Here is a 144179-nt window from a genome sequence, read left to right as displayed (position 1 = left end):
GTTGCACTTGCAGACCTGCTCATTAATATAAATATCTAATCAGCCAAACGTGTGGCAGCAAGTACATGCATAAAAGCATGCAGACATGGTCAAGAGGTTCAGTTGTTGTTCAGATCAAACATCAGAATGAGGAAGAAATGTAATCCAGGGAGATGTAGTTCTGTGAGCGAAATGCTTTGCTATTCAAATAGACAGGACGGCAGACTGCTTCAAGCAGACAGGAGGGCATCAGTTTCTCACACATCCATGTTACACCAGTGGTGCAAAGGAGGACACCTTTGAATAACACATTTGGTTACACAGTGGATTCCACCCATCAGCTAAGAGGAAACTGAGTCTACAGTGTGCACAGGCTCACCACAACTGCACACTAGATGATTAGAAAAAACCTGCCTAATGTGAGGAATCTTAATTTCTGCTGTCAAAAGCAGATGGCAGTGTCAGGATTCTGTGTAAACAACATGAATCCATGGATCCATCCTTCTTTGTGTCAACACTTCAGGCTGGTGATGGTGGAGTAATGGTGTGGGGAATTTTCTCTTGGCACACATTAGGCCTCTTCTTTTCCTACTGTGCACTGTTTAAATGAAACCTTCCAAAGTATTTGCAATATGTATGTAAAGTCACAAAGTCAGCAGTAACTGTGTGACAAATTGTGACAACATGGAGCAGAATGTTCCCAGCACCTCCTTTAATATACGACATGAAGAACCGAGTCTGTTGTGGGGTCAAAGGCAGGTCCTAAAGGCAGGTACACTTATTCTATCTGATATAAGCTTACTTACTCACTGTACTATGAAATTGTCTAATATTTCTATATTTCAGCAAGTAGAAGCTGTGTAACTGCTGTTCGTCTTGTAATTACTCACTAGATTGAAAGAGAGAGATTGAAAAAAATAACTGATGACTGAAGTCCCCTTCACAGTAAAGCACAGTGGTTGTTGTAAGACATTTTGTCAGGATGGTACTGAAGTGTTAAACTGTTAAATATACATATTGTATCAAAGTCAAAACTGACAACACATATAAAAGTGTGAACCTCAGTGAGACCACAGTGATAGTACACTTCTCTCTGCTGTTCTAACAGATTTTATGCATACAGTACTATACAGAAAAACAGCAAACGCTGGAGTTTGGAATTTGGCAGCGGGGGTCAGAGAGCTTGCTGTGTGCTTCAGTCGTTGATCAGAGCCAGGATCATGCTGGGCAAATGGGGTGGGAAAGATACGTGTTAGTATAGAACCGACAGAGCAAAAAGCTACCACTATTACAGTGTGAGTGTAAGCTGATGTAAAGGACCTTGGACGTGTCACTAAATGTCAGTGTGTCTGTAAAAGCTGTTGTTCTCACCTGTACAAATAAATGAAGAAGCAGAGCAGGTGGTATCCCAGTTTAATCATTGCCTCCTTCATGTGCGACTTTAGTTGACCTCGGTTGTGGATCTCAGTGGGGTCAAACACACCCATGTTTCCCATCGGCACCTTCACGTACCTGTATAGACAAGAGGGACAAGACAGATTAAAGCCCACAGCTTCACTGCACCATGGACAATAAGACATGAAATCTGCTAAATCATATAACATTGAGTGTGTGCTCAACCCAAGAGCAATTCAATAAACGAAACAGCAGTGCATGATTGAGGTCAAATTCAGTTGTCCAAAAAGGGTTCTGCACAGCTTCTTAGCTGTTCCTAGGCCACCCACCCAGAGCCTGATTCTGCCTGAGGTTTTTGCCTGTTAAAATAAATTTTTTCCTTGCCACTGTTGCGAAGTGCTTTCTCGTGAGGGAATTGTTGGGTCTCTGTAGATAAAGACTATGGTCTGTACCAGCTCTATACAGAAAGTGTTCTGAGACAACTTCTGTTGTGATTCGGTGCTATATCAGTAAAATCAATTGAACTGAATTGTTCTTGCCAACAGACTACATGTGTGTGATATGGATTAAATCTTCACAGTGTGTGTAATTTTAAACTGCAGTATCAATATATAACATGATGTTGTATATTTAACCAGATTGTAATGTCTGTCTTTTGGCTAATTAAGTGAATGAAATGCCTGGAAAATCTAATATCACAATAAGGAAGTCCTGCTCATTGATTTGCAACATTGCTTTTAATGGTCTAATTGACCCAAAGACAGCACAGAAATAGCTTTCGCTTTCTAAACCATACAGCATAGCATATACTGTCATATAGCCCAACCCTACAGAAAAGCAGCCAGTACAGGAAACAGCAGCAGCAGTAGTATGAGCATACGAGGACTGTGAAAACTGGCCAAAAATGACATAAGATTATTCCTTCTAAAAAGCAACACATAGGTTTGAACCATTTAAATATCTGTTTTTGTGCATCCTGTCCATACGAGGAAAAAATAATACGAGAGACATATTACTTGTATGTAATTTCAGCATGAACATGCCTTTTAAAAGATCTGCACACCTATAAATTTACAAAATAAACAAATAAAATAATGTCCTATACCGTGTTGTGTTTTGTGTGAGTGACGAATGAAACCAACAATTTTTTAAGTTTGAGTAAAGCCAGTATTGAGCAAGAGTGCTGCAGCTGGTAGCCATGAACGGGCTGCAATGTAAGTGTAATTTGTCACTGTCAATTTGCATCCACTAAAGGTGTTTGGTTTTGCCACTGACTCACTCAGATTGTTATTCCAAGTGTCTGACATTTGGGAAAGAATCCCTCCAGCGCCAAACATTTTTGTTAAAGAGTAATAATCCTTTTTGACCAGAAACAGCAGTTTAATTTTCACAATCCAATATGTTTTCTTTAGGAATATTTTTAGAATATTCGTTGACAGCCCAAGAGCATACCTATAAATGTTCCAGGCTGCTACAGGCAGGTTGAGGAGGAAGATGAACCAGCGCATGGAGACCAACATCAGCATAGTAGAGAGACACTGGCCCACCATCTCTGGAATTACCCACTGGAAATACAAAATATCAAACATCAAAACTCAGAAATCATAGAAATCATTTTAGTAATACACCTACATCTATAGCATTTACAAAAACAACACAAATAAAAGCAAAATCTCGGGTATATTTATGCAACTGTCCTCTGACAGTGAGAACGCAGACTAACATGACTTACTTTGTTCAGCTTGGAGCAGCAGGCTCTAGCATTGATGTAGTCACATTCTAGATCTGACAGGGTGATGATCTGAGCTTTTAGTTAAGGTGCCACAAACTGGTGAGCATCTTGCACATGTTAGTTACAGAAAATTTAATTTTTTTTAAGCAGTTACATCAGCATCTTCATTCCTGTCTTCTATCTACTCTATTCAACTGGACTTTGCTTAGAAGAAAAACTCAACCTAACTTGCACCCTCTTGGACTTCACACATGGATTCCAAACAGATTTCTGGCAACCTTTTAGAACTAGCTGTACCCAACTAACAGTGACACCCAAGAGAAAATTCCACAAAAGGATGTATATCGGACAAATGTTGACCACGGTTTGTTGACAGGGGTCACCCTTGGGCAACATCACGCATTTTGGTGTACAAGGATGTGTCTCTGTTGCTGGGGTGGGAAGATGGAAGAATCCTCTGTCCCTCTACAAAAACTGTTGGAAGCTGCTACTGCTGTTTTACACAAGACAACTGAATCTAATTCATTACACCTGTGTGATTACTAGTTTTGGACATTTATTTTACCCCATCTGATGGTTTACTGCACACTAAAAGTTTTCTTCATCATGCCATAAACACGAAGGAAACTCCATTTAATAATTTACCACAACAGCTGCATATTATTTACAAGGTTTTTAACTAAATTTAATCTGAGATAGTGGCATATTGGTTTGGAATTGGTTGGAATAACCTGTGACGTATCGTTGTGTGAACAACTTAAAAAAAATCATCAGTAATGTAGATACATTTGCTGACCCTCAGGGCAACATTGAATAGTCACACATTTAGCGTAGAAGTGGCAGTACCGGTAACAAGAGAAGTGGCAAGCTAAAGATAACGGTTTTTTTTGTTTGTTTTTTTTTATCTTCGTCTATGGTTATGCTGATTTAAAACTATCCATGTAACCTTCAATTTTGTTTTTATGTTCCTGCGATATCATACCGTTACTATGCGGTTAAGACAAGGTTCCACTTAACTTACGTTAGCATTTGTTCACGTTAGCATGTGACCGACACTAGTAAGGTGGCTAACTGGTTAGCTACTTAGCGTTAATGTAATATACTGCCATAAACAACGGAGTTCGAAAGACCTTTCGGTCAGCTAGCCGGTCGGATGACTAAGATCGATGCCCGCCAGAAAACACTGCTGAAAAGGATACAAAGTAGACCGAGAGGAAAATCAGTGCACAACAGTCCACAAGTGACAGAATGAACACAGCCGCTTCCATCTTTCTACTTCCGTTAGTGACTTGTTTTCATTTCCGGACCGTTCTCGAGCCTATGCGGCCTGAGACACTGACAGTTATTTTATTGCAGTACTGCCTCCTAGTGAACTGGAGTGGAGCTTATGAGAGCACAGCCAGAGCAGCTGGGCAGAATAAGTAACACAGCTCACAAAATGACTTGGAGAGGACAAAATATGAAAACTTTAAAAGGAGCCATATGTAAGACTTTTAAATTGTTATAATTCAGATGGGCAAATGTGAGGAGATTATAATTTGCAGGTTTCAAGAAAACATCTTGATTCAATTCATTATTTTCACTAATATCAGTCATTTGTTTTATTGTACCAAACAGTACTCTCTACTACTGTGTGATTATAATTATCTGGTAAATATGATGTAGCGTCTGTCCTCATTAAGATATTATGTAATATCAAAAAGTTCAAATTGCATAGCTGGTACCAACAGTTTAGTATAAGCAGTACTCCATAACTTCCTAATTGATAGAAGTACTATAAAATAAAGTGTTATTCAGTACACAAAGAATCTGTTCATGCAATTTGTTTCCACCTGGTGAAAGGTGAGGTGTCCCACAATCATATTTTCAAACAAGTCGAAAAATGCTTACGCACAATATAAGCTGTTTTTGCAGAGCAGTGACTCACACTGCTGTCACTCATAAAAAGTGGGCAGGGCTGCAGGGGAGAATATGAGAACAGTAAAGTGTGAAAGAGGAAGGAAAAGGGAATTTTCTTTTAGTCAAGTGAAGATGCTTAAAAGGGGTAGTATCGCTCTGCTGGAGGTGAGAACAGCAGAGGCCAGTGAGAGAAGAAAGAAAGGGAAAGGGAGCTTACAAATCAAAGACAGAGGGACAACACAGAAGACATTATTATGGCCTGGGTTTCTCTTCTAATCTATCTGCTCACCTTACTTTTCTTTATTATTCTGGAAATTGGACATGCCACTGAAAAGACCACCAGAGTTCTGGACGCTACAGCCCCAGGAGACATAATCATTGGAGGAATCTTTCCCATTCATGAAGACGTAGACAGAGAGAAGAACTCCTTTGCACCCCACCTAAAGCCATGTATCAGGTGAGTTCAACCAAATTTAATGGTTGTTTTTTGTTTGTTTTGTTCACTTTCAGTCTGTATTTATCTACTCTGACTCTTAAGATGCAATTAACCAAACCTCCAAAATTTCTCCATTAAATGTTAAGAACTTTAAGATGTCCCATGAGTAACTAGGAGACAAAATAACACGGTATTCAATATTCTTTAGAGGTGGAAGAGGTCATCAGAGTCCAATTTAAAAATACTTCATAACAAGAAAAGTCCCACATTCCAAAATCTACAAAAGTAAAAGTACACTATAAAACTAATACAATTGTATGCTGTGACTGTTATATTATTGTACAACCCTGTTTCCAAAACAAAAACAATGAAATTTCTCAGGTTCAACATTTGATATGATGTCTTTGTGCTATTTTCAATCACATATGGGATTTCAGCATTTTGCAAACCATCACATTATGTTTGTCCCACCGTTTTTGGAAACAGGGTTGTACATATTAATGTTGATATCCACAGCATGAATAGCATGAAGTTAACAAAGTGCTACATACAGTACACACATTAATAAATGATACAATGTACATACCACTGGGGACACAAATACAGAAATAAAGCATTCAATCAATTTAATCAATTATCCTTATAATGTATAGGTTATTTTTCATAGTGAAGATATGTTTGTTAAATTATGATCTGCATAGAAACTAGCAACTATTAATATCAGTTAAATTTAGCAGAGTGAAAAGTACAGTATTTCCCTCAATAATGTATTGAGCAAAAATAATGTAATAAATAAGAACAGGATAATACAGCCTAAATTAGAAATATTCAGCTAACATTACACTTAAGTGCAACACTTCAGGTAATCTAATTACCTAGTTACAATTAGTTACAATTAAATAGTTACACTCCTCAACTGATGTTGTTCTGTTCAAGATGTCATTTTGTTTTAAAAATAGTGGGGACACAAAATTTCCTCCTTGGATCAAAGTATATAGGTTTTACAAATTATGATGAAAACTCACAAAGGGACTGGATGGGGACAAAATTTTAGATGAGTTCAGCTTTGATCTGGTATTTAGAGGTTTGAAGTAAAAGAAAGAGCTTGACTTGAAATGATTTTTATTAGTAACTGATTTTCATTAGAAAGTCATATCAGACTTGAAATTAAAATAGTAGTTCACTATCTATCTATGTCTATGTCTATGTCATCTATGTCTATCACATATGTCATGTGTTTATTATTTGTTGATGACACTGTACTGCTCACACAGGTTTCAAGACAGAGGTCTGGTGAGGGCATTGTCTATGATCAATGCCATAGAGATCGTGAATAAATCCCCTCCGCTGGCTGATGCCAACATTACTCTGGGCTACTGGATCGTGGACTCCTGCTCTGATGTCAGCACAGCTCTGAGAGTTACAGCACAATTGACCCAGCAGGCCAACTGCCACAGAAGAAACAACACCTCTATCTGTGGCCAGCCAGTCATGGCTTTTATAGGGGCCTCTTACTCTGAAATATCTATCGCCATTGCCAGGCAACTGACTCTCAAGATGATTCCTCAAGTAAGTTATGAGAAATAGGAAAATGCTGTTGACTCAGGGAGCAGGTAGGAGTCCTGTGGCAGGAATGATGGGCGTAGTGTTGACCGTTACAGGGAACTGAAGCAGCAGAACAGGTTTGCATTGGCAGTTGATAAACAGCACCTGGACCTTTTATCATCAAAAATTGTCTGCTGATGCATGACTAACTGTGTAATTGAATTACACAGACTAGGACAATTTTAAGGTGAGGTACCACAACATAAACATAAACAGCTGCATCCTCTCTGACTGGAATTTTAGTGACTGCAGAAGGAAATACCTCTTGTATTTTGACTTTAATGTCTTGTTGGCACTGTGTATGTGTGTAAAATTTTTCATACGAGATACTATCTCGAGCGCACGAGATATGTTTCTGGAGCGCACGTGATACGTCGTCATGGTGACAAGAAACGTTTTTTTCTGCTTGTTTTCCTTTTTTTTTGTCGTTCTTTCTATTTTTCCCCCCATGTCCCTGTAGGGGCTCTGTAAATTATCCATATAAGCAATTCTAAAACAATTATCACTAAGAGACACAGACAGGAAAACTTCTCTCTGGTTCGTGATAAAATTATCAGGGCAACTGCCATGATACATTGTGGTATAAGAAAAACAGTCAGAGTAAGCACAAACAATCCACAATTTGTTACAGGAAAGGAGAGGTCAAATATGTCATAAGCAGGAACACACATGTAACTAATAACCTTAATGAAGACTGCATTCCACTTAAGTGTCCCATTTTCAGTGCTATGGTATTGTGACTGTTTGCATGGTGATATGTTTTTTTGGGGGGGGACATTTCAGTGGAAAGGAATCCTTATGCTGGGATCAGACTAAGCAAATCTAGCCCGACTTTGACGCAATTTTGAGGTGAGGTGAGGTGCCCGCACAGAGCTAGGATACAATAAGAAGACAATACCCACCCCAGCAACAACCTGTTCACCATGCTACCATCTGGCAAGTGATACAAAAGTATGTGCTACTGTACCACCAGATTACAGGGCAGCTTCTTTCCTCAGGCTGTGTGACTCCTCAATTCATCCTACGCATTCCACCATAAATAAATGACATTGTACATATGTATGTACTGTACATGCTCTCTGGATATATGCATCTATAGGTATATGTCTATATAAGAAGGCTATATGTATACATGTTACTGTATATATCTGAATTAATAATTATTTTATTCAATTCAAGTTTAAATATTTGTATCTCATGTATGTGTGTAGCAAGAAGGAGCTACACATCACATTTAATTGTGCAACCCTGTGTTGTAAAATGCTATATAAATGAACACTGATCTTTGAAACCTTGACCTTGATTGTTGGCATCTTCACCCCCAGGCCAGCAGGTCCCCATAGTTTCATGATTTTTATGCAGTTGGACATATAACGGGAAATTATTCTTCTCCAAAATGAAGTATTACAACTAAGTTCAGGAACAAGACCATGCCTCAAACACACCCTAATTATGCACCAGGGTATTTAAGCGCTCCTGATTCATTCATCTCCCTTTCCACTCGTTTTTCTGCACCGTCTCGTTTCCGCAATCCAACGCCGCCAGCAAATCTGGCTGCACTCAGAAATCCACTTCGCTCACACGATCTCAGCTCACAACCCCTACAATTCCGCTTGCTATTGAAGCATCTCTTGTCGTTCATTGACTTCTCATCTATAAACACAAACGCTACATTCATGTTGACACTTGCACCATACTACTCCATATTCTAGGGTACTGTGCTACAGTACAAAACACTGTACTTCTATACCTTTCAGATTCCGTTGGCAACATTATTTTATACTCCCCTTTCGTACATGCACGTAGCTGATATTTTATTTCATATCTCGCATATTGTTGCGATATCACCACCTCCAATCTAAACTACCAACCATCCCGGCACGCACCCATCTTGGATATTTCCATCCAACCTCTCTCATCTTCCACCTCAAATGCAGTAAGACCAGTCAGTCTGGTCCATCTCAACCCATCCACTCCTTCCGATTAAATTCATTTCGAAGTCCATACGAACCCATCCGCAATTAGGTAAGCTTAAGACTGGGCAATCGAGCTTTGCCCCAAGATCTTTCATTGATCCCAGACACGGGCTACGCAGCCACACGCTTCTGGATTCACTATCACTTCTGCCAAATCTTATCAGGAATCCTGAATTCAATCTGCTCTACACAGGTCACTCATTGCGCATCCAAGCAGCTTATCGTTTCCCAGCAGGGTTTTCCAAACATATCATAAACATTCTCGGCCTTTGGTCTTCACCGTCATATCTTGTGTATATCTGAAACAATCTGAGAGACATCAGAAACATCCATGCGCAGCTGTCATCTGGAGGTTCTTTTGAGGCTTAACTGAAACCCAAGAACATCTGAAGAGACAGCTGCCCCACCCTGGGTGTCTGCCTTCCCCGATTTCCTCTCGTCACCAGTCCCGTGACCCATGAAATCAGCCAACATCAAACATCGCACCCTGTTCATCCAAGAGTCTACCATCCATTCCTTCATTACCTCGTTCTTTCCCCATTTCCCTTATGTCTTCTTTAACCTCACCCCTTCATCCCTCATCCCTTCATCCCTCAACCCTCATCTCTTCATCCCTCCACCCTCATTCTTTCATCCTTCCTTTCATCATACCCGCTCTCCTTCATCCCAAGACATATTAAATGATTGTAAATTTGTATCTCTGTGGCGTGGTCTTTGTTAGTGAAAATAACATTATTGCTTTCCTTTTCTCCAGATCAGTTATTCATCAACTGCTGTCATTCTGAGTGATAAGAGCCGCTTCCCTGCCTTCATGAGGACCATTCCTAATGACAAGCATCAGACAGCAGCCATGGTCAGTCTTCTCATCACCTATGGCTGGAACTGGGTGGGAATAGTTACCACAGACGGAAATTATGGCCAATCTGCTCTCGACCACTTTGTGTCCCAGGCTTCTGAAAATGGGATCTGTGTGGCCTTCAAATCAGTCCTACCTCAGTCTGTAACCAGTCAAGATGTCTTCTCTGCTATCGCAGAGACTGCCGAAACCATCTACAAGAATCCCAAGGTACAGGTGATTGTGTCATTTGCCAAGCCGACACACATGATGTTCCTTTACCAGGAGCTTAAGAATCAGATGCTGAAAGCAGGACAGAACATAAAGTCAATGAGAAGAGTATGGGTGGCCAGTGACAGCTGGTCCTCCTCCAGCTCTGTGAAAGGTAACTTAACTCTGGAGGACATAGGACACATTGTGGGCTTTACTTTCAAAAGTGGAGACCTGTCATCATTCAATGAGTACCTGAGCAGGCTGGAAGCAGCTGGACATGACTACACAGGGAATAACTCCTTCATGCTGGAGTTCTACACTCAGCTAAATGCTAATAAAAGTTCTGGAGACACAGAGCTGGTGTCTAAAGCTGTGAACACCCTCAGAGAACACATCCATGCCGATACTGTCTTCAGTGTTGAGATGGCTGTGAATGCCATCGCTCAGGCTGTGGCTTCTATCTGCAGGAGCAGAGACTGCAAAACCCCAGGCACAGTGGAACCCTGGGAGGTAATGACATACATACAAGTGTGTGTTTGCGTGTGTGTATGTGCTTGTGTTACATTTGAAAGGTCCTCAATGTTAGGGTACAAATAAAGATTTAGGGTTACAGGCAGCTAGGATTAGGGGTAAGGTTACATTCAGATAACAGCTAAGGTAAGGTTTCGCTGTTTAGTTTAATCACATTAAATATGATACCTTGGGATACTTACCATGACTTACTTACCATAGGCTGAGACAATTGGCAGCCTCTTTTTCATATGTGTGGAACTGTTGGAACAAATGTTTTTCTATATTAAGACAACATTTTCCAAAAACCCGTTGCTACTATGCTCTCTCCAAATATTGTATAAATGTCCTTCCCAGATGTGAAAAGTTGTGGATTTGGACAGCCACTTTCTGTGGACTTATGATACAGCACAACTGCACCACATTTATTTTTCAAGACACTTGTTTTGTTATTTTTAATGTGAAAGTTTATTGGTATAATGAGATTTGTTTTAACACAGACAGAATATGCATGACAAAATTGATTACTTTGTTTTACATACATATAAAAATAGAAATTGAAAGAAATAAATATTTGAAGCATTTTAGAGCCATTAGCAGAATGGCTTTTCAACCCAATCAACACATACTTCTGAAAAACCTACTCAAAGTGCATAAAGTTGATTTTCAAAGAAAGAGACCCAGTCCCAAAGGTTGCAGTCTGAAAGGATAAGTACCCCAGACCCTGAAACTGAACAGGCACACAGTAAAGACAAAAGAGTATGTCCCTGCACATAGAGTGATGTAATATACTTATCTAAGGTACTGACTTGATAAATGAAATGTATCATGTCCTGTAGGTGCTGAGAGCTTTGTGGATGCAGGAGTTTAAACTTAGAGAAAAGAGGTATAAATTTGACAGCAGAGGAGACATAAACATGGGCTATGATGTGACAATGTGGAGGTCTGATGGAGGGAACATCCATGTCCATGATGTTGTAGCTGAGTATCACCCACACAACAACAACTTCACCCATACCAACTACAACACCACCCAACATCTGCAGGACCTGAAGGTGAGCCTAAAGCTAAAAATACAGTACAGAATATAGTAAAAATACAATACATTTAATTTTAAAAATACAAGAAAATGAATGGTCTATAATCATGATGTCTTCTTGTTTTCTTCAGCACATCATCTCGAAATGCTCCAATAGCTGCATCCCTGGAGAGTTCAAGAAAACAGCTGAGGGTCAACACACTTGTTGTTATGAGTGCATCAAGTGTACTGAGAACTACTACACTAATAACACAGGCAAGACCCCTCCATACCCACACTGGATGTTACTGGATACATTTATATGCACAATGGCTAATAGTCATGTGAGTCTGGCTCAGCTAATTTGCTGACATGACACCATTTTCACATTACATTAAGTTATGTTTCAGGTGATCATATAAACCCTATTTGTGCTTCCATGCACAGAAACCCAGGTGGGACCCCGCTCAAGGTGCATTGATGAAGCACTGTGTTTCCGTCACAATCTGAAATAAATGGTTGGTCCTCTGCACGTGAAAAGGCAACAATACAGTCACAGTGCTGTTCTATGTAGTCTAGTCTAAATTGCTTGACATCCGAATGAATGTTGCAAAGGAGACAAGAAAAGCGGACAGTCTGAGGCGTGTTTCTTGGTTGATTAATCCTGTCTTAGCACGTAGCTACATTGAACCAAATAATCATAAAGTTAAGTTTTTCTTCTCTTGTTCACTCATTGGCTCTATTGATTGCCCCTCTCTAGCTTGCTCACTCTCCCATTTGCACACACTTCATCTCTTCATCTCACCCTGTCTCAGCTTTCCTCATCCACACAGCTGCCAGGATCTGTAGGACTGAACATATCGCTGAATGTATCTGGGTATGCAGACAACCGATGTAGTATAATCAGAACCTTTGGCGTGCACACTGTCCACATTCAAATCCTGAGAATATCAGTGCTGTAGCCGTCTCGAGGCTGTGTTGTGTTGTGAAGCAGCATTATACTGTACATCAGGTTAGTTCCTTGGCTGTTAGAGAATGGTACCCCCAGAGCAAGGACTCTGAGGCCTCTTGATGAGAAAAAAAACGTCCTCAAGACTAATAACACTCCATGTAATATCATCAACAAGCTTGCTCGCTCAATTCCAAATACAATGACCCGCTCTATACACATATGGGCCATATCAGACAGTACACAGATGTACTAAGGAGATGGCAGGGTAAAGTCCGACTGATGTCCAGCGTGTGTTAAAGGGACTTGTTAGGCTTTACACCTAGTAAATTTGTTAGGACCTAAAGATGCAGACCAGAGACAGAGATGTAAGAACAATTTATTGTAAACACAAGGGGTGTAACAAAAAGGCACTCATAAGGAGTGGGAGAAAAAACTAAAGGAGCTCCAACGAAGCAGGAGGGCAAGACCAGCACAGCTGCTACAAAAAGAGAAGAGCGTGCACTCAGACACAGAAACATGGACCAGACCTCCTGCAGCAGCACCGCACCTGCACCGCTGGCGCTCGTGTCCACCTCCATCTTGAAGGGGCGCTTAAAGTTAGGAGCAGCCAGAACAGGTGTGCTACAGAGGATGGCTTTGGCTGCCTGGAAGGCTTTTATGCAGCCAGGGGACCATTTGAATGGGTAGGAGGTACTGGTTATACTAGTAAGTGGAGCCACAACATCAGAGAAATTCCTATAGAACCCGTGATAATAGCCAGCCATCCCTAAAAAATGGCAAAGCTCACACCGTGTCTGAGGCATAGGGAAGTCGAGGATGGCCTGGACTTTATCAGCGAGGGCCTGCACCTGACCCTGACCTACCTGCCTAAATAGGTCACAGTGGCACGACCAAACTTACATTTGGCCAGGTTTAAGGTGAGGGAAGCCTCCTTCAACCTACCAAAAATTGTACTCAGTGTTTTGATGTGCTCAGACCATGTGTCAGAATATGCTTCAATGTCATCTAGGTAAACCTCACAGCTCTTAACACCACCTAGGACTTTGTGCATCAGGCGCTGGAAAGTGGCCGGTGCATTCCTGAGACCAGAAGACATCACAGTGTATTGTAGGAAACTATCTGGAGTCACGAAGGCAGAGATCTCTGAAGCAAAGGGACTTGTCAATAACCCTTTAACAGGTCAAGCTTTGTAACGAATTTAGCAGCACCAACTTTGTCCACACAATCCTCCATTCGGAGCAGAGGATAAGAGACAGCCTTTGTCACATTATTGACTTTTCTAAAATCAGTACAGAAACAAGGAGTTTTGTCTACTTTTGGGACCAGAAGGCAAGGAGAAGGTAATGCGATACGAGCAAGAACACCACCAGGGATTCAGGACAATTCGGCAACAGGGAGGATAGAGATCTCTCCTTTTATTCTGTGCCTACTCAGGATCATGAACACCTAAGGAGGTGGGGTTGACTGGGTGCAGGTGAACACCCAGCTAAACAGACAGAGGGAGATCAGACAGGCAACAGTAACAAAAAAGGAAACACAATGGAAAACAAAACACAGGTCTGTAGGATCATAACAGGACTGAGTCATAATTGAACAACCAGATTGCGCTTGAGTCAAATCTTTGCGAGCCTGCATGTGATGTGTGCATGTATTTTATTCTGTACCTGTGCTTGTGCTCCTTCATTTCTGCAGATATGGACCAATGTCTGAGCTGTGACACAAACACAGAGTGGTCTCCTGAGGGCAGCTCCACCTGCAACCCCAAAGCCCTGCTATTCTTCTCCTGGAGGGATGGTTTTGCTGTAGTGCTCCTGTCGTTTTCTGCCCTGGGTATCCTCCTGGCTCTCCTAGTGTCAGCTCTGTTTCTACATCAGCGTGACACTCCTGTAGTGAAGGCTGCTGGAGGGCCACTGAGCCAGACCATCCTGTTCTCTCTGACCATCAGTTACATCAGTGCCATGCTGTTTGTTGGCCAGCCCAACAGTTTCCAGTGTAAGGCTCGACAGGTGCTCTTTGGCATAAGCTTCACTCTGTGTGTCTCTTGTATCCTGGTAAAGACCCTGCAGATCCTACTAGCCTTTCAGTTTGACCCTGAGCTGCAGGGGGTTCTCCGGAGACTCTACCAGCCTTATGCCATCATCAGCATCTGTGTGGCCTTACAGATAACTACCTGCATCTGCTGGCTGGTCCTCAAAAGCCCATTTAATCACATCATTAGGTATCCAACCTCTCTGCTAGTGGACTGTCATGAGGGCTCATATTTGGCCTTTGGGGTGATGCTAGGATACATTGCTGTCCTAGCTTTTGGGTGTTTCATCTGCGCGTTCAAAGGGCGCAAACTGCCACAGCAGTACAATGAGGCAAAATTCATCACCTTCAGTATGCTACTCTACCTCATTTCCTGGCTACTCTTTGTTCCTGTTTATGTCACCACTTCAGGAGTGTACCTGCCGGCTGTGGAGATGGTGGTCATTCTCATCTCCAATTATGGCATCCTTAGCTGTCATTTCTTCCCAAAGTGCTATATAATCCTTTTTAAGAAGGACCAAAACACCAAGAGTGCTTTCAGGAAGAATCTATATGATTATTCCAGCAAAACCACTGATTCTGTCTCTGTGTCTGGGAGTACAGTGTCAGAGAGAGAGTTCAGTGCTCAAAACTTCATCATCAGTCCCTCATCGCTCTCTGTGCCTGCAGCCAATCCTCTCAAACCTGCTGTGGTGACAAACTGCAGAGATAAAACCAGCTGCACAGGTTTGCACAGAGGCTCAATCACACGACACTGCCTCAGAAGGAGCACCAGCATTTAAACTTTTTTTTTTTTTTTTTTTTTAACTTTTTTCACAAACATTATTACTATTAGAATAAGAAATCATTTATAACTGTATATTTTGCAACTTTATTATACATTATAGATTTCACAAGATCTCTGTCTCCATTTCTATGTTTTCAGAAGTAAGAAGTCAGCATTTTCTGCTAATTTTCCATTTGCCTTTATGACAATATATCCTGGATATCTTAAAGAAAACAAGCCCAAGTGTACTTACTCCAGGAAGTCATGCCAACTTTATACAGAAACCAAAGTAGCAGAATTGTGATTGTGTAAATGGTGTATTTCAGCAAGTCAGATGTAAGGTCACTTCCAGTGGCTTTGACTCAGATGTCTGAGAGACTCCCATCATTATGAAAATAACTGCTAAAAATGATGCCATGAAGCTTATGACAAATTCTTCTTCATTATCATCATCATCAGGACATGATTCAAGTTAAAATGTAAAAGTCTCTGGCAATACCATATTCATATTAGAAACTTGGACATTTGTGTTGAGCATACAAAAACATAAAAGAGGCGGAACATGTAACATATAGGATAAATATGGGTGAACATCATCAGAGTATAAAACACAGCTCACTAGTGGAAAAAAAACCCATTTTTTATTTTTTTGATTTAAATGCTATTTGTACTTGGAATAATAGAACACACATCCCATAGGTTAAGGTCTCATAGTGAGGGAATAAAGGATGGTGGTTTCATCTCATGTTCTGACAGTATACACTCGTACACATAAAACACCAGCTAGTTAAACTTAAGACATTTTGTTTGGTGTTTCTTAAGGTGGCTTATGCTAGCTAATTTTACAAAACTTTAGATACATATTGCTGTATAGACAGTACTTAGTCAGCTCATTGATTTTATGTCTCCTCTCTACTTGTGGTACTCATACACTAATTTTAGCATGAAACATAATCCTGTAATTGTCATTTATGGCCACAGTGGCCGTTATACAGTAAAAGTTATAGATTTGCTTTAAAATGCTGACTTTTCTTTAGGGTGTTAGAGAATGTTTACATCCATATTGGGTAAACCCCAAAACCTGAGCTCTATCTACCTGATCATGTGTTTCACCAACCTGAAGGCAAAAACTTTGCAAAACAAGCCAGAAGTGAAGGTGACAACAGTAATGGTCTGTCTGCAGTCACACCCTTCCTCCTGGTCATGAATATAAGAAGGCTGAATGTTTGAGAATTGATGAGGAGATAAACACTTTGTGAGGCTTCTAAGTCATGCAAGCAAGCTTGAATGTAGTGCTTTGGACATTTTACATATTGTTTTGTAGTGTCAAGAAGCGTTACAATTAGGACCAATGTTAACAATTACTTTCGCTACTGATTAGTCTAAACAAAAAATCTAATCTGATAATTTTCTCACTTTGGTGGTTAATTTTGGATTTGCACGTCTCATCTTTTACCACCACTAATAATAATGATAGTAATAATAAAATACATATATACTGTATATCATATAATATGTTATTACTTAAATGTCTATTATTAGGGCTGTCATTGTTACTGTCATTGCTATGCACCCCCCTCTCTTTCTCTCTCTCTCTCTCTCTCTCTCTCTCTCTCTCTCTCTCTCTCTCTGTCTCTCCTCTCTGTTCAATATAAATAAAACTGAATTCAATTCAATTCAATTCAAGTCAGTTCTTGAGTCCAAGTGGATGTTTGGGGCAGATGATAATGAAATTCTCTGCAGGCATTCCTGTAATCATATTCACGAGAATGGGATGGACATGAGGTCATAGTGACCTTGACCTTTGACAAAAAATCAAATTGGTTGAGCCTTGACTCCAAGTGAACGTTTGTGTCAAATTTGAAGAATTCCCTCAACTGGGGAGAATGGGAAAAGTTTCAAATAGAGTACACAGAACACATAAGTAAAATACATTTTAAAGGAGGGCTCTTGAAGGCAAATAGTGACCAAGGGATTGAAGAAATGTAGCTTGGTCCCAGCCCAGTATGGGTCTTGTATACAAGGAGGAGGACCTTAAAATCAATTTTAAATGTTATGGGAAGCCAGTGCAGAGCAGTTAAAATTGGACTAATGTTCTCTTGTCTTCGTTCTGGAAAATAGTTTTCAGTCTCTCAGTGCGTTTTGGGTTTTTTTGTCCTTTTCTGGGAGACCAGTAAATGATTAATTACAGGAATTGAGTCTGCTTGAAATAATAAAGGCATCAATCAGTTTTTCTGCGTCTTTTTGCTTTATAAATGGCCGTACTTTAGCTACCTTTTTTTTTGTTTTGTTTTTTTCAAGTGGTAAATGTGGGACTTAGACCTGATAACACCAAGGTTTATAATGTCATATTTAATCCAGGATGTTAATTTCCCAAGATCATTGAACCTCATCCCTCATTTTGTTTTAGGGTCAACTAGTAGGATTTCAGTTTTGTCTTTTTTTAGTTTCAATAATTTATTGCATATTTGTTTATTTATAATCTTCAGGACATGACAAATACCCACTTTAAAAATAACGGTACAGGGACAGTACATGAGATGGAGGAGTTACACTTAATGATAGTCTTGCAAAGCTCAATTGATGTAGTACAGGCGAATTTTGCATTGGTTAGATCTTTTTACAGGGTTTGCTGAGGTCATATGCCCTCATATCAGCAGCAATGCTGGCTTTAACTGAAATTACTTTGTTATTGAAAAAGGATGCAAGTTCTTCCAAATTTAATGCAGAGAACTGGGTGCAGGTGGGGAACAGTGTTGAGTAGCTCGTGAGTGGAGAATAATATCTTAAAGTTTTCAGCAGCCTCTGTAATAACATTGTGTTATGGGTCCCAGAATTTTTTCCAAAGCAACAAAGAGGAATTCTCTAAAACAGAAAGAGTTCAGCAATAATAATAAAAAAAAAAGAGTGCTCAGTTCATCATCCAGATTGCATCTATTTCAAAATTCACAGTAAAATATACATAATATTTCTGTCTCTGTTTCAGTATATAACTAGTACACAAAACATCCTTTATTTTTATACACCTTTTGTGTAAGATGTACACATATATAGTTGATTCTATTTTGTATTCATTTTTTATTGTCTATTTATCGGTTTTCTATGGCTCCTTCTTTATTCTCGCCATTATTTCTGTCTGTAACAACATAATTTCTCCAGTGTGGGATCAATAAAGTTATATCTTATCACACAGAATATATTCACAGCTGTAGCTGTCTCATATTTCTCATATACTTCTATTAGTTCATTTACAAGGGAATTATGGTGACTATAATGACATCATGCAAGGTACAGGAATACTCTGCTTAAAACTGTCAATGTCTAGTCTTCAATGATCCCAGAAATACACAAATAATTTGAACAACTATCACTAATAGAGAAATACAAAACATTTTCAATCTTTCAATCTAGGCTGTAACTCAGGATTACATGACTGTTTTACCTTTAAACTGCATATGATACAATGTTAACATTCTCCACAAGTGAAATTCTAGCATTTAACTTATAATGTAAGGAGCTTCACAATATACAGATTTTCTTTCAGCTATTATATATATGTATGGAAGAGCCCAAATAAAAGTAAATAACCCTAAAAACTAGCAACCTGCTTGCAAGACTTGGTTAGGTAAAAGAAACCCAATCATCCAAAACCCTGTAGTCTGCAGAAATCAAACCACCAACCACAGCTGTCCCATAGCTTCACCATGTGGAGATTCTGTCATTTGACATCTTCTTAACCTTGAGTGGAGCAACAATATTTAAAGCAGTTTACATGGTATTTGAAAAATTTAACATGTAATTTAAGTGAAGTTGTAGCAGTGTAATTCATACTGATAATCTCATAATCTTGCAGAGCTTTGCTTTGACCTTGCCATTTAGGAATTCCTTTTGAACCAAAATTTCCCTTTCAGTCTTTGTTAAGATTAAGCTGGGATCAAAAAACAGTAAGGTCTCCTAACAGAGGCAGAGAACAGGAGGTAATGACCTCATATTTCATGGGTGCATTTGTGATTGAATCTAGAGGATTTTGACTTTGAAGTTCAGTTCCAAAGAACATGAATTTCTGACCCATTCTCGTGTCATTTCTGAGTTTGATGTTATTGTTTTGACACAACTGATAGAGTGAGTTTGTTTTCTCTGCTAAATTTGTTTGATCTATTTCACTAATTTGTGAATATTATTTAATCTGCTACCATAATTATTGCATACAGATCATTTTGTTTCATGTCATGCTGGCAGAGACAAAACAAAGTCAGTATTTAATAAGGTGCCTCATACACTACAGAAACTTTTAATTAAACATTAATTAAACAAACTTTTAATAACATTTGAAACAATGAACTATTACATGAAAATAACTGTGGTCAGCCTGTGACAGGGTAAACAGCCTCAGGTGCTGCTTGTTATCGAGTTTCATACACACTGAAAATTCCCAGCTCTAAACCTGTCAATCTAGTTGAGCAACAAAAAAATCAAAGTTAGACAGGGAGAGGAGAACTATGACAACTTTAAATATTAGATGGCACACCAGTTTCCCTTGAATCAGTTTTGTCAATATCCTTGTTCTTTGAGAGCACATGTGTTTATGAAAAATGGAGAATAGGATTGTAGGAACTGGACAACTAAAATGACTTTCGGTCTCCATTTCTTACATAGAAAAGGCCCATCAAGGCCATTATTCAATGACTGCAGGCAGAATATGAACTGGAGAGCTCAATAGAAACTTGAAATTCTCTCACAGCAGTGAGGAATGTAAACTCCAGCTTGCTCCAGTGAAGGAATACCACGCTGTAATGAGATATAGCTGAGCTTGGTTTCTATTTTCACTGTAGGATATAATCATGTTTAACAATACATATATTGTTGTTTCATCTGACATGTAGAGATTACAGGAGTTGGACCCAACATCCTGAACTATTTAAAGAGTACTTTAGTGTTTGTACTATTTTGTATTAGTTCATATGCTCAAATTTATATTCATACACAAAACATTTTGTTGTCCTCTTTATTTTAAAAACAAAATCACTTGTTAATAAAAAGGTATTTTACATAATTATTCTTATATTGTGAATGATTCCTATTAGTTTTCAGCTGTTTTGGTATCGCTTGAATAAGACATGCTTTATAAGTTGTTACTAATGAGTTTTTCATGGCTATGAAATTATTTATTATTGATAAAGCATTAATAAAGCACTTACTAACTTACTAATGCCAAACATAAGAGCAGCTTGTTTGACAGTAATCAGCTTGACAGTGTTCTAGTGTGGTTATAGGGTACTATGAGCTCTTTAAGATAAGATGGTGCCTGACCATTTATGGTGGTATGGTCATTTATGGAGAAGGATTTTAAATTGTATTCAGAATTTTACTGGGAGCCAGTGTCGAGTGGCTAATATCGGATAAATATGATCTCTCTTCCTCATTTTTGTCAGAACACGTGCTGCGGTGTTCTGGATCAGCTGGAGACTATTCAGTAAGGTATTAAGGCAGCCTGATAGTACGGAATTGCAATAATCCAACCTGGAAGTTGCAAATGCATGGACTAGTTTTTCTGGATCGTTTTGAGACAGGATGTGCCTGATTTTTGCAATGTTATGTAGGTGAAAAAAGGCAGTCCTTGAAATTTGTTTTACATGGGAGTTAAAAGGCATATCCTGATCAAAGATAACTCTCAGATGCTTTACAGTGTGCTGGAGGACAGCACAATGCAATCCATAACTGCAAAGTCATCAGAAAGTGAGTTTCTAAGGTGTTCAGGGCCTAGGACTATAACTTTAGTTTTGTCCAAGTTTAGCAACAGAAAAGGTCATCCAGGTCTTTATGTCCTGAAGACACGCTTGTAGTCTAGTTAACTAATTGTTTTTTTTCTGGCTTCATTGATAACTATAGCTGGGTATCATCTGTATAGCAATAAAAAATTACAGAGACAAGTCCTTTGTCTGATGCGATTCGAAGGTCATTTGTCATTTTAACCAGTGCTGTCTCTGTGTTATGATGCACTCTAAATCCTGACCAGAAATCCTCAAATAAACTATTGTTGTGTAGAAAGTCAAACAGCTGATTAGCAACTGCTTTCTCAAGATTTTTTGAGAGAAAGGGAAGGTTGGATATACATGGGTGTATAGCTGACTAAAACCCCTGGATCAAGAGTAGGCTTTTTAAGTAGAGGTTTTATTACAGCTACTTTAAAGGACTGTGGTACGTAGCCTGTTGATAAAGACAGACTGATCATGTCTAATAAGGTAGAGCCAATTAAGGGCAACATTTCTTTAAGCAGCTTAGTTGGGATGGTGTCTAAAATACAAGTTGATGATTTTGATGACAAAATCATTGAAATTATTTGGTGAAGGTCGACAGGTGAAAAACTGTCAGACAGGTTTAATAACAATTTCTATAATATCTGTGTTGTGTGAAAATAGATCAGTACCTATTGATGGCAGGAGGTGATGAATTCTCTCTCTAATAGTAAGAATTTTATCATTAAAGAAGCTCATGAAGTCAATAGTGTTCAGAGCTAAAGGAATGCATGGTACAACAGCATTATGGCTCTCTGTCAGCCTGACTTCAGTGCTGATGAGAAACCTGGGATTGTTCTTATTTTCTCTATTAGTGCAGAGTAATAGGCTACTCTAACACTGCGGAGGGCTTTCCTGTATGTTTTAAGACTGTCTTGCCAGGCGAAACGAATTTCTTCCATATTGATAGAACGCCATTTCCTTTCTATTTTTTGTGAAGTTTGCTTTAATTTGCGGGTTTGGGGGGTATACCATGGAGCTAACCTCCTCTGTTTTTTTTTCTTTGTGTTTCTCTGTGCATCCTCAGTAGGAAGGACTAAAAGGCAAGGAAAGGCGCAAGGAAAACATGGAAACCATGCAAGGAGAGAAGAAACAAGGAAATGTCTTTTTAGAGAACTGAGACGTCCTTTCCTCTGAAGCATCATGTGAGTTGACATATGGTTTTGTTTACATCAACAGTTGATCCATCTGTCATCAGTCAATTTTAACAGCAGAGGAGACTTTTGATGAATTTGTATGTGCTGTCACATCAGCTAGTTCATCTGCTGCTACTCTCTCCTTCATCTGCACACCTGCTCAGCCAGCACACACCTGTGACTAATCACTAATCACTAACCACTGCCATACTTGAGTGGCTCCTTCACACTCACTCTTCGCCAGATTGTTGTTAGCCCTTATGCAAGACTCTCCAGCGTTCACTTTCGGACAGATTCCCCGGTTTCGACCCAGCCTGCCTTTGACCTTGTCTGCTCTCCTGTTCCCTGGCAAAGACCCCTGTTCTGTGATCCTGACCACGATTTTCGCCTTGCCCTCTCTGGACGATAATATCTGTGAGACTCACATGCTTCTCCGTTCAGTCAGCGCTGCATTTGGATCCTGGTATCTCCGTTACATATGCATACATGTGCTTCTGTGCCAATACTAATAAAGGCATAAACACCTGCATGTGCATAACAACCTGCATTCAATATATATACTGTGTACTGTCCTCTGCTGAGAAGCACAGGAGCCATCTGTAATGTGTTAATATTATTTATTCATTATTTCCATCTGTAGTTTTTTGATAAATTTGATAATCTGATGGTGAATTCATTTTCAATAACCCAGAATATGATGACTGTTTCATAGAAAATCTCAATTATGCACCTCATATGTGCAGATAAGCTGGCTTACGTTCTAACGAACATTTGCAACACCTCACTGGATCAAGCCAAAGTCCCATCACGCTTCAAGTCTGCCACCATCATCACAGTGCCAAAAAAACCTCAAATCACATCACTCAATCACTCACTCACTTTTGGCTGCACTCACTCCCATTATGATGAAGGGCTTTGAGAGGCTGGTAAAGGAGAACATCATCTCCAGACTCCCTCCCACATTCAACCCCTTCCAGTTTGCCTGCTGGCCTAACCGCTCCACTGAGGACACCATCTCCTCCGCTCTCTACCTGAGCCTTGCACACCTGGAGCAGAAGAACACTCATGTGCGGATGCTGTGTCTGGACTTCAGTTCAGCATTCAATACCATCATTCCACAGCATCTGGTAGACAAACTGGGACCCTTGGGCTTCAGCACCCACCTTTGGAACGGGCTGCTTGACTTCCTCACTGAAAGACCACAGTCAGTGCGGGTCAGACAGAACACCTCCCGTGTCATCACCCTCAGCACCGGCTCCCCTCAGGGCTGTGTCCTGAGCCCTCTGCTGTTTACCCTCATGACACATGACTGCGTCCCCAGGGCTGCCACCAACCACTTTGTGAAGTTTGCAGACAACACAACAGTGGAAGGCCTCATCAGGGATGACAATGACCTGGCCTACAGAGAGGAGGTGGAGCAGCTGGTGGCCTGGTGCAAAGTCAACAACCTGATCCTGAATATGGATAAAACAAAAGAGCTCATTGTCAACTTCAGGAAGAACCAGGCCAGCCACGCTCCACTTCTCCTCAACAACACGGCTGTGGAAGTGGTCAGCACACCAAGGTGCTGGGGGTGCACATCACAGATGACCTCACCTGGTCTGTGAACACTGCGTCACTGGTGAAAAGGGCACAGCAATGCCTGCATTTTCTGCACAGGATGCGGAGAGCCCACCTGCCCCCGCCCATCCTCACTACATTCTACAGAAGCACCATGGAGAGCATCTTGACCAAAAGAAATTGCTTTACACTGTTGCAAATTCTTATTCTTATTCTTATTCTATATGATTTTTTAGGTTGTTATAATAGGGGTATTTTATTACCTGTTATGTTCACATAATTGCTGTTGTTCCAAATGCGCTGTATTTGTTTTACTAGTTTGAAAACATTACCTAAGCAAATAAAACATTCATTGTCAACAGCAATCTTTCAGTTATCTTACTGAACCCGGATTTAAAATGTAAGGATTTTTGTTTTGTAACAAAACAAGCACATATCACATAATAGTCGAATCTTGTTACAATTTTTGTATTCTTTTTTCACATTTCACATTGGCAAGCACTATTTTACTTACTCTATTCAGGTGCTGTTATTGTTATTCACCAAAAGACAGCATGGCACTGTCAACTATTCCATAACCCTGTAGATGGATTACTATTAAAGGCTCCATTCTATAGCAAATTAGATTAAATTGTAGCTAAATTAAAACATATGCAGTTTTGTATGCTGTGATTGTTTGAATATTTGAACAAATAATGATACGTTTGGATTTTACATTTCATTTACAAATGTAAGGATGTAAGGACGTAAATATTGGGCACATCTGTGTGTTTAAAATGGCGTCATTTATATTTGCATTTACATTTTCATCACAGGTTAAACATAATTTTGACAACTGCAATCAGTATGCAAGTTTCAGATTGTCCTGAAATGAAACAGGAGACAAACAAACAAACAACAAAAACAACAACAAAACATTTCTGAAATACATCATGTGACACAGGCCCAGGACAGTTAATGATCTAGATCTAGTTCATTGTTTATGTCTGTCTGAGTTCGATATACAGGTTAACTGTTTCAAGCACATAATTTGTTAATTTCAGATTATACTCCGACATTAGGTCCACAGAAATATGGAACATATCTTCATCACATGGGAAGTCCTTGAACACACATTCTTCAAGACAGACTTGAACCTTTTCCAGGTCCACATAGTACAAATAATCTCTGCCTCCATACAGATGAGGGACCACATACAATATGGAGGGACGTCCATGAGGTGATCGTGAGTTGTAGATTTGACGGACTCTGTGGTTGTTCCAAGTCAATACAACCTCATTTAGCTCTTCCTACCAGGAAAATAAGATTCAGTCAAATAGTGTATACAAATATTGGACATTAGTGATTACTGCCTTAGTCACGGAGTCTTGACAAATAGTTTGTTTCCTTTGTGAGACTTGTCATAATAAGGTGAGTTGGCAGAATAAGAATAATAAAATAATATAAAATATATATTAAAATTTGCTGCAGTGCAACTAATGTTGCAATCATATTTCCACAGCTTTTATAATGTGGTGAAAGAACCCAAAAATAAAAAGTGCACATGTATTATCACCTTTATGGTAAATGCATTCAAACGGTCAGAGGAAGCTGACAGGGAGTTAACGGCTTTATTCTGACAATTTCACACTTTCAAAAGCCAAGCGTGTAGTAGTATGAAAGTCTTACCTGAAGAGAGGCTATGAAATCTTAATTGTACCCGAGCACACCACATACATTACAATTTCGCAAATTTAGTCGAACTTGGTGAAGTTCATGCAGGGATACAGTAATGATAATTGGATTAGTCTAGAACATATTGGCCTGACTCTTTTATAAATTTAAAAAGTCTTTCTAAAATAAGGGAGCAATTACTCAATTCTTTGATTTTGGGTTGCAGAAACTCAAAATCCACATTCCAAGGGAAATTTGTACCTTTATATCAGAATCAGGATTAGCTTTATTGGCCAAGTATGTGTGCACATACAAGGAATACAAGTCTGGTTTAAACATTGCACTCAATGTCCTTACATTGGAAAAAAGGACATACAGCTCAACAAGAACAAAAACACAATAAAAACCCCAAACGACTGAACAATAGGTTAAGTAGTGTAAAATCTAAAATAAATATAAATATAAATTAACAAAATGTACAAAGAATGATGAGGCAGTAAACAATATTTACAATGAAATTTAAAATGTGCAGGTATTTATGTTGACAGTGACAGTGAGAGATGACATGTTAAAAACTGTGTATAACTGGATGTCAGTGGATGTTTTGGTGTCAGAGGGTTAGTGACACTGTATGACTAGCTAACTGTTCATCTGATATGCAGTGATGCTTCCTGTCTGTTTCCGCAGTCTGGATGTGTGTAAGTCCTGAATGGAGGGCCAATGATTTTCTCAGCAGCCCTTATACTCCATTGCAGTCTGTTCTTGTCCTGTTTGGTGGCAGACTGAAACCACATGATGATGGATGTGCATTGAACAAACCAGATTATTCTACGTGTAGAACTGGATCAGCCACTGTTGAGGTAGGATGAACTTCCTGAGGTGATGCAGGAAGCGCAATCCTCTGTTGATCCTTCTTGATGATTGAGGCTATGTTTGAAGTCCATGGTTGCCACAGTGGAAACAATGTTCTTGAGGATGGTGATATGGGGCAGTGTTGAGAGGCTTACCCTCAAGTCCACTATCCTCTCCACAGTTTTGAGCGTATTCAGCTCCAGGTCGCCCTGATTGCCGCAGAGGACCAGCTGTTTGACCCCCCATCTGTTTGCAGACTTGTCACAGTCTTAGACGAGGCTGATGACCATGTTGTCTGCGAACATCAGGGGCCCGTTTCACAAAGGAGGTTCAACAAACTCCGAGTCTAATCCTGAACCCTGAGTTGATCTAGCCTGAGATAGGAAACTCCGAGTTTCCGGTTTCAGAACAGGTGATTTGAGTTAGTTCAGTCAACTCAGAGTAGGTAAACTCAGAGTTAAGCGCGTGCACCACGACTATAAAAAGCCAACATCAATGGAGCCCCGATTCGACGAGTCACCATGGCGACGGGGAAGAGGAGGGCTGCGTTTTTTTTACCACACTGGAACTCGAACTCTTAATGCGCTCATACGGCGAATTTGAGCATGTTTTTAGAAAAAAGTGTAACACCGCTGCAGCTGCAAAAGAGAGGGAGGTGGCGTGGGGGAACATTGCTGCTCGGGTCAATGCGTAAGTTTAAATGTAGTCCTTTGCAATCACAATAATATTACAGGGGAAAACTGCTTGAATGGGAGCTCATTAATTTATTTCATGTAGGTGCAATCCCGTGGGGGAGAAGTGCACTTGGTAGCAGCTCAAGATGAAACATAAAAACATTGTTCAAACAGGTAAGACACGGCATAATTTAATGAGGGTACCTCATTTTGATCATGTGTTATATTATAAAGTAAATATTAAGTGGCTGTTTGACTGTGCAGTTGTTTTATCACCAACATAATGCTGCGCAAAGAAACGCAGCGCAACACACAATATCTGCTGGGATGTGAGAGCATGACTCCGGCTGGCAATGTTGCAAATGTAAAGACGGATTAGGTTGTGTATGTAGATGATGGACTGTGATGTGAAACGGTACCGTTCAAAAACATAATTGTCTGGAAATGCCAGAACATCTATGCGCGGTCTGATAAACATCTCCCGACGAATATTTAATTCCCTGCGCAGTAATGCTGCACCTTCATCCACGGGATCGTTGTCAAAAAGACATGTTAGAGAAAAAAGTGCCTACTGACTGATTTTTTTAAATAACAGACGGCAGAACTATGTTATCCCAAAACTCGCCTGCTGACGAATGAATGAGGAAATCAAATACCGTGTGTGGCTGACAGAGGGCGGAGACAGAGAGAAACTCGAGGTTCATTGAGAAAAACCTGGTCCCGACCAGGTTAGGTTCATAGAGTCTGTTACTATGGTAACTGACCGAGAGCTTAAGTTACCCCTCTCTGTGAAACAGGCTAGAGTTACCCCTCTTTCTCTGGTTTGAGTTACCTCCCTTTGTGAAACGGAAAACTCAGAGTTTCCTTCATTTCAGGCTTAACAAACTCGGAGTTTTCTCTAAACCTGCTTTGTGAAACGGGCCCCAGGACTTTAACACAGAGGTGTCCTGAGGTGCAGTCGTTGGTGTAGAGGGAGACAAGCCGAGGTCAGAGCACACATCTATGGGGGGCTCCAGCGGTGGCTCCAGGTGTAGGATGTGATTTTCCGCAGACTTCCCTGCTGGTTCCTGTCTGTCAGCAGGGGCCCGTTTCACAAAGCAGGTTTAGTGAAAACTCCGAGTTTGTTAAGCCTGAAATGAAGGAAACTCTGAGTTTTCCGTTTCACAAAGGGAGGTAACTCAAACCAGAGAAAGAGGGGTAACTCTAGCCTGTTTCACAGAGAGCGGTAACTTAAGCTCTCGGTCAGTTACCATAGTAACAGACTCTATGAACCTAACCTGGTCGGGACCAGGTTTTTCTCAATGAACCTCGAGTTTCTCTCTGTCTCCGCCCTCTGTCAGCCACACACGGTATTTGATTTCCTCATTCATTCGTCAGCAGGCGAGTTTTGGGATAACATAGTTTTGCCGTCTGTTATTTAAAAAAAAAAATCAGTCAGTAGGCACTTTTTTCACTAACATGGCATGTCCTTTTGACAACGATCCCGTGGATGAAGGTGCAGCATTACTGCGCAGGGAATTAAATATTCGTCGGGAGATGGTTATCAGACCGCGCATAGATGTTCTGGCATTTCCAGACAATTATGTTTTTGAACGGTACCGTTTCACGTCACAGTCCATCATCTACATACACAACCTAATCCGTCCTTACATTTGCAACATTACCAGCCGGAGTCATGCTCTCACATCCCAGCAGATATTGTGTGTTGCGCTGCGTCTCTTTGCGCAGCATTATGTTGGTGATAAAACAACTGCACAGTCAAACAGCCACTTAATATTTACTTTACAATGTAACACATGATCAAAATGAGGTACCCCCATTAAATTATGCCGTGTCTTAAAAACAATGTTTTTATGTTTCATCTTGAGCTGCTGCCAAGTGCGCTTCTTCTCCGCGGGATTGCACCTACATGAAATAAATTAATGAGCTACCATTCAAGCAGTTTTCCCCTGTAATATTACTGTGATTGCAAAGGACTGCGTTTAAACTTACGCACTGACCCGAACAGCAATGTTCTCCCACGCCGCCTCCCTCTCTTTTGCAGCTGCAGCGGTGTTACACTTTTTTCTAAAACATGCTCAAATTCGTCATATGAGCGCATTAAGATTTCGAGTTCCAGTGGGGTAAAATACGCAGCCCTCCTCTTCCCCGTCGCCATGGTGACTCGTCGAATCGGGGCTCCATTGATGCTGGCTTTTTATAGTCGTGGTGCACGCGCTTAACTCTGAGTTAACCTACTCTGAGTTGATTGAACTAACTCAAATCACCTGTTCTGAAACCGAAAACTCGGAGTTTCCTATCTCAGGCTAGATCAACTCAGGGTTCAGGATTAGACTCGGAGTTTGTTGAACCTCCTTTGTGAAACGGGCCCCAGGTGACCTAGCTCAGGATTTTCCCTGTTTTTTTAGGAGTCTGTTCGCACTGATAGAACTGTTAAAAATAACGTTAGTTTTGTAAGGCTTTAAAAACTTTTTAAAAGTCCAGCCTGAACAGAAAATTCTAAGTTCGAAATAAATATGAACGAACTGTCTGAGCCTTGTCTGCCTTGATTTCATGCTGACTTAATCACAAGAGATGTGATGTAAATTAATTGATTTAATATTATTTTGTATGGCAAATGCGGAGCTTTGAGTAATATGTTCAAGAACCCCGGGTATTGACCATCAGAAAAAGATATTTATATTCAGGACTGCTGGAATAACATTTGGGTGTGGGGGAGAGGGGTCGTGGGGATGTCCAGGGGCCATTATGTGGTCCCCCCCCCCGAAATATTAGATTCATATACTTCATATTTTAAGTCTCCAGTCATCATGTAACTTTTGGAAAAACAATTAGAAATTTAACATGAAAGGAGCCTAGTGTGTTTATTTTCACTTAGTATAAGTGAGTTTCCTTCCTGCTGCATGCCAGGCTTTTTGACCAAAGCACACCCATTTTAAAGCCATATTGCTTTATCTTAAGAATGGCTGTTAATACTTGTTTATATACTTTGTTATATTGTATTTAATTATATTATTATAATATATATACTATGTATTATATGCTATAATACATACCATATAAATATTTATTTAGTTATACTTAGTTATATTTTTAACAATTGCTATTTTTCTATGTCTATATACTGTGTTATATTCTAAGAGTTGCTGTTATTCCATGTTTATACAATTAGTTATATTTTTTGAGAACACTCTTTTTCTCTTGTTTTATTCTCATCCTTATTCTTCTTTATTGTATAGATTTTATGTTTATGTGTACGTTTAACCTGTTGCTGCAACAGAAGCATTTCCCAAATTGGGATCAAGTAAAAGTCTAAGTTTAAGTCATAATACAAAGGTCTGTAAACCACATTAAAGAATCAATTAAGGAATTATTTACACTACTGGCAATATACACATGTTGAAGTGCCCTCACATGTTGTAAAGTGCTCTTCCGAAATCGCTAATCAAGCCTTATTTTCCTGACACGTTCATGACAGGTGGGGGCGTCGTTGCGCTATAACGCGTTGGTTGCAAACTGTCACCAAGCAGCAAAGAAGAATCTGTTGCGAGCGGACTAGGCAGATTTTTGCTAGCCATCTACTGTGTGAAGCACTAAATATTAAGTCTTCACGCGTAATATTAATGTTTCCTGTGCCAGTCAACGGAATCTAATCTTATCTAGTCTTAGCTACGAAGATCCGATTTCTAACTGTCCTTGATACGACTCCAGAAATGGCAGAAAATGCAGGTGAGTGTCAGCTAACGCTAGCTTGGTAGCTATTATGGTCAATTTGAGCTAGCTTGAAGATGCACTTTTTAATCCGTATAGTCGAATAACCGCTAATGTACTTTGAAATGAATCACTCTCGTAGCGCTGAGTTGATCATTAGCTTACGCTGTGCTCTGTATCTTAAACACCCGAGTGAACTTGTCCAAAAGTAGCCGATCCATGACGCATGTTGCCCGAAGGCACGGTCTGGCAAAACGTCATTCAGAAAAGTCACATTTAAGTGAATTTGGTACTGGCAAAATGTAATTGCCCTTAACATGTCTAACGTCTTCTAACGTTGTGAGCTCTTGGTAAATTCAGCGTATCAAGCAGTAAGAACATGTAAGCCCACGCGCTTCTGCCAACTACAAATGAACTAACGACTAACATTTAGCTAGCGTTAGCACGGTGATATCAGAATAAGCGTAGCATGGTCGAGGCCATAAAATGTCACATTTGTGAATGAGGTTCTCATTATGCATGCACGGTTCGCAACAGAATGGGGAAGAAATCTCTGTTGCTTTGTAATTGTTGGTGCCAATGGATAAAGCATCTCTCTAACTGTTGGATTTGTATGCACAACAATTTCAAGTGTAAAAAAAAAAAAAAAAATAAATAAAAACAAAATAAAATAAAAAACTAGCGAGGGACTTCTGTGGGCGAAAATGACTTTGTATTTAGATAAATAAGATGTCAGACTGCTACAAGGAAGGTACCAGTTACTCATAATTGTCACACATCACAATGTGTGAAACCGTAAAGAGGACTACAGAGGTTCCACCCGAACAGCTGAGAGCAACAAACTGAGGCCACAGTGGGCAAAGACATTGCCTGATGTCATGAATCTCTGCCACATGCAAATGGTAGTTTCAGAATTAATCCTGTCATCCTTGCTTGTCAACAGTTCAGGCAGATAATGGTGGTGTAATGGTGTGGGGAAAATTTTCTTACCACACATTAAGGGGATGTCTTACCCACAGTAGATGGCAGTTTGCATGCCCCCAGTGTGGAGAAGCAGAGAGTAGTACTAGCATGAAAACAAAGCAATGTATTGCTGTAGACAGGTTCAGTAGGAAAATGTATTCCATCCACTTGGAAAATGGCCCTTCTAAAACAAAACTATGTAGTATCAGTGTAAGCACACAGCATATTTTGAATATTGGCAGCGCTTTAACTTTCTGTCAGACAGTTCTTGCCCTTATCATTACATTTTCTTAACTTCTATAACCACATCTTTATCTTGCAATGCATTATGCCGCAGGGTCAAACTTTCAGCAGTTTATGGTGGAGACAACAAATGCGAGAAAATAAACATGTGCTTATGACAGTAGCAACATCAAAATGCTGTTCACTGGAGACAGGAGGAGACCTTTATCAACCAGAGTACACAGGAGAAGAACATTCTGCTTTATTTGTGGGTATTTAGCGCTATATTACCGAATGGTTGAGAACAGCAGTGCTCTTCATCAGGTGCCTGTCTAGCTTATTTAGTGGTGGCCTGGACCACTGAGTGGAGTGTTGCTTAAAGTTTAGAAAATATAGTGTCAAAGGAAAGGCCTGCCTGATGGTGGGGTAAAGTGGTGAAAATATTAAAAATATAGTGTACACTTAAACTGAGTATTTTAGGCGGGTCTGTTTTTTGGGTGGATAAAACAGGTTTTGACTGTTTTGCCTGGCCCTGTCAACAGCAGTAGATACTACTGGTACTCCTGTTTGCTTCTCCAAACTGTTGACTGCCTAGTACACAGAATCTGGGACCATTGACACACTTATGTCTTCTCACAGTGTGTAGATCATCATATCACCCAACTCTAAAAGTGGAATATGATTCCGTGGTTCAGGTCTAGCCTAGCCTAGCCCACTAGCTGACCTGAAGGTTGCTTATGCAAGTTCAGAGGTCAGAGGTAATAAATAGCTTAATGAATTTAAATGTGGACCAAAAACGTTTTAATTTGGATTATAGTTTTGATTATGCAATTGGGTGTGATATTGGGATTTTATACATTTAATGTGTACAGATATAATTTTGGTAACCTCACAACCTCAGTGCAGACAAAATTGTGTGCACGCCCTGCGATCTCAGGCGTGGACCCCAGGTTGGCAACCACTGCATTAGAGCACCTCTGTGAGGTGATGGAACAGGAGAGACGCAGCATGAATGTGCAGCTGACACATCTACAGCAATTGCATGATGCCATCATGTCAAAATGGAGCAGAATCTCTTAGGAATGTTTCCAACAGTTTGTTGAATCCATGCCTTTAAGAATTCATGCTGTTCTTGGGGCAAAGGTGGGTCCTACCTGGTATTGAAAAGGTGTACCTAATAAGGTCAAGACAGGCTGTTAACACTGCTCATTCCCGTAGCACTTTTAGCCTTGCTTGGAGACTAATGTTGTCCAATTTTGATTTTTTTTTCTCTCTTTTTCATTTTGATCAGAACAAAATGAGGCAAAGCACGACAGCTCATCATCCCCTGGGATGACAGACCAAGAGAAAGAAGTGGCAGCCAGTGCATATGAAGCGTTTTTGGTAAATCACCTCCTTTCTTTCCTAACATCAGGGTTCCCCATGCATCTTGGAAAACTGTTTACCAATTTTCCAGTCAAGGAAAACATGTAAAATGAGAGAAAAAATAAAATGTCTTCAAAAATCTAAACTGCTGAGAATGAACTACGAGGCTATCCATCAGAGCTTCCAAAAACGGATAAGATTGCTATCTAGGCAAAGTTATATCCAGGATCATATTAATGTTCAAATGGTTGTTTATGGATGGGGGTATTTTGAGTAGGTTGCTCTCCATTGTGTTTTGGAAACGTGTGAACACACCACAAGTCATGTCAGCACATGCAGTCTGGATGGCATTATGACTTAATTCAATTTTCAATTTCAGTTCAATTCAATTTTATTTGTATAGTGCCAAATCACGACAAAAGTTGTCTCAGGACACTTTCCATATTGAGCTGGTACAGACCAAACTCTTTTATCTACAGAGACCCAACAATTCCCTCACGGGCAAGCACTTGGCAACAGCGGTGAGGAAAAACTTCCTTTAACCTCAGGCAGAACCAGGGTCTAGGTGGATGGCCATCTGCCTCGAGCGACTGAGAGAGAGAGAGAGAGAGAGAGAGAGAGAGAGAGAGAGAGAGAGAGAGAGAGAGAGAGATGCAGTCACACTAACAGTGACAGTGGATGTAATAATAGTAGTAGCAGTTGCAGTGGATGTCAGGCAGGGCCATGGCAGGAGATGTAGCTATAATCCACAATCCAGATTCAGCCACTATCCATGGGAACCAGCAAGATGACAAAGCACAGAGACTCCGGGGAAGAAGCTAAGTTAGTAACATGCCGTGGTTAGGACATGAAAGAGAGAAAGTGGAGAGGGAGAGAAGAACAGAGGAGCTCAATGCATCTTTGGAGGTCCCCCGACAGTCTAATCCTATAGCAGCATAACTAGGGGATGGTCCAGCGCAAGCCTGAGCCAGCCCTAACTGTAAGATTTATCAAAAAGGAAAGTTTTAAGCCTACTCTTCAATGTATAGACAGTGTCTGCCTCCCGGACAAAGACTGGAACATGGTTCCAAAGGAGAGGAGCTTGATAGGCTCCCATTCTGCTTTTGGAGACTTTAGGAACCATAAGTAGGCCTGCATTCTGGGAAACAGTATTCTAGTGGGGTAATCGGGTACTATGAGCTCTTTAAGATAAGATGGTGCCTGACCATTTATGGCTTTGTACGTAAGGAGAAGGATTTTCAATTCTATTCAGAATTTTACTGGGAGCCAGTGCTGAGTGGCTAATATCGGACAAATATGATCTCTCTTCCTCGTTTTTGTCAGACCACATGCTGCAAGAATAATATACTTTTCATTGTCCTTCAAATGTAGTCACTTCTCTATGGTTATTGTGGTAGTTTTTATCAGGTTTGGACAGTAGTGTTGCTTTCTTTCCAAATTGTTTTAAACAGTTGAATAATGTTAAATTAGTTAGCATGTTTGGTCCACTTGGTAAAGTTGACATTGTTCCTACCTTGTTTTGCCTGCCAAGGCTCTACATATGAGACTTTAAATATTAATATAGTGGCAAACAACTTTTTGCTATGTTGGGGAGTAATGGCATCCTAAACAGAAACTTGAAACCCTCAATTGAAACCATCAGACTCAGCTGATCCTCCATTTGTTTTGGTCTGAGATGCTGGTCCTAGTGCAACATCTAGTGGCTGAAAATCTCATATAGTACCTTTAAGGCTTCTGACCCAACTTCAATGAGAGAGAGAGAGTTGTATAACAAAAATTGGAAGCCGGGGTCCAAACAGTCAAAGGGTAGCCCAGCTGTGTGTGAGTGAAACAGCAGCTAAATACTGACTAAAAATACAGTTTTATTTAGCTCTCGCTGTCTCTTCAAAGGCAGTGCTGAATTGTTAAGGTAAAATGGACCATAGCATGACATGAAATTTGTAACTTTTGTAATGGTCACTCATAGTGACTATGATTACCTTTGTTACAGACTCTGTGTAATGTAGGAAAGGAGCTGAAGTCTGGTGTGATAAACTGAGAGTCAAGAGTCATTGGCAGCAAGTAGTCTTAGCAAATTCAACTAACTTTTCCACTGGGTCTGCGTGTCTTAATGTCTGCGTCGTGTTTTTTTCCATCCTCCACATGGCTTCAAATCTTACCAGGAGCATTTCAGAAGCGGAACGTTTCAGAAGCAGAGCGTTTTGCCTTGCATTTTCCCTTAAGTTTTTCTTGTCTGTTTTGATTGTTTATTGTTGATGTATGAACAGTAGTCTGCAATTTTATTTTGAAAATTTACCAGAAATTCACCACCTTTCCTGTGTCTGACTAACTGCCTTGCTCAGTCTGCTCTGTGCAGAGTGGAAACATTTGACCATGATGTCACACACAATCAGTGTTTGCAGATTTCTGTCAAAATAATCATAATAATCCTTGGTAGTTTTCTGTGTTAACACTTATGTAACATGAGTGTATCCATGCTGTATTCACTGACCTGGGAACCGTTTCATAAAAGCAGTTTGCAAGCTTTGCATTGTCAATAAACTTGCAAGTACTACAGGGCTCTTGCATGCTCATTGATGGGTTGTTAGTATGGACTTTGTTTTGATTAGATTTGATTAGATTGAAACATTTTAAAATTAATGCTAGAAGGTTTTTTAGCTTGCTGCAAATTGCAGATTGCTTGTTGCAAATCTGGTGAATCAGGGCCCTTGTGTTCCTTACAGGCTGGGAAGTACAATGAGTCTCTCAAACACCTTGAAGCCCTGCAGGAGCTCAACAAAGAGGACTACAAGATTGCCATGAATAAAGCTGTTGTAGAGTTTTACAAAAGCGGTCAGACTACCACAGGCACTCTGAAGCAGACTCTAATGGCAATGAAGAACCAGGTAACTGCCGAAAAGTATTACTCTTATGTTTTGAGTTCATGTTGAATCATTTACAGTGTAAGTTCTAGACAAACACAGCAACTTGCTTCTTCATGTTATACTGGAATTCATCACACATCCTTTCCTTATCCTTCAGGTTCACACATCAGCGGAGGACATTGATGGATTGGATGATGTTGAAAATAGCTTGCTGTACTATAATCAAGCCATCATCCACTATCATATGCGTCAGTTCTCTGAAGCAATCTCCATAGGAGAGAGGCTCTATCAGTTTCTGGAACCATTTGGTATGTTATGGTTTACATGTGCTTTAGTAAAGTTTGGTATTGTATATGACATAAAACATTGAGAGCAGTTAATTTACAACTAGAGTTTGAAGGCAAAAAGCTGAGGAGAACTTGACTTGTTGAGCCATGCTGGAAAATGCTGTGTGTAGTTTTGCCTTCTAAAGAAGTGATATTCATAATGGATATCATAACATGGATGTGTCAGCTTAAGTTTCTGTAACCAAATAAACACAGGTCTTTGAGACTTGACTTGGACCTGGCCCAAAATATTTAAAAACCGCTAAAAATACCATGCAGGCATGCCAGCCATGCAGTGGCTTATGGTTGCTTGTGTAAAGTAATAGCATTTCTGGGAAATGTGGTTGTGATTTTGAGAAAGGATAGCATTAACAAGATCGCTTGGAAGATATCAGATGTTTTGACCTCAGTCCTGTTTCTCTACTGGAGTTAGATCACTTTAACAGTGATATATTGATATTTTAAGGGTTTGTGTATCACCTTTGAGTTTGGCATAGAGTCATTGTGTTATTTGTCCTAGAAGAAAAGTTTGCTCAGGCTGTGTGCTTCCTGCTGGTGGACCTGTACCTGCTCACCTTCCAGCCAGAGAAGGCCCTCCATCTACTGGCTGTGCTGGACAAACTGTCTGTACAAGGAAGCAACAAGAACTGCAAAGGAGAGGTACCTCACTACACTACATTGTCATTAAAAGAAAATTCCAGTTTCACACAACCTGCTCTTATTTTTATATGGTTTATGGCAACATTTTACTAAAGCTTATTGCAGAAATCTGTAGTTGTGTTAAATCACTAATGAAGTCCAGTACCAAGAGAAACAGATCAATGGATCACACTGGATGTGTAAACACGTTTTCAGTTTAATGCATTTATCGAGGCTACATGTTAGAGATATGTGCCTCAGATTTTCTGCCTCTACCCCAAACTCAACAGCAGTGTGTCTTTTTTTGAGAAACAGTGGCCCTGGTGCACTGGATAATCCACACACCTCATTGTCCGCAGTCTTCATTTGAAACTGAAGATATTTTCAATCAATTCTAGCCAAATCAAGCATATATAAAAGTATACAGTTTATTGTTTGTTGAATGTTGTGCTTCATTCCAGAACAACAGTTCTAGCAAAGATGGAGCAAACCAAAAGGCAGAGTTCACCGCCATGATTGAGGCAGCCAAGTCAAAGATGCATCAGGCAAGAACTCATAGATTTTAGCATCCACTGTTTCTGTGTTTCAGTCTCCATCCTGTTCACTGTAATTGACTGTTTAATTTACAGTACAAAGTGAGAGCCTACATCCAGATGAAATCCTCCAAGGCCTGTAAAAGGGAGATCAAATCAGTGATGAACACAGCAGGGAATGTGAGTCTCAGTCTCTGTTTATGCTATTTCATCACCTGGTTCAAACTGGGAAGGTGATAACATATGGGATACGCATGTGTTTGGAACTCATCATTTCCTTTAAAAGGCTGCATGAATGATGAGGAGCTTTTGAATTATTGACTGCACAGATTAAAAACAATTAAGGAACAACTTTTATAGCCTAAAAAGGATTAAACACAAATAAAAGTGATGTGATGCAGCTGTGTCAGTCATAGTGATGTGCATGCTGAAATTCTGCCAGGCTGTACTGCCAAACCAACCAGTGTAAACTAGCACTGTTAAAATTAGCCAACAGTGAAATTCGAATATTCCTTCAAAAAAAAAAAAAAGCCTCATGCCAAGTGTCTATTTTTGCACATTATGTCTATGAGAAAGAAAACCAGTACAAGAGACATATTACATGTCTACATGTAGAAGACTACATGTCTTCCACATAAACATCTTTTAAAAGATCTACTTATCTACACAATACAAAATGAATAAAATTGTGTGCTAGTTTCAGGTTGACCTACATTATGTTTTTCAGTCGGTGAAAGTGATGTGTGCACAGTTGTACAGGTCCGGCATCCTGGAAGACTTCAGTGTCCCAGACAAAGGGGAGGAATTCTGGACACATATTATCTGATTATTTTTTGTCCAGGTGACTAAGGGAGACAATAATTTTTGAGTTTTTTGAGTATTGAACAAGACCGCTGCAGCTGGCAGCCATGAAACAGACTGCAATGTAATCCCTCTGGGTGTTTGCACACTGTCAGTGTACGACATGGAATCTTTTCAGATCTAACTCAGGAATTATTTTCACTGGATATTATGACCGGTGAGACTTAAATATGTCAGATTTCAAGAGATTTTCCCAGTCAAAGAAACTCCTGTCAGTCTTCACTGCAGCCAGTACTGTTTATTTTTTTTAACCAAAATTGAAAATTGTCACAATCAAATAGATGATATTTTTTTTACAATTCAAATGTAAATTTGAGTTTAGAATATTCGTTGACTGCCCTAGTGTAAACTGAACATTGTCGCTGCACACATCACTGGTCCAATGGAATTCAGGTATTAATGAGTGGCTGATGATGCTTATTTTACAATTGAGAAGAATAAATGAAAATTGGAAATTCCCATAGTTTTGTAATGACTAATGAGCTCTAACCCACAAACCATTTGCTTATGAAGCTCTCTGGCTACATTTCCACATCCATTGGCCTTTCACTGCCTAATAGAATTGTTGTTCCATTAGTTTTGGACAGGTCCTTCTCAGCTCCTGTCTCACCTCTATCTATTCACAGCAGTCAGCTGTTGCTTTGTTCATGTTTGTTGTGTTCTCTCTCTGACTTGTTTCCTGTCCCCTCTTTCAGTCTGCACCCTCCCTTTTCCTCAAGAGTAATTTTGAGTACCTGAGAGGAAACTACCGGAAAGCAGTGAAGCTTTTGAACAGCTCCAACATCGCAGAGCATCCTGGACCCATCAAGACAGGTGACAACTGCTGTACCCCCTCTTGATGGCTTCCTATGATAAGCCTGGTGTCAAAAAGCCATACACCTAGTTTTTGTTTGACACCGTGCTTCAGATTGTTCATTGACTAAATGGTGCTTCCAAACATTGTCTTCATTAGAGATGTAACTGGCTTTAGTGGTCATGTTCGATGATTTTTATATGTGCTAGTTCATGAATTGTGCACATGTCCTGACTTGTCTCATTCAGGTGAATGCGTTAGATGTATGTTCTGGAACAATCTGGGCTGCATTCACTTTGCAATGGGGAAACATAACCTCGGAATTTTCTACTTCAAGAAGGCACTGCAAGAGAATGACCACACCTGCGCACAGTTGGGAGATGGCAGCAATGGGCAATGTAGGTCACAGCAAGTACTATCTCCTGACTGAATCTGCTAAGATTTCAAATGAATATCCTTCTAATCTGTCTGATCAAGCAGTCATCTCCTGTAGGCTTGAAAGGTGAATGTAAAAAGTTGGTAGCTTGTTCACTCACAGAGGACAGCAGCTCTCTTCATCTTGGATTAACAGTAATTACATTGGTTTTCATCTTGACCCAGCATCACATGAAAACATCAAAGAAGCAATTCAGAAACACATTTTGGAATCGATTAAAATCCAAAATCACTACAGTGTCTCATCACAAAGGAACAAGCTACTTTGTGCAGCACAGTTTATTTTCACACTTCCTCTCTGGAGGAATTTCTCCATGCTGATCATTTTGGTTTCATTTGTCAAGGTTTTTATATCTGTCTCAGAAGAATTAAGTTTTGACATTTACAAAATATTCAACAGCACTGTATGAAACAGTCTGCATTTTCACTAACTACTTTTTAGCAAAGAATTTGGCCTTGTAGAAACTGTTGACACTGAGGTATGTGGATTATTCAGAGTAACAAGGAAAGATGTTAGTTTTTTTTTCTTTGCTATCATCTAATGCCATGAGCAGTATATGGTAAATTCAGTTCACCTCCATTGTATTGGGTGGTGGGCAGAAATCTCAGCCCATCAGCATGGAGTGATCCCACTAAAAGGACATCAGAAAATGTTGTTTTGCATTTGTGTGAAGTGAGTTTAACTTCACCTCAACTGGTGTCATGTGGCTGGTTTTTGAATGGAGTGTTACTTTGACACAAGGGACATAAATGCACAAAGAATTATTGAACTGTATTATAATCATCTTTTCAAGTATGTATAACTTCAAAAGAATTCTAATAATTGTGTCAAGTGTACACTTCAGTTTTGATGGATTGTTGACATGTGTGTCCTTGTTAGTAACAAGTACCTTTGTTGTTCTTTTTAATGTCCAGCAAAGAAGTTCACCGGTATCCCCATGTGTGCTCTACTATCCAACAAGCGCTATGAGCTGCTGTATAACTGTGGTATTCAGCTACTACACATTGGCAGGCCTCTGGCAGCGTTTGAGTGTCTGATGGAGGCGGTCCAGGTTTACCACTCCAACCCTCGACTGTGGCTGCGGCTCGCCGAGTGCTGCATCTCTGCTAACAAGGGGGTATGACTTACCTGATGTTGATCTGATTTGAGTTTAGCTTTGTTTCATAGTTCAGTATTTTTATTATTCTTTTTTAGTATTCTGCTTCATTGGATTTTCCTTTTGGCTTATTTTAAGGATTAGTTTTTGTTTTGCATATTTTTTTTTTTTTTAATTTAGTTCGTCAGTGTTGATATCTTTTGTTAAGGAAGACAACCTTACACTCCTTGAATACATTTGTTGTATACATGTGGAATATTATCTAATAATGATCATAGTTTTGCTCCAGTAATTCTACACAAAATACCATTAGCAAGATTTTTCTTCAGTGATATTAATATAATTTGCAGCAGCTCCAGTGTTACTTTGAAGAAGGGATGCACCAATACACTACTGATATCAGATATTGGTCTGATATTGACTCAATAGCTGGATCAGGTATCAGTGACCTTGAGCTCGATCCGATCAAATTAAATTAATTAATCAAATTCAATTCTATGTTTATGTCTATGTGCCTGTTTCTTAAAATATTTACAAAGCATGTTGATTCCTGTTTAATTTGAATGTTTTGTTTTTACCAAGTTACTTTATACTACTTGTGAATTGTGATTTAATTTATTAAGTTTGTTTGTACTAGTACTAGTTTGTGATTTCATATTTATCTTTTGTTCTCATTTGATCCAGTTGTACTGTTTTGTACTGGAATTTTAATTCCTGACCATTTTGTTGCTGCAGTTATATGATTTACACTTGAATTGTAATTCTTGTTAATTTTGAAGATTTTTTCCAAAATTCTAGTGCATGATTATTTTTATTTTTATTTTAATAATATAGAATTCAGTAAATGCATATCTATTTATTTGTTACATTTTGTTTTACAAAGTTAGGAGAGCGATGTTTAAGTTAAGCTCAAGGTTGTTTTACTCAAAGAAGAATCCCAGTCTCTTCCACACAGTGAGGCATACGGCTTATTAATTAAACTCTTAATTAAACACTGGTATCGGATCGGTACATAGTATCAGTAGATAGCAAAATACAGGTATCAGGACCTGGAAAAAAAGTGGATCAGTGCAACCGTAGTTTGAACATTTACATTGTGTGGCCTTGAATTGACGGCTTTTTCCTATAAAGTAACACAAAGATGAACAGAAAACCACATAAAGTCATTTCATGGTCTCTGTGTTTATGTTTCCAGGGGTCGGAGCAGGAGAGCAAAGGTTTACCTTGTAAAAAAGGTATAGTTCAATCTATCGTCGGCCAGGGTTACCATCGCAAGATCGTTCTGGCATCCCAGTCTACCCAGAATACTATTTACAGGTCAGTGTCAACTCCTTCAAGTCCAGCCTCCAACTGTGAAGGGCACAGGAGAAACTGTTGATTTAGACTTAAACGGTCCAGCAGAAAGCAACAGTGCAGTGCATGCTAGTTGTTGACATGGTAACCACTATTAAGGGTTATTCTAGGTTTTCTTAATTAAAAGAAAAAAAAAAATTAAAATTAAAGGCTTACTAGTTAAATACTAGCTTTCTTACCAAGAGGAAAAAGATCTGTTTCAGTCTTATGTTAGTGCATTAACCATGATGTTAGAGCTTGGAGTCAGAGAGCCTGGTGTAGCATAAAGACCAAAAGCAGGAGAAAACAGCCTCTGTCCAAAGATCCAAATACACATACTGTACCAACACGTTGAAACGTAACTGATTTATAATGCGATTTTACAGCAGGTTGTTCTCCGTAACTATATAATGTTTGTTTTTATGATGAACTCAAGCAGATTTCAAGAGTGAGCTAATTGAAATTAGTCCAAAACAATGGAAGTCTGAAAGGGTAAAAATGCATCATGTTGACAAACATATAAAATATACATGATTTGTAGTAGCTGAGATCAGCAAAAAACGCTACTATGCTATGTTGTCATTTTCTTTAAAATTAGAAAACTGTTGTATGAGAATATCTCTTATATGATATCTATGGATGTCACTGTATATCCACTGTAGCTATATCATATTTCCACTGAGTGAAATATTCAAATCCAAGACTTTGTCAACAGAAATATTCTACATGTCTTGTACATCATTTTATACTCTTTTTATCTGTAAAACTGCTGTATATCTACTGGACCACCGACTGACTGATATCTAATTAGTAGTTAATGGTTTGTCTGATATCACCAACTTGGTGTTGTTTCTACAACATCATAATTAATGTTGCTCCTGGACCATCATTGTAAGTGACTTAAAAATGACCAAGTCGCATAGGGAGCAGGACATGGTAGATGAATGGGTCAAGCAAAGAACTTTCACCTTAGAGATTGGGGTTCCTGTCTTGTGTTGAACTTATTGTTATATTGCTGACTTGTTATCTTTAGAATAGTTTACTTATTCTTTTCAGTTTCATTTTTATTATCTTCAGTTTTCTGTCACTTTTTGAATAGGTCTAGTAGTTGATCCTTTTGTTGAACTGATGCTTTTCTTGACTTGAATCAGCCTGAGCTGTGTTTGTTTGTTTGTGTTTGGACAGCGAGGGCCAGTCAGCAGCTATCCCAGTAGCCAGTATGGAGTTTGCAGCCATCTGCCTGAGGAACGCTATGCTGTTGCTGCCTGAACATCAGCAGCAGGACGCCAAGACAGAGAATGGCTCCAAGACCTCCAGTCAATCAGGAAGCACAGAAAGCGGCAGCGAGAACAGTGATGCATGCAGGTCTCACAACACACAACAAACACACACACACACACACACACACACACACAGAACAGACAGACTCACACACACAAAACAAACACACTTGTGTCTACACTCAGCTGTTGTTTTAAAGCAGGAATGGAGAATCAGGTTTCATAGTGACCAGCAGTGACTAATAACTAGCTGGCCCAGTAGATACTGTAAGACCTGAAAATGTATACTATATCCTGTGTATTGCAGAAGCAATAGAGGAAAGACTAACATCAGAAATCCCACTGTAATATGGTTGATTTCTACAAAGAGCCAGTAAAATATTACTGATCCTACGTTAAAGTAAATCAACCCTTGGGATTACTCAAGCTCAGTGAGCACACACCAGACACTGCGTTACATCTACCTGGTTTTCACTTTTCTGAGCAGACGACCTAACAGAGCTCTTGCGGAAAACCAGGGGAGGTGGAATTTACTTCTACATTAACTACATTAACAAAGATTGGTGTACAGATGTCACAGTGTTGAAGAAATCGTGCCGCCCTCACCTAGATACCATATTTACAAAATGTAAACCCTTTAATTCACCACAGCAGTTCTCATTTATTCTGGTTGGTGTTTACATCCCACCTCAGGCCTGTGCTAGTGAGGCTTTACGACACCTGGCTGACCAGATGGCTAATGGAGAGCAGAAACATCCCGACTCTCTGCTCATTGTTCTTGGGGACTTCAAAAGAGCAAACCTCAGCCACAAACTGCCAAAATACAGACAGAGCACAAGTGTCCCACAAGGGACAGTAATACACTGCACTGTCACACAGCATTAAAGGACACATATCGCTCTGTCCCCTGTGCAGCCTCAGGCCTCTCTGATCACTGTGTGGTCCATCTCCTTCCAACCTACAGGCAGAAATTGAAATCTGCTAAGCTTGTATTTAAGACTGTGAAAAGATGGACCAAAGCTGGAACCACAGGCCTGCTTTGACTGCAGTGGCGTGTTTTTGAGGCTGCTGCAACATCTGGATGAACTTACTGACGATGTGACATCTTACACAAGTTTTTGTGAGGACTTGTGTGTACCAACTAAAACTGTCTGCACATACAACAGTACACAGACACAGACTCCTATAGAACCAAGCCAGAAACACTCTAAGGAGATTGAAGTAGCAAAGAGTCATCAACTAGCTGATGACCTGAATGCACTTTGTTGTAGGTTTGATAGGCACATCAATACCATCAATATCACCAACCCTGCTTTGGACATTAAATAACCATTTACACCCCCTGCACCAGTCTCACCTCTCCCCTGTGTCACCCCACTACTACTCAGGATCTGTGAAAAGGATGTGTTTCACCTCTTCAAGAGACAGAAGATCAGGAAGGTGTCCGGCCTAGACTGCGTGCATGTGTTTTGCACAACTTATTGCTCCGTTTTGTTGTTTGTGTTTTTTGCCCTTGTTGAGCTGTATGTCCTTTTTTCCAGTGCAAGTACACTGGTAGCAATGCTTAAACCGGAGTCAAATTTTGTGTGTTTTGCAGTGGGAAAGGTCAGGAGGCTGATAAGTCCTTGTCTGCAGCTCCATCATCTCCTCTCCGTAAACAGGAGGTAGAAAACCTAAGGTAACGAGACCTCTCATCTCTTCTCATTTTCTCTTCTCTCGTTAGTTCAACTGACACATCCATCATTGTTTAGGAACATAAAATAACCTGTGGAACCCAGAGTTTGGTACAGTTATCAGTAGGGTGTACTTTGTAGAGCCAACTTTTGCAGCAATTACAACTGCAAGTCGCTTTGGGTAAGTTTCTATGAACTTGCCACATTTGCCACTGGGATTTTTGCCCAGTCCTCAAGGCAAAACTGCTCCAGCTCCTGTTGCATGACGTTATTCATTTTTTAAGGAAGACAGAGTTGATTTCTGCTTGCTACATTTGTTTTACTTTTCTGTTGAATCACACAAAAACATTAATGAACAAACATTTGTAAAATAACCACGCCCCCCAGCAGGTAATCAATTCATTGTAAACTGCTGCAGGATGCTGGAGAGGTGCGTTGGATTTGTGCACCTGAATAGCTGCAACACACTCCCGGCCGATGAGAGTTACTCCTGTCAACTCATCTGTAATAAAGTTCAAGAGGGTAAAGCAGTTGTACAGGTCTTCTCAGAGTAGGCAAGAGCGAACTTTTCCATCCCCTCCCCATGTAAACTTCTATGATGCGGCCAATTTTCCAAAGATACTTAGGCAGCTTATCCTTGCTGATTAACACAACATCTCCAGTCTTCAAGTCAGAAGGTCTCTTTACAGTAGATGAGAGATGTGTAGATCTCAGTTCCATAAGATATTCTTTTCGATACCAGAACATTTTCACAATCTGTTGTCTGTATCTCCACTGTTTTACCAACTGGGTTTTGTTCACATCAGGTTCACTGATGTTATGTTGACAGCTGGAGGGAGCGCTGTCCGACGCTGACCAATCAAAAAGTGGGAAGGTGATAGTAGGACAGGTTCTTCACTGCTTGTGTGGGTGAAAGTAATTGGACGAGAATTAACCACAGCTTCAACTTCTGTCAGAATGGTTTCAATTTCTTCATAATGCATAGATGCCTTACCAATCACTTCACGCAAGCAGGTTTTCACTGAGTATACCAGTCTCTCCCACATTCCACCCCTCCAAGCGGCTTTTTCCACAATGAATTTCCAGGATATTCGCTTTCCTGCAAAGAATTCCTGGATTTCTTTAGATGACAGAGAATTCCACAACACACTCAGTTCCACATTACCTCGTTTGAAAGTCTTTGCATTGTCTAAATATATAATTTTACAAAGTCCTCTTCGTGACACAAATCGTCGAAAAGCCAATAGGAATTTCTCTGTGGTCATATCAGACACTAATTCCAAATGGATAGCACGGGTTTCTGCACAGGTGAAAAGGTCAATATAAACTTTGTCTTGTGACTAGGGCTGGGCAATATGGTCTAAAATCTATATTGCGGTATAATTTTAAGCATATGCAGTAATGATATATATCCATCCATCCATCCATCCATCCATTTCCACCCGCTTATCCGGGGCCGGGTCGCTGGGGCAGCAGTCTAAGCAGGGACGCCCAAACTTCCCTCTCCCCGGACACTTCCTCCAGCTCATCCGGGGGGACCCCGAGGCATTCCCAGGCCAGCCGAGCGACATAGTCACTCCAGCGTGTCCTGGGTCTTCCCTGGGACCTCCTCCCGGTGGGGCATGCCTGGAACACCTCCCTAGGGAGGCGTCCAGGGGGCATCCGGTAGAGATGCCCGAGCCACCTCAGCTGACTCCTCTCGATGTGGAGGAGCAGCGACTCTACTCTGAGCTCCTCCCGGGTGACAGAGCTCCTCACCCTATCTCTAAGGGAGTGCCCCACCACCCTACGGAGGAAACTCATTTCAGCCGCTTGTATCCGGGACCTCGTTCTTTCGGTCATGACCCAAAGTTCATGACCATAGGTGAGGGTAGGAACGTAGATTGACCGGTAAATCGAGAGCTTCGCCTTTCGGCTCAGCTCCTTCTTCACCACGACGGACCGATACAGCGACCGCATTACTGCTGCCGCTGCACCGATCCGCCTGTCAATCTCACGCTCCCTTCTTCCCTCACTCGTGAACAAGATCCCATGATACTTAAACTCCTCCACTTGAGGCAGGATCTCTCCCCCAACCCGGAGGGAGCAAGCCACCTTTTTCCGATATATTCTTTTCTTCTGTCTATATATGTCAAAATAACTGTTTCTGAACATACTCACATACCAGATACATTGCAGCAGAATAAACACACTTCCAATAAGTATAGAATGCGAACATTTACTGTGCAAAACTTAATTAAAAAAAAATACAAAACCTTTCAGGTAATATTTAAGGTGTGTAACGGGTCTTTCTCCAAACAATGTAACACAAAATGCTCAAATAACATAAATAAAGATGAAGATATTTTAAATTAAAAAAAAAAAATACAAGTAAAATGTTAGTAAAACACAAAATTCTAAATTGTTTAAGATAAAGTGCAAAATGTAAAAAAACAAACATTACATTTCTTCCTGATAACTTATTTATATTGCACAAAAATAAAGCTGCAGATATTTGAACTAGTTGCATAGTGTTTTATGCTCCGGAGTTCCTTCTCCACTTGCTCGCGGACTGTCACAGTTAGAGCATTTCAGTTTGGCTAAAGTGCTTGCGGCTAGGTAACTCGTAACTTGGATCGAGCGTCTTAATCATATTCTGAAAGCCGCTTTTCTCCACTGTAAGAAACGACACCATGTCCTTACACAGGTACGCGGTAATGGCATTTATTCTATCAATCCACTGCCAATTCTGTTTGTCATACGGGGTGCCTTTAGAAAATGCTTGGAACATGTCAGTCTGCTGGTGTGAAGGGCCACCGTTTTTCTTTCCACTTGACTGACTGGGCGTTTGTGTAGGGCGCAGTTTTTAGTTTTCTTCGTAATCCAAAACGTGCTTCGCTTTGCGGTGATAAAACAAATTACTTGTATTCCCTCTCTGCGCTATTACTGTCGCCCGGCATATTTTGCAGATTATGTTTTTCTGCTCAACACCTGACTCATTAAACCCAAACCAGGTCCATATGTCCGACGTTGCACCGGTCTTCTTTATGAGCACCTCCTCCAGTGAAAGCTCCGTGCTTGCAGCGGCTGCCATACTTTCAACCAAAGCAGGCGCAGCTTGATGACATCATCAACATGCGCTGTCGCGGTAGGCCATTCGTCCAAATTCGAAGGCTCCTCCAAATGCAGCCGACAAATGCGTCCTCCTTTTCCCTGTATTCGGAGGATGCATCGCTACTACCCTTCGCGGCCTCCCATATCCCAAGATACTTTGCGCACCGATTTTTTTTTTTTTTTTTTTTTTTTTTTAAACAATGGTGACCTGTTGGTATGAGGAGCTCAGTTAACGTTAGCCTTATTAAAACCCTTCACTTACAAATGTTACAAGCTCGGATGTCAACTAATATCTCATTGTAACTGTGAAGATATTCACATCAGGTGAATTTGTTGTGAATTTGAATTTGTTCTCGTAAGTTGTATAATAGGCTACATTTCGCTCCTCTTACAAGCGATAGGAGCTGTACGGGCGCGTCTCTGCACCCCGTACGTGTGTTTTTCCCGGGTTGGGAGGGAAAAAGTTATGACGTCGTGACGCAATCAGGAAATGCTCCGAAGGCTAGACCGTCCCATTTACCGATAGTTGATGCGGTCGACGGAGGAGCCTCCGAAGCCGTGGCCTCCGGAGACCGCGTAGGCTATGTCCTCTGAAGGGACATAGCTCCCATCTCTGCTGTTGGCCAAATTTATATCGTTTCTACCGTATACCGTTTATACCGCCCACCCCTACTTGTGCCTAGTGATTGGAATTCCAGCGCTTTCTAGAGAGCCGGTTCTCACGGCTCGGCTCTCTTGAAAGAGCCGGCTCTTTCGACTCCCAAGTGGCTCCTCAGATTTTTTGTTGCTTAAATTAATTTATTACCAAAATAATGTAAAATTATGTGTAAAATTAATTACTTATGTACAAAACATGCTTCATACGTTTGTAAATTTTACTGCATTTCCTGCGCTCAGTTTTTTTCTCACTTTTCCAGCGTTTTGTCTCTGTCGCGGCTCTGTGTGTGTGTAACACCCACCCCTCCCCCTCCTGCTCAGTGCATACACACAGAAGCCACTACGCATCATGTAGTTGACCAATCACGTGCAGCTTGAACAGAAAAAAAGTCGAGAAAAAAACAAAACAAAAAAACCCCAAAGTGGCTCCCGCTCTGGCTCCCAGGCAGGAGCCAGTTCCGATCATTCACTTCAAAGAGCCGGCTCTAACAGCCGTTTCTTTCATGACCGACACATCACTACTTGTGACTTTCAGTATTAGGGTCCAGCAAAAACCACACCTGTGTTTTCAAAGGGAGGAGATTCTTCAACTCGAGACTCAGATAAAGGAGCTGAAATCTGCTGAGGTTTTGCCTTATGTTTAAGGCAGAGTAAACAAGCTTTTACAGTTCTTTTTGTCAGTTGCCTTCCTTTTAGTATCCAGAATCTCTCTCTCACTTGGTTAAGAGTGTCTTGCAGACCCGAATGCATTACTTGTTGGTGGCATTTTCTCACTATCAGAATTTATCAGCAGAGGGAAGAATGCAGGGATGCTTTTGTTTGAATTTCAAATTAGCCATCTGTAATCTGCCTCCAACTCTTAAAATCCCTTGATCATCCAAAAAAGGGTTGAGAGGGTGGATTTTAGACTGGATGGAAATTTCTTGGCTTGTGTTTATCCAAGAGATTTCATGAAAGAAACTTTTCCTCTGGGTTACCTGAATCCAATACAGCTCTGCATCAGAGATTTCCTCAGCTGTCAATGCTCGTGTACGTTTTGTTTTCTCTTTAAGATTGTAAATGAGTCTTTTAATCCAGGCAGTCACATGTAACACTCTGTTGAGGTCACTATAATTGATCTGCTCCAATAACTCCCTTTCTCTCTAATGGAAATCTGCAAAAATGCTTTGGTAATTTCAGCCATAAATGCCACTCTGTGTAGTCTGAATTTTAACAGTATACTGAGTAACTCAGGATTCAGGTTAGGGGCAGTCATTAAGCAGTCATTTAAAGATAGACAGTCCGAAACATGGGAGGATGCGTCAAAGACTAAACGAAGTTTAGTGGTTAAACATTCCTCATTAATGAATGAGTGGAAGATAATAGACAGGATTGTCAGAAACAGTGTTTTCCACACGTTCTACTATGCCTTGGCTGACATAATCTTGAATTACCTCTCGATATTTATCAAAAAGTGGCACACGATTTTGTAACTTCTCTATAAGCTGATCAAAGCGTCTTTTAGCTACATCATAATTGGAAGACACACACAAGGAACATGTATTTCTACACCTTGGCCATTTCTTATGTTACTCAATGTTAGCTTGACTTTATTGCAAGTTACCTGCTTTGGTTTACTCAAGCCAAACGTGTGTAGTCTCAGAGTCTTTTCACCTATTTTAGAGAGGTTAAGTGCACGAGAGATATTTTGACGCACAAAGCTGCGCTGACTCCCTCCATCTAATAGACAGCGGGTGAGTTGTCTTTTCTCTGGAGTCTCAGTCCACACCGTTGCAGTTTGGAGTAAGACTGTCTCTTGCTTTGATTCACTGGGTGAAACAGAAATCTCTGTATCTGATGTCTCAATTTTGTTTGTCAATCCATTTCCATCATAGGAACAAAGAGCTTTGTGGTGAAGTCTGTTAAAGTTTTCACAAGAAATGCCTTTTGTTCGACAGTCCTTGGCGACATGTTGAGTTCCAAAACACAGAAAGCATCTTCCGTGTTTTTTTTCAACTTTTCTCTTTTTTCAGACATTTCATCGCACCGCTTGGACATATGATCATATTTCTCACAAAAGACACACTTGTCTGTCTTAATCTGAAGAGCAGAAGCTGTCATCATATTTGGTCGTTTTGTGCGCATTTCCCATGCACCGAGTCTTTTTGTCTCGTTCCATACCGGTGCGCTCTTTTGCGCTCTGGGTCAAGTTAGACGTGCACTCTTGGCTGTCTACTTCTTTCTGAATGAAATTCATCAGTTCCTCAACTTTCCAGACATCATCTTCATCCTTTTGTTGGCTAAACTCCAAAGTCATCTCCTCCTGTATAAGTTTCATCAAAATGGGGCACAGTAAACTGCCACATATGTCAGAAACAATTCCCATAGAGGCCAAGCTACGGATCTGTATTTCACAGTTATCATATAAATATTGGAGGACTGGAATTTTTAACAGGATTAAGATTAAGAAGCTTGGTCATATGGGCATTAATAACAAGATCCGTTCGGACAAACCTGTTATGTAACAGTTGGATGGCATTTCTGCGACCACATTTGCAGCCGCCCCATGAGATATGACCTCAAGTAACTGAACTTGTCCATTTTTGTTAGGTTGGGATTTTGATGCACAGCTGTCTCAAACTGTCCCCAAGAATACTGCCAGTCGCTGATATCTCCTGTATATTTATCAATGACAAGTTTAGGCAATCTCACATTATGGCGCACAGCGTTTGATTCACAAGATGTCACAGAGGCTGTATCCCCCTGCACTCTCCTGAGCGCTGTTCTTATTTTAGTTTTTCTTTTTATTATGTGTTTCTTATATTCCATGACTCTAGTCACTTCATCATCCAAGTCATCCGTCTTTGTTTGTTCCTCGATTTCTATCAATTTTAGCCAAACATTCTTCTTTTAACATCAGCTGTTCCATAAGCTACTCAAGCAAATCATTATCCGCTGCTTCTTTACTAAGTTCATCATCCACTTTCCTTAGTATCTTGGTTGTAGAAGCATGGATTGAAGCTCTTTTCTTTCTTAGACAGTCAGCCATTCTTACCGGTCTTCGTTCTTGTCATACATCTGATAAGACCTTTCATCTCTTCATTTCCTCTTTCCCGGGTTTCGGCACTAAATGATGCATGATGTTATTCATTTTTTAGGAAGACAGAGTTGAGTTCTGGTTGCTACATTTGTTTTACTTTTCTGTTGAATCACACACATACACAAAAAAAACCCATCAGTGAACAAACAATTGTAAGATAACCATGCCCCCCAGCAGGTAATCAAGTCATTGTAAACTGCTGTGGGATGCTGGAGAGGTGTGTTGGATTTGTGCACCTGAATAGCTGCAACAGCTCCTTCATGTTGGATGGTTTTTGCTTGTGAACAGCAATCTTCAAGTCTGACTACAGATTCTCAATTGGATTGAGGTCTGGACTTTGTCTAGGCCATTCCAACACATTCAAATGTTTCCCCTTAAACCACTCAAGTGTTGCTTTAGCAGTACGCTTTGGGTCATTGTCCTGCTGGAATGTGAACCTCTGTCCTAGTTTCAAATCACAGGCAGACTGAAACAGGTTTTGCTCAAGAATATACCTGTATTTATCCCTGTGTTTCTGACCACTGAAATGGGAACTTGGGACTTGCTAAGGTAGTAAGCGAAGCAACAACATCAGAAAAGTTTTTACAGAATTCCCGGTAGTACCCGGCCATCCGCAATAAACGGCGAAGCTCGTGATGCATCTGGGGAGCCGGAAAATCAACAATGGCCCTTACCTTGGCCATAACTGGGCAAACTTGGCCTTGACCTTCTTTCTTACCCAAGTAGGTGACGACAGCCTTACCAAACAAGGTTGAGTGTCAGAGAGGTAGCATGCAAATGTTCAAAAATCTCATGGAGTGTTTTCATATCTTCAGTCCATGTTGATGAACAGGCTACTATGTCATCGAGGTAGACTTCACAACTTCTGACCTCACACAGAACAGTATTCAGCAACCACTGGAAAGTGGCTGGTGCGATTTGCAACCCAAATGGCATGACTGTCTACTACAACAAATGATCGGGAGTGACAAAGGTGCTGATTTCGGTTGCACGTTAAGTCATTGGGACCTGCCAATAGCCCTGAAGGAGCCCACATGATCGACACAGTCATCCATTAGGGGTAGCGGGAATGAGTCTGGCTTGGTAACGGCATTAACCTTGCGGTAATCATTACAGAAACGCGGGGTCTGATCAGATTTTGGCACGAGAAGCGAAGGGGAGCTCCAAGAGCTACAGCTCAGGACGGCGATACCGTGGTCAAGGAAATACTTAACCTCCTGCTTCATCACGGTGCGTTTCGCCGAAAGAACACAATACGCATGCTGTTTAATGGGTTTGTGATTTCCCACGTCAATGTCATTTTCCAGTACATTAGTTTGAGAGGGAATATCACCGAACAGAATCGAATGTTCTCCAATGAGAACACGAATGTCAGACCGGGCGGAATCAGAAAGATGCTCTAGATACACATCCAAATTTGAATAAATCACGTTTTCACAATGGCACGGGATTTCAAAGTGCGCAAGGAACAGCCTCAGGGTAACGTGTAGTGACACACATTACTGAGAGGATGTACTGATTACCAGACTTTGTTTTAGGAAGAGGACCAATACAGTCCATAATAACATGCTCGAATGGTTCACCGACAACAGGGATTGGCTTCAGCGGAGCAGAGGGAATCACCTGATTCGGTTTACCGGAGACTTGACAAGTGTCACACAAACGACAGAATTTCACAACATCAAATTTAAGTCCAGGCAAGAAGAATAAACGGAGGACACAATTATATGTTTTCTTAGTTCCTAAGTGGCCGGACATGCAATGGTCATGAGCTAAACTCAGCACTTGAGAACGGAACGGTTGTGGGACTATAATTTGGCACACAGACTCGTGTGTAAAACCAGAGCCAGGAGACCAGTGGCACATTAGGACCCCTTCATCAAGGCGGTAGGACACAGACTCTTCACCCTTGGGTTTTTCTATCAGAGAAAAACAATGAGACAAGCTAATGACGGATCTCTTAGCTGCAATCAGTTGTTCTTTGTTTACTGAGTAAGTAAGTAAGGTTCTCTCAAAAGCTCAAAAGAGACAGATGTGTTTTCTTTTCATTCTGACTAGGTGCTTGTTGGATCAGGGGAACCCATGAAAGAGTCACTAAGGTCTACCAAGTCACCAAGTTTCCGTGCCTGAGCATGAGTGATGGCACACACAAGGAATAGGGGCAATGCATCTGGCCCAGCCAGGTCAGAAACACACACATCCGCGCACAGTTTTTCAATTACCTCGGGCAGAGGGTAAACTTTTCCACCAGCCAAATCATTCCCGAGGATCAAATCAACCCCAGTTATCGGTAGCTGTGGCCTTACGACAGTTTTGAATTTGCCTGACACCAGATTTGAAGTCAAATGTACAAAATGCAAAGGTGCACGCACAACACACATTTTTACACCCCACGCCAAAATCTGCGTCAATTTGTTTTTTTCGGTTCTGCCAGTGTGCTTTGCGTGGAGGATGTTTTGGTTTGGATTAAACCGATTGGTGATGGAGTTTTGGCACTTTTGGTTTGCTCTTTTCGTTTCAAAACTGGACAAGAGCCGATCAGATGTCCCTGCTCGTGGCAGTAAAAACACTCGTGGGTGTCCGTAGCTGCCAAGACAGCAACAGTGTTGCGGCAATTGCTTTTGGGGGATCTAATTTTTCGGTCAGCGCGACCGGATCACGACGAACAATTGGAGAGAAAACATTTTTGTGTGTCAGAGCGAATTCATCTGCTAACACAGCGGCGTCAGCAAGACATGTAGTTTTCTGTTCATTCAAGTAAATCACAATTTTCTCAGGAAGCACATTCTTAAATTCCTCCGTCAACATGAGCTCGCGCAAGTTATCAAAAGTTTGAACTTTACTGGCCTGACACCATTTGTCAAACAAAACCTTTTTCTCCCTCGCGTATGCTACATAAGTTTGGGTGGCAGTTTTGTCACATTTTCTAAACATTTGCCTACACGCTTCTGGCACTAACTCATAAGCACGAAGGACTGTGGCGTTAACAATGTCATAATTTAGACCGTCTTCAATTGGTGGCAGGTGCTCACTTCCTGAGCTTTACCCACCAGTTTACATTGTAGCAAAAGAGGCCAAACAATTTTAAGCCAGTTTAAAGTAGCAGCAATGCATTCAAAGACATTGAAATAAGAATCCACTTCAGACTCTCTCAAAGGTGGGACTAGTGCGATATGCCGACTAACATCAAAGAGTTAAGAGTTAATCAGCTCTTCTGCCGTCATGGCAATTTGAACTGGGAGGGTATGGATTGGGGTAGGAATATACCAGATACTGCACTGAGCTCAGCTCCCTCTGCAGGGGCTGGCTCAACAAACAAACCCCTTTCACTCAGCTTTTTATGCAGAAACTCTTTCAGCTCCTGCTTCTTAATGTTTAGTGGCACAACCACATCAAAAGCACTGGCTATCAGAATCAAATCACTTTTATTACACTTATCAAATTTAGCAATGGTAGGATTGCTAACAGATTCCTCCAATTTAAACTCCATATTTGCCACACCCAAAAAGAAAAAACTGCCAACCAACAAGCAGAGACCAAGAGGAAGAAAACAGTCAAACTTACAAACGAAGAGAAAATCCCGGACGAGCCCCCAAATCATGTTATCCCCTGGTCTAGGGGAACCCGTGACATAACAGATAAAGTGAGTGTAGGCCGCTGGTGTTCAAATAGGCCGGGGATCCGCCCCCTGATCAACTGCGCTGCAGCAGTCATCATCATGCGCCACCTGTTCTCAATTCACACTGAAGAGAGAGAGAAACACACATACACCAGGAGAGGAAACACTGCAGCAAAGAATAACACATACACAATTCATAAATGACCCACAGGGTCATAACAAGCACCATCCATCCTTCCCTCAACTCGGACCAGTTTCCCAATCCCTGCTGCTGAAAAGCATCCCCACAGCATGATGCTGCCACCACCATGTTTCACTGTGGTGTTCTTGGGGTGATGGGATGTGTTGGGTTTGCAACAGACCTAGCGTTTTCCTGGTGGCCGAAAAGTTAAATTTTAGTCTCATCTGACCAGAGCACCTTCCTCCATACATTTGGGTAGTCGCCCACATGCCTTTTGGCAAACTCAACACGTGCCTCCTTATTTTTAACACTCAATAATTGCTTTTTTCTGGTCACTCTTCCATGAAGCCCAGCTCTATGGAGTGTACAGCTTATTGTGGTCATATGGACAGATACTCCACTCTCTGCTGTGGAACTCTGCAACTCCTTCAGGGTTACCTTTGGTCTCTGTGCTGCCTCTCTGATTAATGTCCTCCTTGCCCGGTCTGTGAGTTTTAGTGGGTGGCCCTCTCTTGGCAGGTTTGTTGTGGTACCATGTTCTTTCCATTTGAAGATGATTAGATTAGATTAAACTTAATTGTCATCGTTAAAGTGCAACACAGAGACAGCGAAATGCAGTTTAGCATCTAACCAGAAGTGCAAATAGTAAAAAATCCAAAAAATATATATAGTGCAAGTGGCATGAAGTATAAACACTATGAGGTAGGTGCAGGTAGTGCAAGTGATTTCTATTAAACCATAAAAACATGTGCAACATGATATGTAAACAAGTGTCATGTGCAACATGGTATGTTAACAGGTGACATGTGCAACAGGTAGTGAGTGGCAGTGCAGTAAAAGTAAAATGTATAAGTGAACAGATGAGGTATATATAAAATATAAAGTGATATGTGCAGTATGGCATGGGCTGAGTTCAAATGTTCATCTTGTTGTAGTCTGTTGGGGTGGAAGAGGGGGGGTGACAGTGTCTATGGGAGGGTGGTAGGGGGATTGGAGTGGGAGCCATGAGGTGGTAAGAGAGTGTGTCAGTGTCAATTAATGGGAGGGTGGTGGGGGTTGTAGGGGGGGTATGAGGTGGTAGAGGGAGTGTCAGTGTCAATAGGAGGGTGGTAGACAGAGTTCAGCAGGGTGACAGCTCTGGGGAAGAAGCTATTCCTGTGCCTGCTGGTGCGGGAATGGAGGCTCCTGAACCACCTACCAGATGGGAGGGGGGCAAACAGTCCATGGTTGGCATGGGAGCTGTCATTGCTGATGCTGCGTGCCCTTCTTAGGCACTGCTTACGCTGGAGGTCCTCGATCGCAGTTAGCTGGGCACCGGTGATGTACTGGGTGGTTTTCACCACCCATTGCAGGGCCTTCTGCTCAGAGACTGTGCAGCTGCCGTACCACACTGAGCTGCAGTTGGTCAGGATGCACTCAATGGTGCAGCAGTAGAAGTTGACCAGGATCTGACGAGCCAGGTGTGCTTGTCTAACCTGACACACTGGGGTCTGTTGGTCAGGAAGTCTAGGGTCCTGTTGCAGAGGAAGGTGCTGCCGAGGTCACAAAAGTTTGTCACAAAGTTTGTTGACTGTGTTGAATGCTGAGCTAAAGTCGATGGACAGCATCCTTGTGTAGGTGTTACTGTTGTCCAGGTGCGTCACGGTGGAGTGCAGTGCTGTGGAGATAGCATACTTCATCGACGTGTTTGGACGGTAGGTAAACCGGTGGGGGTCCAGTGTGGGGGGAAGACAGCATTTGAAGTGGACCAAGACCAGTCTCTCAAAGCACTTGGTGATGATGGGGGTGAGTGCAATGGGACGGAAGTCATTTAGACACACTGCAGCTTACTGCTTCGGTAATGGCACGATGGTGGTGGTCTTGAGGCACATGGGGACTGCTGTCTCGGCCAGTAACAGAAGATGTCAGTAAAGATGCCAGCCAGCTGTTCTGCACAGGCCTTGAGCACGTGGCTGGGTATGCCATCAGGGCCAGCAGCCGGACGGACGTTCACCCTGCTGAGTGCAGAATGCATGCCATAGGTGGAAAGCGTGAGGGACTGTTCATCTGGGTGGGGAGCACTTTTGATGGCTGGTTGTTTGTTGTCCCTGTCGAAGCGCGCATAGAAGTTGTTGAGCTCGTCAGGGAGGGAGGTATTGCTGGTTGGTGGGGCTGTCATTTTTGGCTGATAGTCTGTGATGGCCTGGATGCCTTGCCACATGCAGCTGGGGTTGGAGTTGTTGTGGAAGTGCTCCTTAATCCATAGCTTGTAAGCATGTTTAGCTTCCCTGATGCCCCTCTCCAGGTTAGCTCTGAATGAGCTGTAGGCCGCTGTGTCACCAGATCTGAAGACAGCGTCGCGTTCTTTTAGTAGGAGGCGGACCTTACTATTCATTCATCCAAGGGTTCTGGTTGGGGAAAGTTCTTATCTGTTTGTGGGTGGTGACGTTGTCAACACGTGTTAATGTAATCCAGAACGGAGGAGGCATATGAGCCCAAGTCAATGGATCCTGAGTCCAGTGTGGCCCGGGTGGCGAACAAACTCCAGTCTGTGTGTTGGACCTGGTGCTGGAGTGTGGCGTCTGCTCCCTCTGGCCATACTTTAGCAGTCCTCACTGACGGCTTCACACGTTTGATGAGTGGTGTGTACTTGGGGAGTAAGAACAATGAGATGTGATCAGATTGTCCCATGTGGGGGAGTGGGGTGGCTATGTAAACCTCAGGAATGTTTGTATAGACGTGGTCCAGGGTTTTGTCTCCTCTGGTGGAGCAGGAGACATTCTGGTGAAATTTGGGGAGAACAGTCCTCAGATTGGAGTGGTTGAAGTCTCCAGCAACAATAAAGGCTCCATCAGGGTGTGCAGTTTGTTGTTTTCCACGTGAGGATGTAGTAAACAGTCCTGCTTCTCAAATCACATTACTGTGCAAGGAAACTGCATTTCTACACTGCCCGCCCCAAATGTAATAGCAGAAACACCAAAGCCTTTTTCTCATATGGACTCAGAGTTGGCCTTTCACCCTTGTAGCACTTTTGTCTGTGTCTGGCGCATTCTCACTTACTTGAAATACTCCATTTGGTTTATACGAGTGATGGTGCCTGGATAGAGTATGCAGGAGGAGGACTCATCCCTATTCATGATTATATTTGCATTTATTTCAAAGCTACATATTGGAACTTATTGGCAATGTCAGTGAAAGAGTGAAAAGCAGTATACAGGCAAGTATAAAAGAGTACCAGGCAGTTACACTGAATTTGAATATGTAAGTGACAGATGTTAGGGCATAAAACCAATGATCTTTTAATCTTTACAAATCAAAACTCGATTGTCCAACAATGACATAGCCATCGGTACTGTAAAATATGTCTAAATCAAATTGTGATCTTAAAATTGAAAATCAAATTGAAGCATGGATTTGGAGAATCATGACACCCCTAGTAATCAGTGTTGTCGAATGTTTGGTGTATAGGTGCTCCATCCTGGCTTGTAGTGCCTATGTGGCGCTAGCACTGGGAGACAACCTGATGGCTCTGAACCATGCTGAAAAACTGCTCCATCAAACCAAGGTGTCTGGATCCCTCAAGTAAGTGCTGGGTCTGTTTCTCCAACCCTGCTGTAGGGCTGAATGATACGCTGAATCATATTGCCATTCATGTGACAAATAATGCGATTGCAATATGAATCATGATTCATATTTTGTAATTTCCATCCTATGTAATGTCATTCATAATGATATGTTGTGACACATTTTACCTTCATCAAAAAATTGCAGCACCCACGTTTTGGATCTTGCACTTGGCCACATTGTGATTTCAATTATATTTCGATTATTAGTTCACCGCTACCCAGCAGTTGGTTACCCAGTCTGTTTTTCTTCTGCAGCCACAAAAAAACACACTGATCAGGGCTGATCAGCAGTGCCCTCTTCTACTTTGGATCACTCAGCTGTCTGATATGTTTTCCTTCTCCTCTGCTGTGTGCTCAGGTTCCTGGGTCACCTCTACGCTGCTGAAGCCCTCATCTCATTGGACAAGATCTCTGATGCTATTGCTCATCTCAACCCAGACAATGTCAATGATGTGTCAATGGGAGTACTGACAAGTGATCAAGACCAAGGTCTGTGAGTTTTACACATTACTCTACTACAGATACTATTTAATCATATTTACTAAGTGCTTGGTTTGTTTTTCTCAGCAGGGTCTGACAAAGGAGATGAACCTGTCGAGTCTTGTGAGTCTACCTCGTTTAAACCATAGTGCATGATTTTTCTTGAAACAGTTCAAAACCTCACCTATAAGATACTTACACAGTAATAGTGGACATGAAAATTGCATAATGCACTTGAGACAAAATAGGACAAAAAGTGCAGTATTAAGAATGAAATGATGTACAATACAGTTTCATAAATAATATGAGAGCAGCATACAAATACGAAAGAGTAAGTAAGTATTGAGGCTATTACTATAACAGTTCCCTTTGTGTGTATGTTTGCAGCAGGGAAGCAGACTCCCATGTGTTACCCCAGCAGTGTGACGTCAGCTCGGGCCATGATGCTCTTCAACCTGGGCAGCGCCTACTGTTTGAGGAGCGAGTACGACAAGGCCCGCAAGTGCCTGCATCAGGTAACCGTGATAATAGCTATGTGACCTAAACAGGTCTTGAAAATGTCATGTTGTGTTCAGACCAGACATAGAAACGAGTCAGAAATGCAGCCCATCTATGCTGCAGGGGCCAGTGCACACTGTGTTGTTTAAGCAGTGTAGGGATTTCTGGCACAACCTCAAATACTTCCAAGGTGCATGGACAAGGGAAAAGTCTGAAGCGGTCAGAATTCCAGTGACATTTGTAATAGCCCCCTTACTGGAGAGGACGTACACATCGCCTGGAAGTTGAATTCTCAGAGTTAAAGAGCACACATCCAGCTCAGCAGTTGACTTGTTACTTAACACTGGTTACTAATACAGAAGAGACACTAACAAGGCAGGGTGATGAATACAAGACACATTTACTGTGTTTAAAAGCTTCAGCTGAGGTCAAGATGTTTATTTGGTATGGTAGATGTTCACACTGGTATCCAGTAAGGGGCAACTTCTGTGAAGGATGCTCTTTTGTATCCCCACTCATGGCGCCTCAGAAATCCCTCCTTGCTCCTCGATGATCAGAGCAGAAATAAAAACTTCAAGGTGGCCTTCAAGATGTTGAACCAGAATGCCTTCCAGTTCAAGCAATTCTCAAGGAGAGAGGTGATATCAAATAAGAGACTTGAGACGTATCCATGGTCAGCAGTTGTAGCTGCAGCAGTGGCTGTGACACACAACTCATAGACACAACTTATGGTACTTAAGCTGCTTCTTCTCAAGGTAATATCTCAGTCCAATTTGAGCTCATAGACAGGATTCATATATTTTTAGGTTGAGTATGACTGGCATTTTCCAAGGATATCCACTGTGTATGCTATTTGCTCATTCTGCAAATTACCTCACAATCTTCAAGATGGAGAGGAAAATGATATTTGATGATGTTGAAGTCCCTGAACCTGAACTGTTGTTACATTTGCTCCTACAAAGGTCTTTAAAAGTATTCAAGTGTCTGATTTGTGAAGGCACCAAGTTGTACTCAAATCCATGAAAAACAAAACTTCTCTTCAGTAGATAGTTGTAGTAATTTTAGAGTTCTTCCAGTTATGAATTTTATTGTCTTCATCAGGCTGCATCTATGGTGAACACCAAAGAGATTCCACCTGAAGCCATCCTGCTGGGAGTCTACTTGGAGCTACAGAATGGTCAGCTTTCCATCAGATACTCACTGACACACAGTCTACATAGCCCCTTTTAGCCAATTTTAAGTCGCTCAGGAGCTCTTTCTCATGTAAATTCCACTTTGTGGTGTGGGGCAAAAGATATATATTAAAAAAAGAACTTGTACAACCACAACAATCACCAGACCAACAGTCTCCCTGTTGTACCACCAACATGAAAGAATGTTGCTGCCTTTAGAGCATTGCGGTCTACAGACATGGTGTCTAAATGCATACATTTTAGAGATTAGACTCTTCCATGATGACAACATTGGAGGACAACACATAATCCTTGAATGTCTTGGCTATATAATGCCACAAATAATGGCTGTCAGTGTAAAAATTGTAAAAAAAAAAAAAAAAAAAAAAAACACAAATTGTATCTGCATATGCTTCGATGTGACTGAGTCTGAACTATAAAGTTCTTGAACAGCATTTTGCATGAGGTCAACAAAGTGATACATCTGAGATTTTAGCTTGTTTTGTTTAATGAAGAAACCCTGTTTTGTAGATCAGCAAAGAGAAGTATAATTTTGATATCAGTACTGAAACTTGGGTACCATAATGACATTGCTACTACAGATTTCAAACTGCTCTGGGTTATTGGCTCTCCAAACACTGAAAGCAGTCTCATCTTTGCCTGGTCTTACTTGAATTGGTGTCTCAATAAGTGAAGCTGATATGAATAATGTGGTTTGTTACCTGATGTTCCTTTGTGTAGCATGGAAGTGAGGGGTTAAAATCAGGAGATAATCCCCTGGATCTGTGTCAAATGTCCTCAGGAAACACCCAGTTGGCCCTGCAGATCATCAAACGAAACCAACTACTGCCCATGACAGTCCAGAGGATCTCCCCAGACTCCCGCAAGAAACCCGTCCAGCCTTTCCAGTCTATCCAGTCCATCCAGCTGCCCTCATCCTTCACACAAGTTCAGCGAAAATGAACTTCCACTGCCCCACCCCACACGCACACACAGAAGGCAGACTCCACGCTCACCACACACCCCTGAGGAACCTTGCTATTTATAAGCTGCTTCCCCTCAGCATCAGGGACTGCTGACTGATGAGGAGAGAAGAGCTTCAGCTACAGCGGTGACTTTTTATTTCTATTTGACTGAGGAATCTGTGTATTGTCTCAACAGTGAAAATAAATTTTATTTACTGTACTATATGTGTTACTCTTGAATATCTACAGTATTTTTTTATGTCACAATGACAGCGATTGTCATTGCCCAGTCTGTGTAGTATGTGCGTGAGTGGTTTGGGATTGGGTAGGATCATCCATCGGTCAGGCTTTAGAATCTGTGCTACTCAGATCAGGCGGGTACTCACGGGGTAATTTTTATAATAGTCATCAGAAAATATACTTTATCTGAATGTATGGGAAGAAAGTACTGAGTCTCTTTTGTAAAAACTATTTATATAGCACCTTTCAAAGCAAAGTTAGAGTGCTTTACAATAAAAATGTAAAATGAAAGTAGCTAAAATGTAAAACAACCGCTAAAACAAATACCACCAGTTACAAAAAAGACAAAACTGAGTTTCAAGGCATTTAAAAGAGGATACAGAGATTGCCTGCCTGAGCTCTCGACACGGAGTTACACAGTTTAAGGGACCCGGACAGCACGGGGCCTGTTGCCCTTGGTGATGTCAAGATTTCAGAACCATTAGGGAGGCACTGCCAGAGGATCTTAAGAATTGATCAGGCTTAAAAGGAGTTATTAGATCACAGTAGAAGGAAATGCCTGACCATTCAGTACTTCAAAAACAAGCAGTAAAATCTTAAAACTTGTGCTAAAACACACAGATAACTAGCGAAGGGCAGCAAGGATTGGTGTGATGTGGGCATTTCTCTTAGAATGTGTGAAAAGCCAAGCAGCAGAATTTTGTATAAGTTCTCATCTTTGGATGTTTGACCTGCTGATACCAGAATATAGTGTGTCAGGTCAGGGGGAAATAAAAACATGGGTGACCTCTAGATCTGCAAATGAAAGGAACGACCTGATCGTGGTTAAATATCTCAAACAGACAAAGCAACACTGCAAACAACTGTGAAAGGTTTATTGAAAAGTCAGGAAAGATACATAATATAATTTTTCAAACACGTTGTCACAGAGGAATCATTCAGCTGTTTAAAATCATTTTTTAAAACCTTACTCAGTCAAGGCAGGTTGGAGATTGGTCTGTCGTTAGAGACGACTTTTTTAAGCAGTGGTTTAATTAGAACTGTTTTAAAAGCTGTAGGAAAGGTGCCTGTGAACAGTGAGTGATTAATTATTATTAAATATTCCTGTGAAACAGTTAAAAAAGCATTTTTTAAGTAGTAGGAATGGGATCAAGAGCACAGGTAGAGGATTTTAATTCATGGACAACTTGATAATTTTCAAGTGCACTGCTGTAAAGCATTGCAAGGTGCATTTGGATTTTGGAGTAATACTGCGTGGTACATTGCCCATCCGTTTCTGAGAGACGTTACGTCTGATGGCTGCGATCTTTAAAATAGGCAGAAAATTGAATGCATTTTGTAGCACTCAGGTGATCTGAGTAGTGGTTAGGGGCAGGACTCATGTGCTCCTGTGCAGTAGGTTTTTCTGTTTAACAAATCTTGAGTATCAGCATCCACAATCAATGCAGAATTGTAAAATAAACTGGGGACAATATAAAAAATAAATGAAAATCAATGATGATGGCAAAATGAAAACATCAAATGTGCTTCACAGTGTCTGTCAGAAGAGAGGCAGTTTTGTGCCATATAGAAATTGTTTATGGATGCATGAAAATGTTGCACATCAGCTAAGGACAAGTCTCAAGTTGGAAGCTGGTTTTTTACATTTATGGATTTGATATTTCCCAGACAAAGAAGTTTTTAAAGTCATCAACTGTTCTGTTGTTAGTTTGAGTAGATAAAATCATGTGCAGTCATCACCTGGAGCCATACCCCCAACATGTTCACACTATACTGTACCTGCAAACAAACAACTGAAGACAGCTGCAGTCAAGGCCTGGCAAAGCATCACACAGGAGGAAACCCAGCATTTGGTGATGTCCATGGGTTCCAGACAGTCATCACCTGCAAAGGATTCTCAACAAAGTATTAAGAATGAACATTTTATTTATGATTATATTCATATGTCCAATTACTTTAGGTCCCTTGAAATGAGGGGACTATGTATAAAAATGTTTGCAATTCTCAAACCTTTCCTCCAATTTTGATGTAAATACCCTCAAATTAAAGCTGAAAGTCTGCACTTCAGTTTCATCTTATTTCATTTCATATCCATTATGCAAATATTTCTGGACCTAACTATTTTTTAGACCAGCATTTTTTCTTAGTTATTGAATTGATTGTCTTCTTTACTTGAGCTACTCTGTATTTTTCTCAGACATAGTGTACCAATAATTCCTGGGGAACTCCCCACTGGTTTTGATCACATCTGAAATTCATATGTTATTCAGAAGTTGATTTAGTCTGTCACCTTCACCAGCATCACCATCTGGTCTTACAGACACTCTGATAGCCAAGATTCTCTTTCTGGTACTAAGAGAAATAATTATAGAATAAAGTCTTTGTCTCAAATCAACACTGTGTCTGTCACATGTGCAATATCATATTGGAACTGCTGATGCGGAAGACATGCTGTATATTGAACTAAGCTTTACAGTAAAACTTATTCAAATACTTTTCTTTTTGATAGATTAATTGCTTCGATCTCATTATAATCTTTCCTTCAAGCTGTGACCTGGAGCAATTTGTCGTTCATTTTGGACATGTACATTTATTCATAAACTTTGTAAAGACATACCTTTAAGTTAAACGTGTTCTGAAGTTTTCGTATAGTTAAGTTCCTTCCTTTGTCTCTTGGTGGCACTGTTCCTTATGTTATATGTTGAGTTGTCGATAAAGTTGGTGGGGGAAAAAAACATCTACGCTACCTCTATGCGACTGCATTCACAGACCAAAAAAATGGATGTCAGAAAAGTGACGCTATCACTGTCTCTGTAAAGTTGTTAAGGAACTACTGAATAAAGCAGAAGTACCTACAGTTACAGTGCCCAAATGCATAGTGGGCACATGTTCAAACAATAGTATCTCCACAAATTCAAACTGACATGGCTAGATCTCTAAATTGGTATCAGTTCAAAAAGTCAGAATCACGATATCGTCGATCACCATTTGGCAATCCGAACACGCAGCTCATCGTGTGATAACTTCAAAATTGTGGTAATGATTTTTCTAACGTCCAGGTAACTTAGAGCCACACGAAAATGACCGACTACGCCGAAGAGCAAAGGAATGAACTTGAAGCCATAGAGTCCATCTACCCAGACTCTTTCACAGGTTTGAATTTCATCAGTGTACCAAAAACGATAGACAGCAAGCCCACAGGCTAGCAAAAACAGTTAGCCAGCTGATATGTACCAAGGGACAAATCAAACAAACGGAGCCAAATATTGCCTTTGGTACCCAGTGGTATAGATTTATTGTTGTTACGTTACTCGAACTAAATGTCAGACATGCAGCAGTGTTTGACAAGCTCTTACGTTGGGCCCTTGACTGTATCTTAACCGACCAGGAAAGTACGTCAAAGATTTGGCATAAATTCGTCCCATATTGAAGAGCACTATATGAAATCGATCAATGAATATATTGAATGTGCATTTTTAGGTATTCCGGGCTGTTCTTAAAGTCGATATAAATCAAATATATATCATGTGATGGACTAACTTGAGTGTTCATTACACTGTAACGTTAGCTGCTCAGGTCGGTGAGTGAATTTACGAGATAATAACACATAAAAAGGTGCTATTGTCCTCAAAGTAACACCATCTATCTTACGACAATCTTAACAGCATAAACAACATTTTTTTATGATACCTGATGTGACCTGGGCAGCTTGCCCCGGGCTATCGGATTTATTTATTGGTATACAGTGACTCGAGGTAAACCTGTTTGTCAGACAGCAAGATGTGGAACTGATGATACTAATGCATGTGTGTTTGTAGTGATTTCAGATGACCCCACCAGCTTCACCATCACTGTAATGTCAGATGCAGGAGAAAATGGCGAAAGTGAGTACACTGATGTGTGTGGTTGCAAAATGGTATGCATTGCACACATGGCAATTAAGCATTGTTATGAAATCTCACCTTGTTTATTATGAAATCTGTGATGTTAAAGGAGACTTTGGTCATGATGATAAAGGAAGTGATTCAAAAAATGTTGTGAGAGAAAAAGTAAGCATGATTGAAACAGTATGACAGAGTTGGTATGAGTTGTGTAAGCTTTTAGTAAACACTTTACAAAAATTAAACTTGAAAGTTAACATATAGTGGTCTGTCATAATATACGCTGTCTGTTTTCCTCTTGCAGCTGTGGAAGCAACAATTAAGTTCACATATGTAGAAAATTACCCAGATGAGCCTCCGCTGTGGGAGATCCACTCCCAGGAGAACCTGGAGGACAGTGATGTGGAGGACATCCTCACCTTACTGCAGCAACAGGTCTATCCATATGAACTGAATAGGATTTCCTTAATATTTATTGGTCCCTATCCACATCCCCTGTCCATTGCCTGTCTGTGAGTAATGTTTTGGTCACTGCAAAAACAGCAAACATTAAATCAAAATTTACTGAAAACAGCACAACTTATAAAGCATTGCTCCTGTCAGGAGTCTGTGAAGATTCCAATTCATCCAGGTCATGCTTTTTCTAAGTGCTTTACAAAGGCAGCTGGGCTGCTTGAGTTTCCTGAAGACATTTTGTCCCTCATCCAAAAGGCTTCTTCAGTTCTAGCTGACTGGTGGGGACTCCCAAGCATTTGTCCTCTTGCAGGGTCATTCACCCTCTCATTAGAGCCAGAGGACCATGTCCTCTGTTCAGTGATGGTTGTTAAAGTTTGACATAGATGGCTATGACACCACTTATCAGCCACTTCCAATGCAGTCCTGAGATCCCTCCTCAGGCGGCATTCACACTATGACTCATGTAATCCTAATGCCTGGGACTCTTCAGTTGCCCTTGTAAAGCACTTTGAAAGACCATATAAGGTAAGTCACTTGAGAACAACCAGTCAAGAGTTGACACTGAGATCATACCAGACCATTCCTCTCCATTAAAATCAGATTTGACAGAGGTTTAATAATACCTGTGGCAAATCAAAAAATAAAAATGTGATAATGTATAGTGTTTTTGTTGAATCCAATCAAAATATCTCTTTAGAACTAATTGGGTTGTTGAATTGTTCCTATAGATGACCACTGTGTGTAATCAGTATCAACAATGTGTTTACCCGGATACCCTGCAGGCAGAAGAAAACATGGGCATGGTGATGATTTTCACCCTGGTGACAGCCGTTCAGGAGAAACTCAATGAAATTGTGGATGTGATGAAAAACAGACAAGAAGAGGAGAAACGGCGTAAAGAGAAAGAGGCAGAGGAAGCAGAGAAGGTAAGAATGGGAAAAATATACGGTTTACATACATTTCCCATAATTCCATATAGTGCTAAATTAATATATCATTAATTTAAATCATTTTTCTTAGCTCTGGTTTAAGTACATAATGCTACTATGTGTTACAGACAGACATTTACTAAACCAGGTTTTACTTAACAAATCTGGTTAACTTGCACATCTTTCTATAAAGTTCTTGTAGTTTACAGACAGTATCTGGAAGTTTTGTATAGGTTAAGGAATAAATGTGGTCATTGATATGGCAAAATAATGATATGTATTATTCGACAGGTAGCATTCCAGGGCACAGTGGTAACCATTGAAAACTTCCTTGCATGGAAAGCCAAGTTTGAGGTGGAGATGGCCGAGCTGAGGAGAAAAAAACAAAAGGAGGAGGAGCAGGCAGGAAAACCAAAACTCACTGGTAAATTCTGATGCTGTTACTTAAAGACACTTAAGCACAGCTGAAAATGATCAGTGGATTAAACAATGAATCACTTGACAGAAAATTAATTGATAACTGTAATATCATTTAAGTCATTTTTCATTGCAAAACATTTCAAGGTTGGAGGTTCCCAGATGTGATTATTTGCTGCTTTTCATTGTAGTTTCTAAATACTTTTACTAAACAAACACTGTGATGGTGTCACTTCTGACTTTGAGCAACTGTGACATCAATTGTCACTTTTTTCAAAATCTTTACGAACCAAACACGATTAATGGAGAAAGTAATCAGCAGATTAATCCATAATGAAAATAATCATTAGTTGCAGTCCTATACAAAATAGTTCAAAATGCTCTCCACCTCAACCAACTACAATGCCAAAATCCTGACATTAATGCCTCATAATAACTCATAATGACTCATAATAATCTAATGATATATATTTAGTATGATATTGTAGCAGTCACAGTTGACATTTTTCTGTATTGAGTACTTTTACTTTCAACTACATTTCCTGATTATACTACTTACATACAACATTTTCAATGCAGGTCTTTTACTAACATAGTATTTTTACAGCATGGTAGTCCTATTTTAACCAAAGAAAAGGATATCAATACTTCCTCCACTACTGCATGAATATATGAAGTACAAAAATATCATCTTTACCTCACCAGGTAAACAGCTGTTTGAGAGAGACCACAACTTGGACACATCTGATATTCAGTTCCTAGAAGATGGTAAGGAGTGTATCTGAGTATGAATGTTTGAAAATGATGCTGTTAATGTTATTAAGGTTTCATTCTGGTACAAAGAGTGAAAACATTCAAAAATGTTTTTGTAGCAATGAAAAGAATTACAGCGTCTATTTAGGATGAAAAACCTTTTCATTTTGATGGACAACAGCATTAACACTTTCAATTCCAGTACAGGTCACAGCATGTGGTGGGGTTGGTTTTTCATCCATCCCAGATGATGTCCATGGTCATAAGGCACTATTTTTAAAGAAATTGTAGAAACGTTTTTAAACTGGATCGGATTAAAAGATTTTTCGTACAAGCATGTTTGAGACAGCAAATTTTGAGATTTGAGCTATGGAGCTATTGAACATTGTAAGAACATCATGAATAAAGGACTGTTTTTGGCCACAACAGAAAAGCTAAACTCTTTAGTTCCATAGTGGATCTACTCAAAAATGACTTTATTCTGACACACGCGTCTGCTTTCTTCATCTGCAGCTGGTAACAACGTTGAGGTGGATGAGTCACTGTTCCAGGAGATTGAAGACTTGGACTTGGATGAGGAAGACCTAGAATTTGACCCTTTAGAGATGGACAATGATGAGGACTAAATCAGGAGTAGGACAGTACTGCTGAGGACAGGGCTATACCTGCTCCTCTCTGGAATGTGATCATATGACCAGACACATCAAGAAGATCAAACAGCTGCATTTATTTTTTAAAGAATCACAGCAGTTGGAGAGGAAATCTTCATTAACAGTATATACATATAGACCCATGAGCGTTCATTTCTATGCCCAAATAATTAAATTTACTGGATAAATGGCAGACTTGGTGCTGTTTGACAGTTTGAGAGTTTCAGATTGTAGTTTCATTACTGATGTAAAAAGCATTTTTATGTTGTTGCTGGTTCAGAGGGAGGTAATTTAAACACATTTATATACCACTGAGTTGTTGAAGAGTGCATCTACATGAGTCAATTTTCTAATCATTTGTGCATCACATTCTATAACATCATATGATCATCATATGATATGATAACTGATCATGTGATTTGTGTGTAAAATCTTCATCTGCCAAGTAAGTAGTAACTACAGCTTTCAGATAAATGAACTTGAGTAAAATACTGTAGTGACCTCTGAAGTGTTGGACAATAGAAATAGAAAACATTGAAATACTCAAGGTACAAGCAACTCAAAACAGTAGTCAAAGCTGCCTTCACTGATTGATTTATTTTTTTGGTTGGAGGATAGCAGCGGAAAAATATGCACTTATAGTGGATCGCTATTTTCATGCTTTCTGAAGGCAAGATGGTGCAGGGAGCAGACACGCCGTAAACAGCTGAGTAGCAAAACCTTGAAACTGAATAGCCTGGTCTTAAAACTTACAAGAACTTCTCTCCATTTGATGCTTAATCTATCAAATATGTTCAGGATCTAGTAAGTGAGCTCAGTCACTCTCGAACAACAATATTCTAAACTACAGCATGGCCAGAACTAACTGCTACTACTAACTAACTAAAGCTAAGCTGCTCCTAACAACTGCTGCCGACCACAGGACATGGAGACAAACATCAGAGGATCTAAAAACGCTTTGCCTTCCAAATTGACAGAATAAACAAAAATGTTGCAATTCTGAATGTGACTGAAACTCTTCAAAATATGATGGAGAAATGCAATTTAAATGAAACAAGCTAACCATATCTAATATGGCAAAAGCAGAATTATGAGAAGAAGTGAAACAACTTGGAGTGAAGAACACAGAGCTGGAAACAAGGGGCTACCGAGCAGGAAAAGAGCTGCTGAACTGGACTGCTACAAAAGAAGATGGAATTTAAGATTAAGTGATCAGATCATAGAGATTATTCCATACTGGAGGTAGAAGATAGATCTCATCCTTGATTCTGTGCGCTGTCTAGGACTGAACTGCACCAATCATCCTCGACAGATGCAGTTCACTGGGATTGCTTTTTGGAGTTGAACTTAGGCGACCCATCAAGCATCACCCCATCTGCAAAAATATCAATGTCCCGTTTGCAGAAGACATCATTAAGGAAGACAGGGAAGCACAAAAGGCTCTGTGGACATAAACTGGGCAAGCAAGGAAGGCAGGACTTGAGACTATATGCTGTCATGGGTATTGAATCCTACAAGTGAGTTTTGAATAGAAGAAATAATTTGTTCAGGGTTCTGCTACTAAAAATATTCATTGTGTATTAGAAAACACATTTATTCTTGCTTTACAACACTTTAGATAATTCAGTTTCTCTTTTTGTGTTCTGTGTTCTATGTTTCAACTGAAGAACGATGTTTGTTTTATTTCTGTTAAAGCAAGAGCTTTAAGGGTCAGGCCAAAAATAAAAAGTTTTTTTTATTCTGGGAAGGGAAGAGAAGAAGGCCACTATTATTTTTATACAAGAAAATCATTCTAAGGTTGAAGATATTTTATTTTGGTCGAAGCAATGGAGAGACGAAGCTTATTTCACTCATGCCATTTTTAGATCAGCAGGGGTCCCATCTTTCTGAAAAATTTCGCAGTTAGATTGTATCCCATTTTTGCCAGAGATGGCAGGTCATTGACAAGTTCTTATCTTGTCCATTGACTAATCAACATATATGGTTATGGCAACGACAGCAAATGAAAAATGATTCAACCAAATTGCCTTTCATTCAGATGATCTCAAATTATCACACTCAACTGATAGTGTTACAACTGGAGGTAATCTTAACTTAGTCCAGGATGAATTTTATGATAAATATCCCTCCAAATACTCTGCAAGTTGCCCTAATACCACATTCAGTTAAAAAATAAAAATGTAAAATATCTTAAAGAAAAAGAACAAGTCATCAAAGAATTATATTTATGCTGCAATAAACATAACCCTACTGAAGATGACACACAGAAAATAATAAAGCAGTTGAAATTTTGTTTCAGTGGTAACTGACATTTTAGTAACTGACCTTAAAGCTGTAGTGACATTAAAAAACTAATTGTGTTACGTTGGCATATGAGAACAATATTTTTGAAAGACATCAAGTTCCCATAACTTAAAAAACATAGAAATGTAATTCTCTAATGCTTCGGGGTTTACACTTAAATAAAAAGAAAAGTGAACTATTTCCTGTACATGACAAACCATGAAGAGATATTTGTAATATTCCTATGAAGTCAGAAATCAAATACCTGGGAATTCCCATTCCAAATAAATCTATTAACAAATTCATCATTTGGAGAAACAAAAGCACATTATATGAAAAAATAAAATGGTTAAAGAAATAAAAGATGGTGGCCTAAAAATCATTGATTTTGATTGCCTTCATGGAACTTTGAAAATAAATTGATTAAACTCCTGGATGAAACATAGCAACTCCTTTTGGTACTCTACTCCAAATCACTTGAATTGAATATAACTGGAGGCTTGAAATTTCTTCTTGTCGCAGACAAGACAGACTGATATTAATAAACTTCCTGTTTCATTTTCAGAGTGTCATAAACAATTATTGTTATATTGGAAAATGTTCTACGTACATAACTTTTCACCTCATACTACTGTACTGTGGAATAACATTTATATATACCCGAGTGGAATAAATCTTTATTCTATGAAGATTGGTTTGAGAGAAAGATATCGTCTATAGCTGACTTAAAGGATGCTATGAGATTATGATAAATTCTGCACCAAACACAGTTTCAACCCTGAAAAACCGGACTACCTCAATAATTTGTATTTGGGACAAAAAAATATAATGGCATACCCACCTATACAGCTGAAACTGGCTTCACTATGAATTCAGTGGAGTTTGATCTTGGACGAGACAGATTCTAATTATTTCATATGAATCTGTTTCACTGAAAAATGATTCCCTTGAAGACAATCAATCAATCGATGAAAAAGGCATCCTGCATAACTTCCATAAAAATTAAATTTATAGTCAAAGAACTATGTATCTATGTATGTTTTATTGGATTTGATTAATTTAACGTTACTGTATTCCCATACTGTATTTTTTTGCTGAGTAATGGGAAATGTAAATTTTGAAGGATTATTAGTTCACAGTTTGTGTCTGTTTTCCTTGTGGTTGGTTTGTAACACAGACATCCAGTGAGGTGCTGACTGAGTGATTTGTGAGCTGTAGCTTTGCCAGTAAACACAAATCATAATCATTCAATACATCAATTTGTGACAAAAAAAAAAAAATGACAGTATAACCCTGCAATGGATTATAACGGACATTTTGGGTGTATTCGTCCCTGTTTTTGCTTAAGTTTATGATATTTGTTCAACCTGTCTATCATTTCATGCTGAAGTCATGCCGCTGGACCAGCTATGCCTAAGTTCTCTCTCAAGTTAGGGTGCAAAGTCCACACTAAATAGTAAGGTAAAACTAGTAAGTTTAATGCTGTGTTGATGTTTGTACCACAGAAATGTAAGGTTCATCTGAACTACTCTGGCCTAAAGTCCAACCTAACCGAAACATTGTTGCAGAGAATGACAAAGACAAAGCATTATGATAAGGTGATAACTTTACAACCTGAATCTACAGCTAACGTCACTGTAAAATAAAAATGCCAACACAAAACAGCCAGTGTAATTCAGCAGCTCTACATTTGTTATACTTTCTTATATTTCAATATTTCTGTGCAAGTATTTCCACCACAGAGGGTATGAATTGCACACTTAGCAAATTAAAAGGTAAGTGGTAAATGGACTGTATTTATGTAGCGCTTTTCTTGTCTGATGACCACTCAAAGCGCTTTTACAACACAAGTCTGCATTCACCCTTTCACACACCCATTCACATGAAGGCTAGGCCACCAGCTCATTTGGGGTTCAGTATCTTGTCCAAGGATACTTCCAGGGATACTTCCAGGGATCAAGCCACCAACCTTCTGATAAGTGGACAACTGCTCCACCTCCTGAGCACAGAATTTAAAAGGAACAAAAGTACACACTTTACTAATTGCTTTCTGTGCATGATTTATTGTCACAACAGGTCAGCAAATCTGTTTTAGGATGGTTGCTGAACATGCACGTTTTGTTTTTCATTCTTTTTATGTCATTATTTCACCACAGTTATGATTTCGTCCTTTATTTTAGCTAAATAAATAGGAACAAAATACTACCGTTGTACTATACTAATAATATTGTTTTAAACATATGAAAAAACACGTAGACTACTTAATTAATATAAAATAAAAATATAAGAAAAAATAAATCCAGCAGCATGGTTCCACATTTTTATTTACAAACCTGTTTGTTATCTAGGCAGCATCAGATTGGCAACAGACAGAGTTTCAAATATTCAATAAAAACAACAATTGTGAAAATATATTTGTTTTGTTCACAGGGTGAAACTAGCTGCCACAGGAGTGTCACTATCAGGTTGCAGTATTAGGCCATATAAATTACAGAAAGATGAAATACAGAATAGGTATAGATTCTAAAAATGTACACATCAGTTAATACATTAAGAAATTAAAATGATCGCTAAAAGAATAATAAACAATCATGGGATAAAATCTCAGTTTAAATGTTGAATAATGTGGCAGTTATACATATATTAAATTTAAAAAAAAAAAAAAAAAAAAAAAAAGATTAACAGGAGAAAAACAACACAGCCTTTGTGCTCCCAAGTTCCAATAGAAAAAAAACACCCACAAAAGATGCTTCCAATTGAAATATATTATTAATACATGATTACAACTTTATTTTAGCCTATCAATATTACAGTATTATTATTATTATTATTATTATTATTATTATTATTATTATTATTGATACATCACATCTAACAACTTTAAACAGCAGTTTTTCATTGAAAAAAACATTAACAATTATCAGTTGACAGAATCTAACTAACAAAATAAAGTTCTTTTCAACAAAAACTGAACATTGTAAAAAAGTGTTTTCTTGAGATAATGTCAAATTAAATTTCATCCAACTAAAACTTAAATGATGTTGGTCCCACAAGCACTCATCAACATCTTTATGTGCACATATAACTGTTCCATCATTGTTTTCATCAGTGTAATGTGTGTATTGGGTAAATTAACTAAGGAACAACCCTCCTTTACACAAGCAAACCATGTCAACTACTAGAGCTAGCTACCATTCATTTTAAACGTGTGCGAGTACAGACACAACTCAGTGTTTATAACTTTAACATCAAATGTAATAAGTGAATGTAAACTTTGTCTACCAATTAGCGACAATAACAGCAATAATTTGAGGTAAATGTGGGCTAACTGATATCTGGTTTTGGTAGCAGTGAAGTGTTGCTCATGTTAACCCTGCAATTACAATGCATCTAGCTATTATCTTACGATAAATATTAACTAGCGCTGATACCACTATTTACTAGATTTGTGACAACTCAGGTCATGCGTTAGAATGTCAAAAAACGCAGACATTGCATCAGTTTTCAATCGACCGTGCTTGGGACAGTGTTGCCATATCCTCAGTTATTATTAATATTGTTGTTGTTGTTGTTGTTGTTGTTGTTGCTTAACCAATGTCCCACTTAGAACTTTTATGAACATTTGTATTTATATTACACAATACACACACACACACTTAGAGAAAGAGGAAGTCATTTTATCAAGTCATAAGTCATTTTTAATTGCTTTTATTTGGCAAGTTTGCAAAAATAATCACGTCAGTTGGCGTCATTTAATACAGAACGGAAAATGGCAGAGGATGATCAGGATTAGCAGACCGGTCTGTAATGCTCGTTTGCAGTTCTTGGTAGCTATTCTTTTGTCCGAGCTCAACTACAGCCAGCAGTGTTCGAGCAACTTGAATCCAGACCGACCGCTGTCTCGCAAGAGTCACTGAGCAGAGCTACCACTGCAGCAGGGGGAGAGACAGTAGGAGGGGTGAGGAACTGCAATCACACAAAGCACAGTCATTACTCTCTCCTTAAAAAGGGACGGTTCACGCCATCACGTCAGAGTCTCCAAAAGTCTCCAAGAACGCAAGTATCTAGATTTTAAAAAAAAATAAAAAAAAGTTGCTCGGGGGTCTGAAATCTCACTAAATATGGCGACAAAGTCGCTAAGTAGGCAACACTGGCTTGGGAAACTCTAGCGCTCAGAGCTGAACTCGCTCAGAGCTGAACTCCTCATCAGTGTTTTTGAACTATCCGTTGCACCGCCATACGGAGCCCGGGACCTGACACGGGAAAAAAATAAATAAATTGTGGCCACGATATAGCTATAACGTGCGCACGAAATATTAATTAGTTCCCACGAAACACTAATTTGTTCCCACGAAATACCAATTTGTGGCCACGAAATACTAATTTGTGGCCACGAAATAAACATAACGTGCGCACGAAATACTTATTTGTGGCCACGAAATAGGTATAACGTGCGCACGAAATATTAAATGATAATAATATTATTCTTGGACAGCAGGGTAAGCAAATCGAGCGCACCTAAACTTCAGTAGCCTACGGGATATCTTCAAGGTAAGTTTCTTATTATGTTTTTGTTAATATCTTGTCGATATGTCCCACATTTAGACAGTTATTTTATCTACTACAACGGGTAGCTGCCGTCTCACCCGACTTTGTATCATCCTGTTACTATGCTCATCCCCAGCCTAAAGTAAAACTCAATCGCTGTATCCCTGTCCATTGTTGTTTAGCGCCTCTGTCAGAGAAGGTGCGCTCGATTTGCTTACCCAGCTGTCCAGGAATAATATTTTTATCATTTAATATTTCGTGCGCACGTTATACCTATTTCGTGGCCACAAATAAGTATTTCGTGCGCACGTCATGTTTATTTCGTGGCCACAAATTAGTACTTCGTGGGAACAAATTAGTGTTTCGTGGGAACGAATTAATATTTCGTGCGCACGTTATAGCTATATCGTGGCCACAATTTATTTATTTTTTCCCCGTGTCAGGTCCCGGGCTCCGTAATAACCACACGCGTTACTTCCGCATTCCAAAATTCCAACACAAGTCTCTGGAGGTGTCGCCACTCTTTTTCAAAGGCGCTGGTCATTGGGAGTGGGCCTTATTTCACACGCAGAAATCGGCCGACAGCTGACGGAAGTGGCGTGAGGTGTTGTTGACACGAGGGGTTTCCTGGGAAAGTATCAGCAGGACGCCATTTTGCTTGAATGAGAGGGAGAGCTCCAAAGGTTGCAGCTATTAAACAGCCCTACGTATTTTCAGGTATGAAACACTAGATCCTAAGTGTGTAACAATCAGTGTTACGGGAATATGTCATGGTAACTGATGTTGTCACTGCAACTAAATACTTCTGAGATAACTGTATATCGTGGTATTAGCTGAGGAGATAGCCATGGAGCTAGTTTAGTAACTGACAAGGAGTAGCCCAAATATATTTTGTTCTGCTGTACGGATAGATTTTACGAAAACTCTGAAAAACGAAGTTGTGTTGGGTAGATTAACGTTCGCTGTGTGCATATAGCCTTTATTTGAAGAGCTAGACGCACTTGTATGAGGACACATATTTGGCCAAACTGATTCTGATGTGAGCTTTGACTGTCAGCAGTGCAGCGTTGGCTTGTACTGCGAGCTAACGTTAGTTTTGGGAAAGGCGTTTGGCGTGACCTCCTTCTGCACGGGAAAACGGCTGCTTAACACAACGTACCATGAAGAAATTACCCAAATATATTTGTTTAAGACCAGATATGTTGTTGTCTGTAATTAATAACTCCAGAAATGACAAGAGAAGGCGTATGACGTAAGAAAGTAACGTTATCGTCCTGGTTTAGCTGGTTTAGATAGTATAAAGCAATGTCCATGTAAGATTTATCAAAATGTAGTTACTCATTCTTTATTTCTTTACTATTGTCAGTCTGCTTTAATTGGATCCAGAGCTTTATCAGACAGAAATGGGTGTGAGGGTGGTGGGCCTATTAACACCTTCCAGTTATTAAAGCAGTGCCACAGGAATCTATTTTGGGCCCAGTCCTGTTGTTCATTGATTTATTATTTAATAGTAACAGTAAAATAATTTCTGAAGCCACCTACAAGTCCCAACACTTGCATCCCTATTGAGACCGTTTTCATACCTGAATACAAAATAGTCAGTTTTGTGTGTATTGTTCTGTTCTGTGTGTCTTTGTTCTTTGTTGCATAATTTATTGTTTGGTGAAGTGGTAAACAGAGGTTTGCTGGAGAAAAGAATACTCAGCCAACTTACCCGGTTCAAGTACTGGCTAAATTAATTGAAACTATTTTTACAGTCATTGTGTAATATATGAAAGTTTTGCCCTCTCAAACTAAATATTGTCACATAGTAATAGATCCTCAATGTTTAATGATGTTTGCATTTGATGAGCAAATGCACCTTGATCTTAACTGCCTGTCCTTCACCCTGACTTTTTAGACACAATGGCAAGCCCAGGTAAAGACAACTACAGGATGAAGAGCTATAAGAACAAAGCATTGAATCCTCAAGAGATGCGTCGAAGAAGAGAAGAGGAAGGAATCCAGCTACGCAAACAAAAGAGAGAAGAGCAGGTAAACACTGTCTCATCCTGAACTTCTTGATTAAAATTTTTTTTATGTTAAATTTGTTGTATGAAACACGCTTAGCATTCAAGACAGACTTCCTTCTTTTCTTATTGCACCCTTAAATGTCCACATTCCCTCACTCCTTATTTTCTATATTGCACATCAATACCGAAGACATCAAAACAATTAAGGAACACCTATGGAATTTTTTAGTAGCCAAAAAAGGTGTAAACAAAGAAAAATATGTTTCATATTTTAGATTCTTCAGAGTAGCCACCTTTTGTTTGGATGACAGCTTTGTGAGGTAGTCACCAGGAATGTCTTGAAGGAGTTTCCATATATGCTGAGCAGTTGGGTTCAGGTCAGGTGATTGTGGAGGTAACGTCATCTGATGCAGCACTCCACCACTCTCCTTCTTGGTGAGATAGCCTTTACATGGGTGTGTTTTGGGTCATTGTCCTATTGAAAAACAAATTATGGTCTCAGATGGTGATCTGGGGTGCAGTTAACTGGCGATTACTGAGGCTTGTAACTGTAATGAATTTCACAGCAGAGGTAACTTGTGGTCCTCTTTTCCTAGCACTGTCCTCACGAGAACCAGTTTCATCACAGGGTTTGATGGTTTTTGCGGCTGCACTTAAAGATACATCCAAAATTCTTGAAATGTTGTGGATTAACTGACCTCGCTAATGGATTGTCATTTCTTTTTATTTAGTTGAGCGGTTCTTGCCATCATACAAATTGTTACAGAACTTCGGACTTTTTACTTTATACCAACACTACCTAGGCACAACACAACTGATTGTCTCAAATGCTGTCAGATGGCATTACAGTCCACTAATTAACTGTTGACAAGGCACAGCTCTTAATTGAAAACCATTCCAAGTAAATTTGTCATGAAGGTGGTTGAGAGAATGTCAATAGTGTGCAAAACTTTCATCAAGGCAAACAGTGGCTATTTGATGAATCTAAATATTCTAAACATCTAAAACATACTTTGCCTTGTTTAACAATTTTGTGTTTCCTGCATAATTCCAATGTTTTCTCTCATAGTTTTGATGTATTAATTTACAATGTAGAAAACAATAAAAATGCAGAAAACCATTGGAAAGTGTGTCCAAACATTTTGACTGGTACTGTATGTCTCAAAACATCAACAGTGGGAAATTTCAGATTCGGGGCATTTGGGTCCAATCAAGAGTAGGGAATATATTTCAAGTATTTGTCTGATTAATAAGTACAACAGTAGTATAGTTATTACGGCTGGTATGTTTATTGAAATGAAACTACTTGTATTTACCAATGTTGCCAGTCTATGAAAAGTCTTAAAACAATTGACATTGTGTTTCCGTTATTCAGGGTCTTAAATATTGTTAATTACAATTAAACCTATGTGCATTTTTTTCATATGTGCTGGTATGTTTAGTGTCCCAGTCATGTGACCTTGACTCTGTGCCAACAGCTGTTCAAGAGGAGAAATGTATGTGTATCTACAAATGATGAATCAATGCTGGAATGTCCAATCCAGGATCCAGACATCAGCTCCACAGTCCCCGTTTCAGGTGTAAGTGTTGGTTTACTGTAGTGTTCTTTCTTTAAATGTAGTTATCTGGCCTGTACTTGTAATTAAAGCCCCAATTTCAGACTTATCTTTCTAAGCTCACATTTTTTCTGTTAAATGTGATTGACTACATCCTGGACATGATAGCAATTTCTGAGATTTGTCTAATGTTGACATTTGTGCAGGAAGGGGTCATAACTCCAGACATGATTCAGATGATCTTCTCTGAAGACCCAGACCAGCAGCTAATTGCTACCCAGAAATTTAGGAAATTACTCTCCAAAGGTTTGTGTTCCATCCTGGACAACAAATATGTACATAATTTATTTGTTTGGAAGTTTAAGTAACAATCTCTTACTACTTTGCACCACCCTTTCACTGATTAAGATACAAGATATTTAACCAAAAGAAAAGAGTGCCAACTTTCCAAACTTGTGCTATGTCACAACTTGAACATTCTGAGATCTCTGCAAAAACACCACAGTATTGACCACTTAAGATGAAACTGTTAATTAAAGTCATTAAAAACAAATATAGAACATGAATTTTCTGTTTGAAGAATATATAAAGTTTGTGAACACTCAGATAAATTGACTTTTGCTCATCAATTGATCTGAACCACTGCCTTCTTTTAAATCTCTTTCATTCTTTGAACCGGGTTACATTACAGAGATGGTTTCTGTTCTGTTCCTCTGTACAGAGCCAAACCCACCCATAGATGAGGTCATTTCCACTGCTGGTGTTGTGAATCGTTTTGTGGAGTTCCTGCAGAGGAGTGAAAACTGCACATTACAGGTGAGAGCACAGTTGCCTATATAAATGAAGCTATGATTAGCATTGTTGTGCTAGCTACTGAAATATAGTAATTAGCTACAGTTCCTAGTTACCTCGTTAAAAAACAACTAAATCACTTTATTGTCTGCTTCTACCCAAACATTATGCATTGCTATGATAACTTTGTAATTTAGATGTAAACTTTGAAATGCTGCCATTGTTAATAGTGTTGTGTGATATGACCAAAATCGAATATCCTGGTTTCAGTTATCTCTGCTGCAGTGCACTCATTTTAAATAAAAAATGTATTTACTAAATAAATGTCCACGTGTAATCAAAAAACAAAACCGCAGCATCTCTTAGTGTTTGGTCCCAAAATTTACGCTTATGTATTGTTCACTTTAATTCTGAATACATTTTTTTTGTTTATTGGGACTTGTGAGTGTAGGCATCAGCTAATATCTAAAAATGTCAATATCCACCCAAGTAATTGGCCGGAGGTTGAGAGAGGTTGAGCTATCAGTAGAGCAACTGTTTTTTGGTGTCACTACTTTTTGCTAGCAGCTGAGTCAGCATTTCCATTTGACAAATCCAGAAAAGAATGCAGAGAAGTCAACGTTTTAATACACTTAAATTTGTAGAAATACCTATTTTAAATGGCTTTGTATACAATTATCCAATAGCACCTTTGAACCACAGTGTGTTTGTTAGGCTAATAGCAAATTGAAATGAACATGCTGAAACTTAAGTGTATGTATGTATATGTGTGTGTGTGTGTGTGTGTGTGTGTGTGTGTATGTATGTATATGTATATACGTATATATATGTATATATACACACACACACACACACACACATATGTTACAACTGAACAATTTTTTGTAAACCTTCCGGCTTATATAACAGTTCCTCTTCTTTACCAGCTGTACCTACCCACTGGTGAGTCCACATCAGCAGTTAGAGAGGAAGACTTATTGCTGTCTTCTTCGTTCTTTTAAACTTCACCCAGTGTTGATGGCAGGAATATTATTTATTTTAACTTGACAGATTTGTGTCCAGGCCGGTATTATTGTTACTTTTTAAGTCTACTGACTTCTGAAAGTGCTGTACAACACACGCCACATTCACCCATTCTCACACACTCACACACCAATGGCACAATGTTATGAGCAATTTGGGATTCATCTTGCTCAAGGACACATCAACATGCAGACTAAAGGAGCAAAGGAGAGGTTGGGTACCACCAACCTTCTGGTCAGTGGACAACCAGCCCCAGACACTTGTGAGGACAGTTTCAGGAGACAGAATCTCCCAGTTAAGAATTAATTGCTAAAGTATGGCCAGAGGGAGCGGACGGCACACTCCAGCACCAGTTCCAACAGACAGACTGGAGTATGTTTGCCACCTGGGCCACGCTGGACTCAGGATCCATTGACATTGACTCATATGCCTCCTCCATTCTGAATTACATTAACACATATGCTGACAACGTCACGACCCACAAACAGATAAGAACTTTTCCCAACCAGAAGCCTTAGATGAACTGTAAGGTCTGCCTCCTACCAAAGGAAGATGATGTTGCCTTCAGATCTGGCAACGCAGTGGCCTACAGCTCATCCAGAGCTAACCTGAAGTGGGGCATCAGGGAAGCTAAACACACTCACACTTCTGCCACCCTGACCCTGAACACCGGCGTCTCACAGGGCTGTGTGCTGAGCCCTCTCTTCCACTCCCTCTTCACCCACGACTGTGTGCCTGTGCATGGCTCCAACTCCATCATCAAGTTTGCAGATGACACCATGGTGATAGGCCTGATCAACAACAATGACGAGTCAGACTACAGGGATGAGATTCAGCAGCTGGTGATGTGGTGCAGCGACAACAGCCTGACCCTCAACACCAAGAAGACCAAGGAGCTCATCGTGGACTCAGGAAAACCAAAGGCTTCAGTCATACCCCCATTTACATCGACGGGGTTGAGGTTGAATGTGTCTCCAGCTTCAAGTTCGTGGGTGTCCACATCTCTGAGGACCTCTCCTAGACCTTCAACTCCTCCACTTTGATAAAGAAGGCTCAACAGCGCCTCTACTTCCTGAGGAGACTGAAGAAAGTTATCCTGGTTCGTCAAATCCTAGTTAACTTCTACTGCTGCACCATTGAGTGCATCCTGACCAACTGCATCTCAGTATGGTACGGCAGCTGCACAGCCTCCGAGCAGAAGGCTGCAACGGGTGGTGAAAACCGCCCAGCACATCACTGGTGCCCAGCTAACTGCCATCGAGGACCTCCAGCGCAAGCGGTGCCTGAGAAGGGCGCGCAGTATCAGCAGAGACCGCTCCCACGCCAACCATGGACTGTTTGCCCCCCTACCATCTGGTCTGAAGTTCAGGAGCCTCTGTTCCAGCAGGCACAGGAACAGCTTCTTCCCCAGAGCTGTTACCCTGCTGAACTCTGTCCCCCAGCAGATGACTATTTAATCAACAATTGATGTCATATATTCTCAACCTGCAGATTTTACCTGCACCTTTGAGTTTTTGTTATTTGTAACTTTGGCAACTTTCAAAAGTTGCACTCCAAACATAAATAGGTTCAGTAAGGATTCAGATTAAATAAGCAAATTTGATACTGGATTCAGATAGGATAAAATGCTTTCCTTAATCAGATTTTATTGTCACATACAATCATACACACAGTAGAATGTAGAGAAATTTAATCAGTGCATTTAATCCATCCCTGAGGAGTGGTCGGCTGCCAAAATGCGGTGCCCTGGGACCAACTCCAGCTCAAAGTCAGTGCCTTGGTCAAAGGCACTGTCAGGAGAATTAAGTATATCAAGGTTGTTTTTGATGGTGGGAGAATCAGGAGCCCCCTGGAGGAAACCCACAATTCCACAGTCAAAATATGCAAACTCCACAAAGAAAGGCCCTGCCCCTGCTGGTAATCTAACCTTTTAGTAGTGGGGCGACATTGTTAACCACTGAGTCACCGTGCTCCCAACCTGTAATTTCACTTCAGATGTATAGAACATATGTTCTATATTGCTTGATCCATTTATAATTGATCACCAAGTAAATGATTGCATGGGAAAGATGGTCAAGTTCCTGCTTCTTCTTGGTAATGGCAGCTGGATTGTATGAAATGCCATTTTTAAGTGTATTATTTGTTTGCTTCCAACAGTTTGAGGCAGCCTGGGCACTAACCAACATCGCTTCAGGTACCTTCCTGCACACCAAGGTGGTGATTGAAACAGGAGCTGTTCCCATTTTCATTGAGCTGCTGAACTCTGAGTATGAGGATGTCCAGGAACAGGTGAGAGCCTACAAGATAAGATATGGGCACAAGTGTCGTTATAGACCATAAAACAGTACTTGCAACTGTGACTCCAAAAAAGCTGGGATGGAACAGAATTAAAACAGAATGAAATAATTTGCAAATGAACTATGTTTACTGATAGTGGTTTCACAAAGTGTTCCCAAGCCTATGTTTTAAGACCCTTTTATACAATCATTTGTTTCACAAAGTGGTGTCTCTCTCCATCCTTGCTTGTGAATGACTGAGCCTTTTGAGGATGCCCCTTTCATAACCTAACATGATGCTATCACCTGTTACTAATGAACCTGTTTACCTGTGGAATGTTCCATACAGTTGTTTTTGGAGCATTCCATAACTTTCCAGTCTTTTGTTGCCCTTGTCCCAACTTGTATGAAACGCGTTACTGCTTGTCCGTCTCACTGCTCAGTTGATTTTTTTTAATCATCCTTAATTTCTTCAGTTGTCCTTCAGAATACTTCTTAACTGTTTTGTTACCCATGGTTTATTTTTAAGGAAAATTTTCCTTCTCTTTATCCACACAGAAGATAAAATATGATGATATAACATCTACTTGCTGAGTAATATCTAAACCTGGCTCATCAAGGGCATCACATGTGCTACATTTAAAACAACCTCTAAGTGCCTTAATATTATTGTCAGAGCAGACCTTAAATGTTTGACAGGTTGGTATGCAGGAGCAAGCAAAACAGAGTTATAATCAGTGGTAAACAGGCCCCAACAGAAGGAAAGATCTGTAAGCTCTGGGAACAGATATAACATTTGTCCAATACCGTATTGAGTAAGGTAGAATCAGAATCAGAAAAAGCTTTTTTGCCAAGTATGATTTTACACATACAAGGAATTTGTTGTGGTGAAGTTGGTGTATGACACATCTACTAAAAATAAGAGTACAAAATCTAACAATATAAATATATATACACAAGTCTGTTTTTTTGTTTGTTTTTTCCAGAAACAAAGTCTGTTTTTTCAGAAAGAAGTCCAAGCTGAGCGTTAATGTAATGCATAGAGTTGTGTCTATGTCAATGTGACAAGATGAGGCAGAGGTGGAGTGTGAAGAGTGTTGGGGAGTTCCGGGCCTTGTTGATAAGGCTGACAACAGACGGGAAAAAACTGTTCTTGTGGCGTGAGGTTTTGGTCCTGATGGACTGCAACCTCCTGCCAGAGGGGAGTGTCTCAAAGAGTTTGTGTCCGGGGTGAGAGGGATCAGCCACAATCTTTTCTGCACGTCTCAGGGTCCTGGAGGCGTACAGGTCCTGGAGAGATGGGAGATTGCTGCCAATCACCGTCTCTGCAGACCGAATGACACGCTGCAGTCTGCCCTTGTCCTTGACGGTAGCAGCAGTGTACCAGATGGTGATGGAGAAGGTGAGGATGGACTCAGTGATGGCTGTGTAGAAGTGCACCACCATTGTCTTTGGCAGGCTGAATTTCTTCAGCTGGCGTAGGAAGTACATCCTCTGCTGTGCTTTCTTGATGAGGGAGCTGATGTTCGGCTCCTGCTTGAGGTCCTGGGAGATGATTGTTCCCAGGAAGCAGAAAGACTCCACAGTGTCAATAGTGGAGTCACAGAGGGTGATGGAGGCAGGTGAGGCTGAGTTCTTCCTGTTGTCCAGAACCATCTCAACTGTCTTTAGAGCGTTGAGCTCCAGGTTGTTCTGGTTGCACCAGGTCACCAGATGGTCAACCTCCCACCTGTAGGCGGACTCGTCGCCATCAGAGATGAGTCCAATGAGGGTGGTGCAAACTTCAGGAGAACTTCAGGAGCTTGACAGACGGAGGTGCCTGGAGGTGCAGCTGATTGTGTACAGGGAGAAGAGCAGAGGAGAAAGAACACAGCCCTGGGGGGATCCAGTGCTGATGGTCTTTGCGTCGGAGACGTGTTTCCCCAGCTTCATGCACTGTTTAAGGTGGGCATTGGTGGAGGTGACTGGAGCTGGAGCTGTTCGGAGGTGTTGTGGGGGATGTTTGCTGGACTGTCCCTTTGTCTTTCAAAGCAGCAGTAGAACTGGTTCAGGTCGTTGGCTAGGCGTCGATCGTTGATGGAGTGGGGGGCTTTAGGCTTGTAGTTGGTGATCTGTCTGAGCCCTTTCCAGACAGATGCAGAGTCGTTAGCTGAGAACTGGTGTTGGAGCTTCTCAGAGTACAGTTGTTTAGCCCCTTTCCCCCTTTGCTAAACTTGTACTTCGACTGTTTGAATCTGTCTTTGTCCCCACTCCTGAAGGCCTCTTTCTTTGCCAACCTTAGCTGTCTGAGTTGGGCTGTGAACCAGGGTTTGTCGTTGTTGTAACTCACCCTGGTGCATGATGGAACACAGCAGTCCTCACAGAAGCTGATGTAAGACGTCACAGCCTCCGTGTACTCAACCTGACTGTTGGTAGCAGTCCTGAACACATCCCAGTCAGTAGAGTCCAAACACGCCTGGAGATCCTCCACAGCCTCGCTGGTCCACTTCCTTGATGTCCTCACTACAGGTTTGCAGAGCTTTACTTTCTGCCTGTACGCAGGACTCAGGTGTACCATGACGTGGTCGGAGTGGCCCAGTGCAGCACGGGGGACGGCGTGATAAGCATCCCTGACTGTGTTGTAACAGTGATCCAGAATATTCTGCTCTCTGGTCGGGCATTTGATAAACTGTCTGTATTTAGGGAGTTCGTGGGTGAGGTTACCTTTGTTAAAGTCACCAAGGACAATAACTAAAGAGTCCAGGTTGGTCCGCTCCACACACAGTATCTGGTCAGCGAGCATACGCTGTGCGTCCTCCACGTTGGCCTGCGGTTGGATGTAAACAGTGACCAGAATGAATAAAGCGAACTCACGGGGTGATTAAACCAGTCAATGTACTGATGATATGCACATAAAACATCGTACAGTGGAAAATGGTTGAAGTTGCCTAGTAGGAACTTAAGTAGACATATTGTCCATCTTGTTAACCATGACACCTTTAGCACTGCAGTCTTACACCACGTTTAGTTTATGTGTAAGCAGACACCACCACCTTTCTGCTTACCAGGGATGCTCTTGTCTCTGTCAAATTCCAAATCACAGTTTGTCTCAAGGGGCTGTAGAGTCTGCACAGCATAAGACCCCTCTGTCATTAGACCCTTGATGCGGCTAAGGAAAGCCCCATACACAAAAACCCTTTACCACTCTCCTGGAATGGACAGACATACAATAGATGTCTAGTGAAAAATAGATCGGGAAAAATTCACAATATATATTGATGTATGTACAATATATATTGATGACCAAAATACAGATATACAGCCCTGGAAAAAAGAGAGACCACTACAAAATTATCAGTTTCTCTGATTTTAGTATTTATAGGCAGGTGAGTAAAATGAACATTTTTGTTTTATTCTATAAACTGACACTTCTCCCAAATTCCAAATTAAAAATATTGTCATATAGAGCATTTATTGGCAGAAAATGACAAATGGTCAAAATAACAAAAAGGATGCAGTCTTTTCAGACCTCAAAAACCAAATTCATATTCATTTTTAAACAACACAATACTAATGTTTTAACTTAGGAAGAGTTCAGAAATCAGTATTTGGTGGAATAACCCTGATTTTCAATCACAGCTTTCATGCGTCTTGGCATGCTCTCCACCAGTCTTTCACATTGCTGTTGGGTGACTTTATGCAGTTCCTGGCACAAAAATTCAAGCAGCTCAGCTATGTTTGATGGCTTGTGACTATCCATCTTCCATTTGATCACATTCCAGAGGTTTTCAGTGGGGTTCAGGTCTGGAGATTGGTCTGGCCCTGACAGGGTCTTGATCTGGTGGTCCTTCATCCACACCTTGATTGATTTGTGTGGCATGGAGCATTGTCCTGCTGGATTCATGCGTCCTGCACAAAGGTGAATCTGCCCGATTCCAGCCTTGCTGAATCACCCCCAGATCAACACCGATCCTCCATCAAATTTCACAGTGGGTGCGAGACACTGTGGTTTGTAAGCCTCCCCAGGTCTCCCTCTAACCATTAGATGACCAGGTGTTGGGCAAAGCTGAAAGTTGGACTCATCAGAGAAGATGACCTTACTTCAGTCCTCTATGGTCCAATCCTTATGGTCTTTTGCAAACCTCAGCCTGGCTCCTCTTTGCCTCTCATTAATGAAGGGCTTTTTTCTAGCTTCACACGACTTGAGCCCTGCCCCTAGGAGCCTGTTTTGAACCGTTCTCACTGTGCACTTCACCCCAGCTGCCATTTGCCATTCTTTTTGTAGGTCACCTAATGTCATCCTACGGTTGCTGAATGACATTCGAATGAGTTGACGGTCATCTCGGTCAGTGGAGAGTTGTTTTCGCCCTCTGCTGGTCTGTAGCTTTGTTGTCCCCAATGTCTGCTGCTTGACATTGTTCTTCTGAACTGCTGTCTTACAAATTTTAAGGATGGAAGCAACCTGAGGCTCACCGTATCCCTCTGTCAGTAAAGCCAGAATTGAACGCTTCTTTTCCCCACTCAAAACTTTTCTTTTCAACTCTTTGGCATGGTCAATAGTTATTTTTTGATTCCAATTACTTTTGAGGTACTACTAGCACTGTTTTTGCCATCCAGCTTGTCCTATGGCAAGAGGATAGTGATGACACAGCAGTGGATTTTATACTTTTCGTTATTAAATTAGATTTGGTTCAGGTGATCACCGAATGAGTACCCCATTAAACAGAATGAGGTGTGCTTGTATTGGAATTCAACAGACTGGAATGGAATGCTGTCATATATGTAGAGATGCTGATTTCAGAAAAATCTGCAGTGGTCTCTTAATTTTTTCCAGAGCTGTATGTAGATAAGAAAATATAAGTGAAGAGCATGGCTGAGTCACATCGGTGCAACAAATCCTTCAACATACATATCTGAAGAGCGACCCTTCCTACTTTTGAAGACAAAATGATAAAAAGATAAGATAATAATTAGTATTGAATCAATTAGATAAATACAGATAACAAAATAATTGTATAATTGAAGGAAAAAAGAACAGACAAAAGAACAGGTGATAAACAAAATCAACTTGTCAGCCTAACTTTAAGCACCCCAAAAGGTCCAAGATATATGTGCCTGTACATTGTTACATCAGTACACATTTACTTATTCATACATACAGCTGTATGTACAGCTAATGTACAGTTTCGACTTACACACAACTGTATGCATATGCATGCATACACCCACCCTTCAACAATCCACACTTATCTACATCCAGTCATACTTCCAGCACTCTGGGGCCAGTGGAAAAGATTGTTGCGTGTTTCAAAGTGAGACATGAGAGGGTGCCATTGTTTGTAATTTTTTTCAGTTGAGCCACAGACCGCAAATTTTATCTTTTCCATTTTCAGAAATAGGTGGAGAATTTGCCAATGAACTATTAAAGAGGCAAACAAGATTACATTTGTTTATTTAGCGATCATTCTGACACCCTCCTCAGGGATACCAAAGATGGCAATCTGAGGCAATAGGTTCAAATCAGTTCTAGTATCTCTGATATAAGATCAGAAAAGACCTCCAAGCTTGGGCATGACTAGAATATAGGATTCAAATCTGCTGGTGTCTGCTCTGTAACAAATATCAGAGAGGGCCTCAGAGATCTTCAATAATCTAGCTTTGCAAAGTTGGATCCTATGGGATTAGGAGTTTTGAAAGGCAGAAAGTCACATCATAATCCTAACAGCCCTCAGAGTTCACTGATAGCAGGACATTTTCACTTGGACACTGAGGTGTGTTGACTGTGAGTTGTGTTTCAGGCAGTGTGGGCGCTGGGGAACATCGCAGGAGACAACGCTGAGTGCAGAGACTACGTGCTCAACTGTGGCATTCTGTCGTCTCTACAACAGTAAGTGTCTTTAGTGTCTAGTGTCACTTTAGTGTTTAGTGTCACTCTGTCTGAGTGTGGAAAATATTATAACCACTGAAACCTGTGCTGTCATATCCAGGCTACTCGCCAAGTCCAACCGTCTCACAACAACCCGCAATGCAGTGTGGGCTCTGTCCAACCTCTGCAGAGGAAAGAACCCACCACCGGATTTTGCCAAGGTGAATCAACGTGTCATAACTAAATTGGAATGCTGGAGCCCATTTCCCTTATTTCTGCTTGCACCATTAATTCTTGAGTTGTTCATTCAGCTCTGGTATTAAACTGCCTGTGTCTTTGTTATCTTTGTCTCCGGTGTGTGTCAGGTGTCTCCTTGTCTAAGTGTGTTGTCCAGGCTTCTGTTCAGCAGTGATCCAGATGTGCTGGCTGATGCTTGCTGGGCTCTGTCCTATTTGTCTGACGGTCCTAATGAAAAGATCCAGACAGTCATTGACTCTGGGGTGTGCCGCAGACTAGTGGAGCTGCTCATGTAAGGAACTGGCAGGTCCACGCTATCACGTAGGCTCAAATGTGTGTGACAGGGCATGACCAGGTGTCCTGTTATGGTAAAATTATAGGCAAGGTAGATGTGACTCAATTATTTTCTCTTTGGACACCTCAGTTTGCATTAGCATGTTTATACTGAAAAAGCATAAACATCCTCCTCCTATAAGTCATCCTCTTTTAATTGTCTGTTGTCAGTATAACATTTGGGTTCATTTCAGTGGTAAGTTACCTCGTATGTATGAGTGTGAAGCAGAGTATCATTGCTGTGATTGCCTGCAGTTTAATGTACCTTTCACACTGCTATAGAGTAGTGATTTAACTGTGAGCTGGAACTATATTTAAAGGAACATCCTGGTGTATTTCCCATAAATGTGACTGTATGGGTCATGACAACTTTGCACTTGCTCTCGCCACCTCTATTGTAGAGACTGGGGTAAACACAAAACTCGCACAAAACAACATGTATTGGGTAAAACTGTGAGAAACTCCTACAACTTTCCAAATAAACCTGACTTGTAGGTGACTCATTTTAAATTTTTGTCTGTGAGTCTGGTTCAAAGTGGACACAGAAGGTAACACCCTGGAATGGACATGTTGGCTAACTGTATAGGGAAACACATCTGTGGCAGCTTGCTGACTGTTTCTCTTAATTAACATAATGATTGTAATGGTGAATCATTGTAGGTCAAGAGCCAAGTGTTTAAAGATTTATTAATGTGAAAATCTGCTTTATTTGGGAAGTTGTGAGATGTTTACACACCATGACCTAATATAAGCTGTTTGGTGCAAGTGTTCATTTCGCTGAATATCTACAAGAGAGCTGGTGAGAGCAAAATTAACATGACCTATCCAGTCACAATAGCAAATAGTAATGGGAAATACTAAATAGGTAGTATATATAGTTTGAATTATACTGAAATTTCCCTTTAAAGTGTTCATCTAATAAACAAGTATGTTTGTGGCCACAGTGCAATTGTCTTGAATTGAAATAGTTAGTGTTTCTGCTGGTTTTTTTTTTGTTTTTGTTTTTTTTTCAGTGGAAAGCCCTTAATCTGAATTCATTTTTGCCCGGTTACGAGCAGAGCACAAATGAAGATGTTCATTATTGGACACACTAAACAACACACAATTTCAGTTTCTCAATGTTTTGGCATGAAAACTGTCAAAATCTAAGAAATTGAATATTTGCACAAAATTTTCACGAGTAGTAGCTTTTGCTGTAATCTCAACTCTGTACACTGTGTGAATGTTTGTTTTTTTATAGGCACAGTGACTATAAGGTTGTTTCTCCTGCTTTACGTGCAGTGGGCAACATTGTAACAGGAGATGACATCCAGACTCAGGTAGTGGCTCAGTTACTCACAGTAGACACTAATTCCCTCACTTTTTGTCCTCACTGATCTATTTGCAAGGGATCATACACAGTACTAGTTGTAAATGATGCCATATGATGTCTGTTTGTATGTTTGTCATCTCAGGTAATCTTGAACTGTTCAGCACTACCATGTTTACTCCACCTCCTTAGCAGTCCAAAGGAGTCCATCAAGAAGGAGGCATGCTGGACAGTCTCCAACATCACAGCAGGAAACAGGGCTCAGATTCAGGTAAAGGTAGCTTCACCTGAGTGTAGTGTGTTGTCTGGAGAAGGGCTGCTGTTGTGTGTCTGTGTAGCTGACAATATTTCTTCTCTTGTCAGAATGTGATTGATGCCAACATCTTCCCAGTACTTATTGAGATCCTTCAGAAGGCTGAGTTCCGTACGAGGAAGGAGGCAGCATGGGCAATTACTAACGCCACCTCTGGTGGCACTCCTTCACAAATAAGGTACATTTACCAGTCCTAAACAACACTGGTTGTCTCTGATGTACTGAACACTGAGAATTCTTCCCTCATGGATAACAGGGAACATGATTGTAGGAATGTAGCAATGATGTTCCTGAGCTCAGCCACAGTTGGAACCAGACCAAGATTAACACAGACAGTCAAGAGACATGCTTTGATCTGCCTGTTAGTAATATTTTGACATTAAACAGGCTTGTATTTATAGATTGAAATTTGAAATGGTTGAAACCAATTTATAGAAATAAATTGAATATAAATTGAAATACATTATTCAGCACTTCTCTTTGTGAGAACAGGTATCTGGTGTCTCTGAATGCCATCAAGCCCATGTGTGACCTGCTGACAGTGATGGACTCAAAGATAGTGCAGGTATCTCTGAATGGTCTGGAGAACATCTTAAGGCTGGGAGAACAGGAGGCCAAACAAAACGGAACAGGCATCAACCCATACTGTGCTCTTATTGAGGAGGCTTACGGTACAGCTCTGCAACATCACACTAACATCATAACTAACATGCCAACACTGTATTAAATGTGTCACTTACACCAATACCTTCAATCAGTTTTAACACGACAACAGTTTACGCATTTTGATGCTGGTTCCGAGGCAGAAATGCATCACAATTTTGTTCTGGTTTTATAATCTGATAAGCCTGAGTTGCTAGTTTTCTTCTTATATTACACTTGTTATAGTCTCTGGTTGAGACCAACACCAATTAATCAATCCAGTAACTGAGATATAACTGGTACATAACACATGCATCTTTTGATTGAAATTATTGAACGACAACATAATTGAACAGTTGAATATCCAATAATTGTAAAATATGTACTTATAATACAATATGTAATCTGTGTTTAAATTTTACATTTTTTTTTCATCCTACCCTACCTTTTAAAAGGATATGGCTGGTCATTTCTTATAATATAAACCATCCATTTCACCAATAAAAAGTGTAAAAACAACATACATACAAGAATGTCTGAAGCTTGATACATTAAAATGAGTTCCACTCCCACTTTATATTGTTACTGCAGCATAAATTACAAGATAAAGTAAACAAAGAAGCACATACTAAGTTTTGAGTGTTGAATTGTTCTCATGTAGTCTAAAATTTATTTGTAATTGCTTTCACCCCTTCAGCATCAGCATCATTTAAAGTCATCCTGACCATCCAAAGTGTGACAAATAGCTGTGGAAACTACAGACAACTCTGAGGTGTCAGCGCCACTACCCACATGTAAAATGAAACATCTGTATCATTCAGCCTGGCTTTTTCCAGGCACTTAACATCCACACCTTAACTCACAATTAGAAATATTTAGTTAGTCCTGTCTTGTAGTGGACAGTTATGTTTCACAACATTGTTTTGTTCAAACTTAGCCTAGTGATAATGTAAGCATTTATAAAACTGAAATTTAGTAGTCCTTATGTATGTGCATTAGTTGTTGCTAAATATTTACACCTAGTTATTAACAGCTACCTACAAAACAATTTTCCGACTACAAGAATAAAAATGCAACATATGGCTGCTTGGAGTGATTGAGCAAAATGAAAATGGACATCATATTCATCATCAACAGGTCTTACATGACAGGCTACACCCACCATCTTTACGATAATGTGGATCTTCTGCTGAAATGTGATGGTGCAGTTGACTTCCTCGTTTATATCATCAGATTCTCTCTGGATGCTGCCACAGATGTTAGTAACCATTTAACACATAACTAAAGGCTTTAGTAGCAAAGACATCATTTACGTTTGACTGATGCCACCCAATTTAGCAACTCACTAGTTATGAAGAATTCAAAATCTACTCGACACACAAACTAAGTGACAGATTCAGTCCAGTCCAGGTCATATAACAAACAAATTGTTTGATTTGTTGTAAAATCACTAACAGTGCATGTTTTGCTCCTTAATGCTGCTTTAAACAAGTTCTTAAATCAAACAACTAGGATAGAACTTGTGTATGTTTGGTCGCACCCCTTCAGGCCTGGACAAGATTGAGTTCCTGCAGAGCCACGAGAACCAGGAGATTTACCAGAAGGCCTTTGACCTGATCGAACACTACTTCGGTGTCGAGGAAGAGGATGCCAACTTGGCTCCACAGGTGGACCAGAGTCAAGGCCAGTTTGTCTTTCAGCAACAGGAAGGCCCCATGGAGGGTTTCCAACTTTAACCCTGTCCCACCTCCACAGCTCAATCTTCTTCCTGGTCTCTAAATCTCTGGCAGAGACAGCAGCCTACGGGCCAGCAAACTCTCCTTGGACCTCACTTCCTCTCTGCTGGGCCAGCTCCACCAGCTCCTCCCCAGACCATCACTTCTGCTATGTCCTCACAATAACACCTACTCTGGAGAGATTTGTGCATGTGGGAATGAGAAGTGAGAGCACATTGATGCTGTTTGAGACTGGGGGGGGCCTGAATGGAATGCTCAGCTTTGCTGGCTTCCATCCTCCTGATGCGATGTGTATGCCATGGAAAGCCAATTCTCCTGTTTCTTTAGTGCTACAGATTGATGCTCCTTTGACTTCCTGTGATATTTTTATCATTCTAAATGAGGTTAATGATATTTGTTACAATTAGAAACTGATGTCTCCAAATCAGCATCCATATCCCTTCTTAATGTGAAACTACCTCTTCAGTCTTTAGAAAGAAACCGCAAGGAAGGAAGGAAAAGCTATAAATGAACAGATAAAACATCAGACTAATGTTTTTTTTTCCCTTTCCCTATGGCAAGAATCCAATCTTGACTAAAATGTTGGTGTTCAGATTCAGATTGTAGTGGTTGACCTCGCTGTAGGCAGGTAGTGGATGTAAATACCGTACTACTGTACATCCCAGTGTTGCCATTCTTTAAGTCTGAAGCAGCTGCACATGCTCTCTGGACTCTTTCTTCTCTCCTCTTATTTTAAAAGGACGTGATGAGCACCTGGAGACTCTGGTTCTTCTATTTATTTGTCTTTTGAGAGCTGTGGTGGAGCTCTTCTTTCTTTTCTCCACCCTCAGCCTTTGACTGGAGGCAACTGCTTCTTGGATTATGTGACTGTCCAACTGGCCCAAGTTAGTTTGAAATCTGTGAATGTTGGCTATTCACTTGTGTTTTGCTGCTTATTTTAAATGTTCTTTATTTCAGAAAGCAGTATCGGGGCAAAAAGGGTGCTGTCTATGTTACATGATGCAGTGTGTGCAACAGTATTGCTCGGTAAATGATATTTTTGTTTCCGTTTTGTAGTTTGTCATTCTGAACTAGCAACATAATGTCTTAAATTATTTTTTCTGTCTGCAAACATTTCTTTGATGTGATGGGATTAATTGACTGACTTGGGGTTTTGTATATTATATATACATGTCAGAAAGTGTAAAGTATTTAAGTGGCTGTGGGAAGATGTGATATGCAATTATGTTTTCGGATTGATATGCAGTTTGTAGTAATTCCAGTCCATCACTGCTTCTCCTTTATACAACCTTGAAAGTTTTTTATTTTGAGTAGGTTTGCCTCATCTGAGATTTTGTCTCATTTGCTTTGATTTTTATTTTTTCATGTTCTGATTTTGTGGTTGAAGTCTTACAATGGAAGCACAGTGTTTTGTTTTCCTACCTGTGGCTCTACCCCTGAACCAGACAGTTTTTCCAATATGTGCACATTTGATAACAGTAATTGGTGGAGAACCAAACATGAAATCAATCTATATTCATCTCAAATGGAAAATATTTGTATGCAGAAATTACATCAAGCATATTCAGTCATGTATAGTTTTCTAATATTTCTGGTTTGTATGATTGTACATAATTTTTTAGGTTTTGGTAGTGTTTTTGTTGTCTCCTGTTTAGGAATTAATTTGCTGTGTGCTTGTGGCTCTCAGTAGAAATTGCGTGTTAGATAGAACTCCAGCAGCCTGTGTACAGGAGTGAATTACTGTATGCAGCCACAATCTGTGGTTCCTAACATTGACTGGATCACAGGTTTGACAGTGAAGCCAGGAGTCAGGCTGTTTGTAGTCATGCCTGGTTCTTCCTTGTGGGGAGTGCCCACATACACTGTGCAACAAGAATTAATAAATTGATCCGTTGGATACAAACCATACACACTTGCATTACTGCTTTTTTGGCTTTCAGAAAGTTCTCCTACTGACACATTTACTGTTGTACTGACTGAACATGCTTTGCTGTTGCCAGAGTAATGTAATTAAGTACATTTACTCAGAAATCATACCCAAAACAAGCTGAGAAAGTAGTTGAAGCTAACTCCATTTCAACCACTCACAGTGATAAAATGACAAGTGCTTTTTCTTTAAGTAGATTTTGGTGATTATCATTCTATACTTCAGTAATATTCTGAGTGAAAAACTTCTGCTTCTAATGGAATATTTTAAAGTTAAGGCATTGCAACTTTTATTTAAGTAAATGATGTATTTGAATACGTCTTCCTTGACTGTATCTAAAAGTGGCTTCCTCTCTGAACCTTGTTTTTAATATACTGACCCACATAGTCTGCATAGGGCCAACAACATCTTTAAACAAAAATAAACAAAACATAATGATGTTTTTCTGTTTCAGCTTTTTTATTGCAATAAATCTGTCAAAGGAAGAATAAATGAATCATTACTATCCTTAGACAAAGTAGCATCCTTTTTTTTCTTTTCTTTTTAGCAAGAAATATTGCTGTACAGCAGACTGATGTCCCCACACATAGTTAGAGCAAGAACCTACAGCAACATGATATGATTGCAGTTATGGCTGGGTTGGACCACTTCTACAAAACATCACTCCAACACTGTCCATGTAACAGGAGGGGAAAGTCCCAATCTGTTATGAAATTCAGTCATAAACCATAAATCAGCCCACTTGTAAATGAGCCTGTCAAACTGGATCTGACACTTTAAACCATCCTTTCTGCATGGCTGCTGTCTGCGAGGAGTTCAAACACTTTAAGGCTCCATAGTTGAAAAGAATGTATAGTTTTGTTACTGGTTACTGGTCTAGATATAACTGCACACAGTCCAGACAGCCAGTGTGTCCTGGAGGGATATTGCTCACACTTAAAACAACAAATTGCTAAGCAATTCTGTGCAGGTTTCTGACACATTTTTTCCTACAAAATTACTGCTGTGAGAATGCTAATTAGAGAAAAGACTGATTTTATTTAAAGATGTACTCTTGCTGAAAATGCTAACGTATTACTATTGGCATACTTGCCTGTTCTTCATGTCTGCCTTGTGTTGTCTTCTTGGCTTGCCACTACAACAAGGTAAAATATAGCTGCAAGCTGTAAAATTTGGGTCCAAGCAGATTGCAAAAAAATGCAAAATTTTACATTTTTAGATTTGAAGACCAGATGCAGAAGTCTTGAAAGACTAAAATGATGAAACAATTGGCCTCTAGGCCAAGTCATTTGAGATCATCGTGAAAATGTAAACTTGATTATTACAGCGTCACCTTGAGTAAGTGTCATTATACTGTAGTGAGTGGAATTCACAACCCACCTGCCAATTTTTGGTGTTTCTAGGTCTTTGCTTTCAGGTTTTTGCTGCAAAAACACTTTAAGCAGAGAAAAATGGTATGTCAACTTTTAAACCACAAGAGTTCACAACAGATGGGCAAAAACATGGAAATGCTCACACCTTGGTGCCAGGCTGGGTTTGAATGGGTGGCCCTTTTGTTACAGCAGAAATGTTCAGGCCACAAGACCATCAAAATAACATGGCTATTATTGACAGCAGTTCATATTAAATATTAACATAGTTCTGCCCACAAATGATCAAGTACTACGTTGAAGTCACTGAGAGTGAGAGTCAGTGACAGTGAACTAGGCGCAAGTAGTTTCCTGACTTCCTTTCCAACCCTACCCACTGGCTCGTTAGTGAAGAAGCTGAACTTGAAAAAAATCACTTTAACCTGCTTTTCTTGAGTGTATTAATATTTTGGTGAAATGTTGTGCATACAGTACAAATGACAGCAAGATTTTGAATATCACTCCATATTCACCATGTGACTGATCTGATCTCTGTTTGAATCTCTTGATATCTACCATCTGGAGAATGTCTGTAAATTTTGGTAGCATTTGAATGGATACTTGTGGAGATATAGAGGTTAATTTGTTTGCATAGGGAACCCACCCACTTTCACATGCACTGACAACAAAAACACTACAGCAGCCAGGCTGTGTTCCAGACAACTGGCATGCAAACCCCCACTCCATCATTGACTCTTGTCACTTTGGCTGGTTGTTTACCATCATTCCTCTCTACGTGCAGCCCAAGCCAGACAGATATACACAACCCTGCAGAAACCACTGCCATGCTGGCCAGCCACTTCCAAGACTGAGAGAGGTGAGAGGCTAGACCCGACAAGGCTGCGGAAAGTGTAAACCCACACAACTGGTTAAATTCAATTCAATTTTACTTATATAGCATCAAATCACAACAGAAGCTGTCTCAGGACACTTTCCATATCTCTTTTATCTACAGAGACCCAACAATTCCCTCATGAACAAGCACTTGGCAACAGTGATGAGGAAAAACTTCCTTTTAACAGGTGGTCTGGTGTTTGCAGACTGGTGCAAGGCCAGAGACCTCAGTCTATGTTCATGCCCTCTGCCGGGCATCCTGTATTTCCTGCAAGGACTTTTCAAAAGCCCTCATGCTGCATCCTCTCTGGGGTTTTTTGTCAGCTGCTATTACAATGGGCCACGATGGTGTGGAGAGCTTCATCGTGAGGAGCCACCCACTGGTGAAGTGCTTCCTGAATCCATCGGTGGGGTTTATTTTGACCAAATCAGAGCTGGTGATGAAAACAGTAGAAAGAGATGATTTTGGTGAAATTTTACACTGCTCACAGAAAGTTAGGGATATTCGACCTAAAATGCACTATAACCTTTACTGGTGATTTTAATTTGACCTTCTCTAAACTTTTGAGTGCACATGTCCAACTGTTCAATGTTGTAGCAGAACTGGTCTGTAGCTGACCCTCTTCTCCCCTCTTTGCATTGCTCAGGAGAGGTGTAGTGATAAAACAATCAGACTTTTAAGAGTTATTGACCATCTGGAAAGTTCACAGGAAGGTGTGAACTCAGGCAGAGACAGGATGTCTGGTTTAGAGACCTCTTCTCACACTCAGGGCAACAAGAGTCACTGATAACAATTTTACTTCTAATTTACATCTGGTCAAGACGTTCTCATTGAGGTGCTAACTCTTTCTTGATAGCCCATGGGAGTTAAGGACAATAAAACTGCCTGGATGGACGAATGCCATGTCTCAAAGGAATCTTCAAACCAGATAATGCTGATGGATTGTAAATTAAACATTCCTGAAGCAAACTGTTCTGTATGTCTGTGTGCCTTTTTGCTTAACCTACCAAATTAACCAAATCTCAATGTTTGATTTAACTGTAGATGTTATTACATTGCTAAGCTCGTGATCTGTACAATAACAATGCTTTCCTGGTTTTTCTAACTTACAGAATGACGAAACTGTGAATTAAACTATTTCAAAGGTTTTCTCTGAGTTTCTACCATGTAACCATACCGCCATCTAGAGGTTCATAGCAGTTAGGTTGAATGTGCTTAGCAGGATACATTTATTAATAAGTAACCATAATAGCAATAATCATTTCATTTTGAAATCACGTTGCGCGTCTGCGAACCATCCTACATGCATGACGTCCTATTGATTAGACACGCCCTGGAGCGATGAAAAAGTTAGTCGCGCATAGCGGACTTCAGTTCAAGTCTTGTTCAGCTTTTCCTTCAGTCTACTTCTTGTTTTTCCTTTCTTTCAGTTAGTCTAATTTTGTGTTAAGTTCTTTGTCTTTAGTTTTCAAGTATTTTTCCGCTCGGTCGTTTTCTCAGTCTTTTTGTTGCTGCTCACAGCTACACAGAGTGGCCTGATTTAATTCTGCAGAAAACGCACTTTTCTAATCTTCATGAAACTTTCATTTTTGCTCGCCACGCCAAGCCGCATAATTCCTATTTTTGTTGTTAAAGTAATAATAATTTTGAAGACATTTTCGACCGGCCATCGAAGAGTTTCTCAATCTTATTATTAGTAATCAAAAGCCTTGCCAAACGGCCAACAACTAACTGACCGCACCGAAGACCGGTAGCCTGCTGCTGACCCGCTGGTCTGGGTTAAATAACCATCGGAAGCCGTTCCTCGTCTGTAACCGACACCGAAGACCCTCAGCTCCCTAGACATCCCTGTCCAGCACCAGCTCTCATCAGTGGTTCGCTTGATTCGTCTGGCAGACGGTTGTGCAGATCAGAGTGACGGACAGTGACGCAGAGCCTCTTCGTGTCAGTTCGGAGCAGACATCTAGGAACGTCGCTGACAAAGTAGGCATATTTAAGCGGTTTTGAATAAGGGTTGGTCCGTGAGGTTGAGATATTGTTAATTTGTCTAAATTCTCTAAATCGTTCATTCAACAAATTAACTTCATATTCGCGTCCCCATTTCCCTTTAAAACCTACTTCTCACTATCGCCAAACTCATTTTACCATTCTCTTGCCATAAGTTCCTCTGTGCAGTGTTTGTGTTAATCTATATCATCCATATAATCTATCGTATTATCCATGATTCATATTCATTTCATTATTGTGTTTAATAAATAATCTTTTGCATACAAGTCATTGTCCGACGGTGTCCTTTTGAGCTGGATATAAGCAATCCCTGTACTGAGAGTTTACGCCTTAGATTATCAGACTGATCTACTGTTGCTTCATTCGTTCACTACATCAGCATTAACAGATATAATATACAAAATCCTTCTTAGCTGAGGAAGGTTGGTGCCCTGAGTCTTACTAACGAATGTAACATTAATTTAGAGGTAATTCCCCTACAATGTTTAAGTACTTTTTGCACAACTTGCTGTTCTCTAACAAGGAGCTGAACACCAAAATTCACAACAGACTTTTGATCCATGAATTTACCAATAAATTTCCTGGTTCAATTATTTTAACAGTCCTCTTCATCATGCTGTTCACATTTTGACATCATGAGACCAAGATGACACCTAACAATTGATCAACAGTACCTCGCCATTGCGAAGCTTCAAACAAGATGTTTTCAGAGGGAAGTGGCCACTGAGCTTAGAGAGCCTTCAAGAAGAGTGAGATGCCATGCCTCAGCAGACAATAAGTCGACTTGTAAACAGCATAAGACGTCGTTGTCAAGCTGTAATTGATGCTCAAAGGCACATGACATGTTATTGAGACATTGACATTTTTTGTTGTGGTATACCCACCACTGTTGCTGGCTTTTGTTTCAATAAATTGTTTTGAGATGAGGAAATCACCATTGCATGCTTCTACTTAAATGCGCTACTTAATGATATAATATCACTGTAGCGTGAACTTTTTACATTTTCCATAAATTTCAACCAAAAGCCAAATATCCCTAACTTTTTGTAAGTAATGTATTTAGTTTATGTTGCATTTAAATGAAGTGTGTTTTACAACTACAACTACAATTAGTTGAGTTAGTCTTAATTAGAATTAGAGATATCTCTCATCTGATATTATGGGGGTGGGGGCTGGATGGGTGCCACACACACATGCCTTAGCAAATATATTCACAGAGGCCTTACGCTCCACTAGAAGCATCGTGTCATAGACGGCACCTTTCAGGGGTGTCTCAGGTAAGGACATCTGTGTGGCCACCTCCTGGTCCTTCACGTCAACCTTTGTTCAGTCATATCTCAGGTATATGACTACTAGTTCTGTGCTGTATTTGGTGCTTGGTGCACTCTCTGTGAGGACCTCACCTAGAGTATACCAAGGTGCTTATCATGGTATCTAGCTTTTGCTGTTGTAGTTGCAGTCTGGCCAGGACCCTCAGTGGTCCAGCGTGCTTTGCCACGGCTCTTTTGCCACGGATTTTTAGCAGGGTTCGAACTAGGTCTTAATCTCACAGAAAAGGATTCCCGGAAATACCCATCCAAACAATTTCCTGTTTCTACAATTTCCTGTTTGTATAATAATGGGACAAACTTTATTTCTGATCATATTGAAATATATTTAGAGGATATATAGCCTAGGTCTACAATTTCATTCATTCATTCATCTTCTATACCCGCGTATCCCTTTCGGGGTTGTGGGGGGCTGGAGCCTATCCCAGCCGGCAATGGGCGAGAGGCGGGGTACACCCTGAACCGGTCGCCAGCCGATTGCGGTCTACAATTTACTTTTATAAAACCTATGCAACAGCTGTGTGTGTGCATAGTGGAACACACTGACAGTCTATTTGAAAATATGAAAGTATGTAATTAATAAACACATCATCATCGCCTAAGTCATTTTTTCAAGGTTTTAAGAAAACTTTTACAGGAGGTGGCAGCATCATAAGGAGTTTTTGACTTAGGCAATTATTTTAACAAGGTGATGACATATAACAGTATGGCAAAATGTGCCCATCTCATAGCAGCACTGATAAAAGATGGCCATAATCTTATGAACAATCCAACCTCAGTCTCAAACCAAGTCAGTTAGATCTTTTTGAGATCTTTGAGAGCTAACAGAATATGGAATCAGGGTTTCCATTATCTGGTAATTCATTTAAGTAAGAAATATTTTTCCCGTGATATTGTACTGTGAAATAATTTCTTGAGTTAGATGTGAAAATATTTTCACTCTACACGCTGTTTTCCCCTGCTGCTTCTCTGATGTCAACCTTCCCTCTCACTCCTCTCCGGATAGCTTCACATCAAACTCGAGAAATTGACTGAAACAGTTGGTGGTGATTGTTAGAACAGTGGAAAGACAAATCTGAATTTCTTTCTGTTAAGTTTGAATTAGTTTTCAAGGTCAAATTTACTGTTTCTGTAAATGGAGCCACTGTTTTTGTGACTGCCAGCCAAAGCACGCTTGCATAATACTGGAAAAATGTCAAAAATAGTTGTGCCCATTAGTGATTTACACACAAAAAAGCAGCGTTTTATGGTACCTTTGCTTCAAAGCTGAAAATGGTGGTGGTTTTGATGAATAAAAGAACAAGGAAAAGCGCATTTTTAACCTAAGTGAAAATAGAGTTGATTTTTAGCACATAAGAAATAACACTTCCAAATTATATATAGATTTTTCAAATAGGATGAAAACTTTTGATATCTTGTAAAATATATGTTTCTGCTTCAAACAATATCGTTAAGAAATAACGAATGATTAAATACGTTTATATTCACTTGCTGACAGGTATATTTCAAGGTAGCACTGCAGATGGTAGCCTTAGTAATGGTACTTTTTCACTTTTGTTCAGTTGTTTTCATTTTCTGCTCTCTCTCTCTGATCACATTCACCACTGGTCAAACTTCTTCTCTGTTTTTTGGAACCTTTTACTGAGCTTCTAGTTAGAAAAGCAGCAGTTCTTTATGGGATTAGCAGGAAACACAGATGGGGGAAGTCAGCTGGGGCTAAACATTTTTCAGACGTTGCTTGGTGAGCATATCCTGGAAATACCATTAAATCTGCCAGCAGACATACCATTATGAGCCACCCATCCGGGAATACGGCCCTCACAGGAGAAATCAGCATTATTCATTTTAGTATAAGATGTATTTGTTGTAATTTATTGTTATCATTGTTATCAGATATGTATGGGCTGTAGCCAAATGTTTCTTTAAGTATACCCTCTGCTGGTGATCAGTTAGACTGGTTGTCAGTATGATACTTCACTTTAGCCAGTGTGTGGCCAGGATTGTTTAAGTATTAGCAAACATATTTCTTTGTGGAAATGTACTTTTAAAAGTGGTTTACCCACAACTCCATCTCTCCCGTTATCTCCTCTGCCCATTCCTCTCCACCAACACCTCTTCCAGGACCTGTATCAGCATTTGCAAGTACTGTACCCAAACAGGTACGCCTTCAGTTCCTCTCAGGAAAGAAATGCACTTTTGCCAGTGCAAGACAGTGTAGTGTAGTAAGTAGACCACAAACATAGTAATATTTTCACCAAATTACACTGAGCTCTTCCATGATGCAGGCTTGAATGCCTGGATGACAAAGCTGGTTGCCATGTGCACGAACAGGGCTGCTGTTAACATTGGTATGTACAGTGGCATTTACCAAAACACAAGAAATGTGTGAGATCAGCTAAATGCAAGGTTCCTTAGTGTGAGACATTTAATCATTCTCTTGTCAAGCTACTGCAGTTTTATTTACAATAAGGTAAGAAATTGATTGGAATCTCCTTTTTACAAAGTTTTACGTTGTCAGATGGTCTTCATCTGCAAAAATCTGCAAAAAGCATGAAACGCGATGATGAAACTGAGGGTTCATTGCAGTCACCAGCCTCAGTAATTGGCAATTAATGGCACTTCACAGAGCCAGATACATCTATCATATACATCAGAGGAGACTGCATGAATCAAGCTTTCATTGTCCAATTACTGCAAAGAAACCACTACTGAGGGAGACCAACCAACAAGATGAAGAGAATTTCTTGGGCAAAGAAAGACAAGGAATGGACATTAGACCAGAGGAAATCTGCACTTTGGTCTGATGAGTCTAATTTTGAGATTTTTGGTTCCAACCTCTGTGTTTGTGAGAAAAATAGAGGGCGAACAGATGGTATCTGCGTGTGAGATTCCCAAAGTGAGCATGGAGGAGGAGATATGATGTTGTAGGGCATGACACTGTTGGTGAACATGTGTGGCTGTGTTGTTTCATGAAGTACCTGTATTTGTCAGTCTGGTCTATGTACTGTTTTATACACACACACACTCATAATGTAAATCATTACATTTTAGGGTGAAGACTGGGGTTGAGATTAGGGTAGGTTAGGTTTTGGTTAAGCAAGTATTGCTTATGGTTATGGTTTGGGTAAGTCTCCAGGAAATTAATATCAGTCTTTATGTACCCAAAAGTGATGAAAACTGTGTGTGTGTGTGTAATGGCCAATTTCAATCTTAACTACACCATACACTTCAGCTTCACAAAAATAACGTTCTGAGAATCTTGGAATGTCCCCAGCGTCAGACTTAGATATCTGTGGGCACTGGTGGTTGGAAAGGGAAGTGACTCAGTGGTGACGACAACAGGCACATCTAAAAAGGTGGAAGTGAAAGCGTGATCGTTTGAAAACAGCCAGTCTGCCACACAGCAGTCAGAGATGGATAAGTTTAAGACGGTTGTGAATATTGCCAACAAACAAACCAATCTTGGTTTCGGGGTGGTTGCCCTGTTGACAGTAGGAGGGGAGCAGATCTTCTCCTCGGTGGTGTTCAGGTGCCCCTGCAATGAACTGAACTTCCTGTATGGCATGGTGTTCCTGCTGGTGCCTGCTCTAGCTCTGCTACTGCTGGGTTACATCCTGAATAAGAAGACATGGAAGTTGTCCACGGGTCTATGCCAGCACAGGGCCAAGCTGTGCCGCTGGAGGAGGCTTTGTGCCACCGGGATGGTCTTTGCCCAGATCAGCACTACTGCGCTGGTGGCACCTACCAGCTGGATTGCCGTGGCTCTGCTCAATGGGAACTACTATGAGTGTGCAATGACCGGGACCAATGTGAGTGCTTACAGCAGGCATCTGTGTGGAGATAAGAACTCTCTCGTCCAATGTCAGAGGGAGCTCTACAGTTTCCCCTGTATGAGTGGCACCAGTGTCCTGCAGGCTGACAGAGAGAGTGTTCTACTCACCCTAAGAGCTCAGTCTCAGGTCAGTGCTGGTGTGCTCCTGTTCTGCTTCTTGCCCTTAAACACATGTCTTCTAGCAAGGGCAACTTTATTTTATTAAATTAAATGAGACTAGAGTTAACAAAGTAGTTAAAATGCTTCAACCTTTTGATGAATTCATGGTATGATCAGGTTATACTACACACACACACACACACACACACACACACACACACACAGATATATAACTGGTACTGTATTATAATTACAGTACAATAATACAGATATAAAATTACGGAATTTGCAGTAGGCCTGTATAGAAGTTGCTGTAATATATATTTATAATATTTGTTTTTTGTTTGGTTGAATGTTTCGTTTTGCTATGTATGGAACACAAGAAAAATCCCATAAAAATATTCTGATAATAAAGTGAAATCTAACCACAATGACATCACGTTGTCTTTAAAGTTGATATCACTTGTGATAATCCATTAAAGTAATACTACTACTACTAGTACTACTACTACTACTACTAATAATAATAATAATATGTTTAGTTTAATAATACGTTTATTATACAGTAGAAATTATATAATGATGCAATGCTGCAGATTCCACCCAACTAGTGACATTAGGTGAATGATGACATGTCAACATAAGTATGGAGAATAACTACTGAAATCTTGTATAAGAAATGTGAACTTGAAAGTTGAAATTTGCTCTTTTGTACCTTGGGTAGAGCACCTCAGTAAGGGAAAGAGCAGACAACACATCAGGATTTTTAATTAAGAACAGTCTGGAACTGCTCATCGCTCCAGTCCTTTGTAGACTGGTCCTCTAACTATTCCAGTTTGCCACAGCTGTGGCATTTGCTTCCTTTGGTTAGCCGGAAGACCTGAGAGGGAACAGGAAGAGAGAGTGCAGGTCCTTAAAACAAGCAAATACACAATAAAAATAAAACACTATCCCACCTGTATCCCTTATTCAAAAAGAAGAGTAGATGTTGAAACAAAGGAAATGCAGTGGTGTAATGATCTACCACTGGCGGAAGCTGGCACATCTGTCCTTTTGCAATGTGAGTTCATATTCAATATTTGAGGGTTTTTTCCTGTGCAATTTTGAGTTTATTTTATTGATTTGACATGCTCTTATCTCACACTATATTTACATGCATTTACCTATTCTTACAGTCCTTCAATTCTGAAATTCAGCGACAAATAACATCTCCTATACCTGACTATAAACCCATACTTTGTGTAAATGATAACCACAGATTCTGGGCTGGCTGCTGATTGCCTCCATCATGTTGTCCAACCTGCTGCTGACCTGTGTGGCTCGGTGCACCTCCCCCATCAGCTACCTGCAGCTCAAATTCTGGAGGGCGTATACCCACGAGGAGAGCAATATGATTGATTCATACACTACTAAGCATGCTAAAGACCTTGCTGAGAGGAATCTGAAATGCTTCTTCAACCGGACACCACCTGAAAAAATCATCACCCCACCCAACAAAGACTGGGAGAAGATCTCCTCCCTCTATAAGTTCAACACCAAAGAACAGTATTATAGCACCATACATCGGTATGTGGAGACCTGCCAGGAGACTGACAATGGTATGATGAGGATGGCTTCGGTCAAGTCAAGCGAGCCTGCAGACGACAACCCTGCTGTTCTTTCTTTTGTGGATGATGGCAGTGTGGCACTATGAAGAGGTTTTCAGCCTCATTTGATGTTTGTATTAGGGTTAGACCAGTTTGCAGATAAATAATAATATGTAATGTTAGTTGACTGCAGGTGCAGGTGCAGGTGTGGCTCTGAGCAGTTAATTCAAAGAGCCAAGGGGCAGTGAGAGATGAATACCCAATGAATGTGTGTAACATGTGTTCCTGAAAATACCATGGATGATTAAAAAACAAAATAAAAAATCTTCATTGGACATAGCTGACCACAATTTGCGTCTGATTGAAGCAGAGAGAAATTATATAACAAAGAAATTGTATTGTATTTGGAAAATACAAACAGAGTTGAATCTGAAATGCCTTCAGATTCCATCAAACCATGGCCATCAGTGTCTGCTTTATTTTAACATATCACTGAATGTCCAACAGCTGATGCCCATACTTCTATCTCCACAATGTGAGTAATACAGGTGCACACACACACACACACACACACACACACACTGATGCCAGCAAGTTATTATGTAAAGAGTTAGTCAGACCATCATTGTTCAGTGTCTTGCCCAAGAACACTTTGACAGGAGGACTTGCGAGCTGCGAACCTTAAAGGACAACTGCTCTGCCTCCTTATCCACAACCTCAACAGTTGGCTGAGACTGATGTATTTGATAATAATCAAGTATTATAGAAATTGAAAATCTGACCAGATGATGGCACTAGATGTACAAGTTAAGAGATCAACAAAGTTATTTTACCACCGGGTGGCACGGTGGCACGGTGGCAACACTGTCGCCTCACAGCAAGAAGGTCCCGGGTTCGGATCTCGCTGTGGGCACCGGGGGTGTGTCCTCCACCATGCCTTCGGTGTGGCCTTTCTGTGTGGAGTTTGCATGTTCTCCCCGTGTTCACCTGGGGTATCCTCCATAAAATATACCCCCACTAAAAACATGCAAGAAGATCACCACCTGACCAATGGTGACAAAGGAACTGGGTCCCCGGGCGCCGGTTGATGGCAGCCCACCGCTCCTGGTCTGCCGCGGAGGAAGGACGACCAGGATGGGTTAAAGGCGGAAGTTAAATTTCACCAGTGCATGGCCGTGTGTGGGCATGATATGTATCTGTGTGACGAATAAAGGGGATTGTCCCTCTGATTAAAAAAATTATCATGAGGGCAACATGAGTGACTGAACCAAATTTCAGTTCAGTTTCAATGCAGTTAAGATATTTTACACAAAACCAAAATTGTCAACGTCACAATGGTGCTAGATGAGAAGTCCCAGAATCATGAAAGTCATTAAAAACCATGAATGTCTGAACAAAGTTTGATTCATGTGCGCCTAATGTGCACCAAATGACTTGTTTATCATATCTGTGTGGTTTTGAACTGGAAATGTGTCATCTTCACCACCTGACCACTTCCCGTGCTTACTTAGACTGCATACATACATGCACACAGTCAGCATGTGTGCATCATTTGAGAAATTATGTTATTTATTTAAACATGTGACACCCTGTACACAGTCATTGCAAAACATCAATAAGGCAAACTAATGACTTTAATGGTGGTGTTAGTACCAGTAGATAATGATGTGATTCATAGGCATAGAGGATGTTTCACAGCTTCCTGTTTAATGCACTCAGAGTGCTTTAGTTTGAGAAATCACTGTTGTGGGAATGGAACAGAAATACCACCAAGAGGATGTGATGACTTCTTTATTTCACTCTCTGCTGCTGATGCTGACTGTGTCTCTGCAACACTAGTGTGTCCTCTATGGAAACACTTCAATAGAATGAATGAATGCCCTTGTTCTGCATGATTTACTGTATGTATGTTTCACCTCTTTGCATGTTTTGTCATTCCAGATTAACATGATTGATTTTATCCTTGTTGAATGCATGTTGCTGATGTGGAATTGAGACTTTTTTGTTGGTTCTGCACATAGAGAGAAGCAAATCAAGGCAAGTCACTACAGGTGAATAGGGTAACATTTTTAACCAACCCTAGTTGATTTTGTATTACAAGGTTTTACAGGGTTTTTAGGTTTAAATATGCAAATGATGCATTACCTAATTAAGCATACCAATTACATAGCTAAGTTTGCATAAATTTACAGAGATTGGAACTAAAATAAACACCTAAATGTGTATTATGGACATTTTCTTTCCACTAATCTGAAAGATAAAATCTCAAAATTGACCAGTGCATGAAATAGAAATATTTTTTTATGTCTGGCCTAAGTTGTCATCCTTCTCATTAGATATAAATGAATGACCACTCCACGTAAAAGTGAATAGAAATAGGAGCATGACACAGTTTCAGTTCTTTTCATATTTGTTTATTTCAGGCTGCATTCCTGACTTCACATCACTGTCAAAGGCCACACAAGGACACAAGTCATAAAAACTCAATCAGCAGGATTTTTGCAAACTACTTTCTGAACACAGTTAGAGCTGGAAACGGAAGTAATACACTGTATAAACACAACTCTCAAAAACAAGAAAAAATTTCATAAATTGTGGCGAAGTATTGCTTAATATAAGCAAAATTACCTGCCGATACAACAGAAAATTTCATTTACTAAGATTTTTAAAACATGTAAAAAGTGTGTCTCAAAGAGTCTCAAAGAACTCTAAGTTATCTTAGAAATAGTGCAGCGAGAATAAAAACCTGTACATTTGTCTGAATACTGAATAAATTCCAACTTGGACAAAGCAGTTTTGTACTGTGTTACTGTGATCAAACAGCTTTATATTTCTCTAAATTATAGTTTCAAACACTGAGTTGCTCGGAACCAGTAAAAAATCTCAGTATAGTGTTATATTATTAAGCTAATCAAGGACAAAAAAGCTTGAAACACGTGAAATGTTCTAACATAAAAACTACCTGGTAAGAGGATATATCTTGTCAGATGAAAAACAAGCATATAATGCCTTCATTTCAGATATTTCATCTTACTTTTTTGCAATGAGGGACGTAAATGTGAACATAGAAAAGGAAGTGAAGCTGTAACTTTAAACCACTAGGACTGTACTTTCCCTTTTAGCTGAGCAGGAGGGACTTTCCTTGAGAGTGGGAGTAGATAGGCATTGGGTGGGAGGGAGCATCAGAGTGACTGTGGGATGAGCCCAAAGAGAAGACAGACAGCTACAGGGAGGGGCACAAACAGGCTTGGCAGCTGTGTTTTGTCTTCAGCTGTGAAAAACAAGCAACCAGGGAATGACTGCAGGCTGGATAGACACTGAACTTGTTTTTCACTTTGTTTAATTTCTGCTGGACTGTGTCTAAAACTTCTCTGCTGGCACTATGGACAACTTCCAGACTGTTCTGCGTTTCTTCATGAACCAGAAAGCCACCATTGGCTACAGTTTCATGGCTTTACTGACAATAGGTGGGGAACGAGTCTTCTCCATGGTTTCTTTTCAGTGCCCATGCAATCACGACCAGAACTTCACCTACGGGCTGACTTTCCTGCTCGGCCCAGCTGCTGTGCTGCTGGTCTTTGGTCTCTTCTTTAGCACCAGGCTGTGGAGGCTCTACACTGGCTGCTGCCTCAATCCAATGAAGCTTTGCCCCCGAGGGAACTGCTTCAGCTGCCTCAGGGTGTTCATGAGCATCTTCACTGGGGCTTGTGTGGCTCCTATAATGTGGCTCTCTGTGGCCCTGCTCAATGGGACCTTTTATGAGTGTGCTGTCAGTGGTCTTGCTGATAACCTGGTGGTGGATCTGTTCTGTAAAAACAAGACCTTGAAGTGTCAGGAGGAGCTGGCCCGAGTGCCCTGTGACCGGTCCAAACTGTCCAGTGATGAGCGCATGGAGCTGTTACTAATGTTGAGGGCCCAGTCACAGGTAAGTGATTCAAGAGGTAGAGTGTGTCATCCACCAATTAGAAGATCGGTGATTCGATCCCCAGCTCCTCCAGTCTGCATGTGTTCTTGGGCAAGATACTGAACCCCAAATTGCTTCTGATGCTGTGTCATCCGTGTGTAAGTGTGTGTGTGAATGGCTGAATGTGGCATGTGTTGTAAAGTGCTTTGAGTGGTCAAAGTAGACTGGAAAAGCACAAGATAAATGCAGTCCATTTCATTTACACATCTGGCTCTGTGTGAGCATTCATTTTTTTTAGCATATCTGATGTGCAGTGATGCAGTCTGAACTGTGCTACAAGACAGATGTAGGACAGCTGTGTTGGATGTGTTTAGTGGAGGGACAGAATGTCATAATTATCTGAGTAATGCTTCACTGTCACAAAAACTCAGGTGATAAAATTACATTACTGTTAGTATTATGGTATGTCATCTTTATAGTAATTTGTATACTTGTATACTTCTTACTTTTTTTCTTTTTGTACAACAAAACAATTTACCTGCAGGGATCAATAAAAGTTTCTGAATCTGAGTCAGTGCGTTCTTGGAAGTCTGTAAATGAGACAAAGGGTTAGTCCAGTGATTTTGTATTAAACTTCCATAAAGTAGGGGGACCTAAGCAGCAGAGGGCAAGTGATCCCTTACATTAGTCAAGCTCCTGAAACACTGGATTTTGGGGCATCCTGGAGGTTTGGTATTCTGACCACTGGTCTGTTAGGGACTTGCAGTGCTATCCTCCATCTCAACCTTAAATCAAGTCTTCACCCTAAAATGTAATGATTTACATTATGGGGACTTTTGTCCCCATATGCAAGATGAGTTCTCACAATTTGGCTGTGACACATTTGTTCTTACAATATGAGTAACACACACACACACACACACACACACATGCACGCACACACACACACACGCGCGCACGCACACACACACACACACACACACACACACACACACACACACACACACACACACACACACACACAGGCTTTAGGACAAACCATCACACATTAGGCTGATACTGGGTTTTTATTCAAAATTCAGATAACAAACTAGAAAGTGGACCTTTAGTTAAGATAAATTAGTTAAAGTTTCATATTACAGTTAGGATTATTTTGTAATGCTTTTACACCCTAACAAGAATAAAATCCTAGAAAAACACTAATGATTACTGCTTTTGTGATTAAATACTTTAGATGTTGGTAAATGTTAATATAATAGACAACTCAACGATAATGCCCTGCAGCTTGAGTGTAAAATTATACCATTAGCCTTTAGCCTTCAAGCACCATTACCAGTATAAAGGACGTTAAAAGTGGAACTACTAAACAACAGGGTTAGGGGTTAGGGTTAGGGTTAACAAATATATATATTCCATAGTGGGATTTCATAGTGAGTATCAGTTCCTAACATTCTTCTATGTCTGCAGATCCTTGGCTGGTGTATCATCATTATTGCTGCCATCATGGGCCTCCTGGGTACCTGCTACACGAACTGTCGCTCCAAAGTCAGCTTCCTGCAACTCACATTCTGGAAACGCTATGTGGAAAGAGAGAAGGAGCGCTTTGATGCCTTTGCTGTGGAATATGCGACCAAGCTGGCTGAGAGAAACCTGCAGAGCTTCTTTGAGAATAAGGACCCTAATCCATTCCCTTTCCCCAACCACAAGGCATGGGAGGAGATTTCTGCACTCTACACCTTTACCAGAAGTGAGCAGTATTACAGCACCCTGCAGCGTTATGTGGAGAAGACAGACAGGGACTTCACATCAGAGAAGAGACCTGTCATGGACTTAGAGGATGGAATAGAGATGAGCTAGACGAGAATGATGTGTCTGTTTGCCATTTTTGTTGGTGAATAAAACATGGTGAAGAGAGAGAGATTAGATACTTATCACTATTGATATTTAGCTCTAAGTCTATAGACAGTATATGCAAGTTTGACTGAGTATAAGTTGGCTGCTTACTCACTGACAAGGCTGCCTTTCAGTGTGTTACTCTAAAGCAGTGGTTCTCAACCTTTTTTCAGTGATGTACCCTCTGTAAAACATTTTTTCAGCCAAGTACTCCATAACCACCACAAAGCATTTTGGTTGAAAAATAAATTAAAAAAAAAGTAGTGAAACACTGTCAGTGTCTGATATATTAAACTTTGTAACCGTGCACTTTTACTGCAACATTGCATTCTTTTTGGAAATAAAAATATAAAAAAATAACTGTAGACTTCTTAAAAAAGAGAAATAATTAACTTAGTTTTAAATAAAGATGTATGCACATAAAAAATAATCATCAACTTAAAGTGTCCTCTCTTTAGAACATATTCTTCCAAATGCTGTCGGAATTTTGCTGGTTGTGATTTAGCCTTCTTTGTCACTTGTTCCTCTGTGTTTTCAGCAGCACTGCTGCTCCGCTTTAACCACGTCTCCATTAGTTGAGATGTCAAGGCGGTAGGTAATGCCATGTGCCAAGTTGGGTCATACCATCCTGGTATAGGGGAGACTTTTTTTTTTTTAGGATGATGAAATTGAATACTAGCCTGAGTATAAAATTCAGTGTATGAACTCATATAACACTTCTATTTTTCTATAACACTTTTATTTTTAAATATATACTTAAAATCTATATACTATAAAATCTCAAGTACCCCCAGGGGCACGCTTACCCCCATTTGAGAACCACTGTTATACTGTGTGTTGTTATTATGGTTGTTATGATTGTCTGTGTATGTGCTGTGTGTGAGTTTCCAGCGGACCTTAGCCCCACTCGAGATATCCCCATCTCTAATCCTGAACCTTTTTCAGGTGATTTAGAGTGTCAAGGACTTTTAATGCAGTGCTGGCTCATTTTTTCCCAACGTCCCCAATCTTTTGCCCCGATCAGGCGAAAATTTTCTTCCTGATTGGATTACTCAGAGGTGGGTGAAGGCACGTGGCAGCAGGGGTTTGAGGGTCTAAGTTTTGATACTTTCATTGGGCAATTTAAATCTGTTTTTGATCATCCAGATCATTTCGGCAATGCCTCGGCCTGACTCATGGATCTCTGTCAAGGACCTCAGTCTGTGGCGGAGTACTCCATGGAGTTCAGGTCGCTGGCAGCCAAAGCAGGTTGAAACGAGAAACTTAAGCTCGGGATTTGTTAAGGGGATAGGTTAGACAACCGGTTGCGTGAGTGCAATCATGAGGGAGGGAGTCGAGCCTTTGCTGTGGAGAGTTCCAGGTGCCCTGTCAAGTGTGAGGGAATTTTCTATCACAGGCCTTCTGTACAGTTAGGCGTGCAAAGGTCTAAAGCTTGGACAACACAGAGACCTCAGACAGAGACACATTAACATAATATTTAGAAATATATATATATCTCATTATTATTATTATTATTGGACAAACAAGGAGGGAGAGAGACTAAATGGGATGAGGCTTGACTATTCCTTACTGGGTGTGGAGTCGTCTCTAGCTATACTGGAGTATACAGCGGGGGGGGGGGGGGGGGGGGGGGCAATCCGTGGGCTCAGGGGTTTATATTTTGTATAGTGTTTTCAGTTGGTGGTATTCAGAAACATCTGTGTTTTTCATAATGTTCTGGTTGGTTGAAGGTATCTTTTTGCACTTAGTCATGGGAGGTCCATTTGAAGTAGTAAGAGATGACCAGTGGGCTAGAAGTTAAGATTACATCCTGGAACTGCAGAGGGTTGCAAAAAACCAAAAAGATTAAACAGGTGTTTGGGAGGTTAAAAGACTTACAGTCCAAAATTGTCTTTCTTCAAGAGACACACCTGGCCGTGACGGAAAAGGCTAGGGATCAGGAGGAGGTGGCAAGGGGAAGTTTTTTCAGCACCAGAGGAAAGGAAAATGGGCCAGCACGCTCATGTGCCTTCGCCAGCGCGGATTACGCACGGCATTACCAGGAATATTTCTCTCTAACATGCGTTCATTGCCCAACAAACTGGAGGAATTGCAACTGCTGTTGGGTAAAAACAAGGACTTTTCTTCATCTGCGGTTTTGTGCTTCATCGAGACGTGGCTCTGTGGATTAATACCAGACTCTGCGCTGGAGCTGGCTGGCTTCCAACTCCACCGCACGGACAGAGACACGGAACTTTCCAGCAAAACTAAAGGTGGAAGAATCTGTTTCTACATCAACAGTGGTTGACGTGACAGTGATCCAGCAGCACTGTTCTCCTGACCTGGAATCTTTCACCATTAACTGTAAGCTTTTTTATTCACCCCGTGAGTTCGCTTCATTCATTCTGGTCGGCGTTTACATCCCGCCGCAGACGAGTCTGCCGAATGGTAGGAGCTTGACCATCTGGTGACCTGGTGCAACCAGAACAACTTGGAGCTCAACGCTCTAAAGACAGTGGAGATGGTTGTGGACAACAGGAAGAACTCAGCCTCACCTGTCCCCATCACCCTCTGTGACTCCACTATTGACACTGTGGAGTCTTTCCGCTTCCTGGGAACAATCATCTCCCAGGACTTCAAGTGGAAGCCGAACATCAGGTCCCTCATCAAGAAAGCACAGCAGAGGATGTACTTCCTACGCCAGCTGAAGAAATTCAGCCTGCCAAAGACAATGATGGTGCACTTCTACACAGCCATCATTGAGTCCATCCTCACCTCCTCCATCACCATCTGGTACGCTGCTGCCACCGCCAAGGACAAGGGCAGACTGCAGCATGTCATTCGGACCCTGAGACGTGCAGAAAAGATTGTGGCTGATCCCTCTCACCCCGGACACAAACTCTTTGAGGCACTCCCCTCTGGCAGGAGGCTGCGGTCCATCAGGACCAAAACCTCACGCCACAAGAACAGTTTTTTCCTGTCTGCTGTCAGCCTTATGAACAAGGCCCGGAACCCCCCCGTCACTCTTCACACTCCACTTCTGCCTCATCTTGTCACATTGACATAGGCACAACAAACAAAAAAACAGACTTGTGTATATATATTTATATTGTTATATTTTGTACTCTTATTTTTAGTAGATGTGTCATACACCAACTTCACCACAACAAATTCCTTGTATGTGTAAAATCGTACTTGGCAAAAAAGCTTCTTCTGATCCTGATTCTGATTCTGATTCTACCTGACTCAATACGGTATTGGACAAATGTTATATCTGTTCCCAGAGCTTACAGATTTTTCTTTCTGTTGGGGCCTGTTTACCACTGATTATAACTGTGTTTTGCTTGCTCCTGCATACCAACCAGTTATTCAAAGAGAAAGCCTGTTGCATGAAACCTGTCAAACATTTAAGGCCTGCTCTGACAATAATATTAAGGCACTTAGAGGTTGTTTTAAATGTAGCACATGTGATGCCCTTGATGAGCCAGGTTTAGATATTACTCAGCAAGTAGATGTTGTATCATCGTATTTTATCTTCTGTGTGGATAAAGAGAAGGAAAATTTTCCTTAATAATAAACCATGGGTAACAAAACAGTTAAGAAGTATTCTGAAGGACAGCTGAAGAAAGGAAGGAGGAAGTCAAACAAAAGAGACAAAAGAGTCAAACAAAAACAGTTTCTTCTGGAATCAAAAAGTTACACCAAGAGCTGTTATTACTAAGAGCACAATATAATGAAATTTCAGCATCTAAAGCTGCAACTAACCTCCTAAAACTTAAACAATCCATCTTTGATCAAGGGGAAAAGTCAGGTAAGATTCTGGCCTGGCGTATAAAACAATTGCAAATAGAAAGAACCATAAATATACTTAAAGACGATGGCGGGAGACTGTTATAGATCCTATTGCAATAAATGGAGCATTTACGGACTACTATGAAAATTTGTACAGTTCTGAATCAGAAAGTGGGCAATTAAATCAAATCACATCTTTTTTAGATAATCTCAATATCCCCAAAATTACAGAAGAGGAAAGCCTGAAGTTACAGGCAAAATTGGCTCTAGAGGAAATCTCTGGGGCCATAAAGAGTATGAAATCTGGAAAAGCAGCTGGACCAGATGGCCTGCCTATAGAGATTTATAAAACGTTTGAATCAAAACTAAAAACACCTCTCTCAGAAATGTTTTCTGAATCTATCCAAAATGGGATACTCCCAATCACCCTGAGGGGAGCCCTGATTACCGTGCTTCCTAAACCCGGAAAACCTAATGATAAGTGTGATAATATGCGACCAATTAGCCTGTTGAACTGACTTGAAGATACTTTGTAAAATTTTGGCAAAAAGAGTAGAACCTTTGTTATTGCCAATTATAAAGGAAGATCAAAATGGGTTTGTGATTGTCTGGCAGGGATTTCACAATGTAAGAAGGATTATAAATATTTTACATGACCAAAGAAGAATACCAGATACTGCATTCTTGGCACTGGATGCCGAGAAGGCTTTTGACAGGGTGGAATGGTCCTATTTGTTCAAACTCCTTGGTCATTTTGGTTTTGGAGAAGGTTTTTGTAATTGGGTGAAACTTCTGTATAATGACCCTTATGCAGAAATAATTACCAACAATATAACCTCTAAGCCGGTAAGAATTGGAAGAGGTTGCAGACAGGGTTGCCCCCTGTCTCCCCTTTTATTCACAATTGCAATTGAACCACTCGCAATTGCTGTAAGGGAACATACAATGATAACAGGTATAATGGTGGGTGGACTTGAGCATCGAATAGCTCTTTATGCCGATGATGTGATTCTCTTACTTAAAACCTGGAGGAATCGATCCCCACTTTTCTGAACCAAATCAATAAATTCGGTCGTATATCTGGTTATAAAATAAATAAGCCAAAATCCTCCATAATGCTCCTTAATTCGAAGGAGAGGATTAGACCACCAACATATACCCGCCATTTTAGATTAGTGAACACTTTCACTTACTTGGGAATCCAGATTGCTCCTGGAGTTGGAAGAAGTTGTGGGTTCTAACTATGGCCCAACTATAAAATCCATTACTAAAACAGTTGAGAGATGGTCAGGACTTCCGATATCTCTAATTGGTAGAATCAATATACTCAAAATGAATATCCTTCCCAGGCCACTTTATCTATTCCAGAATATCCCCTTGCCGCCTCCTCCAGACTTCTTTGTGTAATATTGTACAAAAGGTTGTGCATTTTTTTGTCTGTGTCCCTCCGTCTGTTTATTTTATAGCGCGCATGGTGATTGTGGCAGGTGTGTGTGGCACGCCCCTTACCGGCATCTGTAGTGCCGGCGCGGCATTGGCTGCTAATGCGGGCCTGTTCATAAACCCCCGCTGTGTGGATAGTTGCTCTCTCTCCTCCGAAGCGGGTGGTGACCATGGTGCAGCTCCGCTGAGCCAGGGCATTCCGGTGTGGTATGTACATGGGATTGTTTACCAGGTTGGCGTGTTGAACGTGAAGTGTGTGTGTGTGTGTGTCCCTTCCGGTTCGCTGCTAGCGGCTGCAGTGTTGTGTGCAGGCTACCGCTAATGCAGTTGACCGGTGCCGCAAGTTAGGTGCTGTACTCATCTATTGCCACTAACTGCTGGTATCGTTTCTTTTAAAGCTTGCCCAGCGTTAGGCTGCTGTTGCCCTGCCTTGCCTCCTCTTCTTGTTTTTTTTGGTGTGCCTCTCGCCTCGTGGTAGCTGCTCTGCTGTTCCTGTGGTGGTGTAGACGTCTCCTTTTATGCCGTGGTGTGGTTTTAAAAGTACTCAGCCTATTAAGGTGTTGAACTCAGGATTCAGGTCCTTGCCACAGCTGTTGTAGGTAGGGGCCTGCCGACCTCCTGCATGTGCATGTCTTTTGTGTTCTTTTTCTCTTCTTTTGGTTTGATTTGAGTTACTAGTTAATTTGTATATAGATATCTTGTTTGGTGTCTTTAATTTTTTTTGTGATTGTTTGAGGGTGCAGAGACCTCTGCCACAACTAGCTGTGGCCTGCCTTTTCCTCCTAGCTAAATCTGTGGGTTATTGCACTAGCTGAACATCATCCACTGTAGGAATAAAGAGAGCTACACCAACGTTTTTTTTTTTTTTTTTTTTTTTTTTACAAAAGAAACGTAATTTATTAAAGAAAATATTGTAATGTGAATAATAAATAAAGACTGTAAAAATGTGCTACATCGTGTCTGTTTTCATTTGTGCACTTACCTGTGCATGGGCTGTGTTGGGAAACCCTCTCAGAGAAATTAAAAATGAGCATACTCTTTAGGTGCAAGTCCTAAGGTGGCGTTGTCAGTGTTCATAAAGGTTCCGGAGATCTGCCACTCGCAGTTCAGCTGCTGTTGTCTCAGCTTCCCCGCCACATTTGCAAGAGAAAAGAAATTGTTTTATAACTTTTTGTGGAACAACAGATGCCCCAGGCTCTGCTTGTTGTTACTATTTCTACCCTATGATAGAGGAGGGCTACAGTGCCCTAACATGATGTGATACTATTGGGCAGCTCAATTAAGAACACTGATGTTTTACTTTACCAGTGATGAAGCTCCAGCATGGAGGGCTACTGAGTCATTCCCTCTGGAGCTTCCACTGCCCACTTATCTTTATTCAGATAAACCCCAAAAACATAAAAAGGATACATCTAATCCTATGGTTAATAACATGATTAGGGTTTGGTATGAAGTTAAAAAATATCTGAAAGATGTGTCTTCCCTCTCTTGCCTTAGCCCAATCTGAGGTAATAAGCACTTTGTACTTTGTAAGATCTGGGCAGATAGAGGGGTAAGTCAGATGAAAGATATTTTTGGTAATATCTTCATCATCTTCTATCATTTGAGGAGCTGACTTCTAGATATAATGTTCCCCACAAGCACTTTTTAAATTTTTGCAGCTCAGAAGCTTTATTGGGGCTAATCAGGGGCAATCTCCAAGAGCTCCTCCACTGACCCCATTGGAGAAAATCTTAACCAAAAACCCTCTCAGAAAAGGTATAATTTCTGAGTTTTACAACTTAATGATATCATTTTCTTCAGAATCCCCTGTTTCTAAACTTAATGCATGGAAAGCCGATTTAAGGAAGGAAATAACAATGGCGCAATGGAGCAGTGCATGTAAAGCAGCCCAAACCCAGGCAGGTAATACACGTGTGGCGGCACGAAGGCAGATGGAGGGCAGTGAATAGTGAGTTGTTCAGCAAATATCACTAAGCTGGACAACGCCACCTTGGGAGTTTCGCCCAAGGAAATAGTTAGAGCAACAAACCCCAAATTAAGGCACTCACGTTCGTTAACAATGAGGCAGGAGACGTGCTTCCAAAAATAGATCAAAAAATCAATACTTTATTACAAAACACACACACAAAAAACAATAGACGCCACAGGCACACAGGGGATACGGACAAGGGGACCTTCCAGTGCTGAGGCTTACCGGCAGAGAGACGGGTCCCCAAGGGTGTGAGGGATCCAGCAGAAAACTAAGGTCACCCCAGTCACACGTGGCAGCCACACACACACGCAAACACTTTAGTCAGGGGAGCCCAATCCAGGGGACACACAGCACACACAAAAAGAGAAGGGAACCCACCACCCAGGACACCAGAACCACCACCATCGTCTCTCAACAACTGCAAGGGAAAAAAAGGGAAGTAAAATTAATGGGGTTACACTCACAAAAAGAATAAAACACAATTCCCCAAATCAAAGTAACAAAAAAACAATTTGATTAACAAACTAAATCCAAATACAACGTATCAAATTAACACCAAGAACTTAAATCCCACAAAAATCAGGAATGAAATAATATAACCAAAAACAAAAAAATAACATAATATAACTTAAACAAAAACAATATAAACTCCAAAAGAACATAAAGCAAAATCAAGGGCAAACCCCACTATCCTCACACACACACACACACACACACACACCGAGCTAAAAAATTGAAGGCTCTTCGAGTCAGCGCTGTAGTTGCAGCGTTGCACGGGGCGAAGCGGCCAGCACCAAGCACAGCACACCAATGACATAGCAGACCCCAGTAGCGTGAAGCAATGCTATATAAAGCAAGACGGCGTCAGGCGAAAGTCAACCGGGTCCTGGACTCGACCCACAAAAGAAATCAACTGGGAGTCTGGGCTCCTGCCCGAACATCAGGAAGAACGAGGACTCACCATTTGCCTGGTGGGGGGTGGTGTTGTAGAAGTACAAGAGCTGAGGCAAACAGGAGTGCCAGTCCCGCTTCCGAGAGACAGGCAGGGTACGCAGCAAGTTGTGAAGGGTTCGATTGAACCGTTCACACTGCCCGTTGCCAGCTGGATGGTACAGGGTGGTGCGGGATTTCTCCACGCCATAGAGGCTACAAAGCTGCTGAATCAGACAGCTTTCAAAGTTGCGGCTCTGGTCAGAATGTATACGGGCAGGGACACCAAACTTACAGAACCATTCCGTGACCAAAACCTGAGCCACAGTGGAGACTTGTTGGTCACGGGTGGGAATGGCCAGTGTGTACTTACTGAAAACATCCGTCATAACGAGGACGTTTTCAATCCCAGTATGGGTGGATTCCAACACCGTGTAGTCCATGGCCACAATTTTGTTAGGCCGAGATGCCAGCAGATGCCCCATGAAGCTTTGAGCAGTGGGCTGGGTATTTTTGGCAACCTGGCACCTCTCGCACAATTGACACCAGTGTGCCACATCGGAGGACGCAGGCTGTGATAGCTGTTTGCGTTCCTCATAGCTTGGGCCCCGCTTCTGTGTCCAGAACGTCAAGACTTCCTGAATTACAGGGTCAGCCTGCTGGAGTGTACAGATGTCAGAAGGGGCACAATGAGGCAAAGCTACCACGGCAGCTTGGGTCGCCTTGGACCTTTGAACCTGCAAGACTTGCTGCAAGGGTTCAGGAAGTGGTGTGCCCGGGAGCAGGGTTTCCATGTCCTGTGCACCAGGGGGATTCTGACGAGACAGGGCATCAGCATTCCGGTTAGCCTTTCCCGAGCGGTACTTGACCTCAAAGTCAAACGCGGCAAGCTGGGCTTCCCAACGCTGTTCTGTTCTTCTTCTTCTTCTTCTTCTTCTTCTTCTTCTTCTTCTTCTTCTTCTTCTGTGGCACCAAGCTTGGCAGATGACAGGTGGCTAAGGGGATTGTTGTCTGTGAAGACAACACACTTGTTACCAAGCAGATACTCCCTGAATTTTTCAGTCATGGCCCACTTCAGTGCCAAAAACTCCAACTTCATGGAGCTATAGTTAGTCATGTTGCGCTCAGTGGGCCTCAGACTTCTGCTTGCATAAGCGATGGGCCTCACCTTACCACCCTGCTCCTGCGACAGTCCTGCTCCCAGGCCACCATGACTGGCATCAACCTCCAGGATGAAAGGGAGGGAGAAGTCGGCGTAAGCCAGGACAGGTGCAGTGGTAAGCTTGGTCTTAAGGGTCTCAAATCTACTGTGGCACTCCTCAGACCAGTTTCCAGCAACTGCATGCTCTGACCTCTTCCTGGACTTGGTGCCTCCCCACTCAGCCACCAGCCTGTGTAGAGGGGCAGCCAACTTGGCAAAACCTTCCACAAACCGGTGGTAGTAACTGGCAAAGCCAAGGAATGACCGTAGTTCAGAGATGGTAGTTGGAGGCTGCCAGTTGGCTACCACCTCCACTTTGCTGGGATCTGTGGAGACACCTTTATCAGAAATCACATGCCCCAAATAGCGCACCTCCCGCTAGAAAAAGACGCACTTTGAGAGCTTTGCTTTTAGCCCCTCCTGCTGCAGCCGCCCCAGCACCACCTCCAACCTCTCCAGGTGTTGCTCAACCGTGGAGGAGAAAACCACAGTGTCATCAAGATATAATAGCAAGGACTGGCATTGTTGGTCCCCAAAGATCCATTCCATTCGAAGAGGCCGAATGGAGTGCAGAATGCTGTTTTAGGCCGGTCTGCCTCAGCAAATGGGACTTGGTTGTACCCTCTTGCGAGATCCATGGTGGAAAACCAGCGGGCACCTGTCAAGGCATCAAGAGACAGAAGCAGAGGCAGACTGGGAGGCCACTGTGGCCACGCTAGATGGCACTTCTGTGACGCCAGCAGGCATGCTCACAACGCTTACCTCATCTAGACTGCCAACAACAGTACGGGGATAGAGCAACACGTCTGTGGAACCTACATTCACAGTAGGAATGTAGGCAGTGCCCCTTTCCACCCGAACCAAAGCAGGAGAGGCAAGCAGTCCAGCTGGAAGGCCAGAGTCCAAGGGCTCAAACAGCGTGGTGCTACCAGAGTACTGTTTGGAGCATGTGGCCGTAACAATCTTCATCGTGCCACCGGGGATCCGGCATGCCCTCCTGCCACGCACCCTGACCTTACCTAAGACAGGCTGAGGGGCCTGCACAGTGGCCTGGTGGCACTTCTGCAGTGCCTGCACAACTGACTCTGGCGCCTCAGATACTGAGGGCAGATCAAACAAGGCCAGGCCGTGCTGCCTGAAAAGCTCTTGATAGCATCTGCGGATTACATTCATCCCTAAAACACCAGGGACCTGAGCAGACACACCACCAGGAGGGTCCTTGACCACCAACACCCCACACCGCGGCAACTTACCACAGAGCTCAACTTCGAGCTCCAAGTAGCCGATGTAGGGGATGGCTAAACCATTGGCTGCCGTGAGCTGTAGCCAGTGGCACGACTGAAGCTTCTCCTGACCCCAAGGCTCAAAATGTTGGTGGAAGAAGCTCTCTGTTACAGTAGACACCATGGAACCAGTATCTATCAAGCAAGGGACGTTAACTCCGCCCATGCTTATGCCTAAATGAGGGCAAGAGGACATGAGCTTGGACACCTCTGTGGAATCACCAAAAACAACTTCTGAGCCAGTGGCTGCACCCCCCGAACTGTGGCTCTGCAATTCGGCGGGCGCTAGTTTTCCGAAGGCTGAGTAGCATAGGGCTGCCTGCTGAACTGTTGCGCAGGTAAGGAAGGCTGAGTGCGAGGAGCAACACGAACCCCATTGCACTTTCTGGCGAAATGACCCGGCTGCTGACATCGTCTACAGATGATGGGGCCACGATGAGAGGAGTGACTGCGCTGGTGAGAACTCTGCAAGCGAGAAATGCTTTGAGTGAGTTGATTAAGCTGCTCTTGCTGGAGTTTAAGCATCTCCCTCATCTCACTCAACTCGGACACAGGGTTAGCTACCCCCTGAGGACCACTTTTAACTCCATACTGAAGGCCAAGAACTGAGGGGACAGAGTGACTTCGGCCCCTAGCACCTCCTGGCAAACCCTCACGCTCCCACCTGATCGCCTCACCCCGAACCTCAAGCAAGGTAGCAGTAGGCTGCCTGTGCACAAACTGTTTTAGTTCACGACGGAGACCAATAACATGCTCGACAAACTGATCGTGTAGCAAAACCTCGGCGTTTGGCATGTCGCTAGGCGCACGCTGTTTTACAGACGCCATGAGGCTCATCAACGCAAGGGAGAACTCTTGCAGGGTCTCCCCCTCTTGCTGTCGTCTCGAAAAGAAAGCCTCTTGCAAGGCTACGTAAGAGCCAGCACAACCATAAACCTCTTGCAACACAGCAATTATTTTGGCTGGATCCCCCCATTCAGCACTAGAACGGAATCTGATCTCCTCCCGAGCCTCTCCCTCAAGGTGATCAAACAAGAAAAAGGCCTGATCGGATGTAGCCAAATGACGTGCTCTTATGCAAGCCTGCATCTCTGCAACCCACTCAGCTAACCCTATCCCGGTTCTACCCCTGAACATAGGACATCTCCTATCTCTGGGCACAAACCCGAGTCTCTCTGCTAAAGGGGCACTAGCAATGGAAGGAGCAGTCGGGGGCACAGCAGAAGTAGATGGCACGGCACTAGGAGCAGACACGGCTGCAGCCTGTTCCTGCCGCAGCCTCTCATTATCTGCTCTCAACTGGGCAACTAAATCCCTCAACTCTTGCAACTCTCCCTCCATAGCTACACCTTGAGCAAATAAAGTGGAGACTTAGCACACTGCTTGGGTTGAGTACACTCACATGCCAGACTTCCTCCACGAGGAGCCAACTGCTGCTTTGCCTCGGCTTGATATAAGAAAAAAACAAAAACAACAGCAACAACAATGACAACAAAACACTCACGCACCTGGAACTGTTTTTACCTTAAATCACAAAATTATGTACAAAAGACAAAGAAAGAAAAAAAAGGACAAGGAACGCACGTCTCTGCTCTCAAAGTTGATCCTGCCGACAACGCCAGATTGTGGCGGCACGAAGGCAGATGGAGGGCAGTGAATAGTGAGTTGTTTAGCGAATATCACTAACCAGGGCAAGCCGGACAACGCCACCTTGGGAGTTTCGCCCAAGGAAATAGTTAGAGCAACAAACCCCAAATTAAGGCACTCAGGTTCGTTAACAATGAGGCAGGAGACGTGCTTCCAAAAAAAGATCAAAAAATCAATACTTTATTACAAAACACACACATAAAAAAAAAACAATATATGCCACAGGCACACAGGGGATACGGACAAGGGGACCTTCCTGTGCTGAGGCTTACCGGCAGGGAGACGGGTCCCCAAGGGTGTGAGGGATCCAGCAGAAAACTAAGGTCACCCCAGTCACACGTGGCAGCCACACACACGCAAACATGACTTTAGTCAGGGGAGCCCAATCCAGGGGACACACAGCACACACAAAAAGAGAAGGGAACCCACCACCCAGGACACCAGAACCACCACCATCGTCTCTCAGCAACTGCAAGGGAAAAAAAGGGAAGTAAAATTAATGGGGTTACACTCACAAAAAGAATAAAACACAATTCCCCAAATCAAAGTAACAAAAAAACAATTTGATTAACAAACTAAATCCAAATACAACGTATCAAATTAACACCAAGAACTTAAATCCCACAAAAATCAGGAATGAAATATTATAACCAAAAACAAAAAAATAACATAATATAACTTAAACAAAAACAATATAAACTCCAAAAGAACATAAAGCAAAATCAAGGGCAAACCCCACTATCCTCACACACACACACACACACACACACACACACACACACACACACACCGAGCTAAAAAATTGAAGGCTCTTCGAGTCAGCGCTGTAGTTGCAGCGTTGCATGGGGCGAAGCGGCCAGCACCAAGCACAGCACACCAGCGACATAGCAGACCCCAGTAGCGTGAAGCAACGCTATATAAAGCAAGACGGCGTCAGGCGAAAGTCAAATCAGACAGCAGCGGGTAAAACAGTGGCAGGCAAGCAGTAGCAGGCAAAGCATTAGCAGGCAAAGCAGGAGCAGGCAAGTAGTAGCTGGCAAACCGTAGCAGGCAGACCGTAACAGGCAAAGTAGCAGCAGGCACACAGTAGCAGGCAAAGTAGCGTCGGTCTCCGGCGCTGCTTCGGTTCCGCAGCACCGATCGGATGGTGTTTAACCACCTGAGCAGAAGTGGAAAGCTCGCACACTCCAGCAGCAGGAGGAGGACAGCCAGGCAGCTTGGGAGACTGGCGCATAAGTCGCCACGTCAGCCCAAGATGGTAGTACAAGGTGCTGTGCAGATGAGGGGGGGGGGGGGGGGGGGGGCGGAAGCGAGGCGACCAGGAAGTGGGCGGTCTCAAAGCCAAGAGCAAGAGAGAGTCCAGATGGACCCGGTCCCCTCATATAGAGTGCCCTTGTATGGTGATTGGCTGAAGTGGAAATGAGAGCAGGGCAGCACACTCACGCGTTAGGGGCGGGGCTGAACATTTCACCCTGCTACACACGGCTCAGACCTCTGCAATACAACTAGCTAATGAGAGTGTACATTACACCAGAAAAACTTAACAAATTTAATAGTAATATCCCTGACTTGTGTAACAGATGTTGGGAAGATAAGGGTACGCTCTTACATTGCTTGTGGATGTGTCCAAGAATAAAAGAGTTTTGGGAAGAGATCAGAGTAACAATACAAGAGGTCTTGTCGATCAGACTTGAGCTAGAACCAAAGTTTTTTCTGCTCGGTCTATATCCAAAAGAACATAAAATAAATCACCGCGAGCAAATCTTTGTAAACATCTGTTTACTACAAGCCAAAAGAATGATTGCCTTAACGTGGAAAAAAAAAACACATAATGGTTTAAGGAGCTATCTCTATGTTTGCCTTTGGAAAGAATTACTTACACTCTTAAAGGTAAACAAGAAGTGTCTGGAAAAGTATGGGGAAGATAAATACAATATATGAAGAACAACGATCTGTCTTACCTATTGAAGGAACCTTGAGGTGGGCATTTACACCCTCTGTTTAGCCGTATTCTCTTAGCCCACGACCTTGCAGTATTATTGTAAATCACTTGGATGAACTCACTGAACTGAACACTTTTGTCGTTTTTTCTCTAAATTTTGTTTGCCCTGTTTTGTTTTTGCTGTTTGTATTGTTCAAATGTGATTATTGCTGCAGAGATGTATAGAGGCACATAAAGAGGCACATAATGCAATTTAAGTTGAAAATTTTTATTTGAATATAAGGATTATACCTTCTCATAACTACTGTTTACTTAACTGTATTTTATTTTACTTTAGTTAATTATTTATTCATCTTGGTATTTTTTTATTTACTCATCTATTATCTTGCCCAGCCTGTTCCCATTTTTTCTTTTCTTTTTTCTTTCTGTCTTTCAGTATTTGTGTTGCAAGTTTCTTTTCATATATATAAAAAAAACAAACAAACAAAAACCCCACATAATATTTAGAGACTTAAGACATTACAAGACATTCTAGCAGACAAATAGGAAGTCTCTCCCCCTGTTACTACGGAGGTGGCCAAGGTCTTATAGATAAACTGTGCAGACATAGACCAGACCAATTCTAGGAGGATTGCTCGAGTTCACATTTTAATAAGGGATTAGGTCAAATTGTCCTCAGTTAGAGGGTTGGAGGTCAGGGCATACGTAAGTACGGTAGGGGCTATTGTTTGGTTTTGACTATTTGGTGTGGCACTACCTTGGTTTTCTTGTGGACATTGTGTTGCTCATCAGCATTGATACATCAAGCCTGCAATAAATACTTCTGCATAAGACATCTGAAGTCTCCTGGTGAACTCTCCTGGTGAGCGCTTTTCGTTCCCGTCTCCCTGCCCAGGAGAGGAACCCATGCAGTTGGGCCACACTGTTCTCACTCTGACGGAGAGGTTACATCGGTTCTGCTCCGGGGCTTGTTTGTGTGGCAGGGTAGCTGAGACAACAACAGCTGAACTGCGAGTGGCAGATCTCCGGAACCTTTATGAACACTGACAACGCCACCTTAGGACTTGCACCTAAAGAGTATGCTCATGTTTAATTTTTCTGAGAGGGTTTCCCAACACAGCCCATGCACAGGTAAGTGCACAAATGAAAACAGGCACGACGTAGCACATTTTGTACAGTCTTTATTTATTATTCACATTAAAATATTTCCTTTAAATAATTACGTTTCTTTTGTAAAAAAACGTTGGTGTAGCTCTCTTTATTCCTACAGTGGATGATGTTCAGCTAGTGCAATAACCCACAGATTTAGCTAGGAGGAAAAGGCAGGCCACAGCTAGTTGTGGCAGAGGTCCCTGCACCCTCAAACAATCACAAAAAAAATTAAAGACACCAAACAAGATATCTATATACAAATAAACTAGTAACTCAAATCAAACCAAAAGAAGAAAAAAAACACAAAAGACATGCACATGCAGGAGGTCAGCAGGCCCCTACCTACAACAGCTGTGACAAGGACCTGAATCCTGAGTTCAACACCTTACTAGGCTGAGTACTTGTAAAACCACACCACGGCATAAAAAGAGACGTCTATACCACCATAGGAACAGCAGAGCAGCTACCACGAGGCGAGAGGCACACAAAAAAAAAAAACAAGAGGAGGCAAGGCAGGGCAACAGCAGCCTAACGCTGGGCAAGCTTTAAAAGAAACTATACCAGCAGTTAGTGGCAATAGATGAGTGCAGCACCTAACTTGCGGCACCGGTCAGCTGCATTAGCGGTAGCCTGCACACAACACTGCAGCCGCTAGCAGCGAACCGGAAGGGACACGCACACACACACACGCGCACACACGCTTCACGCTCAACACGCCAACCCGGTAAACAATCCAATGTACATACCACACCGGAATGCCCTGGCTCAACGGAGCTGCACCACGGTCACCACCCGCTTCGGAGGAGAGAGAGCAACTATCCACACAGCGGGGGGTTTATAAACCGGCCCGCATTAGCAGCCAATGCCGCGCCGGCACTACAGATGCCGGTAAGGGGCGTGCCACACACACCTGCCACAATCGCCATGCGCGCTATAAAATAAACAGACGGAGGGACACAGACAAACAAATGCACAACTTTTTGTACAATATTACATTCCTCCCTCCCTTTGTTTTATCGGTGACCCACCGATAAACCACAGAAACAATGGATACTACGACCAAGGTCTAAAAATGGCTGTAGCCATACTACTAGCACCCAATACCTGAGAGGAAGTAGCCCTGTTTGCCTCACCCCGTACAGGCCCTGGGAGATGGTGGGGGTTGGAATGATGGCCTGCAGTGGTCCGGGAAGACTTCCTGAGTGCAGCTGAACCGCTGCTGGATGCCCCCTCTTGCCTAGGGGAGGAGACAGAGTCCTCTCTTGCCACTGGAGGTGGAGCTACAGGTCCCCTGGGTGTAGAGCGTGGCTGCACTGGAGTGGGCGGAACCCGGGCTGGTCCCCTCAGAACCAACCACAGTCCTTCATCCTCACTCACCTCAGACATGCTTTCTGAGGAATCCTGTGGCTCCCATTCAGGACACTCAGGAGGCAGGGTCAAGGCCGGCTTTAACTTCACCCGGTGCACACTCCGCACCTGGGACAAATCATGCACTGGAGCAACGGAGTAAACCACTCCACCTGGCTCTGGCGCTCCCACCACCTGATAGATCGTTGGGCTCCATACATCCTGGATCTTACAGCGCCCTCTAACGCCCTGGTCCTGCAGGTAGACTCTCTGACCAATTTCCAGTGGCTCACACAGTGCCCCTTGCTCATGCCGGTCTTTCCTCCGTCTTGCTGCAGTTTCCAGTCGCCCCCTGGCACAGTCAAAGGCCAGGCGAAGCCGACGTTGGTGCTCTGCCACCCAGTCACACACCTTCCCTGCTGACAGCTCAGGAAGATGACCCAGCAGAAAATCAACAGGTAAGTGAGGTTCCTGACCGAACATAAGGAAATGTGGTGACTCACCTGTTGACTGATGAGGGGTGGTGTTGTAATTAAACACCAACTGGGGAAGATGGTTGGGCCAGTGGCGTTTCTGGTCAGGTGGAAGGGTGCGCAGTAAGTTATGTAGCGTCCGATTGAATCTCTCACATTGCCCGTTGCCCTGGGGACGGTAAGGGGTCGTCCGGGTCTTCTGCACCCCATACAGCTCACACAACTGTTGAACCAATGCGCTTTCAAAACTTCTCCCCTGGTCAGAGTGGAGGCGCGCTGGGACACCATAGCGATAAAACCACTCCCTCACCAATACCTCAGCCACAGTAGAAGCCTTCTGGTCTCGGGCCGGCACAGCTTGGGTGAACTTTGAAAACACATCTGTCATCACCATGACGAGTTCTCGCCCAACCTGGGCCGGCTCCAGCAGAGTGAAGTCAATGGCGAGGACCTGATTTGGCTCTGCAGCTAAAAGGTGACCCATGGGGGCACGAGCCTGCGGCTGTGTGCCCTTTGCCAGGACACAGCGCTCACACCTCTGACACCAGTCCCTGATGTCCTGATCCATCCTCGGCCAGTAACACCGCTGCCTCACCAGCTCTGAGGTCCGCTCAATGCCCTGGTGTCCATGGTTTTGGTGAAGCTGCTGAAGAATCTCCTCCTTCAGACACTCAGGCAGGAGAAGTTGAAGGATCTCCTCCCCACCATCAGGGCGGAAGAGTCGGCGATACAGCAAGCCATCCTTCTGCACAATCCGGTCCCACTGCCGGATCAGACCACGCACCTGAGGACTTAAATGCTCCTTTTCTGCCCGACTCGGCACCCGCTGGTCACGCCAGAAGTGGTGGAAGACCCCAATAGCTGCATCGCCCTCTTGGAGTGCCTGGAGATCAGTTGGAGACCGGGATGGGAGGGCAACGACAGCTGCCTGCACACCTGTATGCTGATACTCTCCAGCAGCCCCCTGGATCCCTGGAGGTACAGCGGTGCCAGGCAGCATCTGGCCCAGGATGTGGGCCCCAGTGGCTGACTGCCGGGAGAGGGCGTCAGCATTCTTATTGGTGCGGCCTGGACGATACCGAACACTATATTCAAACGCTGATAGCTCAGCCACCCACCGCTGCTCCGTAGCACCCAGCTTAGCTGACTCCAGATGGCTGAGGGGGTTATTGTCAGTCCACACCACGCATTGGTGACCCCATAGATACTCCCTGAACTTCTCCACCATCGCCCATTTCATGGCGAGGAACTCCAGTTTCATTGAGCTCTAGTTCTTCTCAGCTGGGTGCAAGCTGCGGCTGGCGTAGGCAACTGGCCTCACTTTCCCCTCCTGTTCCTGTGACAGGACAGCGCCCAATCCACTGTGGCTGGCGTCGACTTCTAAAATGAAAGGCAGGGAGAAGTTAGCAAACGCCAAGGTGGGTGCACTTACTAGGCGAGCCTTTAGTTCATTGAAGCTCCTCTCACAGTCCGCCGACCATGCTTCTCCATACAGCGGGCTCCGTCCCCGTCGTGTCTTACTCCCAGCCAGCTCAGCAACCAGTCTGTGCAATGGGGCAGCAAGCTTAGCAAACCCTTCAACAAACCGTCGATAGTAACTGGCGAACCCAATGAACGACCTCAGCTCAGTAACGTTGGTGGGACGGGGCCAGTTGGCCACAGCAGAGACTTTACTGGGGTCTGTGGACACACCCTCTCGAGAGATGAGGTGGCCCAGGTACTGCACCTCCCTCTGGAAGAACTTACATTTCCCCAGGTTCACTTTGAGCCCTTCCTGGCCCAGACGGCTCATCACCACATCCAGTCGACTCAGGTGCTCTTCTACAGAGGAAGAAAAGACGATTATATCATCCAGATACAACAAGAGAGTCTGGCAGTGCTGTGCTCCAAACATTCGCTCCATGAGGCGTTGGAAAGTCCCAGGGGCATTACACAACCCAAATGGCATCCGATTAAATTCAAACAAGCCAAATGGGGTGCAAAATGCAGTCTTTGACCTGTCCTTTTCTGTCACAGGTACCTGGTTGTACCCACTTGCCAGATCCATGGTGGAAAACCACTTAGCTCCAGACAGTGCATCCAGGGACTCCTCGATGCGGGGAAGGGGGAAGGCATCCTTCCTAGTCTTCTTATTGAGCTGGCGATAATCAACACATAAGCGCAGGCTGCCATCCTTCTTTCTCACCAAGACAATGGGTGAGGCATAGGGGCTACTACTCTCCCTATCAGAATCAGAATCAGAATCAGAAAAAGCTTTATTGCCAAGAATGCTTTTACACATACAAGGAATTTTTTCTGGTGAAATTGGTGCATGACACATCTACTAAAATATGACACATCTACTAAAATAAGAGCATAAAAAATAACAATTTAAATATATATACACAAGTCTGTTATTGTTAGAAACACAGTACTGTTTTTCAGAAAGAAGTCCCAGTTGAGCGTTAATGTAACGCATAGAGTTTTATTTATATCACTCAATGTGACAGAATGAGTCCGAGGTGGAATGTGAAGAGTGTCAGGGGGGGTTCCGGGCCTTGTTGGTAAGGCTGACAGCAGACGGGAAAAAACTGTTCTTGTGGCGTGAGGTTTTGGTCCTGATGGACCGCAGCCTCCTGCCAGAGGGGAGTGGCTCAAAGAGTTTCTAATTACCTGGGTTTCTAGCAGCTGGTGTATGTGTGCCTTTACCGCCTCATACTCAGAAGGAGGGATGCGTCTGTACCGCTGCCGCACAGGTGTGTCATCTAGAAGGGGAATGTCATGCGAAATCAAGGTAGTACAACCAAGGTCACCTTCAAATGCAGAAAACACTGGTTCATGCTTTATTAACAATGCTCTAACCTTGCACTGGTCTGCCTCAGAGAGCACAGATAAATCAAGGTCCTTGATCTCCTTCCGAACTGAGCTCACCCCTGCAGTCTGAGACATAATGGTTGCAGTGACACGCTCTACCTCGCCCTGTACCTCACTCAGCCCTGGAGGGAGACTCACCACCTCTGCTGCTGACAACAAGCCCACGGGACAGCGGGGCTTAAGGGAAACTGCTGACACTCCCACATTAACCACGGGTATGTAGGCAGTGCCTCGGACAACACGCACCAGGGCGGGAGACACCAACAGGCCAGCAGGCAGGCAATACTCAGTGTTCAATGGCTCAACCAAAATGGACCTGGGGGCACCAAACACAGAACAGGTAGCAGCTACAACTTTAGTGGAACCTGCGGGTATCCAAACCTGCTTCCTACCCCTCAACCTTGCTAAACAGGAGCGTGAAGGAGGGGACTGAACCTCCGCCTGATGACAGAACTGAAAAGCTGCCCGCCAGGGCCCGGATGGCTCCCCCATCGCAGAGGGGTCAAGCAGCTCAGCGCCATACTGGCTGATGAGCCCCTGGTAACAAGCCTTGATAATGTTCATGCCTAAAATGCCTGGCACCTCAGGAGGAGTTACTTGCTCAGGTGGGTCTTTAACCACCAATACACCACGCCTAGGGATTACACAGCCAAGCACCTCAACATCAGGTTCCAAATAACCCAGATATGGGATTTCCAACCCATTGGCAGCTCTCAGCTCTAACCAGTGACAGGACTTTAACTTATCCTGAAAGTTCTGTGTGAAGAAACTCTCGGAGATGGTGGAAACCATGGACCCTGTATCAAGAATACATTTCACATCCACACCTGCCAATTTAATGACTACCTGAGGAGAGGGAGCGATTAGGCGTTCCTTAATGCAGCATCAATCACACCAGTGTCTGAGCCTTGCGTGGCCCCACCTAATGTCTGGCTCTGCACATTAGGGGGAGCTAGTTTTCCATCTGAGGAGGGCTGGAGGAAGCTACCTGGGAGGCACTGACAGTGGAAAAGTGGCGAGGGCGCACACGCTCATTCTCACAGTCTCTAGCATAATGGCCTGGACGCTGACATCGTCTACATATGACACTGTTTGGGCGGCTAGGCTGGGAGGCGGGAGGTTTCTGCATAGCTGCTAGTGTTTGGGTAATCTGGTTTAGCTGCTCCTGCTGCTTCTGGACTAAAGCTGTTAAGGCTGCCAGTTGTGAAGAGGTGGAGCTAACTGGCGAACAGTCAAATTTAGGCTGTAGGCTGGTGGTCTGTGTAGCACAAAAAGCAGACATAGTGTGACCATCACCCTTACTAACCGGACCTCCCTCCCGTTCCCACCGAATAGCTTCTGCCCTAACATCAAGCAAGGTCAGATCAGAGTCGTTACGAACCAATCTCTTCAACTCTCTACGAAGGTCAGAGTTATTTACATGTTCTACAAAGTGGTCACGTAACAAAAGGGCTGAGTTAGGGACTCTAGTTGGAGAGCTTGCAACAACTTTTTCCATCAAACAGTACAATGCATGAGAAAATTCTTGGAGTGATTCGCCTTCCAGCTGTTTCCTAGAGAAAAAGTCTTGTTGTAGTGAAATATAGGACTTAGGGCACCCATATAGTTCTTTTAAGATAGCAAACACACGCTCAGGATTTTCTCGCTCAGCATGGGGCCGGTATCGTATTTCATCTCGAGCCTCACCCTCTAAATGATCATAGATGAAGCATGCTTGGTCACTGAGTCCCAAATGTCTAGCCCTCATGCTGACTTGAACTTCTTCCATCCACTCATCAATGCCAATGCCATGACTGCCCCTAAAAACAGGACATCGTCTCTCACGTGGGAGATACACAACACGCTCAGGTGTGGCAGCGCTCGCAAGCAATCTTGAACTTGGGCCCGCCTGGGCCGCATCCCGATCCCGTCGTAGGCGTTCGTTCTCGGCCTGGAGCTGCTCCACCCGACTCTGGAGGTCCTGCAGTTCCTGCGTCATCCTGGAGAACCGGAGCTGTCGTCTCGGGGGGCAGCCAAAAGGTAGTCCGTAGCCCGAGCCACTGCCTTGCCTCCAAAAAAAAAAGAGAAAAAGCCTTGCCTCCTATCAGACCAAACCAGTCTTAACACGTAAACCGCTAAGCCTCGCTCGGCAACACACGAACCGCTCTGCTTCAGTAAACTACAGTTCCAACAATAAAAATTACAACGTGCCTGATTATGCTCATCCTGCCGACAACGCCAAGATTGTGGCGGGGTAGCTGAGACAACAACAGCTGAACTGCGAGTGGCAGATCTCCGGAACCTTTATGAACACTGACAACGCCACCTTAGGACTTGCACCTAAAGAGTATGCTCATGTTTAATTTTTCTGAGAGGGTTTCCCAACACAGCCCATGCACAGGTAAGTGCACAAATGAAAACAGGCACAACGTAGCACATTTTGTACAGTCTTTATTTATTATTCACATTAAAATATTTCCTTTAAATAATTACGTTTCTTTTGTAAAAAAAACGTTGGTGTAGCTCTCTTTATTCCTACAGTGGATGATGTTCAGCTAGTGCAATAACCCACAGATTTAGCTAGGAGGAAAAGGCAGGCCACAGCTAGTTGTGGCAGAGGTCCCTGCACCCTCAAACAATCACAAAAAAAATTAAAGACACCAAACAAGATATCTATATACAAATAAACTAGTAACTCAAATCAAACCAAAAGAAGAAAAAAAACACAAAAGACATGCACATGCAGGAGGTCAGCAGGCCCCTACCTACAACAGCTGTGACAAGGACCTGAATCCTGAGTTCAACACCTTACTAGGCTGAGTACTTGTAAAACCACACCACGGCATAAAAAGAGACGTCTATACCACCATAGGAACAGCAGAGCAGCTACCACGAGGCGAGAGGCACACAAAAAAAAAAAACAAGAAGAGGAGGCAAGGCAGGGCAACAGCAGCCTAACGCTGGGCAAGCTTATAAAGAAATGATACCAGCAGTTAGTGGCAATAGATGAGTGCAGCACCTAACTTGCGGCACCGGTCAGCTGCATTAGCGGTAGCCTGCACACAACACTGCAGCCGCTAGCAGCGAGCCGGAAGGGACACGCACACACACACACGCGCACACACGCTTCACGCTCAACACGCCAACCCGGTAAACAATCCAATGTACATACCACACCGGAATGCCCTGGCTCAACGGAGCTGCACCACGGTCACCACCCGCTTCGGAGGAGAGAGAGCAACTATCCACACAGCGGGGGGTTTATAAACTGGCCCGCATTAGCAGCCAATGCCGCGCCGGTACTACAGATGCCGGTAAGGGGCGTGCCACACACACCTGCCACAATCGCCATGCGCGCTATAAAATAAACAGACGGAGGGACACAGACAAACAAATGCACAACTTTTTGTACAATATTACATTTGTATTGTGGGGACACATCTCATTGTGTAGCCCGGTGCCCCATTTGGCAAAAAAAATCGGCCCAGCAGTGAAAGTGGGCATACTGTCGGGTCAAAACAGTTCCATTGTGCCCACGGTTCCTCGTTTAGAGCTGCAGGCCATGTTAACCTCCGTTAGTGGCGCGTGGCCACTATGGATCTTGGTAGACTCAGGAGCCGAGGAAAATTTCCTCAACTCAGAGTTTGCGCTTCAGGCAGGCATTCCCTTTATTCCTCTGTCTGAAGAAATTAATGTCAAACAGCACCTCTTCATTTGGTCGTTTTGGGTAATCATCATGAGGCGTCTTAGCCGTACTGCGTGGGGTACTCCCCACTGCCGCTGTGGTTTTTCCTGTTGTTCCAGGTATCCTGGTGATGGTCCGTCCTCCTACGGGGTCTGTCACGAGAGGAAGCCAGAGAGCGGTGTGGTGACGGCGCCGCACTAGGAACGGAAAGGCCGCCATCATCGGGTTTTGTTTTAAATCGGTTTTAACTCGGGCCTTGTACCTTTGTTTTAGCCAGATTTTTAACCGATTTTAACCCGTGTATTTGAAGATTGTTTGGCCCATTTTAGAGACTGTTTTAAGGACACCTCGTTTAATTCTACTAATTTTAAAAAGAGCTATTAGTGTCTGTGCCTGAGAACAGGTGAAATAAAAAGGGGACAATCCTGTTCCAAAGTAAAAGCTGTTGCTCCTCCTTGGCTAACCATAGTGCTCACCACTTCATGTAAAAGGACCAATACAAAGTTTACAATAAACCCTTCATTTTCATCCTCATCACCTCCATTACATTAGCAAATCAAAGTAAATTTTGTAGGACCCAAGAGGCAGACAATTCAGCATGAGAACGAAGGGAGCCATTTAACACCAACGGTTTATTTACAATAACGAACAAATAAACCAAACTTGTACAAGACGTGAACCAAAAAGTGGGTAGGAACAAAACGCTCTACTATGGAAGAAAACCAAAACTAGGAAGCTACACAATGACTAATAACGAACAGAGACAAGACCTGATGCTCACAGCACCGCCAGGCCGCACCTCCACTGCAGAAACGGAAGGAAAAGAACACACAACAAATACACAGAATAAAAAAACAATATAATAACCAGACCATTAAAGGTGACATATTATGAAGCTTTTTCAATCAGTTACATAGGTCTTTGATTTCCATAAAACATGTTTCTGAAACAGTATGCTGGAAATATCTTTCAGGAAAAGATTCTCGCCCCCCTCTATCTCCCTCTGTTTCAGTCCCTTTCAGAATGTGCTGTTTCTGGTGTCTGTAGCTTTAAATGCAAATGAGCTGCTGCTGTCCTACCCATGTTACCGTGGTAACGGGGAGAGCATAGACTCACGTAGCACTTCACGTGTGAAGGTAGCGTACATGGCGGCAGTAAACAGACCGAGTGCTACAGTAGTTCAACCATACATGTTCAAACCTGAATCGGATCCTGAAGGAAGGGAGGCTCCTACAGATCCTCAGAGAATTAGGCAGGACGATTCTGAAAGGTTAATCAAAAAACGTCTTTCTATCTTTTTCTCTTCAATACAAGCACTGCCTGTACAAGGGGCAGCGTGAGATGGTCGCAATTAAGACGGTCCATGCTCACGCTAGAAAGCACCAATCCTAACTTGTAGCATACCAGAATGACGGGGTTGCTGAGACACTGACCGGTCTAACTGCGCTGTTAGTTTTAGTGCTCCTTGTCATTTACACATGAATGGGCAGAGCACACAGATGCACTGGTGACCATTCACCTCAGGCTGAGAAAAAGTAGCTAGCTAGAACACACACATTCAAATCTAAAATGTGGGTGCTGTTGTTGGTTGAAAATGCTGGTATGCAAGGTTTCTTATGTCTTCAGCTTTATACATGCATCACTTTTTTTTGTTTGTATCAGTGCAATGTGGAATGCATGTGGAAATTGTGCAACAATGCAGTCAGAGCCTGAGAACATATACTACCAGGAGGTGCCACAGGTCACATTATCTTTGCCTACACTTAGAGTATGTTTGCAGTGTATGATTGCAGATAACATGCCACTGCAGATATTCACCTTATGTTATGTTATAATTCTTGCTGCAGAACGCATACAACACTTACAGGGCTGATTACAGTCCTTTACAGCTATGGGGGACAGAGCAATGAGTTTCATCTATAATACAGTTCAATTCAATTCAATATTCCTTTATTTGTCCCGCGAGGGGAAATTCCAGAATACAGCAGCATCAGTAGAGTGAGAATTTTAAATAAAAATAAAAAGAAAGAAATTGTAACAAATTGTAGATGGTATTTACAGACTGTTATGTACATGTTTTTATTGCACAGCTTATTGCCCAGTCTATTGCACTGATCACTTGGAGCAGTTTTTATTGTACAGTTGTCAGACTGTAGGGGAGGAATGACCTGCGATACCGCTCTTTCACACGCTTTGGATGTAGCATCCTGTCACTGATGGAGCTCCTCAGTGCAGTGAGTGTGTTTTGGAGGGGGTGGGAGTCATTGTCTGTCATGGAGGACAGCTTGGCTGTCACTCCCCCCCCCTCCCCCTTTAGGAGTGCCCCACGCACCCCAAAAGACCTCAGCCTCCTGAGCAGATGTAAAGTGCAGTGGTGTTATGAGTCCAATCCAGTTTGTTGTTCGGATGAACACCCAGGTTCTTATAAGATGGCACCATCTCAATGTCCCTTCCCTGGATGTTCACTGGTGATGGTGAGGACAACCAGCTCCTTGGTTTTACCCGCGTTAATCAGGAGGTGGTTCTGCTGGCACCAGTCCACAAAATCCTGAATGAGTCCTTTGTATGACCTATCGTCCCCATCTGTGATGAGGCTGATAATGGCAGAGTCATCCCTGAACTTCTGCAGGTGGCAGGTAGGTGACGGGTGGGGAAAGTCTGCTGTATAGAGGGTGAAGAGGAACGGTGCCAGCACCGTTCCCTGGGGGGCCCCCACAATGCAGAGGACAGTCCCTGACACACAGTCCCGTGTCCTCACATACTGGGGGCGGTTGGAAAGGTAGTCCACTATCCAGCATGTGAGGTGTTGGTCCACTCCCGAAAGTTCCAGCTTGTTTCTCAGGATGGCTGGCCTGATGGTGTTAAAAGCACTGCTAAGGTCCAGGAAAAGGAACAGAACAGAGCTCCCAGGCGATTCCAGGTGAGATAGAGCTTGATGGAGGAGGAAGATGAGGGCATCGTCCACTCCGATGCCAGGCTGATACGCGAACTGCAGCGGGTCCATGGACGAGCTCACCAGGGGGCGCAGGTGGGCAAGGACCAGCCACTCCAGGGCCTTCATGAGGTGGGATGTACCGGCCTGTAGCAGCTAGGGTCCTTGGGATGTGGGGTCTTTGGCACAGGTACCACGCAGGATGTCTTCCAGAGGCGTGGCACCCTTCCCAGTCTCAGGCTCAGGTTAAACAGATGTTCAATGATCCCGCTCAGCTGATCAGAGCAGGATCTGAGGAGCCTGGGACTGAGGCCATCCGGTCCTGCAGCCTTCCTGGTCTTTAACCTCCTGAGCTGATTCCTCACCTGGAGAGGTGTGAGGGACAAGTTGAAGCAGGGGGGCTGAGTGTCTTGTGAAGTGGATGAAGGGCTGGGAGGAGCAGTGGGGGGTGGCGTTGATTGTGGTGAGCTGAACACTGTGGGGGGTCAGTGGGGTACTCGGGCAGGGTGCTGGCAGATCAAAAGAGGTCTGCTGCAGTGCTGGTGCAGCTGTGGGAGGGGTAGATGTTTCTTCAAGGGTTAGGGTAGGGTTAGGTTAGGTGAGGACAAAAACGTAACATCCTATTGGATGATGCGGTGGGCGCTGGCACAGGGGAGAAACGAAGCAAGAGTATGATTAAAAGAGCCGTTTAAAATGGATTCACAAAGTGATTAGGGAGGGGTCCTCCCAAAGAAAAACCTTTTAAGGGTTTTTTTTTTCTAAAAGAATGGTGAAAATAAAATTGGTAAAATCGGATGGCCGATTCAACATAGTGTAGTGTATAGTGTATAGTGTAACTGAATTAAAATAATTTTCCTCTGTTTTAGTTTTATTAAGTTTTTCTTCATTCCCAAGGGTTTTTGTATTTTTTTTTTATTTTTTATTTGAAGGGGTGAGAGGACATTAACATGACTGTTTCTCGTTAAAAAAATAAATTAATATGAATTATTTAGTAGATTAATAAATTATAAATGGAATCTTAAGATACTGGATTGATTGGAGGGATAGGCGCAATAATAGCACACACACACACATATAAAATTGTACATATACACACATATATGTATATCGATATTAAGAATAAAAAAGGCATGCCTTCTCATAATATTAAAATATATGATATAATAAATAAAATCTGTTAGTAGTTATAAAAGAGGGGGATAAGTGCTTAAGATAAGTGCAATCTTTTAGATAAAAACACACATATTAATAATAAGAGCGCTCTAAGGTTCAAACATCCATCCATCCATTCCCACCCGCTTATCCGGGGCCGGGTCGCGGGGGCAGCAGTCTGAGCAGGGACGCCCAAACTTCCCTCTCCCCGGACACTTCCTCCAGCTCCTCCGGGGGGACCCCGAGGCGTTCCCAGGCCAGCCGAGCGACATAGTCACTCCAGCGTGTCCTGGGTCTTCCCAGGGGCCTCCTCCCGGTGGGGCATGCCTGGAACACCTCCCTAGGGAGGCGTCCAGGGGGCATCCGGTACAGATGCCCGAGCCACCTCAGCTGACTCCTCTCGATGTGGAGGAGCAGCGACTCTACTCTGAGCTCCTCCCGGGTGACAGAGCTCCTCACCCTATCTCTAAGGGAGTGCCCCGCCACCCTGCGGAGGAAACTCATTTCAGCCGCTTGTATCCGGGACCTCGTTCTTTCGGTCATGACCCAAAGTTCATGACCATAGGTGAGGGTAGGAACGTAGATTGACCGGTAAATCGAGAGCTTCGCCTTTCGGCTCAGCTCCTTCTTCACCACGACGGACCGCATTACTGCTGCCACTGCACCGATCCGCCTGTCAATCTCACGCTCCATTCTTCCCTCACTCGTGAACAAGATCCCAAGATACTTAAACTCCTCCACTTGAGGCAGGATCTCTCCCCCAACCCGGAGGGAGCAAGCCACCTTTTTCCGGTCGAGAACCATGGCCTCGGACTTGGAGGTGCTGACTCTCATCCCAGCTGCTTCACACTCGGCTGCGAACCGTCCCAGTGCACGCTGAAGGTCCTGGCTCGATGGAGCCAACAAGACAACATCATCCGCAAAAAGCAGAGACGAAATCTGCCGGCTCCCGAACCGAACCCCCTCCGGTCCCTGGCTGCGCCTAGAAATTCTGTCCATAAAAATAATGAACAGAACCGGTGACAAAGGGCAGCCCTGGCGGAGTCCAACATGCACCGGGAACAGGTCCGACTTACTGCCGGCAATCGTTGTATTGTGACAAAATGCAACAAACCAGAAATTTAATCAATACTAAATACTAAAAAGACTGCACACTAAAACATTTACAGATCTTAATATTTATGTTTACATCAAAAGTATTGATGCATATATCAACTACATGACTTACACACTCTTGTATAAAAGCATAACATGCAAAAAATAAAGTGTAAAGAGTAATAAAAACTATTACAGTTACTTTAAGCTCATTATTATTTATCCATGACATAGTATAACCAACAGGAGACAGGGTGATTTTGGTGGTACTACACTGTAAAAGAGTGAAGTTATTGAGTATTTTTTCTCAAAAGAAAGAAAATCCCCCAAATTGCAACCAAAAAGTTGGAACACATGTAAAATGTAAATAGAGACAGAATTTGATGATTTGCAAACACTGAAACCCATATTTAATTGAAAATAGCATAAAGACAACATTTCAAATGTTGAAAGTGTAAAATTTTATTGTTTCTGAAAATTGCCTTCTCCTTCTATCCTTGTTTCAAAAAAGCTGGGACACAGACACTGTGCTGCATCACACTCTGTAAGTGTTTGGGAACTGAGGAAACAAATTGCTGTAACTTGGAAAGAGGCATGTTTTCCCATTCTTCCTTGATGTATTATTTCAGCTGCTATGCAGTTCGGGGTCTGCTTTGTCGTATTTTACATGTCATGATAGGCCAAACATTTTGGTCTGGAGTCCAGGTAGGCCAGTTTAGCACCTAGACTCTTTTCCTACAGAGCCATGCTGTTGTAATATGTATGAATGGTTTAGCTTTGTCTTGCTGAAATAGGCAAGGTCTTCCCTGAAAAAGATATTGTCGACTTGGCAGCATATGTTGCTCAAAAACCTGTATATATCGTTCAGCATTAATGGTGCCTTCACAAATGTGCAGTGTACCCATGCCATGTGCACCAATGCACCCCCATACTATCGTGGATACTGGATTTTGAACTGTGCACTGATAACAAGCTGGATAGTCCCTCTCCTCTTTAGCCCAGAGGACGTGGTGTCTATGACGTCCAAAATGAATTCAAAACTTTGACTTTGACCACAGGACAGTTTTCCACTTCACCTCAGTCTATTTTCCCTCTCCTCTTTAGCCCAGAGGATGTGGTGTCTATGACGTCCAAAATGAATTCAAACTTTGACTTTGACCACAGGACAGTTTTCCACTTCACCTCAGTCCATTTTAAATGAGCTCAGGACCAGAGAAGATAGATGTGTTTCTGGATGTGGTTTATACACTGATGCTCATAAAGATGGAATAAATGGTTTTAATTCAGTTACGTTATATTCTTGCTGCCCCACCTGTTCCGGGGACCACTCTTAAAACTAAAATAACGGTCCCACCCTGTGTCTTATCAGCCATTTTATTCTACCCATCTTATTTTCATTATTCTTTTAGAAACACCTTTCAAGGTTTTTCTCTGGGAGGACCCCTCCCTAATCACCTTGAGACTCCATTTTAAACGGCTCTTTTAATGAAACTGTTCTTCTTCTCCCCTGTGCCAGCGCCCACTGCAACATCCAATAGGATGTTACGTTTTTATCTTCACCTAACCTTCTCATCACTACTGGGAAAGGTAGATGTGAATGTGATGTGAATTGTCCATTCATTCCTTGGTGCCTGATTTTGTTTTAGCAGCACGATGTCACCTGTTTGAAGGTTGCGATGTGTTTTGTGCCACTTGCGCCTTGACTGAAGGGTGTTGAGATATTCGTTCCTCCAGCGGTTCCAAATTCATTTGCAAGTGCCTGCACCTGCTTCCACTGGTTCTTGAGTAGATCTTTGGCAACGAAATCTCCT

The 144179-nt window shown here is 41.8% G+C and overlaps 7 protein-coding genes across 13 annotated transcripts in view; 6 read left to right on the top strand and 1 right to left on the bottom strand.

The window, feature by feature from the left end:
• cnih4 (cornichon family member 4) overlaps positions 1–4392 on the bottom strand; it is a 6369-nt gene extending 1977 nt beyond the window's left edge. Inside the window, exons 1-5 of the mRNA XM_076737977.1 lie at positions 4306–4392; positions 3107–3175; positions 2827–2939; positions 1351–1491; positions 1–1202 (exon numbers count right to left, since the gene is read on the bottom strand). The exon at positions 1–1202 is cut by the window's left edge and continues 1977 nt beyond it. Of these exons, the coding sequence (XP_076594092.1) occupies positions 1175–1202; positions 1351–1491; positions 2827–2939; positions 3107–3175; positions 4306–4374 (420 nt within the window). The 5' untranslated portion in view covers positions 4375–4392 and the 3' untranslated portion in view covers positions 1–1174. The remainder of the gene's footprint in view (positions 1203–1350; positions 1492–2826; positions 2940–3106; positions 3176–4305) is intronic.
• An 867-nt stretch (positions 4393–5259) lies between these two features.
• On the top strand, positions 5260–15360 carry gprc6a (G protein-coupled receptor, class C, group 6, member A). Its single transcript, XM_076738226.1, has 6 exons — positions 5260–5462; positions 6716–7010; positions 9777–10580; positions 11420–11635; positions 11751–11874; positions 14243–15360. Exons 1-6 carry the CDS (start codon positions 5260–5262, stop codon positions 15358–15360), a joined length of 2760 nt encoding a protein of 919 aa, XP_076594341.1.
• A 15172-nt stretch (positions 15361–30532) lies between these two features.
• Positions 30533–62677, top strand: cnot10 (CCR4-NOT transcription complex, subunit 10). Of its 4 annotated transcripts, none has more exons than XM_076737441.1 (19): positions 30533–30743; positions 33202–33293; positions 35999–36160; positions 36297–36447; positions 36986–37125; positions 37566–37649; positions 37734–37817; positions 39194–39311; positions 39540–39689; positions 40642–40844; positions 42019–42140; positions 43341–43520; positions 45033–45113; positions 59185–59298; positions 59701–59831; positions 59913–59945; positions 60210–60337; positions 61422–61497; positions 62295–62677. In XM_076737441.1, exons 1-19 carry the CDS (start codon positions 30728–30730, stop codon positions 62453–62455), a joined length of 2226 nt encoding a protein of 741 aa, XP_076593556.1. In that variant the 5' UTR covers positions 30533–30727; the 3' UTR covers positions 62456–62677. The 4 variants fall into 4 exon arrangements, with proteins under 4 accessions (XP_076593556.1, XP_076593555.1, XP_076593558.1 ...); XM_076737440.1 differs by having other exon boundaries at positions 59910–59945; XM_076737443.1 differs by having other exon boundaries at positions 30539–30743; positions 36989–37125.
• A 2988-nt stretch (positions 62678–65665) lies between these two features.
• rwdd1 (RWD domain containing 1) lies at positions 65666–72146 on the top strand. Of its 2 annotated transcripts, none has more exons than XM_076737883.1 (7): positions 65666–65850; positions 66516–66581; positions 66883–67013; positions 67817–67960; positions 68255–68387; positions 69086–69148; positions 69647–72146. In XM_076737883.1, the coding sequence occupies exons 1-7, from the start codon at positions 65778–65780 to the stop codon at positions 69757–69759; spliced, it is 723 nt and encodes a 240-aa protein (XP_076593998.1). In that variant the 5' UTR covers positions 65666–65777; the 3' UTR covers positions 69760–72146. The 2 variants fall into 2 exon arrangements, with proteins under 2 accessions (XP_076593998.1, XP_076593999.1); XM_076737884.1 differs by having other exon boundaries at positions 65671–65850; positions 68255–68384; positions 69083–69148.
• Positions 72147–77222: 5076 nt separating this feature from the next.
• kpna5 (karyopherin alpha 5 (importin alpha 6)) lies at positions 77223–96596 on the top strand. Of its 2 annotated transcripts, none has more exons than XM_076736660.1 (14): positions 77223–77331; positions 78515–78648; positions 80105–80206; positions 80389–80488; positions 80904–80998; positions 84155–84286; positions 90051–90139; positions 90240–90339; positions 90484–90647; positions 91929–92007; positions 92143–92268; positions 92361–92488; positions 92803–92981; positions 94501–96596. In XM_076736660.1, the coding sequence occupies exons 1-14, from the start codon at positions 77277–77279 to the stop codon at positions 94686–94688; spliced, it is 1671 nt and encodes a 556-aa protein (XP_076592775.1). In that variant the 5' UTR covers positions 77223–77276; the 3' UTR covers positions 94689–96596. The 2 variants fall into 2 exon arrangements, with proteins under 2 accessions (XP_076592775.1, XP_076592774.1); XM_076736659.1 differs by having other exon boundaries at positions 92782–92981.
• Positions 96597–105524: 8928 nt separating this feature from the next.
• calhm6 (calcium homeostasis modulator family member 6) lies at positions 105525–108004 on the top strand. Of its 2 annotated transcripts, none has more exons than XM_076737931.1 (2): positions 105525–106153; positions 107384–108004. In XM_076737931.1, the coding sequence occupies exons 1-2, from the start codon at positions 105608–105610 to the stop codon at positions 107816–107818; spliced, it is 981 nt and encodes a 326-aa protein (XP_076594046.1). In that variant the 5' UTR covers positions 105525–105607; the 3' UTR covers positions 107819–108004. The 2 variants fall into 2 exon arrangements, with proteins under 2 accessions (XP_076594046.1, XP_076594047.1); XM_076737932.1 differs by having other exon boundaries at positions 105525–106003; positions 107384–107998.
• A 2948-nt stretch (positions 108005–110952) lies between these two features.
• On the top strand, positions 110953–113812 carry LOC143324844 (calcium homeostasis modulator protein 5-like). The gene is made up of 2 exons (XM_076737607.1): positions 110953–111636; positions 113083–113812. The coding sequence occupies exons 1-2, from the start codon at positions 111094–111096 to the stop codon at positions 113470–113472; spliced, it is 933 nt and encodes a 310-aa protein (XP_076593722.1). The 5' UTR covers positions 110953–111093; the 3' UTR covers positions 113473–113812.
• The last annotated feature ends 30367 nt before the right edge of the window (positions 113813–144179 follow it).

This window comes from Chaetodon auriga, chromosome 8, assembly GCF_051107435.1.
Source record: "Chaetodon auriga isolate fChaAug3 chromosome 8, fChaAug3.hap1, whole genome shotgun sequence".
Lineage (NCBI taxonomy): Eukaryota > Metazoa > Chordata > Actinopteri > Chaetodontiformes > Chaetodontidae > Chaetodon > Chaetodon auriga.
This window is presented reverse-complemented; position numbering and strand designations above follow the sequence as displayed.

Excerpts from the sequence above, each read along its gene's own strand:
- calhm6 (XM_076737931.1), top strand. The coding sequence starts at position 105,608 with ATGGATAAGTTTAAGACGGTTGTGAATATTGCCAACAAACAAACCAAT. Across the intron at positions 106,154-107,383 it reads CCCTAAGAGCTCAGTCTCAG|ATTCTGGGCTGGCTGCTGAT; the intron begins GTCAGTGCTGGT and ends TGATAACCACAG.
- kpna5 (XM_076736659.1), top strand. The coding sequence starts at position 77,277 with ATGAGAGGGAGAGCTCCAAAGGTTGCAGCTATTAAACAGCCCTACGTA. Across the intron at positions 80,207-80,388 it reads CCACAGTCCCCGTTTCAGGT|GAAGGGGTCATAACTCCAGA; the intron begins GTAAGTGTTGGT and ends ACATTTGTGCAG. Across the intron at positions 92,269-92,360 it reads GAAACAGGGCTCAGATTCAG|AATGTGATTGATGCCAACAT; the intron begins GTAAAGGTAGCT and ends TTCTCTTGTCAG.
- gprc6a (XM_076738226.1), top strand. The coding sequence starts at position 5,260 with ATGGCCTGGGTTTCTCTTCTAATCTATCTGCTCACCTTACTTTTCTTT. Across the intron at positions 5,463-6,715 it reads CACCTAAAGCCATGTATCAG|GTTTCAAGACAGAGGTCTGG; the intron begins GTGAGTTCAACC and ends CTGCTCACACAG. Across the intron at positions 11,875-14,242 it reads CTACTACACTAATAACACAG|ATATGGACCAATGTCTGAGC; the intron begins GCAAGACCCCTC and ends TCATTTCTGCAG.
- rwdd1 (XM_076737883.1), top strand. The coding sequence starts at position 65,778 with ATGACCGACTACGCCGAAGAGCAAAGGAATGAACTTGAAGCCATAGAG. Across the intron at positions 66,582-66,882 it reads TGCAGGAGAAAATGGCGAAA|CTGTGGAAGCAACAATTAAG; the intron begins GTGAGTACACTG and ends TTCCTCTTGCAG. Across the intron at positions 69,149-69,646 it reads TATTCAGTTCCTAGAAGATG|CTGGTAACAACGTTGAGGTG; the intron begins GTAAGGAGTGTA and ends CTTCATCTGCAG.
- LOC143324844 (XM_076737607.1), top strand. The coding sequence starts at position 111,094 with ATGGACAACTTCCAGACTGTTCTGCGTTTCTTCATGAACCAGAAAGCC. Across the intron at positions 111,637-113,082 it reads TGTTGAGGGCCCAGTCACAG|ATCCTTGGCTGGTGTATCAT; the intron begins GTAAGTGATTCA and ends CTATGTCTGCAG.
- cnot10 (XM_076737440.1), top strand. Across the intron at positions 37,126-37,565 it reads ACAAGAACTGCAAAGGAGAG|AACAACAGTTCTAGCAAAGA; the intron begins GTACCTCACTAC and ends GCTTCATTCCAG. Across the intron at positions 37,650-37,733 it reads CCAAGTCAAAGATGCATCAG|TACAAAGTGAGAGCCTACAT; the intron begins GCAAGAACTCAT and ends TTTAATTTACAG.